Genomic DNA, 144179 nt, shown 5'->3' on the forward strand with positions numbered 1-144179 from the left:
GAAGTTCCCAGGCTAGGGGTCCAATCAGAGCTGTAGCCACCAGTCTACACCACAGCCACAGCAACACAAGATTCCAGCCACATCTTCGACCTATACCACAGTTCATGGCAATGCCAGATCCCCAACCCACTGAGTGAGGCCAGGGATCGAACCCACATCGTCATGGACACTAGTCAGCTGCACCACAATGGGAACGCCCCTTCCCTTAATTCTTAAAATAGGGACAATGCCAAAAACAGGGGTCTCAGATTGACTCTCTCCTAAAACTAGGAAATAACCTGGTCATCTTCAATACTTGCAAATCTTTCTCTGTGAATTTCCAGGTACTTTTCCAAACATAGGTCTTTGCTAATGTGCATGATTTGCAGATTGGAAAGGCTGAGGGTTTTGCTTTTGTCTTTTTTTCCCCACACCTGTGGCATGTGCGTGTTCCAAGGCTAGGGATCAAACCCATACCACAGCAGTGACCTGAGCGGTCACAGTGATAACACTAGAGATAACACTTAACCCTCTGTGCCACCAGGGAACTCCAGGGCTAAGGTTTTAGACTACACCGAGTTTTCCAAGAGACTAATCAAAGAGCTGTAACTTGAGCACACGAACAAGGCAAGGATTAAACAGACACAGACTACTCAAGTAACAAACACCTAATATTTATTAATAAATTAGTACACTTGAAGGCATTATTCTGACATCAGTCTCTCACCACGACCCACAAACCCGGCCCACGCAAAGGGAGTCCACACCACCTTTGCAGTAGAATCTGGCAACTGAGCATTGAGAGTACGTTTATAAATGGGAGCAGAGTTGTTGCAAATATATCAGACAAGAGTTCGTACAGCTGCAGCCATTTTTAATTAAAGTGAATGAAGGAAGGAAACCCACCAAGACCAAGGCGTGGAGGGCAGACTGGACCTATTGACTATATGTATATAAAAAACAAGACATCTTTTAAAGCAAAGCTGGGCAAATTCCCTTTGGAACAGATGCCAGTTATCACCAGCAACTCGAGTGTGACTTTCCAAAGTGCAGCAATAGGTTCCAGAACAGCTCGATCCCTAAAAGGTGAAGTTCAAGTTCTTTGGTGGCCCAGTGGTCAAGCCACTCAAATGGCAAGTCGTGATGGCTTGTGAGGATTTCATGTCTCCAGCCCAGAGCAGATTAGCATAAGAGGAGCACAAGGAATCAATGCATTCTACATGGTGTTCAGGTGAAAAACCATACAATCAGCAACAGTGTGGTCAAGTTTCAGCCATGAAGATGAACTATACAACAAGGCATAGTAAAAAGATAACTCAAACTCTAATTGCATTACAGTAACTCAACGGGGTCTTCCATTACTTGAACCCTTAAGAAAATTCGTAAATGACAAATAATAAAATAGTAGTAATAATAATAATGATAAAAGCAGATGGGGATGCTGAGACAGGAAGACGACTTACAAGAGGCCATGACACTTGTTCAGAAGGTGAGAGCCTCACAACCCAGTGTGAGGTAAGAGCCACACCGCATTTGTTTGTGGTACATGAAGTGACTTTAGCGTGCACAGAACAATTTTGAGAAAGCAAGACGGAGAAAACATGGACTCTAAAAACCAAAGAAAAAGTTCAGTGGTGGTTATCCTGCAACAGTGGAAAAGGCTTAGAAGTGAGCGTCCCAGAAGGGTTTTAAAAAAGAGAGAACTCAAAACACTGGCCATATACTCTGTTAAAGACACACACACATATACACACACATACCCCAAACCAAAAATTAAAAACAAAACAAAACGAAACAAAAAATGCCACCCTGCCACTAAATGGAGTCATCTCCAGAGTGTAGTAGCCTCGTGTTCTACAACAGGTCGGGAAGATGGCTATAAACAGAGTCCAGGAGGGTCTGGCTGGCTTCCTGGCTCTTGACTCCAATAATCTCAAACAGCCGGTCCAGCTTGTCCTCAGCCTGAGGAATCTCCTCGATCACCCGCAGCTCCTCAGGGTTCAGGATGTGGAGCATGTCATCAAAAATAGGCTGCAAGTCGCAGGGGTCCAGGCGGACCTGTCGCAACACTGTGTCCTTCTTTTCTGCAGGGAAGAGGGAAGGGGGGGGGACAGCTGTAAAGGGACTGTGTTGGGGGACAGAGGAGAGCTAAGGTGACAGCGACCCTCTCCCACTGCACCTCCCCCGCCCCTCCCAAGGTGAGTGAGTGAACCTCCAGCACATTTGAAACAGCACAGCTGCTTTCACGGACGTTGCACATAAGATAACAAACAAGATTTGCCTAATAGAGATCAGACAAGGATCTGCTTGAATGGCTTGTTGATGTAACAAGACATTTCCTGAGGAGTTTTGGTTGTGGCGCAACGGTAATGAACCCGACTAGTATCCATGAGGACAAGGGTTCGATCCCTGGCCTCACTCAGTGGGTTAAGGATCCAGCGTTGCTGTGAGCTGCGGTGTCAGTCGCAGACGTGGCTCGGATCTGGCGTTGCTATGGCTGTGACGAAGGCTGGCAGCTGCAGCTCCAACTCAACCCCTAGCCTGGGAACTTCCGTATGTCATGGGTGAGGCTCTAATTAAAAACAAAAACAAAAAAACCCCAAGATGTTTGCCTAGACTCAAATGACTTCTAAGTTCTTCTAATACTCAGGAGAATGCTGAAATACTTAAAGAAGTTTACCAAAAAAAAAAAAAAAATTAAGATTCTAAACTTCAGGACTTTCCCCATCTGTAATGTGTTAATAAGCAAAGATAACCCAGGCCTTCCCCTCCATCATTCCAAGTCAATAATCTGCTAATCTGACCTCCTAATTACACTGCCATATTTTTAAGCTAAGTAAACTGCAAAGAGCAAGAGCACAAAAATAAGAAAATATTGCTTCTCGGGTCATACCTTACAATGGGGTGAGGAGCTAAAACTTTTGTTACCATCATAAAATGCTTTCTCTAAAATATAGCATGTAGCATCATAAATTATAAACTAAGATGTCTATCGGTTTGTAAAAATAAAATCAATAAAGTATAAAATATAAATACATAAAATAGAACATATTTTAAAATATATAAACCCTAACATAAAATATAACCCTTTCAGGAAAATATCACTGGTACTACTCAAATTAGGACATTTCTACAAAAATCTGTCATCAGTATAGCGTACATGCTAATTCCCTACCCTGTAATTAAAAACGGCAAGTGGTAAATTATTTACCAAAGGTACCAATCTATAATGTTTAAAACATTATTTGCCACCAAGCTTCACAGAACGAGTTTTAATTTGAGTCACTAAAACCCATACTTCAGACTCTCAAGATAAGCAATACCTGAAATCCCTGGATTCTGCAAGCCTGGCAAATCATTTGCCAAAAAAAAACCTGCCAGATGACATGTTATCAGACCTTCCCCGAAACACACACTTGATAGCATCGTAGGATAAATGGTGACCGATACTCCTGGACATGGGTTCCTGGCCAGACAGTTGGGGCTATCAAGATTTTCTAGGCGGGTCCCGACTGGCTAATGACGTGGTTTCTCGCAGGCCAGCCTCACCTCAGAGTTCAGGGCAGGTCATTCAAATGACCCAACGCCTCCTGGAATGGGGAACCCGTGGAGGGGAAAAACCCAGGCACTCTTTTGGGGGAGGTTTAAAAATGAATGCAGAGGAGGGATAAATTAAGAATTGGGGATCAACTTTAAAAAATTATAGAAAACAATACTTAAAAATAATTCTAGTTGATGAAATTCAAAGCTTTGGGTAAGTCCAATAAAGAATATTCTTTGGGAGTTCCCATCGTGGCTCAGTGGTTAACAAATCCAACTAGGAATCATGAGGTTGCGGGTTTGATCCCTGGCCTCGCTCAGTGGGTTAAGAATCCAGCGTTGCCATGAGCTGTTGTGCAGGTTGCAGACGCGCCTCGGATCTGGCATTGCTGTGGCTGTGGCCTAGGCCAGCGACTACAGCTCCAAAAAGACCCCTAGCCTGGGAACCTCCATATGCCGAGGGTGTGGCCCTAGAAAAGACAAAAAACAAACAAAGAATATTCTTTGAAAAATAAAAGAATTTGGGGTTCACAAATACACACTACTATATATAACATAGATAAACAACAAGGGGAGTTCCTGTTTAGCTCAGCGGTAATGAACCCGACTAGTATCCCTGAGAATGAAGGTTTGATCCCTGGCCTTGCTCAGTGGGTTAAGGATCTGGCATTGCCATGAGCTGCAGAGTAGGTTGCAGATGCCCTTGGATCTGGTGTTGCAGTGGCTGTGGCGTAGGCCAGCAGCTGCAGCTCCTCTTTGACCCCTAGCCTGGGAAATTCCATATGCTGCAGATGTGGCCCTAAAAAGACAATCCCCCCCACCCCGCCCCGCCAAAAAAAAAACCACCTACTGCACAGAGAACTATATGCAATATCTCATAATAACCTATAACAGACAAGAATCTGAAAAAAAATATATGTCTGTGCGTGTGTGTGTGGGGGGGGTAATTGAATCACTTTGCTCTACATCTGAAACACTGTAAATCAATTATGCTTCAGTAAATAAAAGTAAAAAAAAAAAAAAAAAGAGTGAATTCATGTTGGGAGCCATCTGTACCTTTGGTTATAAAGGAGCCGTTCCTGCTCAGCGCGGAGGAGCCGCTGGAGGTGGAGTCACAGCGCAGGAGGGGCTCGGACTCATCCACGAAGAAGCCCTTGTTCTTATCCAGCGGGGAGGGCTCCACCGTCAGCAGTGTGGAATTCTCAAGCTTCGTGTTGGGGCTGGGGATGGGGCTTGGGCTGAGGGGGCTGGGGCTCATCGGGAGAGCCAGCTTGTCGGTTTCCAGCTGTGGACGAGAACAAGAAATTTTTATTTACTTCAAAAATTATAGACGGAGTTCCCGTCGTGGCACAGTGGTTAACGAATCCAACTAGGAACCATGAGGTGGCGGGTTCGATCCCTGGCCTCACTCAGTGGGTTAAGGATCCGGCATTGCTGTGAGCTGTGGTGTGGGTCGCAGATGCGGCTTGGATCCCGCGTTGCTGTGGCTGTGGCCTAGGCCGGCGGCTACACCTCCGATTCGACCGCTAGCCTGGGAACCTCCATGTGCTGCAAGAGGGGCCCAAGAAATGGCAAAAAAAAAGACTTAAAAAAAAAAAAGACTTTAAAAAAAAGACTTAAAAAAAAAACAAAACCCAAAATTATACAAACTATAATGGAAAAGAATCTGAAAAAGTACGTCATGTGTATACATATATACACATACATATACACACACACCCCCTGAACCACTGTGCTGTTCACCAGAAACCAACATGACCTTATAAAGCAACTATACTTTAATTAAATAAATAAATAAATTTTAATTTAAAATTTATGGAGAAATGTAATTCTCAGACAACTTTTTTTTTTAGCTTTTTAGGGCAGAACCCGTGGCATATGGAAGTTCCCAGGCTAGGCGTCAAATCGGAACGGCAGCTGCCAACCTGTGCCACAGCCACACCAACACCAAATCTGAGCTGCGTCTGCAACCTATACCACAGTTCATGGCAATGCCAAATCCTTAACCCACTGAGCGAGGCCCTAAAAAGCAAAAAAAAAAAAAAAAAAAAAAAGCTTGAAAAAGATAATGAGACAGGAAAACCCCAGAGGCAAAAGGGGCTGGAAGCTGAGAGGGAGGAGTACCCCACTGGAGCCAGTGGGAGGCCTCTTCAGGATGCAGTGGAGACCACAAAGCCTGCATTCTGCCGTGCGGCGGGGGTGGTGGGTGGAGGGTGGCAGTGATGCTCAGGGAAACAGCAAGAAGGCAAATAAACCTGACGGTTACAGAGGGAGACAGTGAGCGGATCGTGACCTCTCTGGCTGGTGCTTGGGGGCTGAGAGAGGCAAGAATCTCCACAGGGAGACCAGTTAGGAAGCCAGGTGAGGTATGATCGTGGCCTGTCCCAGGGTGCGCAGTGGAGATGGGAGGAAGTGACAAGTGGGATCGCCCCATTTTACAGGTGAAATGACAAAGGCTCGGGAAGGTGCACAGATGCTGGGAGAAAGCCAGGGCTCAATTCAAGTCCCTTGGCACTCCACATTAGAAATCTGACAGGCACTGGTGGCATCTCGGAGTCAGCTGGCTTTAGCTTTTTTTTTTTTTTTTCAGGGCCACACCTGTGGCATATGGAAGTTCCCAGGCTAGGGCTCCAATTGGAGCGACAGCTGCCAGCCTACACCACAGCCACAGCATCGCAGGATCCGATCCGCATCTGTGACCTACACCACAGCTCACAGCAATGCCGGACCGTTAGCCCATGGAGCAAGGCCAGGGATCAAACCCACATCCTCACAGATACTAGTCAGGTTTGTTAACCACTGAGCCGTGCCAGGAATTACTGGTTTTATCTTGTTATTGGTTCCTCGGAAGTGGAAGGAAATCTGGGAGCCATGTGACCAGATGATGTAGGGCAGGGTTCAGGGAGTGATGTGTGCTCTTGCCAGAGTTATTAATCCCCCATCATTAGAAACCTCCGGACTCCACTCCCACATGACCAGTGACACATCTTCAAGTTCCTCCATCAAGAAGACACTGACCCTCATTTCAAAGGATGACGCTGAACAGTTAGCTGTAAAAGGCAAAAAATACAGCTGCCTCTTGTTCAACCTCTAAGGCCTGAGAAATCCTTGCAACAGAGGGCAGATTCTGAAGACCTCTGGTGACAGCCCATCGGAAGTCCCAACAGGTTTTCCCTCCGTAAAACCGCCCACATCCTGCTTCTGCTTCCGGTACAAGATAAGACTTGGATACCATGCCTTCCCATCAGCCTCTTTTGATCCGCAAACAAGTTTTACGGGTATATTTTTAAGATGTGAGTCCATTAGGCCCTGGCACGTGCTCCTCCTCCCTGAAAATGCACACTGCCATTCATGCCAACACGCTTTTTTTTATTCACTCAGTTAAACAAAGAGCACTTGTCTACACTCCGGTTCTCAGGGATAGTACACTGGACGACACGGTCAGTCAATATAGGGCACTGTTCTGGCTTTTAAAAAGAAATTCCCACCCACAAATCACATGCCAACAGACTAAGAAGTCCACCCACCTATTTCCTGAACTCAGTTCAAAACTTTAAATATTTAATCCCCCCGCCTTGCTTTGTGCCAAAGGATCTTATCAGTGGAAATGAAGCACATGAGTTCTAACATACATTAGCAACACAGAATGCGGAGGTGATGCTGGCTAATAATTAACTGTGAGTCAAATGAATGGGAAAATCCACTAAGAATGGTTTTAATATCTCCACAGTGGTGCTAACAACCACGGCAAAAGCCAGAGACCATCTGACAAGCATCTTTCTAGAAAATCTATTCTGCTACTAAGTATAGCTGATCCTTCACTATGAGGAGGATGCATAGTAGCTGGTCATATTCCAGACTTCTCTGAAGTTACTTACATTTTTTTTCCTATAAGAAAAAGAAACGCAGGGTGTGTGTGTGTGTGTGTGTGTGTGTGTGTGCGCGCGCAGAATGGACTGGGAGTTTGGGGTTAGTAGATACAAACTGTAACATTTAGAATGGATAAGCAATGGGGTCCTGCTGTACAGCACAGAGAACTATATTTAATCACTAGTGATAGAATATGATGGGAGACAAGAGAAAGAATATATATATATATATACACATATATATGTATATATAGATGTATGACTGGGTCACTTTGCAGTATAGCAGAAATTGACAGAACATGGTAAATCTACTACAATAAAAAAATGGTTAAAAAAGATAAAAATTGCCCCTAGAAACTCCCTTTACCTTAATATTGACAATATCCATCAAAGTTGGTTTGTGGCACTGCAGCTCAAGCATTGTATTACCTGTGCTTCCTCTGACAAGTAATTGAGACCTCAGGATAGGCGGAATACATTATTTGATGAGCTCAGAGAGTTTATAGTTCAGTACTGAGTTTATAGCAAATAAACAGAACTTATAATAAGATTCAGATGTTAAAAAAGAAGACAAATACTCTAACAAGAAAGCTAGATGTCCACAGCAGATGGTTTTATCCTCTTGCAAAAGATCTGAACATAAACTTATCAAAACAATCACAAAATAGATCCTAGGTAACTGGATTTATTTCTTTTTTTCTTTAGGCATTCCAAATTCTCTACAGGGACATATTAACTTTTATAATTAGAAGAACAATGTTCTTTTAAAAAGCAGTCACCACCTCCGTTAACTTTGAAAATGTTGTGGCTGTAGCAGCCCTTATTTATATTGGTAGCCAAGGAACAGATCGTTGGAAGATCATCTCCTTGGCTGAGCTCCTCTCTATCACAGAAACAAAAAGGCCAAAACTCTTCCCCAAGTTACTGCCATGAAGCAAATATTAAGACTTAAAGACCTCTGGAAAAACTTGGCCGATGAAGGCAATCAACCAATCAGTGGACCAGAGCCACAGCAACGCAGGATCCTTAATCCACTGAGCAAGTCCAGAGAGCGAACCCACATCCTCATGGATGCTGGTCAGGTTCGTTAACCACTGAGCCACAAGGGAAACTACTGATTTTATCCTTTTATTGGTTTCTTGGGAGTGGATATTTGAAGTCCCTTCGGAGAAACTTGAAAAGCAGTGTTCTTTTTGCTCTGTTGCCAGGAGGTCATCATGCTAACTTAGAAGACTCACTTGAGAAATAAGGTAGAAACAGTAAGACAGACCAAAAAGGGGGAGGGGGCAGGGATAACGAGGGGGAAGCTCCCCAAATAACCCAAATCCACAAAGGTCTGTTGTGTGAACCTCAAAGGATGCAACTTATTTTGGCCAAATGAGCCCCAAATGTCCCCCTAATTAATTTCTTTTTTAAAAAAAAATTTAATGATTTTTATTTTTTCCATTATAGCTGCTTTACAGTGTTCTGTCAATTTTCTACTGCACAGCAAAGTGACCCAGTCACACATACACATGTACATTCTTTTTCTCACCTTATCCTCCACCGTGCTCCATCAAAAGTGACTAAATATAGTTCCCAGTGCTATACAGCAGGAGCTCATTGCTTATCCACTCCAAAGGCAATAGCTTGCATCTATTAACCCCAGATTCCCTGTCCATTCCCGCCCCTCCTGATTAGTTTCGATGCAAATCCACTTCGTCCTTCCAGATACTCTATTAATCCAAACTGACAAGGGAAGAGAGATAAATGGTTCACCTCACTCCACATCTGAGCCATGCCTTAAGCCCCACTGGGGACCTGCCTACTTGCCTTTCTGATTGCCAGCACCACTGAGCACAAGGAACCATTTGAACAGATTAGGTCAACAGGTATCAACTGAAATCTGTGGGCTGAATGCCTCTTGGGCTGCAGAGGTTAGAGCAGTGGTGTGAGAACAGTGAGTTAACTTGCCCTGGGATGGCCTGGAATGAACTACTCGTGTCCCTGCAACTCTCCACGCCTCAACCAGCAACTCAACTCCACGTGCCCACAGTGGGTATGCGATCAAATCACAACCAGAAACTGAAGCTCGGAAGGCACTCTCCTCTTTTAATAGCAAAACCAAAAACATTTCCCTGGTGCCTGGCCTTTCCTAAGATGACACGTAGTGGCAGGCTAAAGGGTTCCTCCAATCCTGGGAAGGGTGGAGCCATGGATGGTGAAGCCAAAGTCGTGGCCAGGGTGGTATGTAAATGAAACAAGAGTTGGGGCTCCTTTTTTTCTCTCCTAGGGAGGAGAAGTGTTCCTGAAGATACTCTGCCAACAGGGAGGGGTGGAGGGTTCTGGCCCCAGAAGCCTTCTTTTCAGACTGTTTCATGATCTTCACAGTCGATTCCTAAAAATCAAAGTCATGACAATCCTGGAACCCCATGGCGAGGGAAGAAAGGAAATCTACCACTAGTTGGGTGTGTGGTCTTAGAAAAAAACCACACCCCTTTTCAGATCTGTTTCCTCATTTCTAAAAGAAAAAGGCTACTCTAGGTCTTTCTCTGTTCAAATTGTTTCTTGTTTATCTTCACCATGGCCCATTCATTCTCCCCTCTTCCCCACCTGCAGACCCCAACTCCTTTTCTCCTTCCAAGTTATTCCCAACTGGTTCCTCAGCTAAGGTTTACCACTGAGTTATTTTCAATTACTACCCAATTACAATCTCCCTGGGGTTGTACAATCTGTTTTCATAAAACTAATTAACAACTTTGATGCATCAGTGATCCTCTGAAATGAAGCCTTAATTACCCAGACTGGATGCCCCTCACCAATCTGCTAAAATGGTTCAACTTAATCCCTTGGCTCCTGGCATCTCACTGTCGGATTCCACGAGACCCTTTTCTGCCCCCTCTGCAGCCAGATATGCCTGATAGACTCAAGAAAAAAGCTCCTTACACTCAAAAGTCGCCCTTTCAACTGAACTTTCCCTCCGGACCTCGTCCAACACTTAGAAAGAAGGAAGGATTCTTATGCTACTTTTGTGAACATTTCTATCACTTTAATGATGGTTTTCAAAATCCCGTTTGCTAAATTCAATGGACACTAATTGCTATTCCATCTGAGTGAACCAGCTGATTACTCAGACCCAGTAAAACAAAGAGAGACTTTAAGAAATAAGCCACCACCAGTACTGTGCTAAATGATTTGGCGTGAAATATATGGAATCCTTTTGATGTTAAGGTAGCTCTTCTGAGCCCCGTTTTATAGATGGGAAAACTGAGGCTCTAAGAGGTTCAAGTAACCAGCCCAAGATCACAGAAGCCAGGATTTAAGATCAGGTCTGGTCTAGCTTCCGAGTAATCCTCTTTGCTGAGCTATGTCACTTTCCTGTCTGGACTCACTGTATTTAGAGAAACTGACAAACCCTGGAAACTCAATACAAGACATCACATGGCCACAAGGGGTGGCCTTGGCCCCTCAGCCAGGGCGAAGGGTCTGCAAGAACCTGAAACTCAATGGCAGACCTTGCCCTCCAGCTGGATGACTGTCCTGAGCCAAAGGTGAGCGATTATGTAAATACCAGATACTCCAGCTATAGCCAGTAACTTTGGTTTCTATTAGAAAATACGGGCAGAGCTTCTGTGCCTGCCTGCTTGTATTTCTTACAAGCGTTCTATCCTAATAAATGTTTCTTGCTTAAAAAAAAAAAAAGAAAAAAAAATATGTCAGATCCCAACAGATCAGTGACTATTAAAAAAACAAACAAAAAAAAACAAATTCAATTTCCACTAAAGGTTAATGTCAAAGGAATTACAGTCACAAATAAAGACATAACTGCAACTATTTAAGGACGATGATATTATCTCAAGCTTGTTTCTCCCGCTCTCCCAGTTGCCCAAGTAATCAAGATCAAATTAGATTTCATGGCCTCCAATAGGCACATGCAGTTACATAAGACTGGGCTCTGATAAAGAGCACTTGCCTCTTTGCCATAGAAATCTCTCTCTTTTTTCCTAAAAAGGGCTGCACCTGCAGTATATGAAGTTCCCAGGCTAGAGGTCTGGGAAGCAGAGCTGCAGCTGCTGGCCTACACCACAGCCACAGCAACACCAGATCTGAGCCACATCTGCGACCACAGCTCACAGCAACACTGGGTCCTCAACCCACTGAGAGAGACCAGGGATCAAACCTGCATCCTCATGAATATTAGTCAGGTTCATAACCTGATGAGCCACATTGGGAATTCCCATGTAAATATCTCTTGACATCTGGGTGTATGTAATACCTACGTTTAGAGAACAGATAATTGAGAACGATCTGTTATCCCTACATGGTTCCAGGACTTCAGATTTAAATGAGGGTTCAGATAGTCAGGGTTGCTGGCTCTATCTCAAAACGTTTATCTACTCAATTTCCAAGTTCAGATACTAAAGACAACCTGCAAATGATGATTTCTCCCTTAACAAAATAGAACAAATACACAGCCCTCCCCCCCCCAAAAAAAAACAAAGGCCAGCGGGGTAGGGGGGATAGGTAGGTTTCTTTAAAGTTCCTGATAACAGGAGACAAAGACTTGAACAATTCTTCTGAGTATGAATTCTTATCCAATCCAACCTAGGGTAAGGGGTCTCAAGAAAAATATAATCCAAATTTACCCAGCAAAATTCTTTTGCCAGTGGAAAGAAAAAAAACGCAAAGGAAATGGAGGAGATGCTGATTCCTAAACCAAAAACGAAGGGTTAGCTGTTGTAAGAAATTTGGAGGGAAGCCTTAGAAACAGGACTATGAACTGGAAACCTACATACACATATAGAGAGACAGTAAAAATGTCAACACGTGAGTCATTGCTGAGTCTAAGTGGTAGGGGATGGGTGTTTGTTGCACTTTAACTTTTCTTTGTTCCCTAAGTCTTATTTTTAAGTTAGGAAAATAAACACATTAAAAAAAAGAAGGGCTAAGGGCCAAGTAATCTTAAAACAAGAATTCCCCAAACTTTTCCTTGGCTTTTGATTTTGTAGTCTTTTGTTGACCTTCCTTCTTTCTTCTCCAGCCCAACCCAGACCATAGGAAAGAGAGGCAAAGAAGTACTTCTACTGCATAAGGAAGAGCACTAACACTTAATTCTATATCATCCATTAGCAGGTGGACATGGCTGCATTATGGTGTCTAGATCTCCCTGGAGTCACTAGAGGTCAGGGGGTGGAAGCAGGAACAGGAGTATGATGCTAAGATGCCCTGTTCAGCTTCCCTGGAAACCCCTAAACTGGACCGCAGAGGTAGCGGTGATGAGGGAACACAGCTATGTGCTGCCCAGGTGAGCTGGGAGCCAAGAACAGAAACTGCAAAACAAACGCACGTGCCCTCAGGAGGCTCAAAGGAACTTAACTGAAACCTGCCAAAACCACTGGGACATTATTTTCTTCTTCTTTTTTTTTTTTAAAGGGCTGCACCTGGGGCATGTGGAAGTTCCCAGGCTAGGGGTCAAACTGGAGCTATAGCTGCCAGCCTACATCACAGCCATAACAACATGGGATCCAAGCTGCGATCTATGCCACAGCAACACCAGATCCTTAACCCACTGAGCGAGGCCAGGGATCGAATCCTCACCCTCATGGATATTAGTCAAATTCTTAACCCGCTCAGCCCCAGCAGGAACTCCTCACTGGGGAATTATTTTAAAAGCCAGCCTGCACCCACCCTAGATCTGTCCAGGCATAGGCTAATGAAGATTTTGTTTCAACTGCAACCTGACCTAAGACTCCATTTAAACATTAGCCCAGGTTAGCCAGCCATGGTGTGTTTCTCTTAAGTTTCCCAAGCCCCGGAGTTCCCGTCGTGGCTCAGTGGTTAACGAATCCGACTAGGAACCATGAGATTGCAGGTTTGATTCCTGGCCTCGCTCAGTGGGTTAAGGATCTGGCGTTACCATGAGCTGTGGTGTAGGTTGCAGATGCAGCTCGGATCCCGCACTGCTGTGGCTGTGGCATAGGCCGGCGGCTATGGCTCTGATTCGACCCCTAGCCCGGGAATCTCCATATGCTGCGGCAGCGGCCCAAGAAATGGCAAAAAGACAAAAAAAAAAAAAAAAGAAAGGTTTCCCAAGCCCCAATCAGGGCAGTTGCTGTAGTCTGGTGTATTTCTGTCATCTGCTAACTCCGATCATGTCTACGAGCTAATTTCAAAAATCAAATTCCAAAGGCTACAAAGCCCTCTGCGTTTAAGCCAAGGTGTGGCTGGCTGGTGGACAATCTTTGCCTTAAGAGAGCTGGGTGCAGGGAGAGAAGCCACAGGAAGCTTTGCGGTACAAAGCTGCCAGAGCTGGTAAGAACCAGCTGGGTCCGGAGGGAAGCGAGGAGGGCGGGCCGCCCAGCTGCTGGCGCGTGTGTCTGCAGGCTGTTGGGGCTGCTGACATCAACCGTAATGCTGCAGCCCTGAGCTGACTCACTGGACCGGCTTTCTCAAAAAGGGAAGTGAAGATAGTGAGTCAGGGGCTCCCTGGGTTCAGAGCCGGAGCCGGTTCACACTCAGCGGTTCACACTGAGCCCTATTACAAGCCCAGCCCCATCAGTACAGGAGATTGTGCTGCTGGAAATGACTTGGGTTTCCCTAAACCTCACTTCAGAAGATCTATTAGGAAGCCTTTCCTATTTTTTTTAAAAAAAAGCCTTTGGACAATTCTAACCATGAAGAAAAGTTGCTCGAATCTTACAAGCTTGCCTTACAAAAACAGACAGAAATCTCAAACTATACAAAAGGAGGTCTGGTGCTTTTCTTTTTCTTTTTTTGCTTTTTTTGCTTTTTAGGGTTGCACCCATGGCACATGGAGGCTCCCAGGCTAGGTGTCTATTCGGAGCTACAGCTGCTGGCCTACACCACAGCCACACCAACGCCATATCCTTAACCCACTGAGCGAGTCCAGGGATCAGACCTGCAACCTCGTAGTTCCTAGTTGGATTCGTTTCTACTGAGCCACAATGGGAACCCCAGGTCTTGTGCTTTTCAAGTTTGCAAGGCACCTGTGTAGTTAAGAGGCCTACGGAGAGCTGCTGTACAGTAGCTTTGTCCTTTTAATTGGGGTACACTAATCTTACGGTATTTTCCCACCCAACCCCAGACTGAGATATTGCTGCTCCAAGGGGCCTTGGGCAGCGGCCAGTAAAGTTATTTTAATGGCTGTCTTAAAGTTTGCAAGGGTTCTAATGAAATAATCTACCTGATGCTAAATAAAGGTTTTAGAATGTTCAAAAAACCTCCATATGCCATGTGTGCAGCCCTAAAAAGAAAAAAAAAAAAATTTAATGGGGAAATCAGGAGTGACAGCTCTCTCTCCCAAGGAAATGGTGAGGAATAAGGGACTAAAATGTTTCAAAACAATAAAACCCACTGCTGACAGTGATGCAATTCTTCATCAGCAAGTATATGTGTTTTTGGCACTTGGGTTATAACAGATCAAGAGACAGTCTCATGAATGTAGGATGGAGAAGCTAGGCTAAAACTGAAAGCTATTGAGCTTTGTCTGAACATAAGTTTTGGCTTTCAAAAAAAAATATGATATTTGATGGAGAAATTAAGCTACTCTCCACAATATTGATTCTGATTTCCCTCCAATACACTTTTGAGAAAGCCAATAAGGGTGTAGAAAATGTCATTAATTAAAGAGACTCAGCCTTTTCTGAATGTTGAAACACTGTGTCTCAGGTGGGGGGGTGGTGAGCCCGCTTCAATTCCCCCATATGGCAGTTTCACAGAAAACATTCTAACGTTTAGCCCACATAGGCATCCCTCCTATAAAACTGCAAGCATCTTGAGAGACGATTCCTGGTTTTTATGTTTTGGGAGGTGTGTGTGTGTGTGTGTGTTTTCATTTAGCATCTCCAGTACCCAGTACAGGGCTCAAAATAAGTGTTCCATTAATGTTTGCCAAATAAATTGCTTGTGTTAAACCATTTCATCTTCAAAGGCTACTGGGGGGAAAAAAAAAAAAAGCAGGTGTAAGCATGTGGGGGAGGGAGAGAGGAAGATGAGGAGGAGGAGGGAAGGTATATTAATCCCAAGATCCCAAGAATCTGTTTCCCAGGCTTTTCTCCTTATAACCTACACATTTCAAGCTCAACCACCATGTTCCTATGGTGCCTACTTTTTTTTTCACATTTTAACATCTCTGAAATAGGGATGTATCTTACAACTATAATTGGCAATGTTTCTATTGCTTTCTTAGTGGTACCTATAATAATGGTTTACCTGTCATTCAACAAAACAGAGAAACATATCTTAATTCTTTTTTTTTTTTGGCTTTTATCTTTTTGAGGGCCATATCCATGGCATATGGAGGTTCCCAGGCTAGGGGTCGAATCAGAGCTACAGCTGCCGGCCTACACCACAGCTGCAGCAACATGGGATCCGAGCCGTGTCTGCAACCTACACCACAACTCATGGCAACACCAGATCCTTAACCCACTGAGAGAGGCCAGGGATAGAACCCGAAACCTCATGGTTCCCAGTTGGAGTCATTTCCACTGCGCCATGATGGGAACTCCAATATATCTTAATTCGAATACTGACCTATATCCCACAGGGCCATGTAGCTTGCGAGATAAAAGCAGATGCAAAGCACTCAGACAGTGTTTGGGACACCACAGTTACTCAGCAAACAGGGGGTCCCTTTTTCCTTAATGTACATTTACAGAAAGTGGAATGGTCCTGCTCTTGAATCAAAAAAGGAGAATGTGGAGTTCAAGTTCCAACACAGAAAACAGTAGCTAAAATTTACTGAGCCTTCCTAGTAGATGTCAAGTGTAAGACTGGGCATTAACAATCATTAACTCTACTATGAACAAACACTCATCTCCAGGGGCCTGCAAGATTAGCTACGGATACAGGAAGTCAAAAGTCACATCGCTGGTAATGCATTTTAACCAACGATGGTTATCTCCTCTCGGTTCTTGGAGATTCCAAGTTCCAACTCCAACACCTGATGTGAAAAGGGCCATCGAACCTCATTCGGGTACCTTTCATATCGCAGAACAAAGAGCAGTTCTGGCAAGCCTGCTACCGTGCCAAACAAAATGAGGTTCTAGGTAAAACAGACGTTCTTTGCAGAGTCCAAAGTCTGAGAAGCCCTTAGAATGAAAGAGCAGGCAGGGTACCCTGGACAGAAACCAGATGCGAAAGTCTTGGAAAAGAAGACCAAGATATAATCTTGAAAGAAACTAGTCTGGTTTTTAAAAAGAATGACTTTCAGATGGAAATATTTATATGGATATATACATATTTATATATGCCTATATACATGTATTTGTTTATTTATATATACATATTTGTATATCTGTATATATTTATATATCTGTATATATATTTGTGTATCTGTATATCTATATTTATGTTTATCTGTATATTTATTTATGTATATCTGTATATATATTTATCTGTATATATATATTTGTATATCTGTATATATACATATTTATCTGTATACATATATATTTGTATATCTGTATATATATATTTGTGTATCTGTATATATATATTTATGTATATCTGTATATATATTTATGTATATCTGTATATATATTTGTGCATCTGTATATATATATTTATGTATATCTGTATATATATTTGTTTATCTGTATATATATATGTATATCTGTATATATATTTATGTATATCTGTATATATATATTTGTTTATCTGTATATACATATTTGTATATCTGTGTATATACATATTTATCTGTATATATATATTTGTATATATATTTGTTTATCTCTATATATACATATTTGTTACATATATTTGTACATCTTCTCTTATTTTCTGGTGGGTCAAGTACCCCAGCCTTCTGATGCTTATAATCCCCTGATGTACACTTCTATCATAACATTCGCTTATCCCACTGAATTGTAACTATTTGCACATGCATCTGCCTCTCAGAGCTATTGAAAGGCACACATCTTTCTTCTTTACATAGTACCAGGCACACAGCTGGCGCTCCACAAAAGATTGCTAACTGAATGAAACCTTGGAATACAACAATGGGTAGAATGGCCTGAAATGTCATTAGAAGTCGAAAGGCTTATTTATAGACATGGCTTCTTTGTATACAATGACCCCTTTAAGAACAAGCATCCCTAAAAGTACCTGGGCCTGTTGTGTGTCAGCAATGTCCCCTTCTCACCACCCTACAAGTTCCCCAGAGCCTGTAGGCACTCCCCACAAATTAAGTAACTTGACCTGAAATGACCCTCTGGGCAGTGGTCACACAGCAGAAGGCAGGAGCTGGATACGAGTTTAATATCTTAAGGCCTTAGGACAGTAAGACCTATGACTGTTTTAGAAAACAGTCATACCTGTTTTCTAAAAATTCTGTAGCTAGGTATGGTGATGGATGCTAACTGCAGTGATCATTTTGCAGTGTCTACAAACATGATATCATTACGTCGTAGGCCTAAAACTAACATACTGTGGTAAGTCAATTATACCTCAATTAAAAAAAGAAGAACTGCAAATAAACAAACAAAATCCCTGCTTTCTAAGAGACGCTCAACTGGCAAATTAAAGATCAAGACAAATCTGAGTAGACAAAAAGCCAAGAGTTGACAGTACAGCTGGGATGTGCCTCAACTTGCTCTCACTATATTAAATTTCTGAAACTAGCTGGTTTCAGACCATAGATAAAGACAGCTGCACCGTGCAGCTGGTAAAGCAAAAGAATTGGTAACTGTAGTTCCCTCTGCACGGGAGCGGTGGTCCGGTCCTTGCCAAAACAGAATGTCCTGTGCTTGCCCCGCTGTTAAGATTCTCTCAGTTGATGATACAGAGCAAGAGCACCCAGTCTGCACCCGGTCCTCTAGAGTTAGGGACAGGGGGGTAGAAAGAGGGAGAAAATAAACCTCTCTCCCTGGGATGCGGGTCTCCTACGGGGTTTTTAGAAAGGACAAAGAATCTCTAACCAAAAAATCCTCCTACTGCATAGACGATAACAACAACAACACAGGCTTCCAAGGAGCTAGTCATTACAGCAGGTGTAGTTTTAGTGGGAAGAATGAAATACCCAAAGCCTTTGCCTAACCCACATCAGCTCTTCTTGTGAACCTCTGGTCAATGCGGGCAGCTAAAGTAACATTTTTATTATTTCAAATGTGTGTGGTTGTTGTTAATATAATTACCTTAAAATGTGCATAAAATGCTCTTTTCCTCCCTTTCTCAAAATGAAACTACAAAGGAATGCTGGAAAAATTCAAATCACCCTTCTTCCAAACCTAGCCCCATAAGCCTCACTTTCGTACTTCACCGTTTTTTTTTTTTTTTTTGGGTGGTGCCTATAGCATGCAGAAGTTCCCAGGCTGGGGACTGAACACATACCATAGCAATGACAACACAGGGTCCTTAACTGGATGAGCCACCAGGGAACACCTCATACCTCACTTCTTTACCTCCCACAATTTAACAAGACATGATCTGATTTAACTCTGAAAACCATAATGTATTCCCATTTTAAGTAGAAAAATCTGAGTCAGGGAAATCATTTGTCCAAGGTTTTCCTATAGTTTAAGAAAAAAAAAAAGTCCAAGGTGAGAGGGGAACAAAAAAGAAATGAATTGCACTGGGTAAGCCTACCTGAATATACAATGTCTTGAAAAGGAGAAGAAAAAAAAAAAAAACATGAAAGGAAACCTAGAAATTCCGTTGCTCATGCTCAATTGTGCTGCCGTTTTCTGATGGCACTCTGTCTCCATACCTACCGTCACCTCTGTTTCTTCAGTAGAGAAAACATCTCAGCCTAGGAACGCTCACTCAGGCAGTAAGGAATAAATATTTACAGTTAGCTGGAATGTCCAGTTCTTGGGCACTGAAGGCAGATGGCAACCCTTGAGCTCAAGTTAAGCAGTCTTAGAACTGGCCGTCATCTCTCCCAACCAGTGGCTAAGTAACCCTTGATGGGCCAGATTTAAAAGATCTATTTATTAGAGTCCCCACTGTGGCTTAGCAGTTAACGAACTCAACTAGCATCTATGAGGACGCACGTGTTGGATCCCTGGCCTCGCTCAGTGGGTTAAGGATCCGGCGTTGCTGTGAGCTGTGGTTAGGTTGCAGACACGACTTGGATTCCCCGTTGATGTGGCTGTGGTGTAGGCCGGTGGCTAGGGGCTCCGATTGGACCCCTAGGTTCCCAGCTATTATGCCAATAGCTGGGAACCTCTCTACATGCCACGGGTGCAGCCCTAAAAAAGACCAAAAAATTTTTTTAAAAATTTAAAAAAGGATCTGTTTATTATGTAAGCTGGACCCAGTCAAGAACAGTCTTCCACCTGTCTTGCCTCTAGAGCCTGGAAATAATTGCAAAGGCTGAATTGATATTCCACCAAGAGCTTTCTGTGGGTCATAGTCCTCTAATTTCACAGCAGCTCAGAAGACTGGCAATGATGGTGTTGCCATTTTCTTAAGATAAAGCTGAGGCAAAGAGGCCAAGTAATTGCCTGTCCCCAATGGGAAATGTTGCCTGAACACCTCTCTCCGCCCTGACACCCCAATTCAGAGCTTTAATGCTGATAAGATGTAGAGCCAGCAATCCTCCCCCCCGACCCCCCCGAGTGCTTCGTTAGATTAAACATACATAAGTCTCTTCCCTGCAATGGTAAGCTCCCCTGACAGCAGTGACTCCATCTTCCTCATCTTTGCATTCCCCAAAGTGCCTGGTATGATATTGCGGACGTAATTTATTATGTAATATAGATTTAAAAATAAAATCGCATGCTTGCCTTTGCTCCTGAGCAAGGGAAACCTGAATCCAGGCAAGAAAGTACTGAAAGAAAAACAACTGCCAAGCTTAAGTTCCATTTTCCTGCTATCCTTTAGAAACAAAGGGCAAATAATGCAATTTAATTAGTCAGTGGGCATTTTTCAGACAAAGCAAAGCAGGGTTTATTGCTGGAAACCTCCACTTCGTATTCTTAAGGCCAAAGGAAGAGGATCTCAGGCAGAGAAGGGGAATGAGGAACAAGAGAGATCAGTAAGCAGGTAAAAGTGGATCCTGACTGTGTAAAGCCATAATAATTATGCCTTTGGGGAGTTAAGAAATGTGCAACGTTAAAATTTATGACAATAAAAACACAATGCAAGGGAAGGATAAATAGGAGTAAAGTCTTATAAGGCTGTTGTACCTCTGAAAAATGCTAAAAAGTCCATATAAAATAATGTGTAATAATAATTCAAGGAGGCATGTTATAATCTCTAGCGTATCCATGAAAAAAAATGCAAAAAATGTGTAACTAGCAGTTTATTAGAAGAGGAAAAGTGGAATAATAAAAAATGCTTCATTAGCAAGAAAAGGAGGGAGAGAACAGATAGGACAAATACAAAACAAATAATAAGATGGCAGCTTTAAACCCAGATTATGAATAATTATGTTAAAAATGTAACCACACTGAAATTCTCTAATTAAATGACCAAAACAGAATCGAACTTTTAAAACCTTAAATATATGCTACTTACAAAAGATTTTCTTTAAATAAAGTCACAGGAAAAGGATGGGGGGGGGGGAGATAACAAAATTTGGAAGACTGCATTAGGTTTTTGTTTTGTTCTGTTTTTTAAATCGTTTTGGCAAAGTCCCGGTAACTTCCAACTATGGTCCCACTGCTTTCCTGCTTCTCCCTAAAGCTCATGCCCTGGAAGAGAAGAATGGAGATGATTCTGGAAGGCTGGGTTCCGTTTCCATGTGGGAGAGCTTTCTGAAAAACCCAGCTCATGTCTCAGATAGAGAAGGACAGAGTCAAGCAGATGAACAAATAAGCTGTGGTACCTCCGGACAATGGCGTATCCCTCAGTGAAAACATCCTGTATGATGTTATAATAATGGATATATGTCATTCTACACTTGTCCAAACCCAGACAATATACAACACCAAGAATGAACCCAACCCACACGGCTACACCTGAGGCACGTGGAAGTTCCTGGACCAGGGATCAAACCTGCGCCTTAGTAGCAGATAGCAGTGATCAGAGCCTCTGCAGTGACAACACCCGATCCCTAACCCACTGCGCCACAAGAAAACTCGATTTTGTTTTAAACCTAAAAAACTGCTCTAAAAATTTGTCTTTTTTAAAAAATTCAGAGGACAATAGGACAGTACACCGAAAAGTAAATTTGAACATATTTTTTCATTTGTTATTGTATTTAAAAAAAAGAAACAGTCAGACTCTGGATGTGTTTAATTGAAAAATGGCTAATAAACCACCATGGTTAATCATGGACTGGCTGTTCCTGACAAACGCAACTACAGGGACGCCAGATCAATTCTTTGAGATGAACATAATACAGGTGTTCTCAGGCTCATGAAGAGGAAAAGACATGAACCGTTTTCAGACACGCAGAGTCATTTTTACACATTAAGAGTCCATTAACTCCCGGGGCAAAGTCTCAAATTGTTAGCAGTGTCACAATACACCCAGAATACAAATCCACCAGAAGATGGAAAGACTAAGCCTCAATTATGCCCCCTGTGTCTGAGTCTCTTGTTCAACTTGACAGATCCCAGAGATAAACTATGAACCAACTGTGCAATTAATAAGAGCTGGCAGCCAGAAATCCATGCTCGTTGGCTATTAAAATTAGAGTCAGAGCTGGGCCCACAGCGTTGCCAGACAATGACGGACACAATGAAAACATAGAACCAGAAGCTTCATACTTCCTTCTCAGCCTCCACCCTAACAAGCAGGCTACAGTGGCACCCAGGAGAAAGCTCTAGGATGTCTTGATGCCACTGCTTCTTAGAAAATTACAACAAATAGATACTAGAATTGTTTTCGTATATTAAGATAAGGGGAAAAAAAAACTAAAGGGAACAAAGTTTGGCACCTGGGGAGTAGGTGTTTTTATTCTCCTATTTATTGGCCCAGTGATTTTTGCTATAATCACTCTCCCTGACATGCAGTCTCCTCCATGGAGATGGCGCCTTTGGGTCCACCTTTTCCAGCACCTAAGGCAGTGCCTGGAATAAAGGAGATACTCCATCAACATTGATGAAACTCAGTAGAACCCTCAGAGGACCACACAAAGGTCAGCTGGTATGGATAATACCACCATCACTATCTCTCCCAAGAAAGAAGTACCTTAAAGACTAGGTCCAAATTCTAAGGGACGGCTGAGCATACACAGAGAAACACAGACCTGCAGAAACGGAAAATGAAGCAAGTTTTAGGCAAACCTGCCCAACATTACAAAGCTCAGTCAGCCCTGCCAGGAAGGCAGGGAAACCACTCTCTGCTCTTCCTCAATTAAAATGAGAATAGTTCCTTCTCTCAATTTAACACAGTAAAACAAAGCCCTACCTCCAACCCTTTCTAAGGGTTTTAAACCACACAAGTCCTGTTTTCATTATAGAAAATAATTTAAAAAGTCACTTCTAATTCTACCACCTCGATTTAATAACGTAACAGTAACATTCATGCTTTTTCATTTTCTTATGTTTAATTTGTTTTTTTCTAATGAGAAGATCCTTTTGAACCATTAACAGTACCTCTCAATCATCCTTCCACCTTAGTAAATGTTCCATTTAACCAAATCCTGACATTGCATCAATTACATTTGACCTTTCTTGGAGGCATCAGCAAGGAGATCCAGTGCAGATACTAGATCCAAGGAGACATTTATTCTCAAGCATCTAAATCCTTCTTCAAATCTGCTGCTTCAAATCCTGCTATATAGCATAAGGAACTGTATCTAATCACTTGTGAAGGAACATGATGGAAGATAATGTGAAAAAAAAAAGAATGTATAACTGGGGTCATTTTGCTGTACAGCAGAAATTGACAGAACACTGTAAATCAACTATCATTAAAAAAATTAAAAACAAAACAAAACCCTGCTGCTTGTCCTTAGCAGTTCTTTCCTTAAAGCCGATGCTCCAAGCAAGCACAATAATATTTTGCTTCTGGAGTCCCTTCATCTGAACTGCAGCCATTTCACTTAATTGGAGGTCACACCTCTTCTTTTTCTTTCCCCAAATCCAGCTCCTCAAAGCCTTCTTTTCATTGTGAACCATACTTAACTGAGATCATTTCTCAGAAAGTCACAAGGCACGGATGTGTGCCTTTGAATGTTGACCCAGCCTCTCTTAGTCAATCTTTTTTTCTGAAATTCCACACTTCAAAGAAGTTAAAAAACACACCAGAAACTTTAAAGATCCATTGACTGCAGAGTCAATCAGCACCCACCAATACATTTTTATCCAGACATTAGATAAAAGATCCATCAGATGAATATCTACTTCAGTAATGAAGACACACTACTCTGTTCCTGTAAAACAATAAAGGCTTTTGGATTTCTTAAATATAAAAAATGAAGTCTCTTGACATACAAAATTCAGTGCAGAAATGATAGTAGATTAGAGCGGATGGCGGGGGGCGGGGGGAGGGGGGCGTGTCTCTCCAGCTCTTTTAGATAATGAGTTGAGATCACTGGAAAAAAACCTCAGGCAGAATGGCCTTTGAAATTTTAAAGTGGATTTTACGAAGTCTCGGCTGCAGTGTTTTTACTTTGAGAATATACTGCGAAACGTTCATGAAAATCTGTGAGAAATACGATTCAACAGCCAAACGTGTACTTAACCCAGGGCCTTTCAGGGAACCACACTATGATTAAGGAAGGCTAAGTAAAACGAGGGACATCATAACCCATGAATTGTAGGATATCTTTAATGCATCAGGCATTTCATACACCTTCTCCTCCCTTAATTAACCCTAGAAATGTGGCTTACAAGGGAGATGACAGAGGCAGAGATCGCTGAAGTAACCTACCCTGGGTCACCTGGCCAGAATTCAAATCCAGTGCCATGTGACTCCAAAGCCAGGATTCATGGACCAATGACTATAAATGAATCACACTCCTGGGCCCCCTCAGTGTCTCCCTGACCAGCCCAAGGAGAAATATCAGTTCTGTCGCTAACTGCTGCCAGCACCACCTGCCTGGTCAGGAGGTAAGAGGGAGCCTGAACCCCATCACAGAAAACATCCTCTGGACAGGGAAGTGAATAGAAAAAACAAAACAAAAAGTCTTCCTTCTTGTTTTTGTTCAGAGTGTGTTATGCAAAATGAGACTGTAAATTGGGTAACGAGGAAGAGATGCAGCGGCTCAGTCTGACCCTAGGATCCACCCCAAAGGCAATGATTCTCAACTCTGCGCATTAGAATCACTTGGAAAGCTTTTAAAAATATTGATGCCTGAAAATACTGATTCCTAAGTCCTCCTAGAGATGCTAATTTGACTGGTCTACGGCAGGGTCCAAATATCAGAATTTTTAAAAGTTCTCTAGATAATTAATGAAAACCACTGAGAAGCCCTGGCCTGGAAGAGGGTGTGTGTGTGTGTGCGTGTGTATAAACCTAAACACCTACTATTAGTTATTTTCCCTTATCACACATACTTGGTAAAATCGGACGGCGCAGGGACCTAAGGTTAGTGGCAAAGACAGACGAGCCAGGAGTTCCCGTCGTCGTGGTGCAGTGGTTAACAAATCCGACTAGGAACCATGAGGTTGCAGGTTCGATCCCTGGCCTCGCTCAGTGGGTTAAGGATCCTGCGTTGCCGGTGATCTGTGGTTATGTTGCAGAGGCAGCTCGGATCCCGCGTTGCTGTGGCTCTGGCTTAGGCCGGTGGCTACAGCTCCAATTCGACCCCAAAAGCTTGGGAACCTCCATATGCCACGAGAGCAGCCCGACAAAAGGCAAAAAGACCCCCCCCCCCCAAAAAAAAAAAAGACAGACAAGCGGGCTGCATTACCTGGGTGGTATCTTCCATCAGGCCCCGGATCTTCTCCACGACATCGTTGCGCCGGTGCTGGCGCAGGGCGCTGATTAACTGGGCCAGGCTGGCCTCGGGACCCCTGATGGTCCAGTGCTGCAGCGCTGCGTACGCCCGCTCGTGGTCCGCCGTGTACCCGTTGGAGAAAGCGGCCACCTCCCTCTCGCTGGCATTACACAGAAACTGATAGATATCCTTCCACTGGCTTCCCACTTGGGCTGCTACAAGCTTCAGGATGTCGATACCTAAACCAGACACGAAAGAAAATAAAACACGAATACAGGCATGTGAGATCTCTCCATAAGGCCACTCTGTTTTAAGGAAACGAAAGAAGCAGGCTTTCCCATCGCGGGAGCCCTTCCGAGGCCGGCAGTGCCTTCTTAGAAGCACGTGGCACACACAGCCTGTGCTGGGGACCGGTTAGGTACCCTCCTGCCACTGTCACTTCCCGGATGTGAAACCAGAAGAGCAACCTGGAAGTATAGTAAATCACCCCCAAAAGATGTTTTGAAAGCCAAACCCAAACTAAGTCACCAGAGCGATTCTGTGTTGCTGCTAAAAACACCTGGAACCCAAAAAATCTGAGACTTCATTTTTCATGAAATGAAGAAAAAGCTAAGCCACCGGTTCAAACTGCAGTGGAGCAAATCCCACACTGTCTGGGCAGAGGGGGTTCCGAGTCTCCCCATGGTGTCCATGAGACCCGCTGACAAAATACCCAGCTAATCCCACCCAGTGGAAGCATTCTTTAAAAACGTCTAACCTCTTATCCTTTACAAGCCTTTTTTTTTTTTTTTTTTGTCTTTTTAGGGCTGTACTCACAGTATATGGACGTTCCCAGTCTAGGGGTCAAACCAGAGCTGTAGCTGTCTGCCTACACCACAGCCACAGCAACGCAGGATCCAAGCCATGTTCGTGAGCTACACCACAGCTCAGGGCAACACTAGATCCTAAGCCCAGCTGAGCGAGGCCAGGGATTGAACCTGTGCCCTCATGGACGTTAGTCGGATTCGTTACCTCTGAGCCACCCAGAAACTCCTCATGCCTTACAATCCTATGCTCAACCAGCAGTTTTCTGATTATTAGTCAGTCTCCTAAGTTGACTTGTACAGTTACAATGAAGATAACAGCAAAATGACAGTGTAATAATAATAGCCGTGATCTTCCAGGTATTATGTGAAGACTTTGCTCTTGGAACATCTGTATAAAGCAACCCCATTCCAATTGCCTGGGTAAGAAAAAAATACAGAAGAGTTAGGCAATTTGCCCAATATCACAAAGGCAGATGGGTTGGGTTTTAAACCCAGCTCACCAGATAACATTATATATTGTCATTCTGGCCCATCAGTTACTTGTGAACTCAAGTCAGTGTGAAATGCAGACAACACTGATGGGGTGAACAGAGCGTGAAAGGCCAAAATCAAATCTTGGGGTCTGATAACTCAAGATAAGCACTGAGCACTGTCCCTCTGTGATGTGGGGCTTTTCCTGAGTGGCTTTGGTGTTTTTCTCCTTTTTGGCACCTTGCCTCTGCAATTAAGCATTGGCTTTTCCCAGATGCATCCATGGGTGCATGTATAACCTCCGAGTTAGGGCTCTTGATAGTTGTCACACGGGGGGTGGGGGGTGGGGGGGGGGTGATCAGTCTTCTGAGTCAATACTGTATCTTTGGATGAGGCCATGCTCATATGCCCAGACACCAGAGCCATTATCGTTCACGATGTCTTTAAAACTTTTCCTACTCAATAACCAAAAACATGGGCAGAAGACCTAACTAGACATTTCTCCAAAGAAGACATTACGGATGGCCAATTGACTCATGAAAAGATGCTCAATATTGCTAATTATTAGAGAAATGCAAATCAAAACTACAAGGAGGTATCACCTCACTCCAGTCAGAATGGCCACCGTCAAAAAGTCTACAAGTAACAAATGCTGAAGTGGGTGTGGAGAAAAGGGAACCCTCCTACGCTGTTGGTAGGAATGTAAACTGGTGCAGCCACTATGGAGAACAATATAGAGGTTCCTTAACTACCATATGATCCAGCAAACCAACTCCTGGGCATATACCCAGAGAAAACTCTAACTCGAAAAGATACATGCACCCCAATGTTCGTTGCAGCACTATTCACAATAGTTAAGACATGGGGGAGTTCCCGCCGTGGCTCAGTGGTTAACGAATCCGACTAGGAACCATGAGGTTGCGGGTTCGGTCCCTGCCCTTGCTCAGTGGGTTAAAGATCCGGTGTTGCTGTGAGCTGAGCTGTGGTGTAGGTAGCAGACGCAGCTCGGATCCTGCGTTGCTGTGGCTCTAGCCTAGGCTGGAAGCTACAGCTCCGATTCGACCCCTAGCCTGGGAACCTCCATATGCCGAGGGAGCGGCCCAAGAAATGGCAAAAAAAAAAAAAAGAAGACATGGAAACAACCCAAATGTCCAGCGACAGAGGAGGGGATAAAGATGAGGTACATATATACACAATGAAATGTTACTCAGCCTTAAAGAAGAATGAAATAATGCTATCTGTAGCAACACGAATGGACCTAGTGATTATCACACTGTGAAGTAAGTCAGAGAACGATAAATATTATGTGATATCACTTATATGTGGAATCTAAAAAAGTGACCCAGGAGTTCCCATCGTGGCTCAGTGGAAATGAATCTGACTGGTACCCATGAGCGAAGGTTCAATCCCTGGCCTTGCCCAGTGGGTTAAGGATCTGGTGTTGCAGTGAGCTGTGGTGTAGGTCGCAAACACAGCTTGGATCCTGGGTTGCTGTGGCTGTGGTGTAGGCCGGCAGCTGTAGCTCTTATTTGACTGCTAACTTTGAAACCTCCATGTGCTATGAGTGGGGCCCTAAAAAGACAAAGAAAGACCAAAAAAAAAAAAAAGAATCTGAGAAAAAATATGTGTGTCTGTATGTGTATAGAATAATCCCTTTACTTTGGAAACTAACACAACATTGTAAATTAACTTTACTGCAATTTCAAAAAACACTTACTACTCAAAAAAAAAAAAAAATGGAGTCAAGTTCCCAAGTGAAGCCGAGGGAAGAAAGCAGAAGAGGAGACTGAAGAGGCACTTACCCCATGATAGTTAATTGAATTCTTCAATTAACTGGAGAGGAATCAAGAGGGGGAAAAAAACCTTTTTTGCTTCAATTAGTTGTTAGGGAAAATATTTATAAAATGAGCTATCAATGTTTTGCCTCAGAAAATGGCAATAAGAATTCCAGAAGTTTCCTTGTAAATGGAGGTCTTTGTGCTGCCTCGGTGGAAACCCTTTGCCGTGCAATCCCCCCGAAGCAGATCATTTCAAAGACAGGCTGCACATCCTGACCCACCCCCTTGAAAATGGTTTCTGAAAGTCAGTTCCTGGTAGAAGGCTGCTTTTTTGTCAACTGGAAAAGAAGAATGCCACAAATTGAGACATCACTGTCCTTCCCACACTATTTTCCCTGGCAGCGGGAAATACGCTTGGACCCGTTGCTTTTCAATTTTCCTAGTGATATTTAGCCAGAGACAGAGCTTTTCATTTCAAGCAAACAGACGCCTCAAAAAAAAAAAAAAAAAAAAGTCCTATTTAAAACCCCACAGGTAACTTTCAAGAGCAAGCCAGCGCTTTGTGGTGGATACGGTCGGTTCTTCCCAACACCAAAAGGCTTGTTAGTCCCTGAATCTTAATTTAGGTCAATTCGACGAAGGCTCACAGTGTCTTGCATGGAAACATGACTGTGCGTTTTCTTGAACGTGGGACCTTTGCTTAAATCTTCGTAATGCCAGTGACAGTGTGGCTTTGGGCAAACCACTAACTGTCGTGGTCGCTTCCTCATTTGTACAGTGGAGATATTCCGTACGGTCTCTGGGGATGAGCTGATTAACATTTTCTATAGAGTTGATTTATTTTTGGAAGTACCGCATCATTATAAATGCTCCCTACACTGGGCACTACAACTTAAGACGAAACGCATTTCTGATGCAAACACACAGGCTTTATAGAGTAATTACAGAGTTTAAAAGGCTTATGCTTAACAATAGCTCCTTCTTCCAAAAGCCAGTATTTATGCTTTTTTTTTCAGCCACAAAATTAAAAAAAAAAAGAAGAAGAAGAAAAAGGAAAACACAAAGAATGAATACAATGAGATTTTGCTTCCACCAAAATTGACTGGAAGCTAATTTTAAGGCTCACAAATCAGATTTCATCTTATTCTCTTATTATGTAAATGTGGAGTCAACCCAGGTGAACCAGCCTGGGTGAGCAAGGTCCCCCATCACTGCCCCTTCCCACACGGATACAACGAAAGATGGCAGAGCCAGGCATTCCCTCTGGAGACCCCAGCCTCTCAACCTAGCTAGGATCACAAAACAGAGGGAACATCAAAGACCAGTCTGAACTACCCCCTGACATTGCTGTCCCTTATCCTCATCCCCCGACTGCCAGCAAAGGGAAAAGGAAAACCTCCAAGAGCTCCCTCTGTGGCTAAGTGGCACTGAACCTGACTAGTATCCATGAGGACGTAGGTTCGATCCCTGGCCCTACTCAGTGGGTAAGGATCTGGCATGTCCAGCTACAGGGTAGGTTTCAGACACGGCTCAGATCTGGCATTGCTGTGGCTGTGGTGTAGGCTGGCAGCTGCAGCTCCAATTTGATCCCTAGCCCGGGAACATCCATATGCCACGGATGTGGCCCTAAAAAGATTTAAAAAAAAAAAAAAAAGGAAAAACCTTTGGATATTTCCAGAGTGTGTACTGGGCAGCCAATGTGCGTTACCTGTGTGCTGGACTGGAGCCCTGGTGAGATTTTAAGACAGCGGACACAGCACTCAGAAAATGAAGTTGCCCCAAGGTAGTGCAAACTTGGAGGATGGGATCTGAAAGTGTTCTTTGTTTAGAAAAAAAAAAGTTTCAGCCAACACTACACAATACAACTATAAGGAAAAGCATAGCTTAATAGCCACCTCTGGGGAGGGAGGGAGATGTTACTGGACAGGTACACAGAGGGGACTTCAAAGGTATTCAGAAGGTCCCATTTCATAGGCTGCATGGTGGGGAAATGGGTCTTCTTTTTATTCTATGACTGTACTTGACATTTATTATTCCTTTTAAAGCTATATATATATATATATATATTTATATGTATGTACAAATAACACTTACGTAGACATGTATTTCTGTAGATTTTATATACACACATTATCATGACGGATATATATATATTTGTTAACTGTTTAATTTTATTGGTGATGAATCTCAGGTAGAAAGGTTAATGACCAGTTCGGGTTTGCCCAGCTAGTTCGTGGTACCTCTCTGGTGGTTAACAGGGAATGTCATGTGGCACCAGAGAGGAGCATTATTAGTCACTGAAATTATGCCCCTAGGGCACAGCCACCTAGTTGACATATGAATGCACCCAGGCTTGGCCACGTTTGTGAACTTCTTGCTGGCCTGTTATTACTAACCAAGCAGATGCTGGGAAAGTTTTTCTCTGGGGCTAGCAAGTGTAGTTCTTTGCTTTAAAACTATGGTACTCTTCAAAAAAAAAAAAAAAAAAAAAGCCCAAGGAAGTTTCAGCAAGCTTCTTCTGTGCCAGGCAAGGGGCAAGAGTAACTATTTTTGCACAGAGAACTTGCATATAGTCTCTGTTGCAACGCAAGTTCTCAACTCTGTTCACATGAATGCAGCCACAGATAATGTAAATGAACCCACATGCTGTAGTTCACCAATCCCTGAAATGGTAGCAAGTTAAAGAGACCCTAGCTAGGAGTTCCCCTTGTGGCTCAGTGGTAATGAACCCGACTAGTATCCATGAGAATGTGGGTTCAATCCCTGGCCTCATTCAGTGGGTTAAGGATCAGGCGTTGCTGTGAGCTGCAGTGCAAGTCTCAGACTGGGCTCGGATCTGGAGTGGCTGTGGCTGTGGTGTAGGCCAGCAGCAGCAGCTCTGATTCCACCCCTGGCCTGGGAACCTCCATATGCCATGGGTGCAGCACTAAAAAGCCATAAAAACCCAACCAACCAACTGAAAAAAAAAAAAAAAAAAAAACCCAAGCTAGACCATCAAATGGCCAAAGATTTGGAAAAGTACTGTGTGAAGAGAAACACACACACACACACACAATGAAAGTTCCTACCCCAATTATTAACCTCAGTGTGGCATTTCATTGACAGTAAAATAGAGACCAAATCTCTGCTCGGCCTGGTCATCTGTCCCACAGAGTTCTGAGAATTTTCATCTGGAATGGAGACACTCACTTTGTGTTGAGTTCCTCTGATTTGTTTAGCTGGAGGCAATGCCAAGCCTCTTTTTTTTTCTTAGGCTGAAAAGCAACACAACCTTCAGCCCACGAAAGTGCTGACTGATGGGGCAATAAGCCTAACTTCGCTTTTCTTGTGATGGCAAGTCCAGGGGCTCGGGGGCGTGGCTAAAGTTGCTAAAGAAGTCACGGAAGGAGTCACGCTGTATAAATCAGTGTCTGCACTTGCCAGGGGCTGTGTCTGGGAAGGTGGTCCTGGCCCCAGGAAAGGGCTTGTGACTTTTATGGTGAAGGTAGTAAAAAGATCATGAACTTGGCAATCACCAGACAGGGTTTTAAAGGAAAGAACTACCGTGTCCCCATACATAAACTGAAAAATACCATCTCTGATCCCAGAAAACCATAAAGCACCTTAGCTGTCTTTCCTCTGTCCCCTCCTTTTCTGTGTGAACACGAGTCCCTGGGCAATGAACTTGAAAGGCAGGGGCAGTTCTGCACAGACATCGGTTTTAGCCCTAGCAGCACACTGAAGCCAGGCACCAGCATCCTAGCCTCCTGGGTTTTTCAGAACTCCATTAGTATGGGACCTAAGGGGCACATGTGAAAGGACCATGCTGCCACCCCAGCCACACACAGAGCATCAGGGCATCAGGGCAGCACCCGGGGGCTCTTTGGAGTGAGCAGACTCTGCCCAGATCGGTCGTGAGGGAGCCCAAGACAAAGGCAAGAGATGAGAAGCTGGGTTACTATGGAAGACGTGGCATTTTGCTATGTTATAAAACCCTGAATCAGATATAATCTGGACAGACAATCCTCATTTGAAGCTCATTTCTTTTAAAGCTCAATGGCCGCGCCAGTATGCAAAAGAGGGTTCTTCCTCATTTAATAAGAACCTTGATAAGTGAGGGTATTAAAGCTCTCTCCTTTTGGAGAGAAATCTCTGAAATGAATGCCATCCTTCAGAACCCATATTAAAGCCTCTCCTGGAAGAGGTCAGAGAGGACAGAGCTGGAAGAAACAAAGCCCGGCTGGAACCCATGACCCAACCCTCAGCATTTCATGCTGGACGACCGTGTTTCGTACAGAACAGGTACATCCATGAGACGAACATGTCTCTAAGCTTTTGGCTGGTACCACATGCTCATCATGAAAAGACTGACGTATTTCCGCTGCATCTCCCATCCTTGGTCAATGTAATGGCAGTTCCCATTATTCTTCTAGAAAAAGAAGTGGGGGAACAAATAATGAGAAAACTCCCATGGAGGCAATTAGTACACAAACTCCTCCAAGGACGGATGACTCTACAGTTATCCCTGTGCTGGTGTACACACACACACACACATCTCCTGAGACATACATGTGGAAAACAGAACATATGAGCTCAAAACCACTTCCCTTTTACTACCAGCCTGACGCCCCCCCCGCCAACCCAACAAACATGCTGTGACCTCAGGCTTGCCAACTGCAGGCACAAAGGCAAAGAGGGACACAGTGCATAAAACATAAAATGTCTGTACAGAGCAAGGTAGGTCAAGGTCAGAAATCTGAACAAAAGCCTGGCTTTCACATTTCATGAACAATGGTCATGTCCCCAGAGATGCCTTTTCTGGCCACCTTCTGCCCAAGCCCCATGTCTGCTCTGATCCCCATTAACAGCAGCACCTCCGGGAGCCTAGCACAGAATAAAAGACAGTACAATGACTCTCTGTGAATGAATGAGTGAATGAATGAATGAGATCCCTGGCCTCGCTCAGCAGGTTAAAGGATCCAGCATTGCCATGAGCTGTGGTGTAGGTCGCAGATGCGGCTTGGATCTGGCCTTGCTGTGGCTGTGGTGCAGGCCAGCAGCTGCAGCTTCAGTTGGACCCCTGGCCTGGGAATTTCCATATGCCTTGGGTACAGCTCTAAAGAGACAAAAAAAAAAAAAAAAAAATTCCCTTCCCTTCCCTATTGAGATCTAAAAGTTGGAGGAACGGTTCATTTGAAACCCAGAAGTGATTTCCAAAGCAGAATAAATCCCCATCTTGCTGAATATCACAAGCTCAGATGAATCTCAGGAGCGACTGACAACCACTGTGTGAAGGTCTCCTGGTTAATGGGTGGACCGTTCACCAAGGACAAACTCTATCCAAGCAGTAGGTGATTTTCTAGATGGGAGACATACATTTCACTGATGCCATCAGGAACACTAAGAACCTTTTCTTTCCTTCCAAGGAGGAAAATGAAAAACACCCCCACAAGACTGCAAATGCCCTCTTCCTCCTGATCTTAGCCTGTGTCTGAAGCTATGCATTTATTCATTCCACAGAAATGTACTTACTGAACACCAGATGCAAATCTAGGCCCTGGGGAGGGAGCAAGGAAGGAGGCAGAACAAAATCCTCTTCTGGTGAAGCCTGCATTCTGCTGGGGGAGGTGGGACGTAATCAAATAGTCTATGTGTTAGATAGCCAGGGTGGCTAAGATGAAAAAGGTGGGGGGGAGGGCTGCAATTTTAGATACGGGGTCTTCTCCCCCATTATCTCAGAGAAGACTCCACTGAGCTAATGCTGGAATCAAGCCCTAATGGAGGTGAAGGAGCGAGCCCTGCAGAGGGAAGAGCAGGTGCAAAGAGTGTTTGCACCACGTTCAAGGAGGGGCAGGGAGGTTGATGTGGCTGTAGCAAGTAAGGGATGGGGAGGACGGCGGGCATCGGAGACTGGAGACCAATGGTCAGGAGGGGCATGTGGACTGCACTGGGCTTTGCGTGCAATGGACCATCACTGGGGATCTTGACTTTTCAATGTCAGGAATGATGCGAACTGACTTACACTGAACAGGATCGCTCTGGCCATTGTGTCAAGAGTAAACCACAAGGAGCTCAGGTGGAAGTGGAACAGCCAGTTAAGAGTTCCTGGCAATGATCCAGACAGGGGCTTGTGGGAGTGGGGTGTGGAAATGAGGGGAAATGGTCCGTTTCTGCATCTATTTTGAAGGTAGAGTTGATGGGACTGGCTAGCGGATCGAATGTGGGGTGAGAAAGAAGGAAAGGCGTTAAGGATGACTCTAAGGTTTTGCTCTGAGCAGCAGGAAGACCAGAGGTGCCACTTTCCACACTGGGTACCTGATATGAGGGATGTAGGGATTCGAGTTACACATCTTCATCGGGAGGTGCCTGTAAGACACCTGTGTCTATCAGGCAGGCGGGGAGGCTCTCCCCACGCTGAGTTCAGGTGCAAGATCCAGGCTGGATAGATGCACTTCGGAATCAGCAGCAGACAGATGGTACTTAAGGAGGAAGAGTGGGCAGGGAGAAAAGAGGGGCAAGTCCTGAGTCCCCGGGCTCTCCATGATTCAGAGGTCAGGTCGCGCTAGCCAAGGAACTGGAGAAGGAACAGCTTGAAGGGTGAGAGGAGAACCAAGAGAGGGTGTTGTCTTAGGCCAGGGGAGGGAAGTATTTCAGGAAGAAGGGAATCAAGGCTGCCAAAAGCCAATAGGCCAGTAAAGGGAAGCTCACAACTGAAAATGCTTGGAATTTTGGAATCGTGTTGTCAGACTAGGTGGAAAGGAAGCAAGACTGGGGCTAAAACATGGCCACCACAGATTCTAAGACCTCTGAAGGCATTTTTTAAAAACTGAAGTACAGTTGATTTCCAGTGTTTTAGGTGTACAGTAAAGTGATTCAGATATGTATATATTTTTTTACAGATTCTTTTCCATTATAGGCTATTACAAGATATTGAGTAAAGCTCCCTCTGCTATACATAGGATCTTGTTATTTACCTATTTTATATATAGTAGCATGTGTCAGTTAATGCCAAATTCCCAATTTAATCCTCCTCCTCTTTGCCTTTGGTAACCACAAGTTTGTTCTCCATGTCTTGAGTCTAATTTTATTTTGTAAATAAGTTCACTTGTATCACTTCTTTAGATTCCACACAGAAGCGATCTATGGTTTTTCTTTTGGTTGCCCCCATGGAAGTTCCCAGGCTAGGGATTGAATCCATGCCACAACAGCGACCTGGGCTGCTGCAGTGACAACGCTGGATCCTTCTCCCACTGCACCACAAGGGAACTCCTAAGCGATATATGTTTTTAATCAATGCCTTTCCATAGCTTGCTTGCAGGGTTTTTCTTTCCCCGAATGGTGTATAACCTCACAATCAGTGGGTCTTAGATTTGACTAAATATAGTAAGAATTTTTATTTATTTAACGTGTAAACTTGAACCTACCTAGCTTTTACAATCTGACATGGCATCAAAAACCTCGTAAATCAAAGTCTGTACATACACTGCAACGGTAATGACCAATTACTTATGAAGAGAGAGCAAAAGAATTCTAGAAATCCCTCCTCCCCTGCCAAATCTGCTTACATAATACCAGACCAGGTTGATTCAAGGACACTCATTTATAAGGAATTTTTTTTCCCTACTTGTATTTTAGCCTTATGTGGGGAAAATGCTGATGTGTTTTTCAGTATCCCAAATAGCTTAAATTCAAAAGCTGTTAGATAGATTAGAGAATAAAATATACATTAAAAAAATAAATATACCTGGGAGTTCCCTTCATGGCTCAGCAGTCAACGATCCCAACTAGGATCCAAGAGGATACAGGTTCACTCCCTGGCCTCACTCAGTGGGCAGGATCGGGTATTACTGTGAGCTGTGGTACATGCTGCAAGCTCGGCTCAGATCCCGTGTTGCTGTGGCTGTGGCATAGGCCGGCGGCTACAGCTCTGATTCGACCCCTAACCTGGGAACTTCCATATGCTGCAGGAATGCCCTAAAAAGCAAAAAACAAGCAAACAAAAAATAAAAAATAAATACCAGAGTTCCCGTTGTGGCTCAGTGTAAGGAACCCGAATTGTATCTATGAGGATATGGGTTCGATCCCTGGCCTCACTCAGGAGGTTAAAGATCCGGCACTGCTATGAGCTGCGGTGTAGGTCACAGACGTGGATCAGACCTGGTGTTGCTGTGGCTGGGGTGTCGGCCGGCAGCTGCAGCTCCGATTGGACCCCTAGCCTGGGAACCTCTATATGCCACAGGTGCGGCCCTAAAACAATAAAAATTAATTAATTAATTAATACCTGTCCTCTAAATGCCTGGAGGGAGAAGCCATCAGTGGGTGAGCCTGGGGGTGTACAGCAGCCTCCCAAGTGCAAAGGCCACCTCTCCTGAGACTCTGTGCAGGAGTCTCGCTTTCTAGGCTGTCTCGATAAAGAGGCTTTTCTCTTGCGATGGTTCTGTGTGCTTTCCAATCCTCAAACATCTGAGAGGTGCAACCGAAAGGTGCCTTCAGCTGAAAACTGCATTACTGGGAGCAAAGGTGGAAAAGATGGGGGCGTGGGGGTGGAAAACAGCTCCCCTGTTCCAACCTGTTTCCTTTAATGACTGCAGCCCTGGGGGCAGAGCAAGGACCCAGCAGCCTCTTAAACCGAACAGTCTGCTCCCTTCAGCCTGGCTTCCCGGTGTTTACACTTCAAGCCTACTTCCCATAGGAAATCTGGGCTGACAGACAGGATGACTGTCTGGAATTTTGAGTCCAGGAGGCTTCTGGCAAAGGAAGGAGCATTTCTGCTGTCTGGGGCTGAGAAAACCAAGTCCAACAGATGTGAGTTCCGATTAGCAGGACTCCATCACCTCTGACTTACTTGAAACAGCCTTAATTTTTGCAGACAGCCCTCAGAGCCCCTCAGCCAGGGGGTATCTGGCATGAGAATTTTTCCATGTCAAGCCATTCAAGCAAAACATGAAAAAGGAGGAAATCAGAGTGTCTTCTAACAGAGGAAAACCCATTACTGAGGATAGTTTGGTGGTGGTTTCATTTCAGAACAAGCTGGCAGGGAAATTAATTTTTCTTGCTTGAGCATGGCTAAAAAGAAAAAAAAAATCAACCACAGAAACCTAGAAATTTCTAACATTCAAAAAATCTTAAACCTAGCAACATGGATGGAACTAGAGACTCTCATACTGAGTGAAGTTAGTCAGAAAGACAAATGCCATATGATATCACTTATATCTGGAATCTAATATACAGCACAAATGAACCTTTCCACAGAAAAGAAAATCATGGACTTGGAGAATGGACTTATGGTTGCCGAGGGGGAGGGGGAGGGAGTGGGATGGTTTGGGAGCTTGGGGTTAATAGATGCAGACTATTGCTTGTGGAATGGATTAGCAATGAGATCCTGCTGTGTAGCCCTGGGAACGATGTCTAGTCACTTATGACAGAGCATGATAATATGCGAAAAAAGAATGTATATATGTATGTGTAACTGGGTCACCATGCTGTACAGTAGAAAAAAAAAATTGTATTGGGGAAATAATAATTTAAAAAAAATTTTTTTTAGGGAGTTTCTGTCGTGGCTCAGTGGTTAACGAATCTGACTAGGAACCACGAGGTTGCGGGTTCGATCCCTGGCCTCGCTCAGTGGGTTAAGGATCTGGCGTTGCCGTGAGCTGTGGTGTAGGTTTCAGACGTGGCTCGTATCCTGCATTGCTGTGGCTCTGGTGTAGGCCGGTGGCTGCAGCTCCAATTCAACCCCTAGCCTGGGAACCTCCATATGCCACGGGAGTGGCCCAAGAAATGGCAAAAAGACAAAAAAAAAGGAAAAAAAAATTTTTTAAATTTTAAATCTAGGTTATTATAAATCCAGATTCTAAGACTTAGAAAAATAAATCCAGATGCTGAGAATCAAGGGGCAGTATTCAGAGTCAGACTGGTGCCTGAGTTGAAAACCTGGCACTGCTGGAGTTCTCGTCGTGGCTCAGTGGTTAACAAACTTGGCTGGTGTCCATGAGTAAGAGGGTTCGATCCCTGGCCTTGCACAGTGGGTTAAGGATCTGGCATTGCCATGAGCTCTGGTATAGGTCATGGACATGTCTGGGATCCCATGCTGCTGTGGCTTTGGTGTAGGCCGGCAGCGGTAGCTCCAATTTGACCCCTAGCCTGGGAACCTCCATATGCCACCGGTGCAGCCCTACAAAGACAAAAAGACAAAAAAGAAAAGAAAAAAAACAAACAAAAAACTGGCACTGCCCCTTTCTAGCTGTGGGACCTTGGGCAAGTGACTCTCAGTACCTCAGTTTCCCCATCTGTAAAATGGCGATGATAGTGGCCATCCTCATGGGGTTAAGAAAATTAAGTTAGTAGTTATACAAATGCGTAGAACAGAATATGGCCTCAAATAAGCATGATATAAGTCTTTGTTAAAGAAAAGTAGACCATGAAAACTTAAAGGTAGCAAAAAAAAACAAAAAAAAAACCAAAAAAACTTAATGGTAGCAGAAATCTTTCTTACAAGATTAGAAAATTATATTAATAAGTCCGGTTATGTCATCTTTTGCACCCCCAAATCACCTTGCAATCTTGCCTATGTGTGTCATAGCAAACACCCCATAACCCCACTTCAGAAAGAAATAATGTGGAAAAGTACTTATTACTGAATTCCCAATGCACTTCATTTGTTCTTCATTTCTGAACACTGCTTATGGTGGTTTTAATAATTCAGATGAAATGTTAATTCCTGCAAATTGATTGAAGAGGATATGGAGGTTGATCAAACGCCTCCAGGACACAACTTTCAGTCACTCCACCTCTGTCCCTTACTAACCCCTGCAACTTCAGGGAAATATTTTTCAAGAAACACAATCACAACTCCACTCCTGCATTTCAATTGCGTCTTACTGCTTCCCCTTGAAAAAAGATGAAGTCTACAGAATTGTGAATCTGGGAGACGCATTTCCTTCATAAGCACCAATAACGACCAGTTCTCTTATACTGGACCAATCCTAGGGAGGAAGCCCAATTTGGGAAGAAAAGAAACATTTCTTTTCTTTTCTTGACCTGATGTGGGGATTTGTAAGGACCCAGAACGGAGAACAGGGTTGTTACGGAGTAGAATCTAAAGACAACAAGCGACGATGCATTTCTGCTTATTTGCTGGGACAATGATGTCCCATTTCGCTTTGTTTGAACAGTGAGTTGTGGGCAGGGGAGCGGATGGAAGAAATAAAAAATATATTATCAGAAACTCAAAGGCAAAAATATAGCTCAGTACCAGGACAGCGTCTGAACCTTTTAAGTAAATGCACCAAGCAAATTCTGTCCGTTTCTTAAGCAGCCTTATTGTTTTCCCTAATAGCCTTTGGGCACAGACTGGGAACATCAAAGTTATGCAAATAACATCGATAGACCTCGAGATGATCGCACGCAGGGAAGTCAGACAAAGACAATGTCACGTGATATGACTTAAATATGGAATCTGAAAAGATGATACAAATGAACTTATTTATAAAACGAGACAAGACTCCCAAGGTTCGAAAACAAACTTACAGTTACCAAAGGGGAAAGGGAGAAGAAGGGATAAATTAGGGGTTTGGGATTAACAGGTGCAGACCACTACATATAAAATGAACAACAAAAACCCACTGTATAGCACTGGGAACTATATTCAATATCTTATAATGACCTCTAATGGAAAAGAATCTGAAAAAGAATACATATATATATATGTATGTATGACTGAATCATTTTGCTGTACCAGAAACTAACACAACATTGTAGATCAACTATAGGTCAAATTTTTTTTTTTTAATTTAAAAATTTAACAAAAGAAAAAGCATCATGGAGTTCCTGTCGTGGCTCAGCGGTTAAAGAACATGACTAGTATCCATGAAGATATGGGTTTGATCCCGGGCCTCGCTCAGTGGATTAAGGATCCAACATTGCCACGAGCTGTGGTGTCCATCACAGACGCGGCAGGGATCCCACATTGCTGTGGCTGTGGCGTAGGCTGGTGGTTACAACTCCAATTGGGAACTTCCACACGCCTCGGGTGCGGCTCTAAAAAGACCCAAAAAATGAAAGAAAAGAAAAAAGAAAAAGCATTTTAGAATCAAGTTCTACAGAATAAGCCCTTTGTCTTATTGCTGCTGCAGGTACAAAGTCTGCTCGAGAAAGAGCACAGCGGTTGCTTTCACAATCCCTTTTGCAGTCCACTGAAAGGAGGGGCTGTCTTTATATAACATGTGCTCTAGGAAACTACACCAGGGAGGGCGTTCCCATCGTGGCCCAGTGGTTAATGAACCCAACTAGCATCCACGATGACTCAGGTTCGATCCCTGGCCTCGATCAGTGACTTAAGGATCTGCTGTTGCCGTGAGGTCTCAGACGCGGCTCAGATCCCATGTTGTTGTGGCTGTGGTGTAGGCCAGTGGCTGCAGCTCTAATTTGACCCCTAGCCTGGGAACTTCCATATGCCAAGGGTGCAGCCCGCCGCCCCCCAAAAAGCAAAATAAAATACAATAAAAATGACAAAAACATAACACATGGAACATTACCAGTAGACTTACAACTTGATGACAGTTGGAATGGGTAATAAACTTTTAAATAAATTCTGAAGGGACTCTCAACTCCTGTTGCTGAAAAGCACACAGGATAGGAAACCAGAGTACCATCCCAATCTACCAAGCAGAAAACTGCTATGACTTCAGAAAGGAAGGAAACATCCAACATGCCACAGCACCCTCGGGCTCCCATCCTCCTGGTCACATAAGGTCTCATCTTGTGTTGCCAACACTCGAATTCCATGAACGTAGGGTAGCAGTTTTGTGTAATTCAACTTTTAAACCATAAATCCATGGCAGGCGGAGAAGAGCACGTGGAGCCAAGTAAGAGGCTCTTGTTGGCCAGAGAGGATGGGAACCACTGGCCTGCCTTCAGAGGGTTGGGGGTCTATACGGCATTGTCCGCTAAAGGTGGGTGAGGATATGTGAGGTCTTAATGTGACCTCTTGTTCAGAAGACCCAGGACAAGGCGATGTTATTCCCACCCTCACCCTCATACGTAATTCAGTGTAAAATGGACAAGGACCAAAAAAAGATCTTATGATACAAGGTTATCTGCTGCCCAGAGCTCACTGCGATCAGATCAACAAGGTATTGTTTCTGAGCACCTGGAATGGTTTCTTTTAAACAGAACCTCTCTTTGTTATGGGATTTTACCCAGACGTATTTTCGAGAACAGCAATTTGGAAAGAAGAGAGCTTCCTTAAAAAAAAAAAAAAGAAAGAAGAAGAAGAAGAAGAAGAAAGAAAGAAAGGAAAAGAAAAGAAAAAAAGAAAAACACCTTAAATAGAAACACCAAAATGCCAAATCCCAGGGAAAAAGGTTAAGCTACTGGAGGGAAGCGATAGTAACATCTGAATGAGAAGACGGTAATTTAGTTGGAAAAGCGTATTTTGAAGTACGACTTCCATGGAAAGTCAGGTCAGGTCCTGTTTGATCTGGCACTTCCATTCTCTCTACAAACTAGGATATTGTTTCCAGGACGGGGGGCCTAGGAGTTTATAAGGTTACAGTGGCCATCAGGATGTCATTGCATGAAATTGCTTTCCACTGTTGGACCAGATTTATTTCTATAACTCCCTGTGTTCTCAAGAATTCTGAAAACTACACTGCAAGAGAGCTGACCAAAATCTAATCCACAGGTGAAGTCGTGTCTTTAATAAAGTGAAGAATGAAAGGCGAGTTCCAAATATTTACATAATTGAGCAGGAGGGTCACATTGTTTTCTGCTTATTAGGTATATTAGAACAAGTGTCCTGCCTGGCCACTTAAAGGATAATTTAAAGAACTATGGACACCTAGGTGGAATCTAATGCCAGAGGATAAAGTATGCTATCCATCAAGGGCCTTAAGTGGGTCAACTAACAATAGAATATGGACGGTAAATTCAAATACTGTATCTATGCTAAATTAAATAAATGAAATTTATTGAAGTTGAACACTGTACTATTTTTTCTAAGAGAATATCCTCGTTGCTAGGAGATACATACTGAAGTATCTAGGCACAAATGGTCATGAAATGGCTCCGAAGAACTATTTTATGTCTGTGTCTATGTGTACATGCACGCTGTAGACTGTATTATGTAACATTATGTTATATAACATATATAACATAAATTATTCTATAAGACACATTTTTAATAAAACAACATCTGTGTTTTTTTTTTTTTTATAAGAAGAGCAAATGATAATGCAAAAAGGCAAAATGTTAACAATAGGTCAATCTGGGCACAGGTATACAGATAGCCTGTACTATTCTTGCAATTTTTCCATAAGGTTGAGATTACATCCAAATTCAAAAAAATGTTTTTTATTAAAAAGGAAAGAGAGTTAGTGCCTTTATTCTCCAGCGGGGTTGCCAGCAAAGGGTTGTTTTAGTCAAATCTGTGCAGGTTCACCCCCAGTGGGAGGTTCACCCCCGGACAGATTTTCACTTGGTTTGGTCCTTCACACAAATTAGCAAAGGGAAGCAAAAAGAGGGTTTGTTTTTTTTTTTTAACTTTCTCTACATTTCTGATTATAAAAGCAGTATATGCCTACTATAGAAAATTTAGGAAAAAGAAAACTAATAAAGAAGAAAAAAAAAAATCCACATAAATCCCACCAAACTGGAAGAACCATCTTTGCCATTTTTGGCCTATTTCCTTTCAGCCTTCATTTCCAAGTTTTAAGAGAAGTAAGAGTATATTATACACATGTGTAGTATACATTTTTTTCCTATTCTTTTTTTTTGTCTTTTTGTTGTTGTTGTTGTTGTTGCTATTTCTTGGGCCGCTCCCGCGGCATATGGAGGTTCCCAGGCTAGGGGTGGAATCGGAGCTGTAGCCACCGGCCTACGCCAGAGCCACAGCAACGCGGGATCCGAGCCGCGTCTGCAACCTACACCACAGCTCACGGCAACGCCGGATCGTTAACCCACTGAGCAAGGGCAGGGACCGAACCCGCAACCTCATGGTTCCTAGTCGGATTTGTTAACCACTGCGCCACGACGGGAACTCCTCCTATTCTTTTTTAAATTTTTATTTATTTATCAATTTATTTTTTTGTCTTTTTAGGGCCAAACCCACGGCATATGGAGGTTCCCAGGCTAGGGATCAAATTGGAGCTGTAGCCGCCCCCAGCCACAGCAATGCCAGATCCGAGCGGTATCTGCAATCTACACCACAGCTCACAGCCACGCCGGATCCTTAACCCACTGAGTGAGGCCAGACGTCGAACCTGCATCCTCATGGTTACTAGTCGTTCCACTGACCACAATGGGAACTCCTTTATCCCCCTATTTTTTAACCTAGTATAAACATTTTCCTATATCATGGACAAAAAAACAGAAACTTCTATAATGTGCAATGTCAATATAATATTCTATTGTATGGATATGCCATAATTTACTTAGCCATTTCTCTAAAACCAACCCTTTGATTATTTCCAGTCTTAATGTATTGAGCATAATGTTGAATTAAAAGTTCAAGATCTTTGTCCGTAATTTTTTTTTTTTTTTAGTATTTCCGGCTTAGATCTTTTCGATGATAGATTCACAAAAATAGAACTGCTGGGCCAAAGAGTGTAAAGGTTTTTAAGATTCAATACAAAAGGCTAACCTACTCTTTAGGAAGTTAAGCTTATGCCTTTATCTTTAAGGAGAAAGATCCCTAATGGGATTATCCAAACTTTGGGCTGAAATTTCATTTAACATTAAAGAAAGGGAAGCGACAGCAGAGTCTGAAAACTGCAATCTTCAGATCCCATATAGCTGCTAGGACAAGTTCTATAAGCTATATTTGGTCCTCAAAAGAGGCAAAACTGAAATTGTCCAGCCCAGACCCACACATGCCTTGACTACTAGGTAAAAGACACAGGCCCCAGCCTCAGAGGGTCCCTAATATACTGAACTTTGGGTGTCTAAAACCCAAAAGATCTTCCCATCTTCCTGATAGAAATGGGGTGCTTAGAATTCCTGTCGTGGCTCAGCAGTTAACGAACCTGACTAGTATCCAGGAAGATGCAGGTTCAATCCCTGGCCTCCCTCAATCCTTAACCCTCGTTCAACACTCAACACGGGGTTAAGGATCCGGTGTCGCCATGAGCTGTGGTGTAGGTCCCAGACATGGCTTGGATCCCAAGTTGCTGTGGCTGGCTGTGGCTTAGGTCTGCAGCCGCAGCTCTAATTCAACCCTAGCCTAGGAGCCTCCATATGCCACTGGTGTGGGCCTAGAAAGACAGGGAAAAAAAAAGACAAAAAAAAAGAGAGAGAGAGAAAAAAGAAATGGGATGCTAAACATATAAGGGGGGGAAGGACATGTGAGGAAAGTGATAGGAATCTAAAAGCAAGGTTCAAATTCAAAAAGACAAACTTAAGATAATTTTGTGGGTTCAATTCCTGGCCTCCCTCAATTTTCTTAGGAGCCTCATGTGAAGAAGCAAGGGCTCCAGAGTCTGGAAACTTGCAGTCTGCCGCATCTGTCCTGAACAAAAGACGATCCTGGGTCCACAGAGCCAAACCTCTCTTGATCCCTGGTTTGTGAAATGACAAGGTCATGCAGCATCCCTAAATGTCACTCTCCCGTCTCTGATGCCAAGACATTTTTCCTTTAAATGTGCCAGGGCGACAAGGGGGCAGAGAAGCTATTCCCTCTGAGTGTATCACATTGAAGGCTGACCACCTCATTTTTGCCAACACAACCAGATCCCTTGGTATAAACAGATTCCAGAAGCTTTTCCCTCCCCACTCCATCTACCAAAAGGGTCAAGAGAAGGAGAGGCTGGAGAACCTGGAAGCAGGGAGAAAAGACTGAAGGCTCACCATGGCCATTGCAGTAGTAGATCCACTTCTCCCGATTCTGGGTTGGGGTCATGGATTTCTTCAGCCCTGCCTTTTCCACAATGGCGCTGGGATCCTGCCGGGGCCCCTTCTTCAGAGTCCTCGAGCTTTTCCGGATACTGCACACCACGATCACCACAAGCACCAGCAGCAGGAAAAGCACAATCATCCAGGGCAGATGCTCATTGATGTCAAAATGCTTATGTGGGTTCTGCCTGGGATGGCCCCTCTTGAGGCCTTTGATGGGTGTGCTGGACTTCTCACCCCCAGTGGCCTCCATGGATGGCAGCAGCTTCAGGATGTGTCTGTGGTGGGGGCCTTGCTGGTGGTTGGCTACCTGGAGGTTTGGGAGGGTCTTGTTCATGCCTTCCTCCCCCTTCACTGAGCTTGTGTTGTCAGGGACTGTCCCTTCCTGGATGCCGCTCAGCACCTTTGGTCTAACAGAGGCAGAAGAGTTGGATTCTGTTGAGTTCATGCCTAGAAAAAAGAGGAAGGAGGGGGGAAGAGCTTTTCTATATGTGGGGGTCTACGCAGTCCCTCCTCGTCCTGGTCATCTCCAAACCAGGCAAGATAACCAAAGAGATGAGCTTTGGAACTTAAGAATAAATGATATGGCACATTCTCATAAAGAGACCCTAACAGCACATGTATGTGGAAGGCAAAAACTCAGCTTAACAACTAACCTCACTTCCTCATGTCGATACCAAGGACATTCCCAGGGATTCAACATCTGAGCCTCAAGCAGCCTCTCCTGTGCTGCAAACACAGAATCAGCTCTTAACCATTTGGATTATTCAGAGAACTAGCTCTGAAGTCTTTTGTCCTTTTTTCCTCCCTTTCCACCTTTCGGTTATTTCATGACACAGCAGTAACAGAGAGAAGATGACCAAGATAAAGAAAAGAGCTCAAACTCAAATCTAAGTTGGACCAGTGCACGGTCTGGTGAGACAGGTCAGTGAATAAAATAAGGCAGGACTTGGAGTTCCCGTCGTGGCGCAGTGGTTAACAAATCCAACTAGGAACCATGAGGTTGCAGGTTCACTCCCTGGCCTTGCTCAGTGGGTTAAGGATCTGGTGTTGCCAAAAAAGTGAGCTGTGGTGTAGGTCGCAGATGCGGCTTGGATCTCACGTTGCTGTGGCTCTGGAGCAGGCTGACGGCTACAGCTCGGATTAGACTCCTGGCCTGGGAACCTCCATATGCTGCAGGCGGCCCTAGAAATGGCAAAAAAAAAGACAAAATAAATAAATAAATAAGGCAGGACTTGCTTCATATGTGCTGTTAATAGAGAAGCAAGGTTGGGGCTCAACAGAGAAGCTTCCACAGTGTTCTTGATGCGGGTTTGATCTCTGGCCTCAGTGGATTAAGGGTCCAGGGTCGTCATGAGCTGTGGTGTAGGCTGGCAGCTGCAGCTCCAATTCAGTCCCTAGCCTGGGTACTTCCATATGCTGCAGGTGTGACTCTAACAAGCAATAAATAAATAAATAAATAAACAATAAATTTTTTAAAAGTTCAAAATGAATTCTGAGGAAAACTGGGATGTACTTAATGAAGGACATAAAGTTAAAATCATTTGAAAAAAAGAAACCTTTTCCAGAGAGCGACCTTCAAACTGACACAGATGTGCTTATTTCCCAAAGCTTCTGCCTTACTTTCCTTTCCTCTGTCTTACTTCTGATCCAGTATTCACCCCCCCCTTCCATATGTCTTGGTATTTTTTTCCCCCCTTCTCCTCTGACCTTCAGGGTGGGTCTCTCCAGGACTGACTGGGTGTTGGAAAACTTCTAATCTAGAAGGGACCTTAAAACATCTAAATCACTCATGTCCTGTGTCAAATGGCTGACGAGTGTGAAACCAAGGCCTGAAGGAGTTCAGTGACTTCCATGAGGCCACTTGCCAACCTTGGTTCTCTCAGTTCTTATTTTCTAGCTTGATGTCACCAAGTTTTCAAATACTTGCTCCCCCCAATAGAGGACTTCTGAGTCTCAGGGTTTCTAATAGGTCCAAGGAAACTAGAATTCTAATAGCCACAAAATGCAAAATGGGTGACTTCGGAATAGACAGAATGGAAAAAACATCATGGGTCCAAGCCCATTCTTGGTACCTCCATGGGGCTCAAAGCCTTCCTCAAATTCGTATCTCAGGAGCTTAAGTTACCTTTGGGAATGAAAGTGGAGGAAGGGTCTTCATGGGGTTCCGTGTGCTCAGGGTGTGAAGGGCTGGTTGTGCCGGGGGAGGGTGGGGTGGTGCTGGAGACGGACGGGAGTGGGCCGCAGACATTGTCTGCCTCCTTGGTCCCCAGCTTGATGACCACCAGGTTCTGACTCAGACAGTCTGTGTATGCTTTGCATCTCATCGTACTAGAAGGCACATCGGAGAAGGTCCCCCGAGCACACTGCTTACACCGCACGTCTTCCATCTCTGTCCCCTTCTTCCGCACCCCCCAACCCACAGGGCACACTGTGTGGGGGGCGCAGGTACCATTTGACTGGAACATGCCAGGTGGGCAAGTGCATTCTCGGTCAGTCAAGGCAGCACAAGGTAACTTCTCAACCATTGGCCAGGGGCATGGCTGACTACACTGGTGGCATTTCTCTATGCCATTCTCATGTCTGGTAAAGGTCCCCACGGGGCAGCTGCTGCAGACACGCAGGCTCGTGTTGGTACAGTGCTCAGACACATAGGTTCCCGCTGGACACTTGTCACAGGTTAGCACCTGGCCGGTGACACGGTCGACATGGTGGTATTTGCCGATGAGACTCGGGACCTTCTGCTCTGGCTGAGCCATGGTGATGCTGAGGAATCCAAGCTGCAAGAAATAAAAGGGAGGGGAACAAAAATCAAAAGGTGTTAACCCAGGAAGAGGAGGACAAAGGATGGAACCAACACCACCATCAACATTCCTATTAAAGGTCTGACCAATATTGCATCCTTTTAACACCATAGCTGTAGAAAGAGAGAAACAAAGATTCGAATTCCTTAAGGGGCCTGACCTACTGGCTGAGAAGCTTTGGTTTGGTTGCCTGACCTTTGCCTCGACTTTCTTTTATTCCATCTGTAATATGAAGCTGACAGTACCTCTCATATTGATTATAAAATCAACTGAGAAAGCACTTTGGGACTCATATATTAAATATGCTACATAAGGAGTTCCCTGGCGGCTCAATGGGTTAAGGATCTGGCATGGTCACCAACTTCCACATGCTGTGGGTGTAGCCAAAAAAAAAAAAAAAAGAAAATGCTACACAGAAGTCAAAATCCTAATGCAAGAGGAAAATCACTTGCTGACTGGTGTCTTCCTTCCATGACTCTAATGTCGCCTGTCATTGCCTGATACCGGGACAAATAACTGAGAAGCAGAATGGCAAATACTGGAGTGGCTAATTCTGTAGCAACAGGTGACCTGGATGTAGTTAGCCAGTAAACAAAGGGTGATTTTTTCCAAGGTTTTGTCTTTACAAAGCTAAATGGGTTTTGTTTTTATTCTGCAAAACAGAGGCAGGCCTTTTTGCATTCTTAACATGCTTTATGCAGCAGAAGTAATGCTTTCAGATGCACATCCTGTTTGTTGAACCTCTGAAGGCCATGGTCAAGAGAGCATGGACCTACAGCCACTGTAAGAGCCCAAGCACAAAGCAAGGGGTCAACAGACACTTAAATTTAATTCATAGAACAGAAACATCACCAGCTAGACAGGACTTACACTAGCTTCCAGAAAGAAAACATGAAGGTAAGGTCTGAAATATATTTGTGGTTTGAAATCCTGAGGTCCTTCTGAGCAGGGGAAGACATTTAAGAATGAATATTAAAATCAAGCTTTTTGTTTGTTTGTTTTTGTCTTTTTGCCTTTTCTAGGGCCGCACCCTCGGCATGTGGAGGTTCCTAGGCTAGGGGTCTAATTGGAGTTGTAGCCACTGACCTACACCACAACCACAGCAACACAGGATCCGAGCCGCATCTGCGACCTACACCACAGCTCACGGCAACGCCAGATCCTTAACCCACTGAGCAAAGCCAGGGATCAAACCCGCAACCTCATGGTCCCTGGTCAGATTTGTTAAACATTGCGTCACAATGGGAACTCCCAAAATCAAGCTTTTTTGCACTAATAAAGTTGAGAGGTTCCAGCAAGAAAGTTTTCACTGTACTCTATAACATGAAGAAAGATTATGTGTGCAAAAAAATAGTGGCTGCCTCAAACTGCCAGCTACCAGATAGGGCAGATTCCTTCCAAATTTGGCGCTAGACAGGTAACTGAAAGAACAAAGAAAAAAAAATTTAAGTGGACAGAATTCCTGTCTCCTCAACACCCTGGAACTGAACCCAACATGTAATTCCCCTCCACCTCCAAATTTAAATATTTGAACCCAAAACGTCAAGGATTTCCCTTGAAGTCCTTCACCCTATCCCAGAGATGCATGCAGTTAAATGACCATATATATATATTTTTTTTTAATTTTTTTAGGGCTGCACTAGGGGCATGTGGAGGTTCCCAGGCTAGGGGTCTAATTGGAGCTACAGCTGCCGGCCTACGCCAGAGCCACAGCAACGTGGGATCCGAGCCACACCTGCAACCTACACCACAGCTCATAGCAACGCTGGAGCCTTAACCCACTGAGTGAGGCCAGGGATCAAACCCAAAACCTCATGGTTCCTAGTTGGATTCATTTCCTCTGCACCACAACGGGAACTCCCGTTAAATGATGATATTGACAAATTTTCAGCTGATAAGAATATATTCATCTTTTCTTCAATATGAGATCAAAAAAGAAAAAAGAAAAAAAAGGTAAAAGGATAATGGTTAATTTTTTTGGGTAAGAAACTTAAACTTCATCTTGGGTTCCAGAGAAAAAGAATGTCTTGCTTGATAAGGAATAAGTTTTGTCACATCTTCCCTTTCTCTGGCTTGATCTTTCCTTTTCTTGCTCCCTCTATTTGTAAAAATCAGCCCAGCCACCCTCTTCGGGGCACAGCAGATGCATCAGATTGAGAGGAAGAAAGCCCGTCCCCAGCTTGTGGCCCCTACCTGCCACTCGGCTAGTCTAGGAGGACACGTCTTGCCCCAACGGTAAGGACCCAACCCCAGAAGGGACAAAAAAGTGACTCTGCTTTGTGCTTCCCCAGAATGGTTTAGTATCCAGTTCTCAGTGTAAAAGCAGTTTTAGAGAACTGCAGGGCTCTGGAAGCTTGAAAGATGTGTAAATAACCCAAAGGGCAGGTTCTTCCACTTGTGCAGATGAAATGAAAGCAGAGGAGGGAACAGGCGATCTGGCCAGAGAGCGATGGTGGGGTACCAACATCCCTCTGATTCAGTGCGGGGTCAGAGTCTGGCCACCTGACTGTGCAGGAGGGCTGGACAGTCAGCCAGACACACACCCAGGGTGGCTCTGCAGAACACAGGGGTCATGAATTCGCTGTGTGCAAGTCCGGGCATGGGGTGGGGGCTTGGCTTCCTACAGTTTCATGTCTCTCCAGGGTCCACACTCAGACCCTGAGTGTGGGTCTGCTAGGTTCTGCATCAGTCAGGGATGCTGCTAGGTTCTGTATCAATCTCCTGATTCCTGAGAAGCAGAGGTCCCCCCAGCCCTACAGAAAATACACCCTCAAAACCTTACCACGCTTACACCCTTTGCCACACAGCACATGGATTTTTCAGTTCTTTGTTCATTTAGAATAACTGGTCAAGTTTCTAATTAAAGCAAAACTTGGGGCTCTTTAAACTGCATCCTACGAGGTAACCCACTTTAGATGCAGCAGCTCTAAAAATGGACCTTTAAATCACCTCGTGTTATAGGTCACCCCAGCTCTTACAAATTGAGCTGCCTCAGCAGGTTCGCCCTGGCTGAACATTAGAAATGAGGTTTGTGTAAAGACTAGACACTCAATTCACCAGACAGGTAGTGAAGACCTACTGTGTGTATACAAGGCACCACCCCACAGGCTGACTATAGACCCTCGAGAACTCTATTCCAGCCTTTCCAGTGTTTATGGACCAACAGAAACAACCAATTCCATTGGTAATTTCTTAATTAGAATTGAGATATCTTCTGAAAGGGAGAAATACACAGTCGTGTGCCCAGGGTGTTTCATAGGCACTTGCTAAGTCAGGGATGTTAAAGAAATGTTTTGGGGAGTTCCCTTCGTGGCTCAGGGGTTAACGAACCCAGTTAGAATCCGTGAGCATGTGGGTTCGATCCCTGGCCTTGCTCAGTGGGTTAAGGATCCGGCGTTGCCGGAGACGAGACTTGGATCCCGAATTGCTATGGCTGAGGTGTAAGCTGGCAGCTACGGCTCTGATTCGATCCCTAGCCTCGGAACCTCCGTATGCCGCAGGAGTGGTCAAAAAAAAGGAAATGTTTTGGAGACATTCTGAAAGATGGAGAAGTAAGAACCCCACCCTGGGCAAGGGAGTGGAGGGGATGGAGCAGAGGGAGCCCCAGAACAAAAATTTGAAGCAGCAGCCGTGTGGCTCTACCTCAAGATGCAATACAGTGGCCAGAGTTAAATTTGGAGAGGCTCCACATTTTGATGCTAACTTAAAAAGCAGTGAGAAGCCACTACATATTTATATTGGGGGATGGCAGGGCGGAAGTGGCCGATAATCATACTGGTGAATAAAAATGTTATCTGGCTGCAGAGCAAGAGGTGAAAGTGGTGTGTGCGTTGGGGTAGGGGGTTGAGAAAACCCACATAGAAGGCAAAAGCCAAAGGAGGAAGTTGGGGGTGACGAGCTCAGGGGGCAGCCGAGGCAAGAGGAAGAGGCAGCAGGCTGGAGAGGTCAGATCAGCTGGATCTGGTGAACGGCGACCAAAAGAAGAAAAAGGGAGAAGTTGGAAGTTCCCCGGGGCGTTCAGTGGGTTCAGGATCCGACGTTGCCGAAGTTGTGGCACAGGTTCAGCTGTGGCACAGGTTGCAGGTGTGGCGCAGGTTTGATTCCTGGCCCAGGAATTTCCACATGCTGCAGGTTCATCCAAACATAAATAAATGAGTAACAAGAGATAGAAATCAACTGTTTTCAAACTGGACTCAAGACAGCACAACCCAGAACATAGTTCTCAGGGCTGCCCTGGGGCAGGGATGGAAAGAAGGGTGCCAAGCTCCCTGTTTCTGCCTCAAATGCAGCATCTCTGATTTACCAATTTGTTAGGGGGCTTCCCAGTAAGAATTCATTTGAAGGAAGGTTCAGTCCTAAAACAAATTTGAAAATCACAGTGGGAGTTCCCACCCTGGCTCAAGGGCAACGAACCCAGCTGGATCCAAAAGGATTCAGGTTCAATCCCTGGCCTCAATCAGTGGGTTAAGGATCCGGCGTTGCCATGAACTGTAGGCTGCAGTCTTGGCTGGATCCTGCGTTGCTGGGGCTGTGGCATAGGCTGACAGCTGTAGCTCCAATTTGACCTACCATATGCTGCAGGTGCAGCCCTAAAAAGCAAAAAGAAGAAATAAAGAAAGACATGAAGGAGGGAAGGAAGGAAGCCTCAGGTCTCAAACATGGCATCAAAATTAACTGAGAAGCGGTGGAAAAAATCCACATCCCCAGCCCATCCTCTGAGATCATGGAGATCTGTAATGGGGCCAGGAATGTGTTGTGTTGTGTTGTGTTGTGTTGTGTTGTGTTGTGTTGTGTTGTGTTGTGTTGTGTTGTGCTGTTGTTAAGATTTCCAAGTAATTCTGATGATTCAAACCCTCTGAACTAAGACAAGACCCCTCAGGCTCTAATCACCTCAGATTTTGAGAATCACCAAGGTTGGGAGACAGTTCGGTTCTGCTGTCAGAGCCCTTCCCTCCATCTCTTAACCCAAACTGGCACATTTTTATTGTCTTAAAATTGCCCTTTTTCTTTTATTTTTTTATGGCTGCACCCATGGCATATGGAAGTTCCTGGGCCAGGGGTTGAATCGGAGCTGTAGCTGCAACCACTGCAACCTAGTGGATCCTTTAGCCCACTGAGCCAGGCTGGGGATGGAACCCATGCCTCCGAAGTGACTCAAGACACTGCAGTGGGATTCTTAACCCACTGCACCACAGCAAGAACTCCACTGTATTGCTCTTTTTACATTACCATTTTTATAACAAAAATCAACATTCTTGTAGCAATTCCAATAATTATAAAATAGAGCGAAATGTTTAAGACGCTACTCAAATCCCCCCATCCCCAGAGAAAAGCACTGTTCATGTTGGTGTGTGTCTTTCCAGCCCTTTTTCTGAGCATTTGCACATAAAACACACGTACACACTTTTAGTTGGCCATATCAGCTATTTGTTTTCTATGTACATAAAGGAGACAGACCATAACACTATTCTGTGACTTGCTTTTGTTCTTTTTTTTTTTTTTGCCATTTCTTGGGCTGTTCCCGCGGCACATGGAGGTTCCCAGGATAGGAGTCCAATCAGAGCTGTAGCCATCGGCCTACACCAGAGCCACAGCAACTTGGGATCCAAGCCTCGTCTGCGACCTACACCACAGCTCACGGCAACGCTGGATCCTTAACCCACTGAGCAAGGCCAGGGATCAAACCCACAACCTCACGGTTCCTAGTTGGATTCGTTAACCACTGAGCCACGAGGGGAACTCCCGCTTTTGTTCATTTTTAACACAGCATCACTGAAATCTTTCGTGTCGGAAGACACGAGCTGCTCCCTTCTTTATAATGGTCAAGTTCTCTTTGACAGTATGGACATGGCTTTGAACATACAAATGGTGAAGAACTTAAGAGATCCTTCCTCCTGAGGCCACGTAGATGGCTTCCTTGTCCACGTGTCGGTGTACGCATACATTTTTCCATAATCCATATCCACTTCCTTCCTTTCTCATTCTCTTTTCTTTCATTCTCACCCCCAATGACAGCTACAACTAGGCCACTCTCAGTCTTCTGAGAGCCTCTTTCTTCAAGGGCAAAAGAAGTCTCCATACAGCCCATATCTTAGAACCTCTTACTCCTCCTCTTCCTCTTTATTATTATGAATCTACTAGGCACATATTTCCAAGCCTGCAAGAGGCCCAGACATGAATAAAAAGCATTTCTGGGTACAGATTTAGAGAACAGAAGAATTGTGCCCCTGTCCACACTCTGCCTTAAGATCAGTTGGACCTGGTTTCACATGCTTGTAAAATTAGCAGGTTGGACTAGGTTGCATTCAGCTCGCTGGAAGGTGTCTGTGATGGCTTTGCCAAGCTGCGCTTTCATGAAGCCTTTACAACCATTCCTAGATACCCGGATTCCAAGCCGATGAGCAAACTCGTCATCCCATTTCCTGTTTCTGTTCATCACTTTGCAGCCTAATTACATGTTGCCCTGTAATGTTTGTGGATGGTCTCATAAGTGCATATACTTATCTTCCCTTAATAATTATAAGCAGCTCAAAGCCGGGGACAACCACGTAGACTGCCTCAATAAGGAAGATCATAGAGAGGATAAACAGAGCATCCTCTGAGCCAAGGCTCAGCAAACTAAATCCCGAATGCCACTTGTTCTTGTAAATAAGTTTTATGGGAACCTAGACATCCTTTGAGATATTGGCTATGGCTGCTTTCATGCTACAATGGCAGAGCTGGAGAGCTGCGAAAGAGACCCTGTAAATGCAAATTTAATGTATTTACTATCTGTCTTTTAAAGGGAAAAAACAAAGTGTTAACATCTATCCTGAGAAGTCAAACAAACAAACAAAAAATGTCCGAAAATGCAGGGACCCAGAGCTCACTCGAAGGAACACTCATACCCCCTGGAGAGTCTAGCAAAGAGTACTGAGTGTGTGGCTTCCTTTCCTGACACCCACCCAGCTCCCATGCCAAGTCAGATCTTCCCTCTTCTGTTGAACACTCTCCACCGCCCCACCACCCACATGACTGAGGAAGAAATGCAAAATCTGGACCAGAGTTAGGACTTCCTCTGAAACACCATCCCTGGCCTCCCCTCCCCAACTCAAAACAAATCACACCTTCTCCCCTCATTCCCTTTCTTCCCCATACAGCTCCCACAATGCTGTAGTTACACATTCATCTGTTTAGGATATTTTTCCCTCTGGACCATAATCCCCATGAGCAGAAGGATGGAGCGTATTTTACATAATGATGCTCTCCGTGCCCTCGAGGACAGCACCCAATGCATGGCATACCTGACAAGGGGTTGTTGACTTAATGAATGAATGGATTTGCAGACCACAACTCATCGGAAGCAGCAAATTCAAGGGCAGTGGAGGAGGAGGTTGCTGGGAAGGAGCCCAGGTACAAAAACAAGGGTGAGAAAGCCAAAATGCCTCCTCCACGTGCCATGATACCTCCAGAGATAAAGCAGGCTGGCACCCTTCAGTGTAAAGGCAAATAGTTTTTGCCTCCTAAGTCCCTGAAGAAATCTCTCTGTTTTAACAGAACTGTAACTGGTTTAGAAGAATTAGGCTCAGCATGGTGCTTAAGATGACAAGCACATATAATGAAGAATTTAAAACATCTCCCCCTCATTTCATAAAAAGATTACATTGACTTGATGCTTAGCCTTATAATGAGATTATTCTCCAAAAACGACCTATGTTCCATCCTAGTTTAAACTTTAGTTATTCGAAAATTTCCATTTACCTGGGACACTTATTTCACCAACCATAATGGATAGATGAGCAAAGAGCAATGTACCATTCCAAAGTGTACAGCATATGGGAGCCCTATAAATAGTTATTACATCATGAAAAGGTAAAGCCCAAGACAAAGCAAATTGCAAAGGAGGGAAAAGGAGGTCACTTCAAAATGACCAGCTATAAAAGCTTCCAAGGTCTCCACCCTCACCTTGAGGACCCACGTCACACCTATCCTGTTATATCACTGCCATTCTAGGGCACAGAGAAGGGCCGGACTGAAAACAGGACACACCAGATGGGCTAATACATGTCAGAATGTGGCCGCCGATTTCTCTTTAACAATTCTTACCCCATGACCTCATCCTGCAAAAAAAATAGGGGGAAAATTCTGTGCAGTTTACACCTACAACATGTTTATATCATTCCTGTTCCCTATTAAATTCCAATCACTTTTAATGGAAAATGATCAAACTCAAGACAGTGATAAACTTTGGTCTAGGCATGACGGGCCAGCAGGAATTTGTGAATTTGTGACAGAAAAATTTTTAAGGCCGCATAAAACTAGCATGTCGAAAGGAAGCTCAGTTACTGCGGAGATGCTGACAAAGAAAAGGGAACCTAGGTATTCCTGAGAGGGTGACTATAAAACATGCTAACAGGCGATCAAAAGATAAAAAGCCAGGCAGGGTAGACACCCCCAGAATTTCTGACCGTTTTCTTTGGAGCATCACATTCAATGTGTAATTGCAAGACACGGACTGCTGGGAATTCTTTAGATTTGAAAGGAGAAAAAGAATGCATGAAGAGAGAGGCGCCAAGGATAAAGGGAATACAAAGCACAGACAGACCGGTTTCCGGTGATGTTATATAAATTTGGTTGGCTCTGGCATTGCTTAGTATCCACTCTGATTTAAAAAAGGCTTCTGTTGCTAGGGCAAAAGCAAGGACTGCTGTTAAAGCTGGCAAACATAGAGAAGGCTAAGGCTAGAACGTGCTGACAGCAGGACAGGAAAGCGGCGGGCTCAGGGGACATGGGGAAACATGGGGGAAAAAAATGGACAAGACTGAACTAACCCACATGCTGTTTCCTGAGCTGGGTGGGAACTCAGCCTTCAGGCCCTGGACCACCAAACGTCATCTCCCTCCATCCATCACGATGGCTAGTCCTACAGACCCCCCTACTTGGAAGAGCCGTGTTATAAATACGACAGTGGTAAATGTGCAGGAGGAATATGCCTCTGGGCTCACCAAGACTTTACAGAAGCCTTATCTAAACCAAGGTAAAAGCTAAAGACACCGGAAGGGCAGCAACTCCAGCCGGAAAGGACACACAAAGCCTCTATTAGTCTAACGTGTGCCGTGCTGAGCAGACCCAGCTCCACCAGGTCCTGATGGGCGGGAAGATTGGGAGGGGCTTGGGGAAGTGGCTCAACCCAAGTGCATTTCCTCATTCGTATAATGGGGATGATAATAATAATCCAATTAAATAACAAATGGAAGACTTTTTAATAAGAGCATGAAAAAAATAATACTTAGCATAGCAATCCTACAATTGTTTTCTGATTAATTGTTACTACAAGTAAAGCTGGTGGGACATGCATGACAAGTAAGTTCTCCATGAATGCTAGTTATTTTAATTATCATTCCTTCTACTTCTCACTTTACTCTAATTCCTTTTAAAAAAGGATTAGACAGGGAGATCCTGTTGTGGCTCAGCGGTAACAAATCCATGAGGATGCAGGTTCAATCCCTGGCTCTGCTCAGTGGGTTAAGGATCCAGTGTTGCCGTGAGCTGTGGTGTATGTAGTTCACAGATGCGGCTCAGATCCCATGTTGCTGTGGCTGTGGCGTAGGCTGGCAGCTGTAGCTCCAACTGGACCCCTAACCTGGGAACCTCCATATGCCGCGGGTGTGGACCTAAAAAGACGAAAAAAGACACACCAAAAAAAAAAAAGGAGTTTCCGTGGTGGTGCAGTGGTTAACGAATCTGACTAGGAACCATGAGGTTGAGGGGTCGGTCCCTGCCCTTGCTCAGTGGGTTAAGGGTCTGGTGTTGCCGTGAGCTGTGGTGTAGGTTGCAGACGCGGCTCGGATCCTGCGTTGCTGTGGCTCTGGCGTAGGCAGGTGGCTGCAGCTCCGATTGGACCCCTAGCCTGGGAACCTCCATATGCCGCGGGAGCGGCCCAAGAAAAGGCAAAAAGACAAAACAAAAAAAAAAAAAAGAGGGGGAGGATTACACCGTCTTTCGAAACATCCCATTTAAACAACATCGATATCCAGGAGTTCCCAGATGGCTCAGGGGTTTAGGATCCAGTGTTGTCACTGCAGCAGCTTGGGCCACTGCTGTGACTCGGGTTCACTCCCTGGCCCAGGAACTTCCACATACTGTGGATGCAGCCAAAATAAAGTAAAATAAAATAACATGTAAAATAAAAAAAAAAAAAACAGTATTCAGTAGAGAACAAATTAGGGGTTACCGCTAAAAAACAGGGAAAGGAGGGGCAACATAAGGACGGGGGGAAAGGATTATTATGGAATCATATGAAATCATGTGTATGAAACTTCTGAAAAATATAAAGCAGTATAGAATTTAAAGACTTCTCTAAACCAAGGTAAAAACTAAAGACATATAATGTAAGACAATTATATTAATATAAGTATAATATATAACATTAATATAAGACAGTTATAATAATAATAAATAATATAATCTCTGTGGGAATAGAATCAGAGAAAGTGGATATGTGTATATGTATGACTGGGTCACTGTTGTATAGCAGAAATTTTATCATAGCCTGGTCAATTAATTATACTTCAATAAAACTTTAAAAAAATAATAACACCTACTATAATAACACCTGTTTTTTACAACACTAAAGCATTAACATGTAGCCTCCTTTTTATTTAAAAAAAAAGTGCAGATATCCAGTTCCTGACAAGTCTATCAAAGACTCCAGATTTTTTAAAACTCTCACGATGTTGTAAATCAACTGTATTTCAATATAAAATCATTAAAAAAAAAAAACACTGTAATCTTAAAACATACCTTCCTAGGCTTCGAGCCACTACAAAACAAAAAATACAGACTGCATGGCAAGGAGTTAAAAGACAAGCAAAGGCCAACTGGCATTTCCAACCCGATTTAAAAGATAAACTTAGTGTTTAACAAATGAGAAAACACAAGAGGGGAAAGGGTTTTCTATTAATAAGTACACTGTGGACAAATGGAGCAGAAGTTAAGTAAGCATTTTCCAGAGTGAGTCGTCCTCCTCTAGTCTCGCAAGACGTCAATGAATCTAGGGTCTGAAACACAGAAGAACAAACCCCAGCCAGCTGCCTCCTTTATAAAACCAGCAAGCTTCGGAATGGTTTTTACATTTTCCATAATTGGGGGGGTGGGAGGGGAATTAAAAGAAGAATAAACTTTCTGACACATGAAAACTGAAGTTCAATTTCAGTGTCCACAAATCAAGTTTAATTGGAACCCAGCTAGGCCATTCTTCTTTCTTTTGCCTGGGCTGCTTTCAAAGTACAAAGGCAGAGTTGAGGAGTTTCCACAGAGATCACAGGGCTCACAAAGCCCAAAATACTATCCAGCTCTTTACAGATAAAGTTTACCAATCCCTGGTCTAAAAGTTTAGGAAATGCCCCTGATTTCAGCCCTCACTTGGAGAGGATCCACTAATGGCAGCCCCATGATGACTCCAGGAGGCCCCAGAGGAGAGCTGCAGAAGATGGTGATTTAATTGAACCCAGGACTGCCACACTTATTTGACCATGAAATCCTTTACTCACGCCAGGGCCATGAACATCCTGCAGAACAGAGTGATGTAATCCTCACCACCAACAGGATGCTGCAGTCCAGAAATGTCAACAAACCCAACATTAAGAAGACCAAATAGGAGTTCCCATCTTGGCTCAGCAGAAACAAATCTAGCATCCATGAGGACACAGGTTCGATCCCTGGCTTCGCTCAGTGGGTTAAGGATCTGGCATTGCTGTGAGCTGTGGGGTAGGTCACAGACACAGCTCAGATCTGGCATTGCTATAGGGGTGGTGTAGGCCAGTGGCTACAGCCCTGATTTGACCCCGTAGCCTGGGAACCTCCATATGCCATGGGTAGGGCCTTAAGACAACAAGGAGAAGAAGAAGGAGATCAAATAAAAACACTCAAAGTAATAGCAAGAGTTGATTTAGCCCATCTGTAAAGAGATCAATTTCTGACTCTTAAAACAAAAATCAACAATAACAAAAAAAATACCCAGACACAAAAAAGAAAATGGACTTGAGAACATTAAAGAACAGCAACCTAAGAACATTAACCTAAATTTTCGCATTACAAAATACAAAAAAATGTTAAAAGGGGAGTGTGAAAATATACGCCATATACAGCTTATAAAAGCTTATAACAGAAAACGTAAAGAATGAACACAGTGAGGTTAACACAAATTCTACTCCGTAGTTGAGAGAGAGAAATTACAAAGGTGATTGTCACATGGAAAGGTTTTTCCACATCCCTAGCAACTATTGAAATGTAAGTCTGCACAACCAAAGACCTTTATATATTTGTATTAAAGCAACACAGATAAATCAAAATCATAAACTCCAATGTTGGCAGCCTCGTGGGGTAGAAGGTACATTTATAGGTTGCTGGTGACGCTCTGAATGAATTCAGTCTTTCTAAAGCCAATCTGGCACCATGCAGCAAAAGCCATAAAATGGTTCATTCATTTCCTGTGACCCAGCAATTCCACTTTGGGGAATACACATCAAATGCACCTCGCTTTGGGGAACAACCCAAAAAGAGAAAGAGCAATTGGTTTGGACAGAGACAACTTTGTTAGTGCTGTTTGCTTAAGAAGAACAATGACACCAACCCGAGTGTCCAACAACGGTAGGATGACTCAACACACTGTCAATCAGAGGAGTGGGCTTTTAAAAAAGGCCCGTTTCCAGCATGGCTCAGTGGTAACGAACCTGACTAGGATCCTTGAGGATTCAGGTTCAATCCCCGGCCTTGCTCACTGGGTTAAGGATCTGGCATTGCCATGATCTGTGGTGTAGGTCACAGATGTGGCCTGGATCCTGCTTTGCTGTGACTTTGGTGTAGGCCGGCAGCTGTAGCTTTGATTCGACCCCTAGCCTGGGAACTTCCACATGCTGCAGGTGCGGCTGTAAAAAGACAAAAAAAAAAAAGAGAGAGAGAGAGAGAAAATATGTGTACAATTAGCCATATTAGAGGGGTACATAGCTTTTTACATAGCTGACCAGGGTCGACCTAGTAAATCTTGGAGGTATCACAACTGCAGGCAGAGTTCTGAGCGTTCTAAGAGGTACAAATTTGTGGCAGGCACAAAGGCAGAACTGAACTGAACCACAGCACCTCAAACTCACATACAAACTTGGGTTCCCCAACCCACTCCTTCCCCAGCCTCCCATTCAAAGGAATCAGACCATCAAAGACTCAAGAACCAGGGAGTCAAGCTCCATGACTGCTTTCCTTTCCCCCTACTTGCCCCCTTGTATCTCATCATCAGCACACTCTCTCCAAAAGAATCTTGCAAATCTATCTGGTAAGCCACCATTTGGTACTGCCACCATCCCAGAACCATCATCTCTCCCCCGCACTATGGCAAAAGATTCCACCTGGCCTTCTGCATCTATGCTTCCCCTTTATGAGCCATTCTCCACAGAACCGCCACAGTGATCCTCAAAAAAAAAAAAAAAAAACTAATTAAAGCCACATTATCCTGCTTCCCATTGTAATCTGAGTAACACCGTGACATATGCACCTCTTTAAAGGTCTTGTACAGTCTGGCCCCTTCCTACCTCTTCAACCTCAATTCATGCTCCCTCTGCTCCTATGCGCTGAGCACCAACCACAGTGGCCTTCTTTTCAAGCTCTGGACATGGAGGTTCCTTCCTACTCCTGGGCCCTTCCACATGCTGCTCTCTTTAGCTGGCATATCTTCCTTCTGCTCTTTAAGAAGGCTAGTCCTGGAGTTCCTGTGGTGGCTCAGTGGAAATCAATCTGACTAGCATTCGCAAATGCAGGTTCGATCCCTGGCATTGCCATGAGCTGTGATGTAAGTCACAGATGCGGCTTGGATCTGGCATTGCTGTGGCCATGCTATAGACCAGCAGCTACAGCTCTGATTCGACCACTAGCCTGGGAACACCCATATGCTGTGGGTGCGGCCCTAAAAAGACCAAAGAAGAAGAAGAAGAAGTCTAGTCCTTCAACACCAACCCTTATGTCTTTTATGAACTCCAAGACAGAGGGATATTAGTAGCCTTTTATTATCATACACCGAGTCTAGCAATGCCTGACTTTTAACAGAGGCACCATAAATATTTATAAAATGAAGGAAAAATAAAATGATATCTCTGTAAGATCACAGAAAATAGCTACATAAAGAAAGGCAGAGCACAAGCAAGTATGCACCTATTAGTTTTAACTATACATAAATGTATATCATCAAAGAACAAGAATGAATTGGGAGGAACTATAAAGAGAATTCCATATCCACTACATTCTTCGAGTCTGCCAGATGCATTAAGTTTAAAATGTTCTCTGTTAGTAACTCAAACACCCTTGAGGTGTAGCTCCAAGTTTTGCACGGGGATGGAGTAAGACAGTTACACAGGTAGTTGTAGAAGTCCCAACAGGGGACCACAGAGAGAGAGGGACACCTAGGGAACTTTGGGAGACCTCTGTACGTCAATGATTGCTCAAGAAAGCTCTCATAATGTCTGGAACAGAGCCGGCTTGCTTAACGATAAAACCATTAAGAAAAGGCATGAGCTATGCCTCAAGTCAGTAAGTGAAAAAGGAAGCCAGCTTTCAAGTTCAGCAAGATAATGATCCTTAGGACCAAGGACAGGAACTTAGGGAAAAGACGACATTCCAAAGTCAGAGACCCTGGGATTTCCCATCGTGGCTCAGTGGTTAACGAATCCAACTAGGAACCGTGAGGTTGCGGGTTCGATCCCTGGTCTTGCTCAGTGGGTTAAGGATCTGGCATTGCCGTGAGCTGTGGTGTAGGTTGGACACTCGGCTCGGATCCTGTGTTGCTGTGGCTGTGGTGTAGGCTGGTGGCTACAGCTCCAATTGGACCCCCCTAGCCTGGGAACCTCCATATGCCATGAGAGTGGCCCAAGAAATGGCAAAAAGACAAAAAAAAATAAAAAATAAAACAAAGTCAGAGACCCTCACTACACAGAAACCTGAGATGACTCAACATCTGTTACCATCCTTTTGTTGATTTGAATTAGCAACATGACAGTCCTAGTTTATCCTCATAGGGTCAAATAGTCCCTTACGCAGCACAAAGGCGGAGCTAGTGATGTGCACCTGACGTCTACTTGAAGAATAAGGAAGAAGGTGGTCTTTCCCTCTCACCCCCTTTCCTTGGACTCTAACAAAGTAGCCCACCTCATCCTCGGGGCAGAGCCTCCTTGCCTGCCCCCGGCTCTCCCTCACAAGCATCCTATCTTAATAAATCTATTTCTAGCCTACCACTTTGTCTTTCGCTGAATTCCTTCTGCACTGGAACACAAACAACCTGAACCTCAGTAAATCCAGACACCAGGTGAGGGAGTCTAACTTGAAAAAACTGTGGGTTCAAGTCCCGATCTGGGTTCAGGCTGGGTCCGAGTCAGAGGTGTTTAGGTTTCATTTGAGAGGCAGCCCAAGCCCCCACTGCCTCCAACTTGTCTAGAATGAATGAATAGTTAGCTTAGAGCAAACTCCTTCTGGAATTTATTCAGCAATCATGTATTGCCTAACTACTAGGTGTCAGGACATTGATCCAGAAACAGCAAGATGAATAGCATGTGGTCATCTGAAAGAAGCTGAAATGGAAGTTCCCGTTGTGGCGCAGCAGAAACGAACCTGACTAGGAACCATGAGGTCGTGGGTTTGATCCCTGGCCTCGATCAGTGGGTTAAGGATCCCTCGCTGCTGTGACCTGTGGTGTAGGTTGCAGATGCGACTCAGATCTGGTGTCACTGTGGCTCTGGTGAAGGCCGGCGGCTACAGCTCTGATTAGACCCCTAGCCTGAGAACCTCCATATGCCACAAGTGTGGCCCTAGAAAAGACAAAAAAAAAAAAAAGAAGAAAGCTGAAATGGAATTACATTGGCCCTGAGCATTCCCTCGGAGGACGGAAACACACCCAAACACTGTGTGATTTGGTAGTTCTTCTGGACGAGGTACCCAAGATTTCAACCAAAGAAGAGCGAGGAGCCCTGAGCTTCTGGAAAAAGAATGAGGAGTGATGAATGACCAGTTAAGATTATTCAGGGAACCTGTCACCGTTTGCCTTTGAATCTTTTCTCCCATCCCTGCCCTTCTGCCTCTCTCTTTCTTTTTTTTTTAATTTTTAAAATTAGAGTTGATTTACAATGTTTTGTCAATTTCTCCTGTACAGCAAAGCGACCCACCTATACATACACATACGTTCTTTTTCGCCTCTTATCTTCCATTACGTGCTTCTGCCTTTCCTAATCCTGGCTACGCTGACTTGGCCAGACCTAGGATGATACCAGATAATGGTCTTATCTCAAAAGGGTTCACTGGGAAAGCAGAAGGCTACGTCTTTTCCAGAACCACTGATAACATTTCTTCTCACCCTCTGCCGTTCTTTAGACTACTCAGCATCTACACCTTATGAAGCGATATGTTGAAAAGGACCATAAGTGTGATTAAACCACACAAACACATCACAGACGAGGCCGTGCAAATCTCGGAGACCTGACATGACAAATTCACAAAGAAAATACTAATAATAGATGATGCAAACCCATGCACTAATCCTAGACAAATAGTCAGGCTGGCAGCAAGGTAAATCCCAAAAGGCTCCTCAGGTTCTCAGGACGAGTTGAAACTACATTGCTAAGCAGAACCCATGTCATGCTGTTACTCACTAAGCAAATATTTTTCAAAATGACCCAAGTCATAGGAAAGCAAGGCATCCATTCCCCATTTATAACTTTTCAATTCATGAGAGTATCTTTCCATCTTAACCGTGGCACCACAGCCCGTCAGAATCAGGCCATAGGAAAATGCTGGCCAGTGACTCCATGCCCTGCCCTTTCAATCCACACACACACACACACACACACACACACACACACACACACACGTTGCTCTTACTTTATAATCAGCCCTTTCGGCTAAACATCCAAGTGCCATCATAAGCAGAACCGCTCACCTGATGGAAAGAGAATGTTTGACTCTCAGGTAAAATTGTTCCCTTAAGGAGTTCCCATCGTGGCACAGTGGTTAACGAATCCGACTAGGAACCATGAGGTTGCGGGTTCGGTCCCTGCCCTTGCTCAGTGGGTTAACGATCCGGCGTTGCCGTGAGCTGTGGTGTAGGTTGCAGACGCGGCTCGGATCCCGCGTTGCTGTGGCTCTGGCGTAGGCCGGTGGCTGCAGCTCCGATTCGACCCCTAGCCTGGGAACCTCCATATGCCACAGGAGCGGCCCAAGAAATGGCAAAAAGACAAAAAACAAAAACAACAACAACAAAAAGAACCTTTTAAGGAAGAAATTTGGCAAAATCTGTGAAAACTGACAAAGTTTCGCTTATAAGAAATTAATCCCACAGAAAAAAAAAAAATGTTCCCTTAAAGGGAAACAAAATTCCACTATGTTAAGGTTACCCATCCCCTAAACATCTTGGCAGAAAGAGCTGTGTACAATGCCAGACAGAACTAGATTTGAATCCTCTCTCTGGTCGTTGCCAATTATTTGACCATAACCACGCCTAGCCCTCCTTTCCTTATCTGTCAAATGAAGCTCATGCTCCCACTTCATGAACTTGAAAGTTTGCTGCGATCGTTTGTAGAAGGTATTGAACACAATGTCGCTGGCACCTGCTCAATAAATAGGAGCTTACCAATATCAGTATCAGTGATTAACACTGAGTCATTAATATTCATCCCTTCTGGGGTGTCAGGGCGAACGCCCTCCTGAAGCCAAAGCTGCTCTCATTTGATTCCAGGACTCAGGGACTGACTCCTCTCCTCTCTCCCAAATCCATCAAACTCATGCTCCTTCTCCCAAAACAAGATTTGCAGATGGTTCCAATCTATGGAGCCACCAAGCAGTCCTGGGCGGGCAAAAGGGCTGACGCAAAAGTCCATCAAGGTCAGATGAGCCTTGCGGTGACTTCCCTTATGACGCCCCCTCTCCACTTTTTTTTTTTTTTTAATTTTGCGTTGGTTTTCAGAACAAAGCCCTAGACCAATTTCTCAGAGAGTCTGAAGAGAAGACGGGCTAGATTCCGGCTCACATACCCACGCCCTGCGCAATCCCACACCCACCTGAGGACCCTTTCTGAGCGTATCTTTCCCACCAAGGCAGGCATCTGTCATTTCCACAAGGCCAGGGTGCTGACATGTGGAAAAATTCCAGACGGCCAGAATCCGGGAAAACAGACGATTCCCGATTCCCGGCGACCTCCAGCGTCCCTCAAGAAGAGTGAAGTCGCCACTTTGAATCAACAGCTTAAACATCTAGGAGCCCCACGTCCCTACAGCCCCAGTGAGTGATCGGCAGACACTCACTGACATCTGCCAGGTTCCTCCCTACGTGTAACTTCTGCCCGGCTCCCTTTCTCCTGGCCTCAGGCTGGAAATGGGACAGAGCGGGTGGGCGTAGAGAAGCCAGGTGGCAGCATACAAGCCAGTTTTGGATGCCTGTTTACTTTTTGGTATTTGACAAATACAAGCACTGGGGCGAGGCCAGTACTTATGCACCATCTCACCCCATTCCTAAAGAATCAAAGCTTAGCGGCTGCTATGCCAGCAAACAACAAAGCCCAGTGTCCTGTGACGCTAAAGGAGGGTTCAGTTTGGGGACCGAGGATTCATTTTGGGGACCGGGTTGATTCCTATTACAGCTTCAGTTTTCATTCTGTCAAACAGACACATCTGTGCCTGATGGTCCAGACGGCATCTGCTCCAAGTGGTCAGCAGGCAAATGCCCAAAGGCAAGGCTCTTGTCACTGGAGGGAAGCACCTGAGTTTTCCAGGAAGCTGCTGGTGACCTGGCATCACCGGAATTTGCCAGGCCTGCTTGGGGGAAGAGGGCCAGCAGAGAGTTAGTGCTTACTGGAAATTAGACACTGCAGCTGACCAAAAGAAAAGTCACACTGGCCCCTGAATAGTCTGATGATGCATCTGACCATTTCCCATCTCTCTTTCTTTTTCTCTCTCCCTCTCTCCCTTTCTCTCTCTCTCTCTCACACACACACATACACCCACACACACACACCCACACACACAAAGTAGTAAAGTTTACTTAAGCCAATTATAGTTTACAGGCTTCATAAAGGGCCAGCTGAGTACACAACTAATTTGCAACTGGTCTGCAGAGTCTGCAAAGAGACTTTCGCTCTCATCCTCACAGGTGGAGCCAAGGGTCAGGTTGGAATGTGATGTCTCCACATTGGGGATCTATAAGCAGACAGTACATGGAGCATGCGCTGGGACCAGCCCCAGAGCCCATGCCCACCGAAATGGAGAAAGAGACCTTCCGCAAACTGTGCTGGAAAATACAGCATGAACTGCGCTGACCACATCCAGCTGGAAAAACTTTGTCCTAATTTAACCACTCTAAAATATGTTAAGTTAGCCAATTGGTGGATCTATGCCTGTTTAGTCTTGGGTGCCTTCTCAACTTAAGGTAGGAAATATTCCATGACAAGGCCCTTTTTTTTTCTTGCTGATTTGGTGTGCTTGTGTATTTTCGTTACACTGTAGGTTTGTGCCTTTGCTTTGAACTGGACCATTCTGAAAGGAGGCAGATTCCAGCCATATGCCTTTAGATCAGATAAGAAAGTTTAACTCCCTTCTATTCCTTTCGAGTGTAGGGATGGGAGATTCATGGGGCAAGTGAGAAAGCCTGCCTTCTGATTAAAAGTCACTTTCCCTGCTGAAGCTAATGGATGTTACTCTGAAACCAGGAAGATTTTTCTTCTTCTGACCTTCAGACCAAAAGCCCAAATTACTTTCAGTCATTTAAAGATTTTTAACCCCGCTCACATTTTGTGTATTATGTTTAGTACATTCATCCACTGATGTCTTTCTGAGCACGTGAAACTCCACCAACACTGCTGATAGCCATGGTCGTTTTATACGCCATACAAATGGTACTTGAAGGACAAGTTCCACATCCTAATTCATCTCTGGGTTCCCACCACCTAGGACCGGGCCCCTCTCAGAGTAAGCGCTCAAAGTTGGTTTGTCAAGATGAAAAAAAAATAATTCACTTCCCCAGTCTAGGCTGTTTTATTCCCTCCAGTGTTCCCTTCCAGCTTTCACATTCTAGGATTGCAGAGTTAAGGTATAGAGAAAGGAGAAAATCCTGTGGCTATAACATCAGCTCTAATTCAAAGTTCTCCTTGAACTAGTCACCAAGTCCATTTGGGATTTCGGCCCCAACCAGCCACTCCACGTCTACCTAGTTGAATCGCCAAAGTCAAATGCCTAGATACTAAGAAAATTAACTTTGATAAGCAAAGGTCAGGAGATGACACGAAGCCAGGCATCTAGTCTCAATGACAGTGACAAACACCCATACTTGGGACTTTCTAGGCAAGCACACAGCTGAAGGCCCTTACAGCAAATGCCCATCTCTCTGGAATTTATAATACGTGCAGATTAGTGGATTCTAAAACTTCAGGCATTTCCTTATCCATTATGGCTCCCTTTTCTCCTGACTGCCCCACTATCAATTTTCTATCTGTCCAATTAAAGCAAGCTCCCTGAGGGCAAGAGACATCTCTGCGTGTGTCGTGTCACACTAGGCAAGCCCTTCTAGGGCTTTCCTGAACATTGGCACAAACCCCAAGGTCTCATGTATCTGCTCTCCAGACTTTTGCCCTGGAACACACAATATTTTGCCTATCAGTGTGTGGTTTACTTTCTAATATCATGAAGACACCTCCGTGCATCAGAAACAGAACTGCAAGCAGCAAGAACGCTTTTTTCCAAAGGCATTCACATAATTCTCATCAATGTTCTGCAACAAACAAAACCATCGGCCTCAACTCCCCTGGTGAGCCTTCTCTGTTGTTATATTTCATCATCACCATCTGGAGTTGTGAAACCCACAGAGGGGCCCAGGAGCGAGGGAGCCAGGCGGTCCTGGGTCCCAACCCCAGAGCTGTCACCACTTGGGAGCTGGGTGACCCGAGACAATCAATGAAGGTTTTGCAGCCTCCATTTTTCTCACCTGGAAAATATCATCCCACCTGCTTCACAGAGACGTTAGAAGTAAAGAAGAGCCTCTGTATAAAGCACCTGACACATACAACAGTAATAATCATATTAGATGTAATAGACATCATCGATCATCTCAAAGTTTTTTAAAGCGAATAGTAAGTTCATTTTCAGTTAGCTTGTCACCACAAGGAAAAGAGGGTCAGAGCTCCTGCTGTGGCACAGTGGGATAAGGATCCGATATTGTCTCTGCCATGTCTTTGGTCACTGCTAAGCGTGGGTTCGATCCCTGGCTCAGTACAGTGGGTTAAAGACCCGGCGTTGCCACAGCTGCAGCTCGGATTCCATCTCTGGCCCAGGAACTTCCATATACCGTGGGTGCAGCAAAAGAAAAAAAAAAAAAAGAAGAAGAAGAAGAAGAAGAAGAAAGAAAGGAAAGAGGAAAAGAAAAAGAGTGTGAAAAACAATGATAGTAACAAATATTGTCCCATGGAAAAGGAGGTATGTGAAAGAGGGGTAACCAAAGCCATCATAAACAGGACATTTTATTGGGTTTCTAATTTTTCGGGCTAACTGCAATATATGGGTAGGTCACTGCCTCCCCACTGGCTCCAGTACTGTTCTGAGCATGCTGCCACCTCTACCTGGGCCATAGTACCTGGTGTCTGTCATTCACATGGCCAAGAAACCCCATCGAATAAAGACTCCTTATAACAGTATCATGAGATCATCATTTTATACATAAACAATGCCTTTGCTGAGGACAGAAGATGGCAGAGCAGAACTGGGAAAAATAAAAGATATTGCCTGCTCACCCTGGTGACCCCTGATCCACCTTCTCAGTTTCCTGTCATCAGGAAGGGGTCAACTCCAGGCCATTCCAGGAATTGAAGTGGAACCTTTCTATTATAATTAGCAGGAGAATAGATTCTTATTTTAGTTAACACCTCACGATTGCTTCTAAAGGCCATTGTACATTTTCTTTTTAAAGTCGGCCAAACTTAAATTCTCAAGTCTTCAGTTGCAAGTCAATTGCAAGTACAATGTTTAGGTCAATTGACAAAAGGAGCTGGGCTGTATCTCCTACACTTTGCTTACATGAAGACCTTATTTTAAGCAACCATCTCATGCAGAAATGTAAACTCAATCAAGCATTGCAATGATTTAAGTTTTAATCTAGGAGTGGGCTTTGTGGGGAGCACGGTAATCAGATGTGTTGGAGGGATTGGCTAGGCTTGTGGTGGGAAGGGTAGCAGATCTAAGGCTGACAAGGATGGACCTAACTCCACTGAGACTAGAATCAGTGCTCTCCTGGACCTAAACGGCTTCCTTTCCACACCAAGGCTGTCAATTCAGATTCACCTCTTGAAGGGACCCTCCCTCCCTATGGCTCATCATTCACCTCCCTTGTTTCAAGGACACAAATCTTGCCTTTGCCATGACTATAAAAATGGGCAGAAAACAGTCTTGGAAGGAGACGGAGACTTGCCTCATTACAAATGCTAACAGCACCAAACTTTTCTTTAGTTTCTCTCTTCCCCCTTAAAACATACTCTCACACAGGGAACCAGAGTGTAGGATGAATTCCCAGGCCATGGCAACTGCGATGCCTTGGGATCTAGGAGATCTTGGCTGGCCAGGCATTAAGCTGTTTGGGGGGAAGGAGACAGCGAGCCTGCTTTTCCCTGACACAGCCCTGCCGTGAAAACAGGCTTTTGTATTTTGTTTTTGTTTGGTTTTTAGCTAAGAGACTCCATCCGAGACAAAAAAGGTAGACACAGGAAGCTTATGGTGGCTCATGGGTTTGATCTCAAGTAAATTTTCTTCCACCTAACTCATTCCATCCCCCTCTAACATCTGGAGAGAAAGGGAAGGGATCTGGGGAAGTTGGGGATAAGTTTTGGGTCAAGGGTGCTTTTCACGCTTGGACCAGATAAGTGATGGAGAGGAAAAGCTATAGGGCATGCCCTAGAGCCCAACGCAGCCTGGGTGCTGAAGAAGCTGCCGCGCCCTGCAGGTTCACCTGCCAGGGCACAGGTACGGGAGAGAGAGGAAAGACGGGGGGGAAATTCAGCTTCCTTTATGTAGAGCCCTCCCCCCATTCCAGCGCCAGCGCGCTGGCTGGCTGGCTGGGAGCCGGCGCTTTGGAGGCGCATGAGAGTGGGTCTCAGGGTTGTTTTTTTCGGGGTGTGCAGAAACCGAGACCCACCCAGCCGAGGAAGAGAGATGGGGGAGGAGGCTTGGCGCCCTCTGGGCAGGCGAGGCGCGTCGGCACCCGGCGGTCTGGGCGGCCGGCACGCACGGGTCCCGCGCTCTCCACTGCGGTAGCATCCCGACATGACATTGCAGCTGCAACAAAGCGGCGGCCACCGCCAACCTCGCCGCCCACCCTGAGGCCCCAGCCCCACACCACGAGGACGGGGCAGAGGCCCGCGGCTGTAGGAGTGTGTGGAGGCGATGATGGCACTGGAAGAGCCAAGGAGGGAGAGAAGCCCTAATATGCGCAGGAAGCCCGGTGGCCACCTCCAGCGCCTCTCCCAGGCGGCCAGACTGCAGGGAAAACAATTCTCCTTCATTCCGGAGTCCCGGCCGAAACCCTGTGCCTCCCCTACATGACCCGATCGGAGCTCTCCGCTGCGTAGCCCTCCCTTGCTTGCCAACCTCTCCACTCGGCTGGCCTGACCCCGGCCCCCAGCAGTCGCGGCCAGGGGACCCGCCCCGCTCCGGGAGCCCGGCGCCTTCGGCTCCGGCTCGACCGCCGCCCCCGGCTTCCCCGCGCCACAAATGCTCACCAGGAAAAGAGAGCCCGCGATCATCGTGGTTCTGGCGATGCGGCTGCAGGAGGCCAGGGCGGTGCTGCTGCTCGTGGAGGTCCCCATGGCTGAGCCCGGGGCTCGCAGGGCGCTCGGGGTGCGTGGCCCCCCGGCAGCTGGAATCGGCTGCTGCTTCTGCCCAGCGCCGCATCCACCGCCGCCTCCCGAGCCGGGGGCCCATCTACCTCCAACACCCCATGTGCACTGCGGCAGCGGGACTGCCGGGCACAGAAGGAAGGCGGCGAGGGAGGCTCCGGGGGCGCTCAGCACCTGCCCAGCTGCGCGGCAGCCCGGGCGGGGAGAAGCAGCCGCGGCTGCACCCCGCGCCTCCCCGTGCTCTCCTCCGACAACGGCTGCGGAGAACCAGGGAGGAGAGCTGGGCGCGAGAGAGCGAAGGAACAACTTCCCATAGCGAAGCCTCCAGCCGCTGCCAACCACCCTCCTCCGCTGCCCAGACCGGCCGGCGAGGGACTGAGTCGGGTGGCCGCCGGGCGCGGGGACACACGTGGTGGCGCCGAAGGGGCGGGGTATCGGCCCTTTGTGATGTCATCCCGAAGGAGGCCGGGCTCTTTGTGCGATCGGAAACGGGAAGGCGTTCCAGGAGGAGCGAGGAGGGAGAGGATGCCCCTTGGCGTTCGCTAAAGAAATTGCAGCTGCTTATTGACCCAGGGAAAACGTTGCAAAGGTATGCGCACCGCTGACCCAAATTTACTTTTTTCTAAGATGATTCTCAGTAAATTATTTCTGCGACACACGCCTCTCTATCGTTTCTGGTGCAGTGAGTAAAGACAGCCAACAAAATAAAGCATTTAGATTAACTGCGTACGGTAAAGAGTCCGGCGTGTTGGTTCTCAGACTTGGTTGCGCTTTAAAATCACCTGGAGAACGTAAAGCGTATATCTTAATGCTTGGTCCCATCCCAGAATTCTGATTTACTCAGAACAGGGTAAGGCCTGGGCATTGGGATTTTTTTTTTCCAGTTTTCCTGGTGATTGGGAGAGATTATGGGGCAGAGTGTAAAGAGACTCTGGGTGAGAGAATGCAGTTAAGGAAATCCAAGACTAAAAATTCCAAACGGGAGTCCGCAGAGTTGGGTCCATGAATGGTCTTCCAGAGGCCTTGGAAATCCTGGAAATAGGTGGGCAGGTGCATTTTCTTAAATAAAGGATGTAGAATTTTGTATCAGATTATCAGGGAACACTTCTCCCCCAAAAAAGTGTTCAAAATTTTTCAGTTGAGCTGCAGGTGCCTCTGGGGAATATAGAAAAGGGCAGTTACATGCTGCTTTCAAAGTAAGAACAACCATAGCTTCCCTTCAATGGGTGGCATCTCCTCCTGCATTTCTCCCGTTTTGTTTTATTTTGTCTTGTTTTTGTTTTTTAGGGCTGCACTCACGGCATGTGGAAGTTCCCAGGCTAGGAGTCAAATCAGAGCTACAGCTTCTTGCCTATACCACAGCAACCCACGGGATCTGAGCCGGGTCTACGACTTACACCACAGCTCACCCCAACGTGGAGTCTTTGACCCACTGAGCAAGGCCAGGAATAGAACCCGTGTCTTCATGGATACCAGTCGGGTTCCTTTCTGCTCTGCCACAGTGGCAACAACTCCTGCATTTCTGAATGTGAGTGAGGACCTAGCATCCCTTTCTCTGTCTCACCCATGGGGAGGTGGGCGGGGTCTTCTGATGGTGGCCACTGTTTCTGGTCCAGTAATGTCCATCCTCTGGGTACTACAAGCACAGTACCTCTATTGAATAGGTACCCTATTGAAATGACCTCTTTGGCCATCTGTCTCACTCACTCGTTTGTAAGCCCTGTGGCGCTCCGTTTCTTCTAGCTTTCCTTGACCCCTTCTACTTCACAATAATACACTTTCTCAATTATCTGCTACAAGATTCAATACGCAATAGTTCCCATTGTGGCTGCAGTGGAAAAGAATCTGCCTAGTATCCATGAGGATGCAAGTCCGATCCCTGGCCTCGCTCAGTGGGTTAAGGATCCTGCATTACCGTGAGCTGTGGTGTAGGTCGCAGATGTGGCTCAGATCTGGGTTGCTGTGGTTGTGGTGTAGGCTGGAGGCTACAGCTCCAATTCAACCCCTAGCCTGGGAACTTCCATGTGCCACGGGTGAGGTCCTAAATAGAAGGAAAAAAAAAAAAAGACTTAATACCCAGTACCCCTAGAAGTGCCAGTTACTTGTTTCCTTATTGTGTTGACCTTTGTAATACGCACACATGGAAGATGAAAAAAATTAATATGAGAGTTAGTTCCAGTTTATTCTTTCAAACATCTATCAGTAAATAAAAACATTGTCCATAAATGTTGGAGTTGAGGAAGTCATAATGTTTAACCTCTGGTGAAATTCAAAGAAGTTCTAGAAATCATTACCACTAAATATGGACTTTGGGGGAGAGGATTATATTTGGACTTGAATATGTCTAGCTATTCCCAGAAGTTCAGGGAGGAGGAGGATCCCCCTGACAGCCTAGAAGTTAAGGATTCAGTGTTGTCACTGCAATAGCTAGGGTTTGATTCCTGGACCAGGAATTTCCACATTTGGCTTTCAAAAAAAAAAATTAGGAAGGAAATGCATTGTGTCTTCATATATAACAATTTCAATTATTTTGTGAAAAATTCAAATGACCGGTCAATACCATCATAAGTCTTTTTAAAATAAGCTGCATGGGTATTAAAAAGAAAGGGAGAGAGAGAGACAATCAAAGCAATTGTTTGTTAGCCCATTTAACTCCTTGCATCCAAACTTACATTTCTCAAAGTAGGATCTGATTTGCTCCATGCATGAGATAAATTTAGAGTTTAGAGTTTGGGTTCTTGTGCATGTAGAAGTCTTTTTCTCAAGTATCTGTCTTCCTAAAACCTAAACAAAATCTGAATTGTGCTTCCACTACTTTCAGATGTCCCCATTTCCTGCTGTGAACTTGACCGCATAAATTAGAACTTGAACGTCCATTCCAAGATGAAAAATTCCCTCAATCTTGTTTACTGCTAACATTTAAATAAATGTTCCTCAGAGTTCCAGGGTTGAGGGTCCAGCATTATCACTGCTGTGGAACCAGTTACAGCTTTGGTGATCCCTGGCCTGAGAACTTAGGCATGCCACAGGCACAGCCAAAAAAAAAAAAAAAAAAAAGTCCCTCTATAGGAGCAATAGATTGTGTATAGTTTGAATCTAAATGGAGTATGAACCTTTATTACTTTGAATTAGAATATATAAATGCTTTCATTTAACTTTGTAAAAATTCTCCAATTGTTAACTCATTGATACTTTTTTTCAGAATGGTCACTTAGGTTTATTTTCTGGGAAAGGATAGACATTCAGTATTGTGTAAGGGTTAGCTTCGCCACCTCTTCGCCACAAAATTACCCTCTAACTCCCATCTTCTCACACACATCCCAGCTTTGAGCTTCTTCTGTTTCTGCCCATGCTCCTCAATTCTCCTAGTTTCCTAGCTTCAAAATCACTGTTTATTCCTTCCTGTCACTTAGTCCATTTCCAGTTAATCTGCCTGTTTCCTATCGTTTCCATTTTTTTCAGTCTTTCCACTTTTCTGATTATATATCTGGACACTGGAGAAATCACCAAGATTATATCTCACCTTGACTTCTGCTTTATTTTTTAAAATGTATCCTGCACATGGTTGCCAGTTCTAGAAAAATTTCAATTTTTAAAAAGGTTAAGTGGAGTTCCCATGTGGCACGGTGGCTTAAGGATCTGCTGTTGTTTCTATAGCTGCTGGAGTCCCTGCCATGGCTCAGGGTCAACCCAGAACTTTCAGATGCTGTGAGTGCTGTGCCCCCAACGCAACCAAATGTAGGTACTCACTTTTTATAATGAAAATAACAGTGGTCCACCTTCTTAGTAGTGACTGCTTTATGACCAATGTTGTGAGCTGATCCATGAAGGAAGGAATGTCCGGAATTTAATGGGAATAGATTTGAGCATGCAAAAGGTGCAGGAATCAGCTGAAGTCACCCTCAAAGGGGAAAAGAGCATGAAATTTGTCTAAGCAGCAGCAAAATTGTTTCATTTCAAACATACTGATTATCTCCTGTGTGTCTGGCACTATTGGGTACAACAGAAACAGCAGTAAAGGAGTTCCTGTTGCGGTACAGCAGAAACGATTCTGACTGGGAACCATGAGGTGGCAGGTTCGATCCCTGGCCTTGCTCAGTGGGTTAAGGATCCAGCATTGTGGTGTAGGTCATAGATGCGGCTCAGATCCTGCATTGCTGTGCCTGTGGTGTAGGCCAGCAGCTGTAGCTCTGATTTGACCCCTAGCCTGGGAACGTCCATTTGCTGGTATGGCCCTAAAAAGCAAAAAGAAAAAGAAAAAAGAAACAGTAGTAAAAACTGGTCCTGGCTTTGAGGAATTTGAAGTCTTAGGGAGTAAAATGTTTAAAAAATTGACTCAAATAGTACAGTAGGTATGGGTGGTAGAAATGGCTGTTCTGCCCTTTTATAGATGCACACCTATTTTCAACGGACCATGTGGCTGCCCAGAATAAAAGACTACCTTTCCCAGCCTCCAGTGTGCCTAGATATAGCATGTGACTAAACTCTGGCCAAGCAGAACTAGTGTGTCTTCTGGGAAGCGTTCCCATTGGCTAGATTTAGTTATCCATCATCCCTCCCCTCCAGGCTATCACCAAGCCCTGCAAATTCTATCCCAGTCAGTTCTAATGAATTGCTATCATTTTTTCCCCTTGCGCCTCCTGCATATTCCTTCAGCTCCGGTCTACACCTCTTGCCCAGATGATTACACAAACCTCATGATTGGCATCCCTGCCTTCAGATTTTTTGCCTGGCCCTCTCAATCCTTCAAGAAATCTCTTCTTTACACCCAAAAGATAATGAGTGTTTTAGAACCTAAATCTGATCATGTCCTTCCCAGACCAAAAAACCCAACAATGTTTCTTCGTTAGTCTCAATTTGAAGCTCAGAGTCCTAATAAAACTCATTCTACTGTTTCTGATTCGAACCCCCGCCCCCACTTCTACAAGGTTGAGTGAAAATGTACAAATATGCCACTTAGAGCCTTTACTTCCAATATCCACCTGAGTTCATCCCCGCTGCCTGCCAATCCCTACAAACTCCAGGTTCTCCATACAAATCCCATTAGATTATTATGTTTCTTAACTTCCTTGTTCCTGTCATACTTCTAAGCCTTTGTTAGGTGTTGTTTTCTTTTTTGCTTTTTTCATTTTTTGTCTTTTTTTAGGGCTACACCCTTAGCATGTGGAGCTTCCCAGGCTAGGGGTCAAATCGGAGCTGTAGCTGCCGGCCTATGCCAGGGCCACAGCAACATGGGATCCAAACCGCGTGTGCGAGGTACGCCACAGCTCATGGCAATGCCGGATCCTTAACCCACTGATCGAGGCCAGGGATCAAACCCACATCCTCGTAGATACTAGCTGGTTCCTTAATCACTGAGCCACGTTGGGACATCCTGTTAGGTATTGTTTGCTTTTCAGTTACCCTCCTCTGCTTATTGAATTCCTATGAATCTACCCTTTAAAGCCAATCTCAAGTGGTACCTCATGTAAGAAGCCTTTTATTTCCCCTTTTTGCCAGCCGCACCTGCAGCATATGGACGTTCTCGGGCTAGGGGTTGAATTGAAGCTGCAGCTGCTGGTCACAGCCACAGCGATGCCAGATCTGAGCCACATCTGCAACCTGCACCATAGCTTGCTGCAACACCAAATCCTAAACCCACCGAGTGAGGCCAGGGATCGAACCTGCAACCTCACGGACACTATGTTACATTCTTAACCCACTGCATCACCACAGGGACTCCTAAGAAGCCTTTTCTAATGTCTTCTCTTCACCTTTTCTATCCTCACTTGGAAAGACAATTGTTCCTTCCTCTAGTTTTTTTCTACATGGCTCTGTCACAGCAAGTTTGACATTATACTGCAGTTAGTTTACTTCTCTGTGTCACCAGCCAGATCTTGAGCTCTTTGGGGCCAAAGTCTATGTCTTAATCATCTTTGTTTCTCCATAATCAAGATGCAAGATAGTTACCTGGCTCAATAAATATCTGTTGAGTGAAATTAGCGTGGAACGTTTGACAAACTGTGGAACAGTTAACACACCTGATGGCCCTTTTCCTTTCCCAAATCTTAGATCAAACATCCTGGCTTGCGTTACACAAGCAATAACAGGTTTAATCTTGTGTTTTCCTAAAGTGCCATGTCCTGAACTTGGGCTAAGTGTTTTATTCACAGCTTTGTTTCCTTAGACTAGTTCACGTCATAACTGGCTGTTCTTTTGCCTTAGAAGGAATATCAGCCATTCGGCAACAGACCACAAGACGAAGTGCATAATCGTGGTTTGATCAGGTCTCCATGGTGACATTCTACAAAGGCATTCTTGAATAAGAGCAAATAGGAATTGCAATGCAAAGCAACATGGCTCTGGAAGCTTCCTTCTCTCTTGGATAAAAGAGAGATGATGTGAAAAAATAAAATAGCCAATCCTTTGAAGGTAAGACACCTTTGTCGCACTCCCAAGAATGGTAAAGTGATTAAATTACTTCCTTTCTCTGAAGGAAGAATCTGCAGTGCTGTGAAAAGCATTGCTCACCTTGAATTACCCATCGTCTATGTGCTTTAGGACTTCCCACCTGTAATGTTTGCCATGGGCTTTTTTTTCACTCAGGGTCCTAAATTGTTACTTTTTTTCTCCCAGCTGTGCCCATGGAATGTGGAAGTTCCCCAGCCAGGGTTCAAACCCCCATCACTGCAGTGACCTGAGCCATAGCATTGACAAATGCCAGATCCTTAACCACTAGGCCAACAGGGAACTCCAAATCATTTCTCACTTCATGAGAAAACAGACTTCATTTACTGATTTAATCAAACAAACAGTCCATTTGGGAAGTCAACAAATACGGATTAAATCTCCATTATGCTACTTATCATATAGCAAGATTATACTATGTTTAAGTCTGAGCAGAGTCTGAGTTTCTTCATTTTTAAGACAGAACTATCTCATCATGGTAACATGAGGAATAAATAAGATAAATTTTGCAAAATTTCCAGGATAGGGCTTGTCCCTTACTATGTCCTCAGCATTCCTTCCCTAACCCCTTTTTAGAGAGAATTATCTTTTATAAACTACTCTAATTAGATGAGAAAATTAGGTTAGGAAGTTAGCAATTTACTTCAGAGACCCATTAGAATTGAGGCTTAAGGAGTTCCCACTGTGGTACAGTGGGATCAGTGGCATCTCTAGAGCACTGGGACACAGGTTCAATCTCAAGCCGGGAACAATGTGTTAAGGACCCAGTGTTGCCACAAGTGTGGCACAGATCACATCTGTGGCTTGGATCTGATCCCTGGCCCAGAAACTCCGTATTTGGTGGGGTGGCGAGGAAGGAAGGAAGGAAGATGGATAGAAAAACTGCTTCCTCTGCATGATGCAATGTAGTGTCAAAAGGAGTGGAACAGTCAGAAAATCTGATTTCTTTTCTTTTTCTTTTCTTTTTTTTTGCTTTCTCAAGGCCTTGCCAGCAGCATATGGAGGTTCCCAGGCTAGGGGTCGAATCGGAGCTACAGCTGCCGGCCTACACCACAGCCACAGCAACACCAGATCCAAGCCACATCTGAGACCTACACCACAGCTCACGGCAATGCCGGATCCTTAACCCACTGAGCGAGGCCAGGGATCAAACCCACAACCTCATAGTTCCTAGTCGGATCCGTTTCCGCTGCGCCAGACAGGAACTCCAGGAGAGCTGATTTGCATTAGACAGCCTGTGCAATTTGAAAGGTTGTTGCACCTCTCTGTACCCGTTTGCGTTTGCTTAAGTTTCTTGATTTGCTGTGTGATAAATATGGACCACATTCTTTCTACTACTGATATTCTAGGATTCTAAGTGACTCATGCAGCGTACTTTTTCCTGGCCATGATGAGTTCAAGCCGCTTAGAGTAGAAAGGCAGAGAAAGTTAAAGAAGGAAGTATTTTGGGGAGACAGAGGTCCAAGCAGATGCTGGGAGGCGTGAAGGATAATGAAACACAATTAACTTCTCTTTCAGAGTTGCTGGTCCAGTTTGGGGTTTCTCAAATTGCTGGTTTCTCCGAGGTTCCCTCTTGCTTTCTCTACCTGTTCTCCTTATAGCTACTCAGTTACCAGGTGGTTACAGAGGGTAGGTTTTGGCCCAGCATAGGCTAAGAGGCAAGGTTGCAGACAGAACATCAAGCAAGTTATCTGCCTTCCAGAAGCTTCCCATAAAGTCAGATAGAGATGAAAGGCGTGAAAGCACATAAGATCAGACTATAATTTAGTACCAAGATGTGTGGCTTGAGCCATACATATATAGAGGAAAGTAAGATCGTTGAGGGTTTGGTACTTTGCATGGATGGCCATTCTCTTCCTAATGCTCAGCAGCATGTGCTACATGTTTCCTAAGTACCAGGCACCAAGTAAGTGCTTTACACGCCATTATCTCATTTCATCCACACAGCAAACTTTGGGGGCACGTATTATTGGAATCATCATCCCCACTTTACAGATGGCGAGAAATTCCAAATAGCCTAGGGAATAGGAAGGTATAAGGCTTCAATGAAAAGTTGATTAGGAGTTCCCGCCGTGGCTCAGTGGTTAACGAATCCGACTAGGAACCATGAGGTTGTGGGTTTGATCCCTGGCCTTGCTCAGTGGGTTAAAGATCCGGTGTTGCCTTGAGCTGTTGTGTGGGTTGCAGACAGCGGCTCAGATCCTGCGTTGCTGTGGCTCTGGTGTAGGCCGGCGGCTACAGCTCTTAGACCCCTAGCCTGGGAACCTCCATATGCCGCAGGCGCGGCCCTAGGAAAGACAAAAAAAAAAAGTTGTATCATGTCACATTCCTGATGTAATCTTTCACCATGCTATGTTATCAATAGCTAAAAAATAGCAATAAAAAACTACCATAAAAAAAAAGTTTTGTGATTGCCTCTGGTTACATACCTGGCCACTGGTGGAGGCAGGATTTGAACCCAATCCTTATGGCTTCGTGGTTTATCTGCTTAGCCAATCCACAAGGAATTGCCTCACAGCAATCAGTTGCTGGTGGAAAAAGATCCTTTGGATAAATAGATATTCCAGTACCTCTTTTGAGCCATTCTTTCGGTTTTTGTAAATGATAAGAGCAGCAGTAAAAGCCTCTGATAAATGGACAGGGAAACAACTTCAATAGCAAGAGAAAACTGGGGCCAGAGTCATTTAAGCAATAGGAATGGAGGCAATATAATCACTTAACTCCCCAATTCACCATCTCACTCACACCCTGCCTCACTCCTTCAAGGGCCTTTAAGGGTTTTCTGGATGATTCATCTTTGGTACCCTGACGGCACCAACTGATCTAAGGAAAAAGGGATTTTTTTTTTTTCCTTGAGAGAGAATTTTTCCTTCTGATTCAATCTTTTTCACTTTTATTCTCTGCAGCACTTACTCTATATAATGTTTGACAAAAGATGTCCCAAAAGTCTTGGTACGATTGTAAACTTTAATACATCCAGAAGTACAGAGGTTACACACATTAAAAGTCATTTGCAAGTTTAGTTTTAAAAACTTTTGGCATTCCCGTCGTGGCTCAGCCGAAACAAATCTAACATCCATGAGAAAGCAGGTTCGATTCCTGGCCTTGCTCAGTGGGTTAAGGATCCAGTGTGGCCGTGAGCTGTGGTGTAGGTCGCAGACGTGGCTTGGATCCTGAGTTGCTGTGGCTGTGGTGTAGGCTGATGCCACTCGGATCCTGAGTGGCCATGGCTGTAGTTGCTGCTACAGCTCCGATTCCACCTCTAGCTTGAAAACTTCCATATGCTATGGGTGCGGCCCTAAAGAAACAAACAAAAACAAAAACAAAAAATGAAAAAATTTTTAAAAATAAAAACTTTTCTGCACTTTTCCTACATTTCTTTATGTCTGGGAATAATACATATTTAATTTTAATTTTTGTCCCTCTGATTGAAGTTAGCAAACATTGACCAAAAACAGACAAGCCAAAAATTAAAATTAATCCTTCAAAATTCACCACAATGCTTAAAAGTAAAGAAATGGAAATAATAACCCTCTCAAATGATTTTTTGTGTGTGTCCTATAGATGCTATTGAAGTAATTAAAGCTGAAGATCACACATTAAGATTTGCAGACATTGTGTACACACTATGCCTTAGGCTCAGTTGAAGTAACTCACTCATATCAGAAGTCACTTCTGGAGTTCCCGTCGTGGCACAGTGGTTAACGAATCCGACTAGGAACCATGAGGTTGCGGGTTCGGTCCCTGCCCTTGCTCAGTTGGTTAACAATCCGGCGTTGCCATGAGCTGTGGTGTAGGTTGCAGACGAGGCTCGGATCCTGCGTTGCTGTGGCTCTGGTGTAGGCCGGTGGCTACAGCTCCGATTCGACCCCTAGCCTGGGAGCCTCCATATGCCACGGGAGCGGCCCAAGAAATAGCAACAACAACAACAAAAAGACAAAAAAAAAAGTCACTTCTCAAGCAGCATGAGTTTTGCTTAGAAAAATGATCATTTTTGGAGTTTCCGTGGTGGCTCAGTGGTTAACAAATCCGACTAGGAACCATGAGGTGGCGGGTTCGATCCCCGGCCTCACTCAGTGGGTTAAGGATCCGGCGTTGCCGTGAGCTGTGGTTGTAGGTTGCAGACACAGCTCGGATCCCGCGTTGCTATGGCTCTGGCATAGGCTGGCGGCTACAGCTCCGATTCGACCCCTAGCCTGGGAACCTCCATATGCCGCCAGAGCGGCCCAAGAAATAGCAAAAAGACAAAAAAAAGAAAAAAAGAAACTGATCATTTTACTGAAATACTTGAAATATTTAAAAGCCTGGATTAATCAACAATGTGGTTGTCACTTTGTGCGCTTTTCAGCCCTCTCTCTTTACAGCGCTAAAACTCACATTAAACAAAAAATTCATAATGATGAACACGATGGATATTTGCCCCTTAACATAGTCTTTTCTAGAGCGAATCTATGAATTCCTCCCATTTCTACTCTCCACGTCAGTGAGGTTCTGTCTTTGATATAGAAACATTTACTCTTTTTACAAGTAAGGATTGTAAATGACTTTATCCATTGCTAAATTGGTATGGAATGCAATTTTTCTCTTAGAAATAATTGGACCAGTGAGTTTCATTTTAAGGCATTAAGTTCCCCAATAAGTGTAGCTACTTAGAAGCAATTGTTAAAAATTACTCCACTCTCATTTCTACTGCTTCTTTTTCAAATCCTCCTGTTAGGCGGGCTAAACACAAAAGGATTTGCAAGGCAGAGAAAAAAACTTCAGGCTGGGGAAGCCACTAGTGGGGTGGGGGGTGTTATCTCTGAGAGAAAGGTATAACAGGAAATTTCCCAGGTCATAAACTCTTAGTTGTTTTTTGGGTTTTTTGTTTGTTTGTTTGTTTGTTTTGTTTTTGTGTGTATCTGTGTTTTTTGTCTTTTTTAGGGCAGCAACCTAGCACATGGAGGTTCCCAGGCTAGGGGGTCTAATAGGAGCTTACAGCTGCCAGCCTACACCACAGCCACAGCAAGGCAGGATCCGAACCACGTCTGCGACCTACACCACAGCTCACAGCAACACCGGATCCTTCACCCACTGAGTGAGACCAGGGATGGCACCCTAGTCCTCGTGGATACTAGTCAGGTTCGTTACCGCTGAGCCACAACGGGAACTCCGTAAACTCTGCATTTGAGTGGTTTCTATACGCCAGATATTTTCACAAATATCATCCTATATATTAATCTTGTGAGGCAAGAATCCTTAATCCTGTCTTACTGATGAAGTGACAGATGTTCAGTGAGACAAGTGACTGGTCCAACCTCACACGGCAAAGTGATAAAGCTAGAATCCTACTTGCCTGCTTGGCAATGACACCTGTTGGTGGCAGAAACTAAGACCAGTTTGAGAAATACAGCTTTATTCAGCTAAGATCTGAAAAGAACCTGAGAAGATCCAGCCTCCCTTTACCCTCCACCCTCACTGAAGACGGCTCTCGAATTCCACTGTGTCCTTTGCCGCCAGCCGTTATAGATCCACACTCCTGTGAGTTTTTAAGATTTGTTTGGTTTGTTTCATTTTTACCTTGTGATTCCCCTTCACCCATTTCTTCCACTCTCACCCTCCACTTCTGGCAACCACCAACCCATTCTGCTTATCTTGCCTTTTTGTGAAGTTTTTTTTGTTTGTTTTATTTTTTTATTTTTAATTTTTTTGTATTTCACTTTTGAGAGAATCATACAGTCTTTGTCTTTTTCTGTCTGACTTATTCCACTGAGCATAATGCCCTCTAGGTCCATCTATGTTATTGCAAATAGCAAGACTTTCTTCTTTTTCACCACTGAACAGATATACACACACATCCTACAACTGCCTTGTCCATTCATCCATCATTGGACACTTTGGTTGTTTCCATGTCTTGGCTGTTGCCAATAGCGCTGCAATGCACATAGAAGTGCAGATTCCTTTTTGAATTCGTGTTTTTGTTTGCTTTGGATAAAGGCCCAGAGGTAGGATGGCTGGTAGGTCTTATCCTTATCTCTTATTTATGTTTTTATCACCTCACAGCACCTGGAACAATACTCTCCAAATAGAGGCTTGAGAAACATTTGCCCATTTTAATTCAAGATTAGCAGTAAATGCAACTTTTTTTTTTCTAGACACATTGACTTGAGTTAATAAAAAGCAAGAATGTGTTTGGAAAACTTACCTTCTGGGGATTTATATTTGGAGAGAGGGAGGGAGGGAGGGAGAGAGGGAAAAAGGAGAGAGAATCTGTAGACTTTACCTTCCCTTTTCTCCCCCTTCCTTCCTACATTTCTTTTCTTCTTTTTCTCCTTCTCCCTCTCCTTATTGCTTTTGGTTTGGTATGACACCTGTTATAAACACTGAAACTTTTCCTTAGAAACATGTCAACATTTGTATTAAAATCCTTTCGGAATATGTGCACTTTCCAAATATATATATATATTTGCCTTTTCTAGGGCCGCTTCCTGTGGCATATGGAGGTTTCCAGGCTAGGGGTCTGATCAGAACTGTAGCCAACGGCCTACACCAGAGCCACAACAATGCGGGATCCGAGCCTTGTCTTCAACCTACACCACAGCTCGCGGCAATGCTGGATCCTTAACCCACTGAGCAAGGCCAGGGACCGAACCCGCAACCTCATGGTTCCTAGTCGGATTCGTTAACCACTGAGCCATGACGGGAACTCCTCCAAATATCTTTAGAATGCCATAATACTCTTTAGAAAATCAGAAGGAAGAGGAGTTCCCTAGGGTTAAGGATTCGGCATTGTCACTGCTTGTGGCTCGGATCCACAGCTGTGAGGTGGGTTTGAGCTCTGGTTCAGGAGCTTCTGCATGCTGAGGGCACTGCCAAAAAAAAAAAAAAGAAGAAGAAGGAAAGGATAAAGGAAGGAGGGTAACATTGGAAAGAAGAGATAAAGAGCACTAACTACAGACCAGGAGCCTTGCTAGGCATATTTCATTAGTTAACTCACGTACTTGTGTGCTGGATAATTTCATTTACATTTACATGCAAGAAAAATTCAGGTGTAAAGAAATGTAATAATATACCTAAAGTTGCACAGGTATGAAGTTTTAGAATCAAGACTTGAACCCAGACTTACCTACCTGGCTTACTCTTTGGTTTTGTTTGGTTGGTTGCTTTTTAGGGCCGCACCAGCAGCACATGGAAATTCCCAGGCTAGGGGTGGAATAGGCGTTGCAGCTGCAGGCCTACACCACATCCACTGCAAGAAGGGGTCTGAGCTGCGTGTGCAATCTACACCACAGCTCACAGCAACACCAGATCCTTAACCCACTGATGGAGGCCAGGGATAGAACCAGCTTCCACATGGATACTGGTCAGGTTTATTACTGCTGAGTCACCACGAGAACTCCCAAGGCTGGGATCTTGGGACATGCAGACATGCCCAAGGTGGGAACTCTCGGTGCCTCGTGGAAGATGGCAAGGGCAGTGATCAGATACGGGTAAGGGGTTACAGAAGGGTTTCTCAGGAGAGAAGACACCGGAGGAGGTCTTTCCTGAAGGCAGCAGGGCTCTGCAGTTGAGCAAGGAAGAGAGGCCTCTGTCTCCCCCTCCAGAGGAGCAGCCAAGCCAAGACCCTAGATACCCCCCGGAGACCAGTCCAACTTCACTGACCGCTCTCTTCCATGCCCACTCCGCTCCAGCCACACTCACTTCCCAGCAGCTTCTCAAACTCACCAGGCAATTCCTGCCCCGGATTTTGCACTTCCTACTCTCCCGCCCACCCGACTAGCTCTCCCCTCCACCCTCACAGCTCACTGGCCACCTCCTCTGAGAAGCCCTCCCTCTTTCTAAACTAGCAATCCCTGCTATTTTTCCATATTCTTCCCTGTTTATTTTATTTTTTATTTTTCTTCTCCCTGTTTATCTTTACCGGCCTTTTTCTCTATCTGGCATTCTATTTTATCTTTATCTGTTTAGTGTAATGTATTCCGTATCCCTCGTAAGAATTTAAGCCACAACCTTACACGATCTTTTCCTCTGTCTTCTCAGCAGTCTTGGAAAGATTCCCTTTTTCTGCTTTGGCCACACTCATAACTTTCCCTCTGCCTTAGAATTCCGTTACCCAAAGAGCTTCGCATTAAAACTGTCCAGGAGTTCCCCTTGTGGCTCTGCGGGTTAAGAACCTGACTAGTGTTTCCATGGGGACTCGGGTTCAATCCCTGGTCTCACTCAGTGGTTAAGCATCCAGCATTGCCGTGAGCTGTGGTGAAGGTTGCAGATGGAGGCTCCGATCTGGTGTGGCTGTGGTGTAGGGTGGCAGGTGCAGCTTGGTTTGGACCCCTAGCCTGGGAACTTCCGTATACTGCAGGTGCAGCCCTGAAAAGAAATAAAGAAATAAAATTCTTCATCGTCAGGGCAGATGTTCCTCACAATTCATTTTTGTTTTTAATTTTAAAAAATATTTTTGAGGCATAGTTGATTTATAATGTTGTGTTAATTGTGTTAATTTCTGCTGTACAGCAAAGTGGTACGGTTATACATATATATCTCTACATTATTCATATTCTTTTCCATGATGGTTTATCACAGGATATTGAATAAATTCCCTATGCTATACAGTAGGACTTTGTTATCTATCCATCCTATATGTAATAGTTCACATCCGCTAATCCCAAACTTTCCAAACTTTCCAACCTTTCACTCCACAGTTTTTTTTTGTTTTGTTTTGTTTTTTTTTTTTTTTTTGAACCTGCAGCATGTAGAAGCTCCCAGGCCAGAAAGTGAACCCATGCCACAGCAGTAACCAGAGCCACAGCAGTAACAGTGCCAGATCTTTAACCTGCTTAGCCACCAGGCAACTCCCACAATTCATTTTTTAGTTTTTGTTGGGTTTTTTTTTTGTTTGTTTCCTTTTCTTCTTTTTGACTTTTTTTTTTTTTTTTTTGGTGTGTGTTTTTAGGGCCACACCCTCAGCATATGGAGGTTCCCAGGCTAAGGGTCAAATTGGAGCTGTAGCCACTGGCCTACACCACAGCTTATGGCAACACTGGATCCTTAACCCACTGAGCAAGGCCAGGGATTGAACCCACATCTTCATGGATGTTAGTCGGGTCGTTACCGCTGAGCCACAGCAGGAACTCTTCCACACAAATTATTTTTTAATCCAGATAAGATTGTCTTATCCTCATTTAAGATTTGCTAGCTTTTTTTTTTCTTGACTTTATTAATTATCTCAAAATAAATCATTCTAGGAGTTCCCATCATGGCTCAGTGGTTAATGAATCCGACTAGGAACCATGAGGTTGCGGGTTCAATCCCTGACCTTGCTCAGTGGGTTAAGGATCCGGTGTTGCTGTGAGCTGTGGTGTAGGTTGCAGACACGGCTCGGATCCCTCGTTGCTATGGCTCTGGCGTAGGCCGGTGGCTACAGCTCCGATTAGACCCCTAGCCCGGGAACCTCCATATGCCACGGGAGCGGCCCCAGAAAAGGCAAAACGACAACAAATAAATAAATAAATGAATAAATCATTCTACCTCTCCTTTGCCTGTCTATGCCCTGGTCTGTGTCGTAATGCTAAGCACCTGCTTCAGACATGGGGAAGAAGATGTAAGATGTGGCCGGCTCGTACAAATGTGGTTTTCTTCCCTTCCCCATACTGGTTCAGCTGCTTGGATGCCGGTACGTCGTTGGTGGAGGGCTGGATACGCAAGGTTGAGGCTTACAATAGAAGGGAGAGGAGTTTCCATCCTGGCACAGCAGAAATGTTCGATCCCTGGCCTCAGTCAGTTAGTTGAGGATCTAGCGTTGCCCTGAGCTGTGATGTAGGTCACAGACATGGCTCAGATCTGGCATTGCAGTGGCTGTGGTGTAGGCCGGCAGCTAGAGCTTCAACTGGACCCCTAGCTTGGGAACCTCCATATGCTATGGGTGTGGCCCTAAAAAAATGACCAAAAAAAAAAACACGCCCAAAAAACAGAAGGGAGAGGCAGGGTATTGAGGGTGCATGAGATGGAGGGCCTCACAGAGATGGGTCCTAAAATCTATGCTGGGGAGGCTGGGAGACACCCCTAGCCTGGGAACCTCCATATGTCTTGAGGGTGGCCCTAAAAAGCCAAAAAAAAAAAAAAGAGAGAGAGAGAGAGAAAGAGAGAGACTGCAGATGAGATTAAGGATCTTGAGATGGGGAGATGATCCTGGGCTATCTGCTGGGTCATAAATGCGATCACAGGGTTTTTATAAGAGGGAGGTAAGAGAGTCAAAGGGTGGAGAAGGAGGGGTGATGACCGGGGCAGAGATCAGAGTGATGTATTTTGAAGGTGGACAGAGGCCAGGCGCCCAGGAGTGCAGGCAGCTTCTAGATGCTAAAAAACGCTAGGAAACCGATCCTCCCCTAGAGCCTCCAGGAGGAACCAATGCCTGACACCTTGACTAGCTCAGTGACACTGACAGCCAAATTCTGACTGCACAATTGTCAGAGAATAAATCGGTGTTGGTTTAAACCTCCCACCTCCTCAAAGAGTTCTGCCCTAAGACCATGTGAGACCTGTCAACCCCCAGGGTGTCCTCTGAGTTTAATCAGGAAGCCGCTTCCATGGCATCATCCTCAGCATCCTCACCATCAGCATCTTCAGGCTCACCGTGGCCACCGCCACGTCTGCAACAGTTGGTATTTACAGAGCTCTTATCATGAACCAGGCTCCTCGATAAGGGTTTAATATGCATTATTTAATTTTGTATCTATAATAACCCTCCATGGAAATGGTATAATTACCCTTATTTTAGAGATGAAGAAAATGAGATCGAAAGTTAATATTTTAGGGAGCTCCTCTTGTGGCTCAGTGGAAACGAACCCGACCAGCATCCATGAGGTTGCAGGTTTGATCCCTGGCCTTACTCAGTGGGTTAAGGATCCGGTGGCATTGCCATGAGCTGTGGCATAGGTCGCTGATGCAGCCTGGATCTGGTATTGCTGTGGCTGTGGCGTAGGCCAGCATCTACATCTCCGATTCTACCTCTAGCCTGGGAACTTCCATATGTCACAGGTATGGCCCTAAAAGAAAAAAAAAAAAAGTTAACTTTTTGTACAGAGGTTTTATAAATTTTCTACCATGTAAAGAGATGCACGTATTTCCTGGTTCATGGTTGGCCGAGTTGTGCTAACCAGGATTTGAGACTGGAAGTAGGGGAGCCAATGGGGAAATGGATCTGATCCCTTAGTATATCCTTTTCTCATATCTACCTCTTTTGGGAGGATTTGGGGTGGAGGAGCAGGCACCCCATCTGTTAGAACCAAACTAAGAGCCCTAGTCCCTGATCTGTGACTGGCAATAGGTCCCTGGAAGATGCTCCAGTAGTGATCACCATTTGCGCATCTACTCTGTCCCGGGCACACAATAAATGGAATTTCTAATCTTTACAACCCTTCTGCGTGGTAGGTGTTATGACTGACATTTTGTAGATGAGAAAACCAAACCTCTCAACTCCTAAAAGAGTTGGGTTAAAGGGCTCTCCAAGGCTACCTCGCTAGTTGGAAAGTGGCTACGTCCTGATTCAAACCAAAGCGTGACTTCACAGCCCCTCATTGATCCATGGACTAGGGTTTCAGCGACATCAGGCCACTTTCTAATGCTTACCTCCACAAATGGGGCACATCTGGAGGTCCATTCAGGTTGACACCCAGCTTTGGCTTCAGTATCTGGTCTTGGCTTGGTTTCACTGGGACCCCAGTGGATGCGGTGACCGTAGTTCAGATTTCTGCTGAGCCGGGTGCTTAATAAATGGCGTTCTGGTCTTTGGACCTAAATCACCGTTACCCCAACCTTGAAATTGGCCAAGCAAATGTCAGTGTCTCATTCTGAGATGTTCACGGGTCCCAGGGATGAGCACACAGACAGCTTTTATTGAATACTCAGCCACCACACCAGGCAATGCTGATCAACCCAATCTTGGACCTGGTGCCCAGGCCCCTGCCATCCAAATCCAGCTTGAGTTTCCACATCTCATCTTACTCTACATTTTTTTCCCCACAACTGGCCAAATTCATCAGAAATTCAACAGGACATAATTACAGAAGGTCTATTATGCATCGGTCACTGTGTTAGCCTCCTCTGGGGATTCCAGAGAACCGCCTCTCCTATCATGGATGGGAAGCAGAGAAAAAAAAAACAAGCACACAGAAAAATAAATAAAATAATTTCAGGTTTTAGTAAGTTCTTCAAAGTAGCAACATTTTGAGTGATGGTCAGGCAGGAACTCTCTAAGGAAGTATGCATAAAACTGAGTGCTGGAGTTCTTGTGGCTCAGCAGAAGTGAACCCAACTAGTATCCACGAGGATGCAGGTTCAACTCCTGGCCTCACTCAGTGGGTTAAGGAGCTGGCCTGGCTGTGAGCTGTGATGTAGGTCTCCCACAGGGCTTGGATACTGCGTTGCTGTGGCTGTGGTGTAGTCTGGCAGCCACAGCTCCAATTCGACCCCTAGCCTGGGAACTTCCGTGTGCTGCACCTGTGACCCCAAAAGCCAAAAAACAAACAAACAAAAAACCACAACTGAGTCCCAAAGGAAGAGAAAGATCTAGCTCATGTAGAGTGTGTAGAAGAATATTCTAGACAGAGAGGAAAGGCTGGGCTTTAAAGAAGGTGGCCCATTCGAAGCACTGAAGAAAGGGCAGGGTGCCAACGATCAATGGCTGATAGGGTGGTTGGGGCCAGATGGTGTGCATGTTGCAGACTGTGAAAGTCCTCTGGATGTTATTCGGTGGACTCATTAAGTCCGTTGAAAGGAGAGTAGGGCTTAGCTGAGAGTGAGAGGTCGGCAGTGAGGTTAAAGGACTGGCTTGCCCTCCAAACGGTGGTTGTACGTTAATCCAGCAGAAAAATGGAGGACAAAATGCAAGCCACACCTCAGAGCAGGTTCCTTCCCTTTTTTGCTTTGTACTTGGTCGGGGGGGAGAGTCCCAGCCTGGTTCCCATGCTTGCCACTCACTGCAAATTTTTTACAATTCAGTCTCAAAGATAGCTTTTTTGTCTCAAAACATCATCATGCTCTTTGACTCGCTTTTTCCCAATCTGGGACCCTATCCTAACGAATAACCATCAGCGCAAATAAGGATGTATGTAGGAGACTCATAACATCATTGCAATGATTAAAATATGAAACCGACCTAAATATCCACCAGAAGGGAAATATTTAAATTACACTCTATATTAAAGTAACGGAATGGAAGGTAGTTATTAGAATAATGTTTTGAGGAGTTCCCGTCGTGGCGCAGTGGTTAACGAATCCGACTAGGAACCATGAGGTTTCGGGTTCGGTCCCTGCCCTTGCTCAGTGGGTTAACGATCCGGTGTTGCCGTGAGCTGTGGTGTAGGTCGCAGACGCGGCTCGGATCCCGAGTTGCTGTGGCTCTGGCGTAGGCCGGTGGCTACATCTCCGATTAGACCCCTAGCCTGGGAACCTCCATATGCCGCGGGAGCGGCCCAAAGAAATAGCAAAAAGACAAAAAAAAATGTTTTGAGAATAATAGCGTTCCATACATTTACTTACATAAAAATCTTTGTAATGTAATGATTAAGGTTAAGTCTTAAGAATATGTATAGGCATATAACATATATATGCCTATACATACACACATTCTCAATTTTATTCGAGGCATTAAACCTGAGCAGGATGCTGTGGGTCCCCTTTTGGGTATAAGAACCTTTCCAGGCCCCCTCATTTCTTGCTGGTAGGAAAAGGCTTCACTCTCCTAGGCCTTCCATGGGTTCCAAACAGCAGATTCAAGCAATTGCTAATTATAGAAGTGAAGGAATGCAGAAACAGAGGAAAAGCAGTTAAGAAACAATAACGTAGTGATAAAACAGAGTCCTGGTTCCTCCTCAAGGGATATCATAACAATCTGATCCATATCTTTGAGTTGTTTTGCAGGAAGGAAGGCTCCCTCCCAGGTGGAGGATGATAACCACTGGCTGAGACCCCAGACTGGTTGGAATCAGAAGGCTGATGATTGAGATTCCAGGCACACCACCATTACATCATCACCAGCCAATCAGAAGGAAGTCATGCCCCAGCAGTCTTCGCCCTAAATGGCCTTTAAAAATTCTTCCCTTAAAGCCACTGGGTGGGAGTGGGTGTTCCCCTTGTGGCTCCGCAGGTTAACCTGACTAATTATCCATGAGGATGAAAGCTCTGTCCGTCGCCCTGCTCAGTGGGTGAAAAGGATCTGGCGTTGCCACAAGCTATGGTGTAGGTCACAGGCGCAGCTCAGATCTGGTATTGCTCTGGCTGTGGCGTAGGCTGGCAGCTGCAGCTCCGATTCAACCCCCTAGCCTGGGAAACTTCATATGCTGCAGGTGTGGCCCTAAAAAAATTGAAAAATTAAAAAAAATTTTTTTAAAGTTCCCATCGTGGCTCAGCGGAAACAAATCTGACTAGTATCCATGAGGACACAGGTTCAATCCCTGGCTTCACTCAGTTGATTGAGGATCTGGCATTGTCCTGATCTGTGATGTAGTTTGCAGACATGGCTTGCTGTGGCTGTGACATAGGCGGGCAGCTGCAGCTCCACTTCAGCCCCTAGCCTGGGAACCTCCATGCGCTGTAGGTGTGGCCCTTAAAAGACTAAATTAATTAATTAATTTTTAAAAAATAAAAGTCACTGGGGAAGTTTGGGTGTTTTGAGCATGAGTCAATGACTCTCCTTCTTGGCTCTGCAGCAAACTTTCCTCTGCCCCAAACTCCACTTTTTCTATTTGTTTGGCCTGATTATGCCTTGGGCACATGGACTTGGATTCCACCACAGTATGTGTAAAATGAATGTAAAAATAAGAATATTTACAGTGGATATCTTCAAGGGTGCTACTTACTCAGCGCAGGGAACTAATTGGCATTTTAAAAATATTGCCCTGTCCCTAATACGCACTATAATAATATTTGCTGATTTAAAAAGAACTTTCCGGGAATACAAGATAATTAACTTCAGGTCTATGAATGACTGCTTACTCTGCCTTGCAGGAGAGGGCAATGGGTAATGGACAGTGTGGGATTTTTTTTTTTTTTTTTAATGTCCACAGCCTCAGCACCTGGAAATTCCTGAGTCAAGGATTGAGTCCAAGCCACAGCTGCAACCTATGCCACATCTGTGGCAACTCTGGATCCTTTAACTCATTGCACCAGGCTGGGAATTGAACCCGAGCCTCCACAGTGACCCACGCCAATGTAGTCTGATTCTTAACCCACTGCACCACAGTGAGAACTCTGAGAATTCTTTTTTTTTTTTTTTTTTTTGTTCTGGCCATCTGACCCATATGTTCTACTGCTTTTTTTTTTGTCTTTTTTTTTTGTCTTTTTGTCTTTTTGCCATTTCTAGGGCCGCTCCCTCGGCATATGGAAGTTCCCAGGCTAGGGGTTGAATCGGAGCTGTAGCCTCCGGCCTACGCCAGAGCCACAGCAACGCGGGATCCGAGCCGCGTCTGCAACCTACAACCACAGCTCACGGCAACGCCGGATCATTAACCCACTGAGCAAGGGCAGGGACCGAACCCGCAACCTCATGGTTCCTAGTCAGATTCGTTAACTGCTGCGCCACGACGGGAACTCCGTCTACTGCTTTTTTAAAAAATTAATCAATGAATTTTATTATATTCATAGTTATACAATGATCATCACAACCCAATTTTATAGCATTTCCATCCCAACCCACAGCCCTTCCCCCCACTTCCCAACCTGAAACCATAAGTTTTTCAAAGTCTGTGAGTCAGTATCTATTCTGCAAAGAAGTTTCATTGTGTCCTTTTTTTAGATTCCACATGTAAGTGATAGCATGTGATGTTGATGTCTCACTGATTAACTTCACTTAGCATGGTAATTTCTAGGTTCATCCTTGTTGCTGCAAATGCCATTATTTCTTTCCTTTTAATGGCTGAGTAATATTCCATTGTGTATATGTACCACATCTTCTTGATCCACTCCTCTGTTGATGGACATTTAGATTGTTTCCATGTCTTGGCTATTGTATATAATACTGCAATGAGCACTGGAGTACAGGTATCTTTTTGAGTCATGGTTTTATCTGGATAGATGCCCAGGAGTGGGATTGCTGGATCAAATGGTAGTTCTATTTTTAGTTTTCTGAGGAATCTCCATACTGTTTTCCACAGTGGTTGCACCAATTTACAATCCCACCAACAGTGTCATAAGTTTCCCTTTTCTCCACACCCTCTCCAGCTTTATTGTTTGTAGCCTTTTTGACGATGGTCATTCTGGCCGGTGTAAGGTGGTACTTCACAGGAGAATTCTTAAATTAGAACCTTTCTTACCCTTATAAAGGGAATTTCTCATCCTTTGCCTGTGTCTTCTAAGCCTCTTTTAGAACATAAAATACGCTTATTTGTGCTCATCTCAACATCTCTAATCTGGATTGTGACCGAATTTATTAACTTCTTAATCTTCATTAGTGAAATAAAGGTGGTAGTGACAGGGGAGGTAACATATGTCAAGGAGCCTGGAAACTCATTTCTTGGCTTACAGAATAAATTGCTGTTTACACGGTAATTGGAGTAGCCCTGAGAGATGTGTTCCCACCCAAGCCTTTCCTTCTAGCACAATCCGAAATGCCGCATTAGAGGGTAATTTTTTCAGCTTACGGCATCGTTATAATGTAAATACCCAGGAAAAAGACTAAGCTGTTCTCAGTTATAATTAGTTTATTGTGTCCTTTTCAATAATTCCAGGATCTGAGCCTGGCACTGCTCCACCAGAGAGTGGATGTCACAGGGGGCATGAGATGCTAAGGGAGGAAGAATCACGCAGGACCAGTGAGAATGCAGAATGAGGGGGTCTGAATCCCTGGACTTGAGCCCCTCCTTAGCCACTAGGCTGCTCAGGGGGTTCACCTCTGCCCCTCATAGCATCATATCCAAAGAAATTAAATAACTGCCACCCTGCCACCCTGCTCACACATGATGAATCCAGGGACAGCTGATCCCCAGGCCAGGTGGCAGCCTTTGAGAAGGTCTGGCACAAGAATTCTGTCCACAAAGAATAACTATGAAACTAAAGGGAAGTTCCCATTTTGGTTCAGCAGGTTAAGGACTCAGCGTTGTCTCTGTGAGGTTGCGGGTTTCATCTCTGGCCCCACGAAGTGGGTTAAGGATCCAGTGTTGCCACAAGCTGCAGCGTGGGTCACAGATGCAGCTGGGATCCTGCGTTGCTGTGGCTGTGGGGTAGGCTTCCTCAGCTACAGTTCTGATTCAACCCCTAGCCTGGGAGCTTCCATTTGCCACAGGTTCAACCCCAAAATTTTTTTTAAAAAAAAGAAAAACCTAAAGTAATCAATCAGTCCCTCTGTCCTAGGGAGTTTGAAAGCTGGACAAAGTTAGCAACAAGCCCAAGAGACCCAGCAAGCAGAAACCACAATCAGGAGAGGCCAAGAGTCAGCATGAGCCATAAAGAAGACAAACAAGTTTTGTTTTGTTTCCCCAAGTTATTAACCTAAGGCAGCAGCAGTAGCAGGAGTGGCAGAGGCAGAGGAGTGAGGCTATCACAAGACATAACCCTGGGGCAGGACAAAATTCCATTATGCTGAGGCCGTGGCCAGATGGCCTGGATTTTGTGCTGTGTCAACCCCTGCAGAACCTAAAGAATGTTCCAGCATCCATAAAGCCTGGCTACATGGCTGCTAGGATTGTATCTTACCTCTTCCACTTGCAGGCAGGGACCACAGCCTCCTACCGCACACTCCCCCCCAAACACACATACACACACACACACACACACACACACACACCACACACCGCACACGCACACTCAAGCGTATCCCCCACTGAGGGGGGAGCCAGGATTGGCCTCTGCTGCTTTTAGCTCCAGGGCCTTGTTATCTTGAGATTAGTTTCCCTGAATCTATTTTGTTTTGTTTTTTAATGAATAAGTTGGATTTCATCAGATATTCTCTAACATCCCCTGCCAGATCTTGCCTTTAGAATTTCCTGAATCCAGTAAAGATGTGAAGAGCTTAGGACAGAACCTTTTTTTTAAAAATTTACTTGAAGTGGCTCCCCCCACACTAAGAGAGTTGGGTGGAAGAATTTACCCCTCCCGTGCTATGGAAATCCAGTGAATTTTTGTGGCTTGCCATGACAAGAGTCAAGACAACAGGAGAGGCCTGGAATGGGTGAAGTGTATGGGGAAAAGGGGCTGAGCAAGTTCCCTTCATGGCTCAGTGGTTAACGAACCCATCTAGTATCCATGAGGACATGGGTTCAATCCCTGATCTCACTCAGTGGGTTAAGAATCCGGCGGTGACATGAGCTGTGGTTTAGGTTGCAGACATGGCTTGGATCCCGAGTTGCTGTGGCTGTGGTGTAGGCCGGCAGCTACAGCTCTGATTTGACCCTTAGCCTGGGAACATCCATAAGCTGTGGGTGCAGCTCTGAAAGAAAGGAAAGAAAAGAAAGAAAGATAGAAAGAAAGAAAGGAAGGAAGGAAAGAGAGGGAGAGAGAGAGAGAGAGAGAGAGAGAGAGAAAGAAAGAAAGAAAGAAAGAAAGAAAGGAAAAGAAAGAAAGAAAGAAAGAAAGAAAGAAAGAAAGAAAGAAAGAAAGAAAGAAAGAAAATAAAAAGGAGGAAAGGAAGAAAGGAAGGAAGGAAGGAAAGAAAAGGGGCTGAGGAGTGGGGATATGGGAAAATAGAAATTAGCTCAGAAAACAGGCTGAGAAGCAGAGTGGGCTGAAGGAGTCAAACCTGAATTAGGAAAGCCTGAGGTTTGCCGCTTTCAAACTAGTCCTAATCTCATTATTTGAGGGTATGTAATGGGTCTGGTGCCTTTTCTCCAAATGCTGTTGACACATGTCTGCTCAAATAAATTAATTCTCCCATCTCCACTGTCTCATTTGGTGCGAATGACAAGCACCATGCTGACTGGATAGAGACAAGGGGAGAGGACAGCAGCAGGAAAAGGAAGGCAGGGCCATCGCACGATTGATCAAACCATCCCTTTGCCACAGGATAATATTCAAACTCTCAGCTATGTGCATGCCTGGCCCAGCCTCCATCCTTGCCCCCACTGCACAGCCTATGAACTAACCATATTGCTGCTTAGCAATTTACTTACATTTCATTTTATTTCTTGTCTTTGTGCCTGCCGTCTCTGCTGGAAAGTCTTGACTCTCTTACCTACAGAGTGAATGCCTATTTTCCCTGCAAAACATGAATCATACCCCCCCCAACTAGAATATAAACCCTGATAAGACAGATCCCTTGCTGTATTGCTCATAAATAGATACCCAATGGCTAGAGCAGTGTCTGGTACTTGGCTGACACTTGGTCAATATTAGATGGTTAGACTGGTGAATGGATGGATGGATTGATGGGAGGATAGATGGGTGGTAGATGGAGGGATAGATGGGAAGATGGATGGATGGATGGATGGACCACTCATAAAGCTTTCACTTAATACCCACAAATCCCTTTAAAAGTCTTTCCTTTCCTTTCCATTCTGTACTTAGTATGTATCTTTATTTGATGTTATTCCCAAGAAACTAAAATCTCCTTAAGGGAAGATACCATGCAATATAGCTAGAGAGTAACAGGAATCAAGAATGTCAGAGACCAACTATTTGCAACCACAAATTTCCTTTTAACGAGGCTGGATTCTGTTAAAGAGAGATCCCTTACTGTGTTGTTACATTCTCAAATACCCATTAAGCCTGAGTCCTGTGACCTGGATACCTTCTTGGAAAGCAAAGAAGTTCAAGAGGCATGAGGAAGAGAAGAGGGAGGTGGCATGACTGGGCATCTGCTGCTGGGACAATGGAAAGTCGCTGTTAGTGATTAGACTGGATGACTTTGTGGATTTGAAGATATTGCCTCACTGCCTTGAAAACCCTCCCTCTGCCCCCTTAAGTCTTCAGTGAGTCCTATATCACATGCTTGGAGTGAAAGTTTCATCAGGAATAAGGGACAGCACCTAGAATTTTGCAAGGTGATTCATCACTCTGTGAACTCAGGAAAAGCAGGAGCTTGGATAAGAACACACTGTAAGCTCCCTGGGAATGCAGTTATGTCAGGGTGGGCTTTGAACTCCCACAGGTCATAGAATGAGGTTCAAGACAATCATGTCTAGATGTTTGGGACCAAGGAAGATCCAGCTGATGGCTAACTCATAGAAGCCTCTAAACAAGTCCATTGGAGAAAAAAAAAAGCAGGAGAGGGAGGAAATGAGGATAGAGGAAAGGGAAAAATATGAATATATACAACTTATTTTAAGAACAGAATATCTTTTTACAGCCAGATCTTTATTTAAAAGCTAATCTAGGCATTCCCATCATGGCTCAGTGGAAACAAATCTGACTAGTATTCATGAGGACACAGGTTCAATTCTGGCCTCGCTCAGTGTGTTAAGGATCCAGCATTGCCATGAGCTGTGGTATAGTTCGAAGCTATGGCTCAGATCCTGCATTGCTGGGGCTATGGTGTAGGTTGGCAGCTGCAGCTCCAAATCAACCCTTGGCCTGGGAACCTCCATATGCTGAGGGTGCAGTCCTAAAAAGACAAAAAAAGCTGATCTAAAGCTAATTAATTATTAATTAATTAAAAAATCCAACCTGTCAATTTGGCATTTTCCACCAACTCAAGGAGCAGAAGACTTCACGGGTTCACATTTTTTTGCTTAGGTGCTTCTTTTGTGGGAGCCTTAGCAGCAGCCATTGCTATATTTTAAGATGATTTCTTAGTCCTCTTTGGCTTCCTTAGCAGCCCTGTTAGCTTGTTCCAGTTGAGCCTTTCTGATTCTTCTTAGCTATTATCAACAAGAGCTACACCCATGATGGCTTCTGGAATTTGACTATACCATGGGTTCTTCTCTTTTGAATTTCTTAAGGCTGTCCCTTTTTTGTGCTTTCTTCTATAGATAACCGTCCTGTGTATCTGCCAAGGACTCCTCTTGGAAAGGAACACCAACTTGCAATTTGCATTATGAAATTGGAAAGCCTTCCAATAGGTCCTAGTGTAGGGCCTTCCATAGCCTGGGTAGATCGTATGCTCTTCGAAACTACAGAGCTCAACCTTCATGTCTGTGGCTGCCAGAGAAGAGAAAGATGGCTAAGAGAAGAAACGGGCCTTGATTACTTAGGGCAATACGGAAATGAAGATAGTAGCCTTATAGTAAGAAGAGCTACATAAAATAATATAAAATTAGATGAATGTGGACAAGGTATGCATAGTTCTGCAAATTAACTAGTAATCATTGAATTGTATACTTCAGATGAGTAAATTTTATGGGTATGCAAAATAAACCTCAACAAAGCTACTTTAAAAAAAAGGAAGAGAAAAATCTACCCAGGTATTCTTGTATTCCCTCCATTGCTGAGAACTGCTCTTCTTCACCATTCATACAGTACTTTGTTCATCATGGCTGCTCAGCAAATATGAACTGTGCATGTTGAAATGTAACTGGATTGATGTCAATGTATGGAATAAATGGCCTCTACTGTAAAGCAAGATTAGGAGTTCCCTGGAGGTTTAGCAGTTAAGGACCTGGAATTGTCACTGCTATGGCTTGTGTCACTGTGTTGCTGAAATATCAGCAGCCTCTGTACACCAATGCCAAGTAGAAACATGGAGACAGAGTTGGAGGAAACAGAAAAAGTAGCTTTATTTCATTATTGTTTAGTTAGTTAGTTATGCTTTTTAGGGCTGCACTTGAAGCATATGGAAATTCCCAGGCTAGGGGTTGAATTGGAGCTGCAGCAGTCAGCCATGGCCACAGCCACAGCAACACAGTATCAGAGCCACATCTGCAACCTGCACCACAGCTCATGGCGATGCAGGATCCTTAGCCCAATGAGTGAGGCCAGGGATTGAACCCAAGGCCTCATGAATACTAATCAGATTCTTAACCAGCTGAGCCACAAAAGGGACTCCCTCTCTTGGGTTTGAGATGATACTTGAAGAATGATTATTGGGAGTTCCCTGGTGGAACATCAGGTTAAGGATCTGGCACTATTAATGCTGTGGCTCAGGTTGCTGCTCTGGTGCGGAGTTGGAAAGAAATGGTAAATTTTATGGGTGTGCTAAATAAACCTTAGCAAAGCTATTTTTAAAAAAGGAAGAGAAGAATCTATCCAGGTATCCTTGTAGTTGGAAAGAAATGTCTGGTGCGGGTTTGCTCCCTAGCCTGTGTAAACTTGTTCACGCAGTCCTCCAGGGCATGCACGCACAAACAGAAACGCGACCATTATAGAATTTGGTCATTGCGACCGAGGGTTCTGCTTACCTATACAACCCGATGGCGACCATATCCTAGTGCACGTGTTAATGCCCTGTCAGGTAGGATCGCGACCATGTTACTCAACGTTTGGACTGGGTTGTTTAATTAGGGTACAGATCCCTCCCACTTTTTGCTGTTTTACTTACTTTGGGAATTGGCTCTGCATGTGGATACCAGATTTAAGGAGGTAGCCAAATAGCCATCCCTAGGCTTCTTCTCTCAACTGGAAATCTTCCTCCCGTGTCTCGGAACAGTGTAGCGTTGCTTTGCGCTTCCTGTGGTAGCACCATCAATTTCCCAGCTGCGACCAAGTTCACTCACACACCGCATGACTCATGATTATGAGACATGATGGGTGGCAGGAGCACATATCGTGTACCAACGTATAACTTGAGATTTCATCCATATGATTTTTAATTTCATAGTTTGCTAATAATCAATGAGCTTTGACTGTGTCTTGTTTGGAACTATTTTGTTTTTCAAGGTGCAACAACCTATGTGGTCTTTTTATTCGGCCTAGCATCATGGCCTTTTATTTCTTTATATACCCTGCCATTGCTTAGTCTCACATGATGTTCTTCGAGCTTCTGTGTTTTTACAAGAGTAACCATTATCAATTTGTCTGTGGAATATTCAAAGTCCGTATCTCGAATGTGTCTTATCTCCTTAATTGGTGCTTCTCTGTAGACGGTATCAGAATAATAGAAGGCTGATATTGACAAGTGTAGGTTGTACTGCTCGTCACTTATACGTATGTTATTCATTAGTAGTCATATGATATTATGGGCTCTAAGCACGCAGACGATGCTCCGCTGCTCAGTAGAACCAAAGCATATTGTACTAGTTTGTCTTCGTGCTATCTATATTTGTCACTCTTTTTTTTTTTACTTGCTTCCTGTCCTCTGCAGTCTTTCTCTCTTTCTTCTTGTTTTTTGTTTGTGTCAAATTTTTTTCACCACTTTTGTGCGCATGTTTGGAATGTTCCAGGCTAGGGTCAAAGAGAGCAGCTTCGCAGCTGCCGTGCTACACCACCAAGCAATGCAATGAGATCCAGCTGCATCTGTGACACTCAATACAGCTGCGGTAATGCCAGATCCTTAATCTACTGAGCAGGGCCAGGGATTGAATTGACATCCTCATGGATACTAGTCGGGTTCTTAACTGGCTGAGCCACAATGGAAACTCCAGTGCACTTCCTTTTAATTTAATTTTATTCATTTATTCCTCATCCTCCTCATCTCCCATGCCCAATGCCATTTGCCACCTCCTCGCCCACTATGCACATCCAGGCTCCTGTACTTAATGTATATCATTCCACCGTCCATGCCTTTATTCACAAATTTGTGTAACAATGAACAACAGAAAACATTATTTTTATATTTTCCATCAATTGCATTGTGCTAAGCATCTCATTTTGCTCTTTATTTTTCAGGCTCAATAGTGTATTTGTGAACCATCCTCACTGACACATGTAGATCTCGATCTTTCAATCTTATCAATACATATACCACACTAAGTTCATCCTTTCACTCAACCTTTTAGGTTGGTTCCCAAATCTCTGCACAGACAAACATTAACAGCAATGCTATCATGAATCTTCCCTGTGTCTTTACGAAAGATTTTCCAAGGTATCCAAGCATGGAATTTCCTAGGTCATAGGCTAAATGTGTATTTAATTTTACTAAATACCCCTAAAGTGTTCTCCTGAAGTGATACTCTTACCAAAAGAACATGAAGCTTTCTGTTTCCCCATTTCAATCAGCATTTGATAACCTATAATTTTTGCCTATTGTTGAGAGTAAAATGGAATCTTATTTTAGTTGCATTTTTAGGACTGCTAACAAGGCTCTGTCTCTCCTCAGGAACTCATTAGATATGAGTTTTCTCCTTCTGTGAACTGTTTAGTCACATTCGTGGCCCATTTTCCTATGAGGTTGCCCATCATTTTCCTGGAGTTTTACAGAAGTTCCTATATATTCTGGATGTATAGCCATTAACAATGTACAGTATTCTATTATCAGCATACTTTATAAACATCTTATTTCAGTTTTGCCCACCTAGAAATCATTGGTTAGTTTCTTATCCACCATACATCCCTGAACAAAATCTTTTCATTTTAATATAGCAGAAACCAACAAATTTCCCTTTTAGGATTTTGGAGTATTGTTTAAAAAATCACTACCGGGAGTTCCCATCTTGGCACAGCAGAAACAAATCAGACTAGGAACCATGAGGCTGTAGGTTCAATCCCTGGCCTCACTCAGTGGGTCAGGGATCCGGTGTTGCCATGAGTTGTGGTATAGTTTGCAGACACCGCTCAGACCCCGAGTTGCTGTGGCTCTGGTGTGAGCCGGCAGCTATAGCTCTAATTAGACCCCTAGCCTGGGAACCTCCATATGCCGTGAGTGTGGCCCTAAAAAAAAAAAAAAAAAACAAATAAATAAATAAATAATCATAAATAATCACTACTGCTTCCACTTCTGGAATGGTGGCATGAGGAGCTCTGTGGACTCACTACAGGAAATAACTACAAATTGGTTAGAATTATATGAAAAAAGGTTTATAAAACAATCTTTTGTATGTCTGAAGATAATTAAGTCATAATTCAAAGAGATTTATGAACTCCAATGTTCAGAGCACCATTATTTACAATAACCAAAATATGGAAGCAACTTAACTGTCCATCAGGAGATGAATGGGTAAAGAAGATGTGGTACACACACACACACACACAACACACACACACACACACACACTGGAATATTAGTCATAAAGAAGAATGAAATTCTGCCATTTAAAACAGCATGAATGGACTTGGAGGCTCTTAGGCTAAATAAAAAGAGTCAGAGAAAGACAAATACTGTATGTCATCACATATAGAATCTAAAAAGTGAAACACAAACGAACAAAAAAAAAACAAGAAGCAGATTCACAAATGCAGAGAATAAACGAGAGGTTACCAGCAAGGATATGGAAAGCAGGAAGGAAGGGCAAGATAGGGATTATGAGATTAAGATGTACAAACTACCATATACAAAAGAGATAAGCAACAAAGAAACATTGGACAACACAGGAGATATAGCCAATATTTTAAAATAATTCTGCATGAAGTATAATCTACAAAGACTTTGAATTACTGTGTTGTGCACCTGAAACTAATGTGATACTATGGATCAACCCTATGTCAATAAATAAATAAATGTGGAAATTGTCCTAAAAGCAGAGAACCATTGAAGACATGTTTACTCAAGAAAATCTACTAGATATCAATTATAACAACATGAATCTGGAAGTTCCCATTGTGGCTTAGTGGTAACAAATCCGAGTAGTATCTGTGAGGACACAGGTTCAGTCCCTGGCCTTGCTTAGTGGTTTAAGGATCCAGTTTTGCCGAGAGCTATAATGTAGTTTGCAGATGTGGTTAGGATCTGGTGTCCCTGTGGCTATGGTGTAGGCGGGCGGCTACAGCCCTGATTGATTGGACCCTAACCTGGGAACTTCCATATGCCACAGGTACATCCCTAAAAAGACAAAAAAAAAAAAAAAAGGACCTGCAGCATTTGAGCCACCACTGCCCCGCCCTCCTCCACTTCTCTTCGGTGACCAAAGATCCCATCCATGTCTCATCCGTGTCCCCTCTCAGCTTCCAGTCATGGACTAGAGGACCTCACCAAGAGTGGCAGACCACCAGCACATCTCCCTCTTCCCTAGAAGAAATGCCACTAGCACCCTCTCTAGCTCACCCTAATCTTAGTCATTACTACTCTCAGTCATTTCAGTTTTCATTACGTTATTTGATACCAGCTCCCTGTGAGATGGGCAGACTGTTTATTCTCCCTCCTCTAAAGGTGAGGAAACCGAGGTTCAAAGATATTAAAGTACCTCATTGATACCCAGTAATGAGCTGATAAATGTTTAACAAGTTCTCTAGGGAGGGACGTGGATGAGAAAGCCCTGACTGGTAGCCTGGGCCAATGTCTATGGTGTAAATACTCCCTCCATAGAAAATTTCAAGCTACTAACATGACGCCTCTGAACTTGAAATGCAGACAAAGTTGGCACAACGGATCCTAGCTTCAGTGTGAGCCAACGGCAACACACTAGCCTATGAGAAAGAGGATGCATGGAAACGAGGCAGCAAGTGACATTCTTGAGCACCTGTAAGCACTAGGTAATCTGCAAGGTGATTCACCAACGTTATCTTCCCTCCATCATGATTATAAAGGTTTGCAGTAGCTAATGTATTATCCCCTTTTGAAAGCTGTGGAAAATAAGACTTAGGCAACATGCCCAAAGGTTGCTTGCTGATACATGGTATAAACCAACAGCAAACCCTCCCTCCTTCTCCTTTACATTTCAGCGCTCCTTCCCAAATTTGGGTTCTCATCACTGGTCTCAGTAAAAGTCTTGTTTTTACCTGGACTGATTTCTAAGCCAGTTCCCTCAAGGCTCTGCCCAAGACCGAGGTCACACCAGCTCGGCTCATCAAGGATGCTTACAGCTGCATTTCCAGCTCCTTTGAACTCTGCGTGTTCTTCTAAGATATTTTAGAGTTTCCATAGGTCGAGGTTATGGAGGCTGGTGGGGGAAGCGCTTAAGGGAAGCAAACAGAAGTGTTCATCTGGTCACTCTGGCTTTAGGACATCCCCCTGCAGGTCCGGGTCCACAGGCAGCGCCAGTGTGAGGCAGGACACACACAGAATAAGACAGGATCGGCAGCGTGCCTGGGATAGGAAAAGTCCATCAGGATGACAGACATTTATATTTCATTTCTTTTTTTTTTTTTTTTTGCCTTTTAGGGATACACCTGCAGAATATGGAAGTTCCCAGGCTATGGGTCAAATCGGAACTGCAGCTGCTGGCCTACCCCATGGCCACAGCCATGTCGGGATCCGAGCCACAGCTGCAACCTATCCTACAGCTCATGCAACTCCAGATCCCTGACCCACAGAGCGAGGCCAGGAATTGAACCCACATCCTCATGGATACTGGTCAGATTCATTTCTGCTGCTCCACAATGGGAACACCTATATTTCATTTGTAACTCATTGCCAGTAACCTCAGCTATAACCAGAAATGAGTTTATAAGAAAGATGTTGTCAGGAGAAACAGAACAAAATGGATGGGTGAGGGAGGCAAGGGATTATTTTTGAAAGCAAAATTTCATCCTCAAAATCTATTTATTAGTCTAACTGGTAGGCAGTAGTTCCTTCTATCATATACGAGAATGGCCAGACATACAGCAGGTGTTATCAAACTTGACCCTCTCTCTCCCTGCAGCGTCAGGAGCCATGACAAGCACACAACACGTGATTGAATGGTTTACATACATGTCTCCAATACTTACAACGCCTCTAGACATTTGGTAACACGTCCCTGTTTTAATCTTGGAAGTAGGACTCAGACCTTTAAGTAAGTTGAAAGACCCTCAGCTCGGATTTGAATTTGCCTCTGCCTACCCTCCAAGCCCACGGTGTCTCCATCAGGCCATCCTGAACCACAGGACCCCGACCAAAGCTCTGCTTGCTCAGCTGCCCCTCTGGGGCCCCCTTTTCTGCCTTCTATTCCTATCATTTCCCATTTCCTTGTGTGGCTGGTCTATTTGATGCCAATCTCCGTCTGAAAGCTGGGTAAGTGGCACCTGGCATGTGGGCAGGCAGATAATTAAAAGACACTTTCGACCTGTTGTGTGCTCTCCTCAGTGAGGCAAACAGCACCTAATGAAGCTCGCTGACGTCAAAGTTACAGTCCTATGGGAGGGTGTGGTGCTCACACACCCATTTCATAGATCAGGCAAACAGAAGACTTGGAAAAGAACCAGACCTACTCAAAACAAATAGGTGGGAAGAAAAGCCTCACACCTTGTCCTGTTGCCTCATCATCAGTACCTGCACCCACAGATTACCTTTGAGATAATGTTATTATTCTAAAACTTGATATCAAGAGGTACATTTCAGGAGTTCCCGTCATGGCAGAAACGAATCCGACTAGGAACCATAAGGATGCCGGTTTGATCCCTGGCCTCGCTCAGTGGGTTAAGGATCCAGCATTGCCATGAGCTGTGGTGTAGGTCGCAGGTGCACCTCGGATCTGGAGTTGCTGTGGCTGCGGCATAGGCCGGCAGCAATAGATCCGATTAGACCCCTAGCCTGGGAACCTCCATATACTGAGGGTACAGTCCTCAAAAGACAAAGGACCAAAAAAAAAAAAAGAGGTACATTTCAGAACTTTTCTAGAGGGACAAATTATCTGATCCAGAGGAATACTTTTTACCCAGACTGTCCACAATCTAGCTAACGTAATTCGGTGATCCATTTCATGGCAGATGATGCAGCAGTGAAGGGGACTTTGGATATGTATTTTTTTGCATCAGACTGTGGCATTGTACAACTTCTCCAGGTAGATGAGGGAAAACTTCCTGGTGAGAGAAACACTCACAAAATACCCAGGGATCCGGGGGAATGTGTGGTTCAGTTTCGAAGATGCAGGGTGAAAACGGCCCGTAACATAAAGAATGGCGTATAGTCAGAGTACAGGCTATCCTCTGCCTTATGTGTCAAGGGGCCCAAAGATATATGTTATCACCGATCTATGGCCACTCTGAGCCATTTCGATTTCAGCTTCCTTGGGAATAGGAGGTGACACACAATTCATGTATTCATTGATTCGACAGATGTTTCTTGAGTCCTTGCTCTGTGTGACGTACTCTGTTACAATCTGAGGATTCAACAGAGAACAGGACAGACCTGGAGCTGAGAGTCCAAGTGAGAAACAGATACTATTCAAGTAATTACAGGGACACTAACTTTGTTAAGGAGAGCCACACAGGATCTAATTGGAGAGAGGAGGCTCTAATCATTTTAGAGGTGGAAAACCAAGACTCTAACGTTGTCACAAATCTAGAAAATCTAATTGGTCTGGACTTGATCCAGATTTTCAGACTCCTGCATCCAATGCTGTAGCCAAATGGGGGAAAATCTGACTCAATGTATATCAACTTAATCAACAGGCTAGTCTAGGAATGTAACTATAAAATAAATGGAAGAGCTGAGCTATTTGTCTGTCATGTTGGGTCAGGATTCCAGGATTCCTTGCTCAGTGGCAGAATATCACTGGGATCAGTAGGCAGAGAAAATAGAACATGCCACATAGCCTGGCTGCGGGTCAAAACCATGTTTGTCCTTCTCACTTGCTATCTGTTTAGATAGCTATCTGCTCTCAAGAGGCACCCACCTGCCACCCTCCAGGTGCTCAGAAAAAGATGGGTAAACAAAGAGATAATAGGGAGTGGACACCACCCAGCCTAGCTTCTCCTGCTTTCTACTCTGTGTTGGTACCTGAAACCCCAAGCAGGCCCTCTGATCTTCAACATAGTCTAATTGATTCAGGTAGTTTATGGCAACCTATCAGGTAAAGTTGACAAGGAAAGTGGCTCAGATCATAAGCCACTTAATGCCTGGAATGCTCATCTTCAATGCCCTCTGTCCTTTTATCCTGGTCTTTTAGGACACAAACTAAAGACTTCCCTGTAGGGTGTTCTGACAATTTCCTCAAGTCCACATTGATCTAATCTATCTCACAGCGGGTTCAGGCGAGTTCTCTATTCTGAGTCTCCATTTATGAGTTAGGCAGGGCAGCAAGAGTGATCATAATGGGACAGTATTTACTAAGGAGTGGATCATTGAGATTGTCATACAAAATTAGTCCTCACCTAAGCACCCCACCTCACTGTTAGGAAACCACTCATAGTACAAACAAAAGCCAATGACAGAGGAGGATCTGGCAGGACACGACCAGTTGGCCATGGAAGAAATGAAGGTCAACAATAAGGGCAAAGTCAGAGTTCCCATCGTGGCTCAGTGGTTAACGAATCCGACTAGGAACCATGAGGTTGTGGGTTTGATCCCTGGCCTTGCTCAGTGGGTTAGAGATCTGGCGTTGCCGTGAGCTGTGGTGGAGGTCACAGACGTGGCTGGGATCCCGAGTTGCTGTGGCTGTGGCGTAGGCCAGCAGCTGTAGCTCTGATTAGACCCCTAGCCTGGGAACGTCCATATGCCATGGATGCAGCCCTAGAAAAAGGCAAAAAGATGATAAATAAATAAATAAATAAATTCCACATATAAAAGTGATATCATATAGTATTTGTCCTTCTCTTTCATTTTTTTTTTTCTTTTTCAGCTGTACCTGCAGGACATGGAAGTTCCACGGTCAGGGATCAAATCCAAACTAGCTGCAACCTACAACACAGCGGCAGCAACACCAGATCCTTAACCCACCGTCCGGGGCTAGAGATCCAAACGGTGCCTCCACAGAGATAAGTTGATCATTAATCCACTGCACCACAGTAAGCACTCCTGCCTTTCTCTTTCTGACTTATCTTACCCAGTATAATCAGTTTAATTCCATCATGTTGCTGCAAATGACACTATTTCATTCTTTTTATGGCTGAGTAATATTCCATTTCATATATGTACCACATCTTCTTTTTTCATTCATCTGTCGATGGACATTTATGTTGTTTCCATGTCTTGGCTATAGTAAATATGGCTATAATAATGCATTCTTCTTTTTATTTCAATCACTCAGAGACTTAATCTACATTGATGGTATAGAGTGGGTATTCATAAGTAGTCCAAGCCTACTAGATCCGTCACTTTGTATATGAATTTCTTCTTCGATGTATGTCTTTTCTGAATTTAAATATTTTATTCTTTTTGCTTGTTGTTTGTTTTGTTCTTGTGTTTTGCCTTTTCTAAGGCTGCTCCCATGGCACATGGAGGTTCCCAGACTAGGGGTCTAATCAGAGCTGTAGCCACCATTCTATACTACAGCCACAGCAATGTGGGATCCAAGCCAAGACTACAACCTACACCACAGCTCATGGCAATGCTGGATCCTTAACCCACTGAGCAAGGCCAGGGATTGAACCCACAACCTCATGGTTCCTAGTCGGATTCGTTAACCACTGAGCCACGACGGGAACTCCCTATGGTAGTTCTATATTTAGTTTTCTGAGGAACCTCCATACTGTTTTCCATAGTGGTTGTACCAATTTACATTCCCACCACCAACAGTGCAGGAGGGTTCCCTTTTCTTCAAACCCTCTCCAGCATTTGTTATTTGCAGACTTATTAATGATGGCCATTCTGACTGGTGTGAGATACCTCTTGTAATTTTGATTTGGAAAAATGATAACTGCGTATTCACAATGTGTAATGGCAACTACTGTGTGATGGTTCATTTTATGGTCAATCTGACTGGATCATGGAATGTCTAGATATTTGTTTAAACAATATTTCTGGGTGTGTCTGGGAAGGTGTGTCAGGTCAAAGTCGCCTCTGAGTCAACTGACTCAGAAAATTGGTTAACCTCTTCTGTGTAGGTGGACATCACCCAAACTATTGAGGGCTTGACTAGAACAAAAAGGCAGAGGACAGAAGAATTTGGCATTTCAGCCTGATTGCTTGAGTTGGGACACCCGTATTCTTGTGCCCATGGCCCCCCTTGGTTCTCAGGTTTTTGAACACAGACTGAATTACATCCTTGGCTTTCCTGGGTCTTCAGCCTGCACACTGCAGATCATGGGACTTCTCAGCCTTTATAATTCCATGAGCCAATTTCTTAAATTCTGTCTCTTGATATATTTATCAATATACATATATCAAGCTTATGTATTTAGAGAGAGGGATCCTATTGGTTCTGTTTCTCTAGGGAACCCTGACTCATATATACTCATAGCCACATGGTTTGTATAGATGTTAAATGCAGCAACGGTTCAGAGTGTGGAAATATTGTGATATTTCGGGGTGCCCAGGAGAGTTATAAAAGTCTAAAAATTAACAGAGGAGTTCCCATTGTAGCTCAGCAGTAACAGAATCTGACTAGCATCCAAGAGGGTTTGGGTTTGATCCTTGGCCTCGCTCCATCGATTAAAGATCCCGTGTTGCTGAGAGCTGCAGTATAGGTGGCAGATGTGGCTCAGATACCTAGTTGCTGTGGTTATGACGTAGGCCAGTGGCTGCAGGTCCAATTCAACCCCTAGACTGGAAACTTCCATAAGCTGCAGGTGCAGCCCTAAAAAGCAAAAATAAATAAATTAATTAAATTTTAAAAATTAAAATTAAAATTACAGAAAACTACACTTTTAGGAATTTGACTCAGCGAGGATTTCGTGTCCCCTTTGTGACAAATTATACATAACAGCTAGTCAGTGGTGAATCCTGGATTTTAAACGCAAGGCTCTCTGATTCTCGAACCAGTCCATGCCCTTTCTACTCCATTGCGCTGCCTTATCTTGTATTTTACTCTTTAGAAGTCCCATAGTCACTTAACAGTAAACCTTTTCCCTCTCCTCAAACTGAGAAAATAATTATTCTTCAGAGCAGACCCCTTCATCTCCATTGGCCACTGTAGAAGGTGCTCTCCTGGGAATGCAGCTGTCAGCCTGGACACACCAGCTCATGCCTCCATGATATTTTCAGCCCTTGTCCTCATAAATATCATAATGCTAGGAGAGCGGCCACTTATGCATATTCTTCCTCACAGCTAGAGATCAAAGTCAGGATGGTTCCTCTGGATTCCAGCTTCCCAAAGTCAAGATAGTTCGTCTGGAGTCCAGCTACCCCCACTGCTGTCCACCAGAATTTAAGAAAAAGAAGTTGGGGAGTTCCTGTTGTGCCTCAGTGGGTCAAGAACCCGATTACTCTCCCTGAGGATTCAGGTTCGATCCGTGGCCTCGCTCAGTGGGTTAAGGATCCAACGTTGCCACAAGCTGTGGTGCAGGTTGCAGATGCGGCTTGATCTGTGGTGTAAGCCGGCAGCTGCAGCTCTGATGCTCTAGCCTGGGAACTTTTATATGCTGCAGGTGCAGCCATTTAAAAAAAAAAAATGTTGCTAGAATAACAGGAAAAGAGCAAAGATGTCCGTGAGTGGGACTAGAGCATGCCATTATTGCCATATTTTTAGTTTGTTAACTCAGTGCCAGAAAGCTTATTTCCTCTCGAGCTATATTGGTTATCTGGACAGTCCCTTGACACTAGGAAAATAGTCAGAGTTTGGTTAAGCTCCTAGAGAAACAAGAATCTTTTGCCCTGGATGTGGTTTGGCTGAGTTGGAAATTTTGGCATAAATAAAATGAAAATAGAACTGTGAGTAAAAATAGCTAACTTGATCAAGTATATTAAACTCTCCTAAGTCCCTCAACCAAGGTTTAAAAATAGGAACACATATTTGTTTTTTTCCTCACTTGATCTCAGTAAATTCTTACAACCCTAAACCATTTTGCCCTGGTCCTCTTTTCTCCTTATGTTTCAAAGAGGAGGCCTTAACCCTGTGTTCTCACGCACTTGACTCAGTTTTCAGAATTTTGTCTGTCACCCCTCTCCTCTGTGGAATGTTAGGAATGTGAACCGAGAGATGTAATTTTTGAAAAGCCAATCTCTGTCTCCCAGCAGATTTGGGCCCACCAAACCGACCACAGAACATCAAATATGTTCTGATTTTTATTTTATTTTATTTGTTCTTTCTAGGGCTGCACCGTAGAAAGTTCCCAGGCTAGAGGTCTAATCAGAGCTGTAGCTGCTGGCTTACACCAGTCACAGCAACGCAGGATCCAAGCTGCTCATGGCAACAGCAGATCCTTAACCCACTGAGTGAGGCCAGGGATCAAACCTTGTCCTCATGGATACTAGTCAGGTTCATTACCATTGAGCCACAATGGGAACTCCCTATATTTTCCAAGTTTTTTAAAAATTACAAAATACTGGAAGAAAATTATCTTTTAAAGCAGTCTAATTTTAAGTACTTTCACCATACCATAGATGAATATCTCTCTTTCTTTTCTTTTCTTTTCTTTTTTTTTTCCAGCGACCTGAATCTCTCCAGGATAAAATTGCAAGAAAATGCACTGGCTCCAAGAACCTTGTGAAAAGTCGCCTAGAAATTCATTGGTATGGAAAGGACAGATATTGAACGCCTTGAAAGCAGCGGCTTCATGGAATCCCAGAGGATTTAAATGCATAAACATGAGCCTTCTGATGTTTGGGAACCATTGCAGCCCATATAAATAAATCATTTGCAAAACAGTAACTTGAAAAAAATACAAAAGGAGATAGGAAAATGAAAGAAGTTGCATTTGTCAAAATGTTTCTCAAATAATAGGAGAGGGGAGAGGGAATAAATAACAGATTGGCTGGTTTTAAGAGACCTTAGTAACAATTTAAGTACATTTTTTGAAATTTCTGAATATTTACCACAGAAAGTCTGTGTTTACACAATGCATGTTGGTTGTTTGCCTGCCGTCAAAATTCTCCCTCTCTCCCTCCCTCTCTCTCTCTCTCTCTCTCTCTTCTCTCTCTCTCTCTCTCTCTCTCTCTCTCACACACACTCACACACACACACACACACACACACACACAATTTTTCAAGCCAGGTTTAAAAAAAAAAAATCTCTTCCCAAGAAGACTTACTCAATGGAAAGCAATATTAATTATTGGGTTACTTTATTCAAGCAATGGAAACCAGACAAAACACTCAATTTTTGGTGCAGACGTATTTCTGGAATCATGTCCTCAGCTTTAGATGCAATGGCACAGATGAAGTTCTGTACATAAAAACTGAAATGCGGAGTTCCCAGCCTGGCTCAGTGGAAATGCACCTGACTGTGTCCATGAAGCTGAGGGCGCCATCCCTGGCCTCGTGCAGTGGGTTAAGGATCTGGCATTGCTGTGAGCTATGGTGTAGTTCGCAGATGCAGCTTGGATCCCGCTTTGCTGTGACTGGGGTGTAGGCTGTCAGGTCTGACTGGACCTCTAGCCTGGGAACTTCCATAGGCTGCGGGTACAGCCTTAAAAAAAAAAAAAAAAAAATCCGAAATGCAGCCTAGGTGACAGTATTGAACGAGCTGACTCCCTTTGATGGCAACTTCAGAAACTGAGTAACACAGATATCTTATCTATGACTTTAAAGTGAGATTACTGCATGTTTTCCAGTTTCGGAGAGAAGTAGGGGCGTGTAAAAACCTGAATGCAGGAGAGGAGTAGCCACGGAAACTAAAAGGACCACGTTCATTTTTGATTCTAAAGGGCTGCAGGTCAAATAAAGTTTTCCTTCCTTCCTTCTTGCCTTCCTTCCATCCTTCCTTCCCTCCTCCCTTTCTCCTTCCTTGTACCTCACAAATTCTCTGTTGGTAAAGTTCAGGCAAGCTTTTCATTTTCTTCATGTGAAGGACCGGGAAGTTCTCCATCTTTGAAACTTAGAGCAAGTAACCAGTTTGAGGGAAGAATAGAATTTGACTTATTCCAAAGCCATCTGGAAAATCAGCAAAGTTCTTACACGACTATACAGCCTGCTTTTGAGAAAAATGAGACATGGTAACCCAATGGCCTTTGATCATACAGTTGATCGGAGTTCCTGTCATGGCGTGGTGGAAAGGAATCCAACTGGGAACCGTGAGGTTGCGGGTTTGATCCCTGGCCTCGCTCAGCAGGTTAAGGATCCGGCATTGCCGTGAGCTGTGGTGTAGGTCTCAGATGTGGCTCGGATCTGGTGTTGCTGTGGCTGTGGTGTAGGCCAGCAGCTATAGCACCAATTAGACCCCTAGCCTGGGAACCTCCATATGCCACAGGTGCGGCCTTAAAAAAGACAAAAGATCAAATAAATAAGTAAATAATAAAAATTTTTTAAATTAAAAAATTAAAATTAAAAGTTGGTCAGTTTTCAAATATTATCTAATAGCTCAAGAAACCATTAAGAATAAGAAGTCTTGCTTGAATATCAGGAATACAAAGGCCACATTCAGTGTGCTCGTCTGGGATAGGTCCATGTGTCACATCAAGAGGGTATATTTTTCGTATCCTTTTTCACTAATCTTGAGCTAAAAGGTCAGAACTGGTTGTAAAGGGTAGGATACTACAGAATCCATACAGAAGAGTAAGCTGAAAGGGGAGGTCCTATTGTGGCTCAGCAGTAACGAACCAGACTCATATCCAGGAGGATGTGGGTTTGATCCCTGGCCTTGCTCAGTGGGTTAAAGATCTGGTGTGGCTGTGGCTGCGGTGTAGGCCGGCAGCTGCAGCTCTTCTGATTGGATCCCAAGCCTGGGAATGTCCATATGCTGAGTGTGCAGCCCCCTCCCCCCCAAAAAGCTGAAAGGTCAAAAGGGTCAGACATCGTCCATGATATTTCAGAATCAAATTGCTTTTCTTTCCCTGTGATTCCGTGAGCTCTAAAAGTCAGTCGTTTTTGTTGTTTTTTTTTTTTGACCCAGTTTTAATCCAATTACCTCTTTAATTGTTCACATTTACTCCTGGCGAGGGTAGCCAGGAGCTTTAATTTCTTTCTAAAATTACCTCATTTTTTAAGAGTGTCTTTGAAAGATCTGCATGAACATCAAAATATCTCTATTTCTGTTTTGCAAACCTGGTAGCAATGAGTCTTGAGAAATGGCTCTAATCTTATAATGATCAGTGTGGTCAGCAGAAGCAAAACCCAAATGCTTGACCAAGTGTTCATAATGATAGGAAAGGCCACAGGACAGCAAGTCAGCACGTACCCTGAAATGACGGTCATACTGTGTATTTGGAAAGTATGCTTACTACCTTTAGTGCCTACTTCTATGAACTAGATTTTTAATTAGAAATGTGTACTGATTTTCATTGTAGATCAAGTAAAAGCCTAGTGAAAGCATGCTATAAAGATGTAGTAAAAGTTAAAGGGGGGAGTTCCCGTCATGGTACAGTGGTTAATGAATCTGACTGGGAACCATGAGATTGCGGGTTCGATCCCTGCCCTTGCTCAGTGGGTTAACGATCCGGCGTTGCCGTGAGCTGTGGTGTAGGCTGCAGACATGGCTCAGATCCTGAGTTGCTGTCGCTGTGGTGTAGGCCGGCGGCTACAGCTCCAATTAGACCCCTAGCCTGGGAACCTCCATATGCCGTGGCAGTGGCCCAAGAAACAGCAAAAAGACAAAACAGCAACAAAAACAACAACAACAACAAAAGTTAAAGGGGGAGGGAGAAGGGGGAGGGACTGGGAGTTTGGGGTTAGTAGATGCAAAATATTACGTTTAGAATGGATAAGCAATGAGGTCCTGCTGTACACATATGGAACTGTATCCAAACTTTTGTGATAGAACATGACAGACAATAACACAAGAAAAAGAATGTGTGTGTGTGTATACAACTGGGTCACCTTGCTATACAGCAGAAATTGACCCAACATTATAAATCAGCTATACTTTAATTTAAAAAAAATTTTTGGAGGGAGTTCCTATTGTGGCACAGAGGAAAGGAATCCAACTAGTATCCATGAGGATGGGGGTTCGATCCCCGGTCTTGCTCAGTGGGTTAAGGATCCAGCATTTCTGTGAGCTGTGGTGTAGGTCGTAGACATGGCTCAGATCCTGCATTGCGTGGCTTTCTTGTAGGCGGGCAACTATAGCTCCGATTTGGACCCCTAGCCTGGGAACTTCCGTATGCCTCAGGTTCAGCCCTAAAAAGCAAAAAAAACAAAAAACACAAAAAAAAAACCAAATAAATAAAATTTTAAAGTAAAAAAAATTTTTCAAGTATAGTAAAATTTAATAATCTCTCCCCTCATCACCCCATTCTCACTCGCCAACCAACCCTCCTCATGCACATTTTCACATCAACACTTTGAATGCCAATCAAGTCAAGCGCTCAGGAGTAGCTGCCAGCATCTTTTAGTGCAGGCTGGAACTCGGGGCAGAAGGGAAGCAGTCACAGGGGCGCCCTCCCTTCTGTGAATGGGCAAGCTTAGGCTAAATGAACCAGACATCCATGGTGCTGTGCTCCCGAAGAAGGATCCCACCTCTCTGTAACTCTTCTTTTCTATAGGGGGCAAGAATTGGAATGCGCTTGCAAGTAGGGAAAAAGAGATTTGTGCTTGAGTACCCAAAGGGTGAGCATGGGTGCCAGCTGTTCCCAGGCTTCAAGGACCATTATTTGCCAGCACTTGGGAGCCTTATGAGAAATGGAGTTGCAATCTCACCACCCCAACCTTAAGGAGGAGCAGTCCCTGAGCTCTCCTGATCATTGCCACCATGGATGGAAAGTGAGACTCAGGGGCCAATAGCCAAGCGTCCTGTTTGGCTCTCTAGAAAAACTGATGTTAAAGGCTTTCTTTTGGAGTTCCCGTCAGTGGCTCAGTGGTTAACATATCTGACTAGGAACCATGAGGTTGCGGGTTCCATCCCTGGCCTTGCTCAGTGGGTTAAGGATCCGGCACTGCGTGAGCTGTGGTGTAGATCACAGACGCGGCTCAGATCCTGCGTTGCTGTCGCTGTGGTATAGGCCGGCGGCTACAGCTCCGATTAGACCCCTAGCCGTGGGAACCTCCATATTCGGTGGGAGCGGCACAAGAAATGGCAAAAAGACAAAAAAAAAGTTTTTTTCTTTTCTTTTTTGCTTCTTAGGTACGCACCTGTAGCAAATGGAAGTTACCAGGCTAGAGGTCAAATGAGAGCTACGGCTGCCAGCATCTAAGCTGCATCTTCCACCTACACCACAGCTCACGGCAATGCCAGATTCTTTAACCCACTGAGTGAGGCCAGGGATCAAAGCCGTGTCCTCATGGATACTAGTCAGGTTCATTACTGCTGAGCCACAGTGGGAACTCCCTTAAAAGCTTCCTTTGTGTTTATGCATGTATATCTATATATTTGTCTGTATCTCTATATAGATGTAGACACATATATTTTATGTATCCATGTGTGTGTATACGCATCCTCTATATATATGTATGTGACACACAACACATTTATAAAGGGATTTTTTTTTTTTTTTGCCTGCACCCAAGGCACGTGGAAGTTCCTGGACCAGGGATCAAACTTGTGCCACAAGGAATGACAATGTTGAATCCTGAATAACTAGGCCATCATGGAACTCCTATAAAGGTTTTTTTTTTTTTTGTCTTTTTGTTGTTGTTGTTGTTGCTATTTCTTGGGCCGCTCCCGCAGCATATGGAGGTTCCCAGGCTAGGGGTCGAATCGGAGCTGTAGCCGCCGGCCTACGCCAGAGCCACAGCAACGCGGGATCCGAGCCCCGTCTGCAACCTACACCACAGCTCACGGCAACGCCGGATCCTTAACCCACTGAGCAAGGGCAGGGACCGAACCCACAACCTCATGGTTCCTAGTCGGATTCGTTAACCACTGCGCCACGACGGGAACTCCTATAAAGGGTTTTTTAATGTTTTCAAAACAAATAAGGTAGATAAACAATAAGATACATACGTGTGTATATATATATATATATATACACACACACAGCATATATATGACTGAGTCACTGCTGTACAGCAGAAATTGGCCCAGCATTCTAAATCAATATTTTTAATAAAAAATTAAAAACACATAGACACTGGAGTTTCCGTCATGGCTCAGTAGTTAAATCCAACTAGGAACCGTGAGGTTGCAGGTTCGATCCTTGGCCTCACTCAGTGGGTTAAGTATCCGGCATTGCTGTGGCTTGTTGTGTAGGCCAGTGGCTACAACTCCGATTAGACCCCTAGCCTGGGAACCTCCATGTGCCGCGGGTGCAGCCCTAGAAAAAACAGAAAGACCAAAAAAAAAAAAAAAAACGAAACACATAGATACACAGGAGTTTCTGTTGTGGCGCAGCAGAAATAAATCCGACTAGGAACCATGAGGTTTCCGGTTCGATCTTTGGCCTCTCTCAGTGGGTGAAGGACCCCATGTTGCCGTGAGCAGTGGTGTAGATCACAGATGCAGCTCGGATCCCTCTTGGCTGTGGCTGTGATGTAGGCCAGCAGCTGTAGCTCTGATTCGACCCCTAGCCTGGGAACTTCCATATACTGTGGGTGCGGCCCTAAAAAGCAAACAAACAAACAAATAAAACCCCCAAAACCAGGGTTCCCTAACGAATCCGACTAGGAAGCATGAGGTTGCCGGTTCGATCCCTGGCCTCACTCAGTGGATTAGAGATCTGGCGTTGCCATGAGCTGTGGTGTAGGTCGCAGACATGGCTCAGATCCTACGTTGCTGTGGCTCTGGTGTAGGCCAGCGACTACAGCTCCAATTCGACCCCTAGCCTGGGAACCTCCATATGCTGCAGGTGTGGCCCTAGATAAGACCAAAAAAAAAAAAAGACAAAAAAAAGAATGCAAAGAACAAACAAGGAAATGGAATCTTACTAGATACATTTTTATGAAACTTGTTTTTTTCATTTAACTCCCTGATTAAAGCTGAGGAAATTGAGGGCCAGAAAGCTTAAGTAAGCAGTCTAGGACTAAAAGCCCGTTGGTGACTGAGCAGAGTTGACATTTTTTTTTGTCTTTTTAGGGCCGTGCCCATGGCATATGGAGGTTCCCAGGCTAGGGGTCAAATCAGAGCTGTAGTCACGGGCCTATGCCACAGCCACAGCAACATGGGATCCGAGCCACATATGCGACCTACACCACAGCTCACGGCAACGCCAGATCCTTAACCCACTGAGCGAGGCCAGGGGTCAAACCCGCAACCTCATGGTTCCTAGTTCTGCTGAGCCACGATGGGAACTCCCAGAGTTCACATCTTTATGCCCTCATCCTCTGCTGTCTGGCCTTGATGCTACCTTCGCAGCAACACAGACGTTGCCCAAGAAGGCACTGGTAGATGCAGGACCCTTTGCTGGTGCAAAGCTTCACAACTTGTGCTCCTCTGCAGAAATGCAATTCACTCCAGACCCCAAAGAACTGAAGCATCTGACCAACCCAGTCTTTTTGTTCCTGTCTAACAAAAGGACCACAAGTCCCAGCGAGTGTCTCTTGGGCCCGAAGGTGGCAGATGCCTCAGATGCAAAGGAAAGAAGTGACATAGAGAGATGGACTTCAAAAAATTCTGTCCTCTCTAATCCTTGTTGCAAAGTCTATTTGTATCTAATATATATTTATCTTGGTGGAAGCTGGCAGCTTTGTTTCATGAGCCTCAATGATGAGGACAATTTTTTCTATTCTTGGCACAATGCTATGTCTTAGTTTAGGGGAGTGTTTTCTAAGTGCCTGTATCTTGTTATTCTGTATTTGTTTAGATGAAAAATTCAAGGGGCAATTGTCAGATATTACACTGTATTTTTCAGAATTTTTTTGCAGGATTGATTATTTATTATTTATTTATTTATTTATTTATTGTCTTTCTGTCTTTTCTAGGGCTGCCCCCTCGGCATATGGAGGTACCCAGTCTAGGGGTCTAATCAGAGCTGTAGCCGCTGGCCTAGGCCACAACCACAGCAACGTGGGATCTGAGCCCTGTCTGTGACCTACAGCTCACAGCAACGCCGGATACTGTGCAAGGCCAGGGATCGAACCTGCAACCTCATGGTTCCTAGATGGATTCGTTAACCACTGAGCTACAGTGGGAACTCCCTGCAGAACTGTTAAAGAATAGAAAATGTGTAAACCTGTAACAAACTTCAGGGACATAACATTAAGTGGATAAACAATATTAATGTGTATACAAGGTCTTCTAGGTGAACTGTCAAATATTCTATTGTAATAGCTGAAACTGATTCGGGGAGTTCCCGCTGTGGCTCAGCAGGTTATAGGAGTGGTGGCATTGGTCGCAGATGTGGCTAAGATCCCGAGTTGCCATGGCTGCGGCATAGGCTGGTGGCTGCAGCTCCAATTCAACCCCTAGCCTGGGAACTTCCATATCCCACAGGTGTGGCCCTATAAAGCAAATAATAAATAAATAAATAAATAAATAATAAGATTTAAAAGAAAGAAAGAAATAGTATTCATTGCTCTACCCTGTTTTATATGCACTTAAGCATCACCATCAAACTTGGATCCACTCACCAGCCAGAGTACAGTAAAGGCAGTCTATTCACACCAGATTCTGGTGAAGGGAAGTGCATCATTTATTGCAAAGCAACCCATCAATGGGGCCAAGCTAGGAGGTTAGGCATGCTCACAAGACCCAAACTCCCTGAAGGCTTTTAGGGAGGTTTTTGTTTGTTTGTTGGTTTGTTTTTGTTTTTTTGTCTTTTTGCCATGTCTAGGGCCGCTCCTGTGGCATATGGAGGTTCCCAGGCTAGGGGTCTAATCAGAGCTGTAGCCACCCGACTACGCCAGAGACACAGCAACTGGGGATCCGAGCCACGTCTGCAACCTCATGGTTCCTAGTCAGATTCGCTAACCACTGAGCCACCACAGGAACTCGTTAGGGAGGTTTTTAGTTAAGGAAGGGATTTTAAGGCAGCAGGAGGGAGAGGGCCTCAGAGTGTCTAATCAGCTCGTGGCCAGCCTTCTGACGGGTTGGTGGTAAGGTAAACGGGTGATGCTTCTGGACTCTGCCTTCTGGTTCCAACCAGTCTGGTTTCTAAGTGCTGGTGGTCAACATTCAGTTAACTTCCTCCCCCTGGTGGTGGCTTTAGTATCTGCAAGAAAGGGAAAAAAAAAGCCTCAAGGCTATGGCTCAGGATAATCTCTACAGCTCTTGAGAAGGAACTAAAGGTCTTTGACTTTGTTTTACGGCTAAACTATTATTTTCTCTTGCTGGACTGCTTTCCTTTGTTTCTGCATTTTCTCACTTCTCTGATTACATTTTCTCTTTGAAACTCAGGAAAAGTCTAGGAGGCTAAAAAAGCTTTTCTACAAACAAGAGGTGGGGTATAGGGGTCTATTCCTGGAAAAGCCCTACAGGGTCCTGCTTAGTGTCATCACTTTGGTATCAGCAGGAAGCCCTGGAACTAACCCTCCTTGGATACTGAGGCCAACAGCGTAATGCTGATAATACTAAATGCTTTGAAGGGAAAAAAAAAAAAAAAAAAAAAGGACAGGGAACTAGAGAGTGATAAAAGGTGCCATTTCAATTAGAGTAATTAAAGAAGCTTTCCCTGAATATGTGACATTGGAACAGAGTTTGAATCAAGTGAAGGAGTAAGATATATGGATATATTAGGGGCAGAAGGAAAGGCAAGATTTGAACACAAAACAGATAAATACCTCTGTGACCTACTTAGAGACATGTGCTTGTGCATAAGTGGGCACTAGTTATTTTCATTTCCTAGACACTTAACCACTGGGTGGTGGCTAGAGGAAAGGCAGGGGTAATATTGTGATTTATAATAAGAAATAGATATTCGGTGTTCATTATATTTCTGGTACAGAACTCTTAAAACTCTTGGAATTTCCAGAATGAAGAGAGACGTAAAAGTGTCCAGTGATGTTAATGAGGTGACTTTGGGAAGGAATCTAAGGATGAGGGATGGTTGCCAAGGGAACTAATCATGGGATTGGAGGCTTGGAACTTTTAGCCCCACCTTCCTGGACCTCTGGAAGGAGAGGGGCTGAACATTTAATTGACGGCTAATGATTTAATCAATCATGCCTGTGTAATGAAACCTCCACAAAAACTCAAAGAGACAGGGTTTGGAGAGCTTCCAGTTTGGCCAACATGTGGAGATTCGGGGAGACAGGGCACCTTGGGAGGGCATGGAAGCTCTGTGCCTTTTCTCCTTATCTTGCCCCATGCGCCTCCTCCACCTGGTTGTTCCTGAATTATATCATTTTTAAAAATACTTTATTTATTTACTTATTTATTTTAGGGCTGCACCCTCGGCATATGGTAGTTCCCAGGCTAGGGGTCAAATCAGAGCTGTAGCTGCTGGCCACAGCAACATAGGGTCTGACTACAACCTATACCACAGCTCACGACAACGCTGGATCCTTAACCCACTGAGCAAGGCCAGGGATTGAACCCATTTCCTCATGGATACTAGTCGGATTCTTTTCTGCTGTGCCACGACGGGGACTCCCATATATCATTTTTTTAATGTGGTAAGAGTATATTTAGCTTTTTAAAAAAAAAACTATTACAGAATAGTTGGATATCATTTTATATTAAATTAGGAATCTAGTAAAGAAAATGTTCTGAGTTCTGTGATTCACTCTAGCAAGTTAATCAAACCCAACAAGGGGGTTGTAGGAACCTCTGAAAATGACAACCAGTTGGTCAGAAATCCAAGGGACAACTGGACTTGCAGTTGGCATCTGAAGTGGGAGGGGAGACAGTCTTATAGGACGGAATCCTCGACCTGTGGGATCTGACACTGTACCCGAGTCATCCTTCCCTATGTATCTGTGGGGGATCGGTTCCAGGACCCCCATGCGTACCAAAATCTGAGGATGCTCAAGCCCCCTATAGAAAATGGCATAGTATAACCAGGCCCTTCATACCGATACAGAGCCCAGAGTCGGAAAGGACCAAATGTAGTGTTAGAATTGTAGTATTGACTTGTCCGACACCCAATTGGAGTCAGAGAATTACTCGAATGTGTGGGACCCCCTTCCCCTGACATACGTGCACATATATGTTGGAAATTCATTCCAGGATTTTGGGCAGTGTCACTCTCAGGAAGGAGAAATTGCCTCTAGCTCCTCCACGGAGACTTGTTGGAGGATGGACTAGAGGCTGTTATTGGGTCGGCTCCCAACAGAGCTGGTCTTTAAGCCACCCATCCAAGCACTCCCATCCCTGCTCTTTCCCCTCCCCCTCTCTACTCTCCAACCAGCGTCCTCTTGACTCAGGGAACATGTGGCTGCCCCTCTGGCAGAAGCGTAGATAGGACCTATGTGTCTTCATTGAAATGGGAGCAGGAAAGAGAGACAAATATCTTATGATGTCACTTATATCTGGATCACTAATATAGCAACAAATGAAAGTTTCCACAGAAAAGAAACTTATGGACTTGGAAAGCAGACTTGTGGTTGCCAAGGGGAGAGGGATAGACTAGGAGCTTGGGGTTATTAGGTGCAAACTGTTGCATTTGGTTTGGATAAGCAATGATATGTACAGCACAGGGAACTGTATCCAGTTGCTTGTGATGGAGCATGATGGAGGATAATGCGAGAAAAAGAATATATATATGTTTGACTGGGTCACTTTGCTGTCCAGTAGGAAACTGATGAAACATTGTACCAACTATAATGGAAAAAATAAAAATCATTTAAAAAAAAAAGAAAGAAAGAAAGAAATGGGAGCAGGGCAGGAATTCCCATTGTGGCGCAGTGGAAATGAATCTTGACTAGTATCCATAAGGATGCAGGTTCAATCCCTGGCCTCGCTCAGTGGGTTAAGGATCCAGCATTGCCATGAACTGTGATGAAGGTCACAGATGCAGCTCAGATCTGGTATTCCTGTGGCTGTGGTGTAGGCTGGCAGCCGTAGCTCCAATTCAACCCCTAGCCTGGGAACCTCCATAGACAGCAGGTGTAGCCCTAAAAAGCAAAAAGCAAAAAAAAAAATATGAGCAGGGCAGAGCCTGCCAACCCTTATGGCATCACACCACTGGGTGGGAAATTGGCCCTACCAAGCCACTGGGAAGCCTTTGAGAATTTTCACCCCTTAGTTACTACCATGTGGCACATCTAACCCTCAGTAGAAGTTCAGTGTGTTTGATAACCACTGGCTCATGAATTAATGATCTCTTATTTATGTCTCTGGTCAATACAGAGCATTTACTCCAGAGTTCTCTACAAGACTGTGGACATTGTGTACCTTGTTGATAATTAGATTATGCCCTAGGGAATCTGTGGATGAAAGAAAGCCTGTCTCAAATGTCATGTTTCAGAGCCCCAAGCACACAAATCCATAATTGGCTGCCTCTTTAAGAACAAAGAGAATAATGCCTTGTCTGCCCCGAGAAGGATTTGCCAGAGGGACAGAAATAAGAAATTGTTGCTGTAGGGAAATGAGATTTTTAAATGACCTGGGAAAACCCCGGGGTATGATGCATGGGAACCCTGTGCATATATTCACATATGAACCCTGTGAATATAAAAGCCAAGCTGGGAGCAAGGCTCTAATCAACACTTATGCAAATGCTTTCAGGAAAAGACACTGATGTGGGGTGCCCCGGGGCTGCCCCAGAAGTTTGAAGATTATCACCGGTGACACGCAGGCTTTCCTGGGACACTGTTTTCAGCAACTGACCTTATTTCTGAGCTGAGTGGATGCCAAAAATTGAATTTCTGCTCAGTTGGAACCAAAGTCATTCCTCACCGTCTCTCAAGTGGGTTGGCACTACTTGCTTTGCGGTCTTTGTCCTACTTACACAGAATTAATTTGGGGTCATTTTTGATGTCTTTTTCCTTTGGGCTGGGAGGTGGGGAGGGAGGCAGCATGCGGCATTCTGGTCCCACGTTAAACTCTTTGTGTCTGTTTTGCTTTGCGTTTCCTGCCGAGCCCTGTTCCCCTAACATGGTGAGCGAGTCTACCGTCAGGGTCTGCTTCAATCTCCCATCACAGGCTGGGTACCCCATTAAATGCTGGGGTGGCTGGCCTGGAGGAGAAGTTAAGGTTTACACAGAGAGCGATGGAGGAAAGAATCGAGGCTCCGGAGTCAAACTCTGGCTTCCAAACCCTGACTCCCCTACAGACCAACAGGGAGAACTTGGACAAGTTATTTACACACCATGATCCCTCCACCGCAAAATGGGGTCATAAACCCTAACTTGAGAAAACTGTATTTATGCACAAATTCAAATCATACCTATCTCTAAAATAGCCGAAAGCATAATAACAGGGAGTTCCCGGGTACCTAGTGGTTAAGGATTTGGCATTGTCACTGCTATGCTGCGGGTTCAATATCCCTGACCCAGGAACATCCTTAGCTGCAGGCGTGGCCAAAAAAAAAAAAAAAAATCCCCAAAAAACAAACCAAACCAAACCCCAAAACATAGTAACTGCTTCCAATGCAACACATAATAATAAAATAAATTATTCTATGCTTGTCAGCTGTCATTAACCCCTAATCTCTAGAAGGAGGCAGTTGAAAAAGAAAAATAAGCTTCATACCCTCGAAAGGAGTAGAAAGAAAAGCAGAGGGGGAGTGACCAGAGTCATGGAGCTGATACGAGGAGCCACAGAAGGAAAGTAGGCACATACTTCGAAATGTCTATTCAAGGGAATTAGCGAGGTGAGCAACAAGAAAGCACATCCCAATTCCCGCCTCGGGATTTTTCCCTCGTCATCCATCATCCAAGCCTCAGTGCTTATAAGATTAGAAAATGCAGGGTGTTTTGCTGTCTCTGTGGTGAGAGGGCCCAGTTTAAATCCCACGGCATTCCAGCCCAGATCACAAGAGATCAACGTATAAATTAAAAGCTGTTTGAATCTCTGAGATGTGACTTTTGAGTTTTCTGCTTGAAGAAACACTATCATTATCACTCCACTGGATAACCGAATAAAGACAAGCTTTTTTTTCCCCCCCTACCCTTATGAAGTATAACATCAAAAAGACAGGGAAGGAGTTCCCGTCGTGGCGCAGTGGTTAACGAATCCGACTAGGAACCATGAGGTTGTAGGTTCGATCCCTGGCCTCTCTCAGTGGGTTAAGGATCCAGTGTTGCCGTGAGCTGTTGTGTAGGTCGCAGATGTGGCTCGGATCCTGCATTGCAGTGGCCCTGGTGTAAGCTGGCGACTACAGCTCCAATTAGACCCCTAGCCTGGGAACCTCCATATGCTGCGGGTGTGGCCCCAGAAAAAACAAACAAACAAAAAAGATAGGGGAAATCATGCCCAAAATTTGACTGAGGTATAGTCTGATTTATTAATCAAATTGCTCCCAGTAGTTATAATAACATATATATGTGTATGTAATAATGTGTATGTGTGACAATGTGTGTGCATGTATATATAAAACGTATGTGTGACAATGTGTGTGCATGTATATATAATAGTGATGTGTAATCTGTAATGTATATGTCCATGGATATATATGTAATGGTATCATAGGATAGCATGGATGTAGGTGTAATATTATAAATAATAGTGTAATCCATGTATGTGTGTGTAGTATTATACTACAGCAATTATCATTGACGGCCAGTCTATTTCACCTCTACAGTATAACTTTTTGCCCTCGTGAGGGCTTTGAAGTTCAGTGACCCCCTAAGCATAAAAACCGAACATATGAAACTCCACCTATGGGCATTCAGAGCTCCGGGAAACAGGTGACATGTGAGTGAAACTGAGATATTTAAGGCATTGACTGGCCTCCAAAAGTGACCATTTCTGGTTTTCTGACTTGAAGAGGTAGGTATTTTCAACCTTTTAATTCTAGGCTGCCTTAGACTTGTCTCCTACGGTAGGGCACACAGCCTAAGAATAAGGACCACTTCATCCAAGACAAACAGCCTTTGACAGGCTACTTACTCATCTCTTACCTGATGCAAATCAGGCCTATCTTTGCGTGGCATCAACACACTGAAATGTGCCCAACCAGTCTCTTCACCCAAACGTCTCACACGTCCATGAAAAACGAATTCCCTCTCAATGTAATAGTAACAGTCTCTCTTTTAAAACCAGTTTCTGGGAGTTTCCGTCATGGCTCAGTGGTAACAAATCCAACTAGTATCCATAAGGACTCAGGTTCAATCCCTGGCCTCGCTCAGTGGGTTAAGGATCTGGTGTTGCCATGAGCTGTGGCGTAGGGTTGCAGACGTGGCTCAGATCCCGCGTTGCTGTGGCTGTGGTGTAGGTCGGCAGCTACAGCTCTGATTTGACCCCTAGCCTGGGAACCTCCATATGCTGCAGGTGCGGCCCTAGAAAGCAAAGCAGAAACAAAAGCAAAAACAAAAAAAGGCAGTTTCTGGTCAGTGAAATGTTTGAGTCAAATGACAATGTCATTGAATTCTTTCTATATCTTGCTTACACACCTTGATGATTTTATTTAATGATCATCTTTAACTATCTTGTGCAGACAGATTTTTTTTCCCGTAGAGCATTTATGATGCAAAGATTTCAAATAGAAATGTTTCCTTCCAGGCAGCTTTGGCAGACCATTCATTTTTCTCTCCCCTTCCAGGGTGAGATTGTGTTAACCGTGATTGTAGAATGTCGCCGATGTTGTGTTGTCACTGAAACTCAGCCATGGGTGCCGGGTGCCAAATCGAAAGGCAAGACAGAGTTTTGGGTGAAGGAGAAAAAGTTAGCTTTTATTGCTTGGCCAGGCAAAGGAGGCCCCAGCAGGCTAAGGCTTAAACACTGTGCCCCCCTTGAGAGAGATTAAGAGATGGTTTTATAGTTTAGGGGTGGAAAATAGGGCCGCAGGTAAGGAACAGCTAAGAGCAAGCTTGTATTGTTATTTATTTATTTATTTATCTTTTTAGGGCCCGCACCCACGGCATATGGAGGTTCCCAGGCTAGGCGTCTAATTGGAGCTGTAGCCGCTGGCCTACGCCACAGCCACAGCAATACCAGATCTGAGCCGCGTCTGTGACCCACACCACAGCTCATGGCAACGCCAAATCCTTAACCCACTGGTCGAGGCCAGGGATCGAACTCGAAACCTCATGGTTCCTAGTCGGGTTTGTTTCCGATGTGCTTCAAGGGGAACTCCAGGTTGTTTTTTTGTTTTTTGTTTTTTTTTTAAAGCTGGTGTTTAGTGGCCCCAGGATAGGTTATGGAGGTAGCTCCTTCTTTTCAGAATGAAGAATACGTCATCAAGTCAGTTAACACCTTCCATTTGATGGAGATTTGAGTTCCTTGCAGAAAGGCTCAAAGATATTGTTATGCATATTCCTTGAGGAGGAACCAGGACCCTGCTCCAAGGCTGCACCCTTGTCTCTGGGTGGCTCCTCCCTGGTCTCCACATCCCCTCCCTTCCCTGATTAGCAACTGTGTGAACCTGCCCTTTGGAACTCAGGGAAGGACCACACAGCTGAATGAGGCTTATTTCCTAGAAAGAATTGGGGACACAGAAAGGCTTTTGTGTCCAGGAGCCCCACAGAGCCCTGCTCCTTTGCAGTGTCCTCTTTTTAGGGCAGTAGACTAACTGAACGTGGGGGAAAGTGAGTTGTATAAAGGGGAAACAGTCTCTTTTTATGCAATTATTGAGTAATTGGAAAATATAGAAATCACCAAAGTCTCCTCTGTAAAATGAGGGACTGAATGGAGTTTCTTTGTTTTTCCTCCAGCTTTAGCAGTTCATGAGGCTTTCACCCGACTCAGCTTTGAACTCCTGAAGAACTGGCACTAAACCTGGAGTTCCCGTCATGGCGCCGAGGAAACAAATCCCACTAGGAACCATGAGGTTGAGGGTTCGATCCCTGGCCTTGCTCTGCAGGAGAAAATGTCCCAATAAAATGTAGAAAGGAGAGACCCCAGCCATGATGACTAAGCAAAGTCTAGCCAACTGCCCCAGCCAGTCCTCCCCCATGCATCTGCTTCCGCATCTACTACCTTGCCTGACGTCACTCCAGTCCAACTAGTCAAGCTTGGACCCGGAAGACGTAGCCCATAAAAGCCTTGTGAAACCCTTCTTCCCGGCTCAGACTCCGGAGAGCCATCTCGTCTGAGCCCGCCGGCATAATAAACCTGAGTTCTCCAACTCTCCGAGTGCTCGCTTGGTTTCTCGCTGGGTAAAAGAGCTGACCCACTGCAGCTGCAAAGCTGCCGGAGCTGGTATGCTACAGCCACGGGGCTGTCGCCAGAGCTGATACGCTGCATATGCTGCAGCGCAGGGCTACTGGGTATCTGCCGTAACATTTCTGGAGGCCCCAGCGAGATTCCAACCGTTCTGGCCCCTTGAGCCACCGGAACAGAGGTAAGGCCGCCCGGGAGCCGGGGAGCCTCAAACCGAATGAGGTGGCGCACCACCCGACGGTATTCCAGGTCCTCCTTCGTAAGCTGCATTCCTGACTCCCGGGTGACCGAATCCTGACCAGACTCAGTGGAGAGACGGACCAACTCACCAGAAAGGCATCTGGACAAGGTAAGGCCCCGGGGCCAACCCCAGTCAGGTCCCGCCCCAGTGGGCAGAAGAGGGGACTGATCACCTCCTGAGGGAGACTCTCCCAGTCGGAAGCTGTGCCTGACCGGAGCAGCAGTCCTAGTGCTCCAGATTGGAAGCAGAGGAACCTCTTGCTTGGGTGGAGCAACTGTCAGGTGTAGCCGATTGAAAGTTGTGCTTGATCGAGCTACTAGTTAGGGATTCCCAGGGAGTGGGAGGCATTGTGATAACCTCTGAGTGTGTGTGTGAGAGTGAATGAGCGGCCTGATTCGCTTGCGCTTCAGGTTCGAGTTTGTGGCTCCACGGTCTTAGTGGCTACGGAGTCCGAGTGGGTCCTAACCTGCAGTTCCGCGGTGACCTCATAGGGCTTATGGCTGCAGCCGGACTCTGAGGGTTCTCGTCCCTCCCTGTGAGTCCAATCCAAGTTCGGGGCTTATACGAACCAGCCAATTGCTAAGAGGCACCTAAACTCCTGAGAGGGGGGTGGTCAGGTGAACATCTGAATGGCCACCTTCTAAGAAGGGGGCACCCTCCCTTGTTTCATCTGCGACACCTGGCACAGGGTGGCCACATGGGGTGGGACCTAACCCAGAAGCCCACAAGCCAGAGACCCCTGTGCATCTGCCATCTTGGGCCATAAATTCCTCCGAGGAGATAATCTAACTGGATTTTGCCCCTGGGCCTCCAGGAACTCCCGTCCCAGACTCTAGACCAGCCATGGGACTGCCCATTTTGTCAGTTCATGGAGACCCAGGATCTGAGTCAAGGAGACAAGCCTGTCATCCCTGGCTCAGTTCAGGGCTATAGGGAGGATTGGGTACAAGGTCCCCTGTCCTTTGCCCAAAACATTAGAACTTGTCTGAGAGTGCCTTCCTGAGACTGGGGGCCCAGATGGATCAGAGGTACTTACAACAAAGCAGGTGCTCTTCCCAGTCATAGAGCAAGCTGAGTGGGATCTGTCTTGCTTTCAAGAGTGGTGGAGGCAAAGCTATTGGGGATACCACCCACGAGGCCAGAGAAGGTCTCATAATATCAGGCCATAGAAAAGATCCACATAAAGACACCATGGGTTCACCCAAGTCTAAACCTGTGGTTGTAGACTGTGTGATCAAAGATTTCAAAAAGGGATTTTCTGAAGATTATGGTATAAAACTAACCTGATCTTTCATCATTTCCTTTGCCATTACCTCAAATAGAGCTGTGGAGGCAAAGGAAACAGACCTCTAGATGATAAGACCGGAATTTATTTCTTTGCCAAAAGCAGTATCCTCTGAGACCCAAGACATGACAGGGACTTATCTCAATTATAAGAAGCATAAGAGAACAGATTATTAATTGAATGTAACAGCCCTTGTAACACTCCTATATTGGGAGTGCAAAAACTTAACAGGGATTTGTTCCTAGTACAAGACCTTCATCTAATAAATGAGACACTGGTCTCATTACATCCAGTGGTGCCCAATCTCTACACTCTTCTTTCACAAATTCCAGAAACAGCAGCATGGGTTACTGTATCAGATTTAAAAGATGCCTTTATTCTGCATTTCCTTGACTAAGGCTTTGCATATATAAATTCTCAAAATATGGAAGGTAACTAACTGACCAGAATTAATTTTAGGTTCCAGTAAACTGGGAAATATTCAGTATTAAATTAATATCTTAAATTAGAATTGAAGTTTGCTGATCTAATACACACATGTCGTTACAGCTGTCAACATTAGGTATAATATTTTATCGTACCTAGGTTTAACAGAAGTCAAATGAGACACTGAGACATCAGTTACTAAAGAGAAACTAAAGGTATTTAGAATAATTAATCAATATGATTGGTGCCACCCTGAATGGTCTCCATAAGAAAAACATGTGTTTTTAGAAATTATAAAGGACAGTCCATGTTTGCTTTAGAAAAGTAGAATGTGTGTGGTTTCAATATGGAAGGAATGAGGGATGGAACTGCATTTTATTAAGGCAAAAGAAAGTCTGTCTTCAGCTGATTGCTCTGGTTGGAAAATAAGGGAAAGACTAATATGGATACAGAAAGTGATACAAGGTGTGTGGGAAGTGGACACTGAGATGAGAATTTTGTGCATGGTGGAGACTGTCTATATTTGAGTAAGTTAACTTTAAAAGTAATGTGGTGCCATAAATCATACTGCTCACAAGGACATAAGGTAGCTTTCAATTACATGTTGACCAAGGCATACAAGTGTTTCATAACCAGCCAGAGAAATCAGAAAAATCATACAAGTTACCTGTGCTATTATAAAATCTAAATGTTGTATTCTTGATTGTTCACAGAATGTGTCTAATTCCCTGCTAGATCTTCAACAGTAGATTCATGAGCGGTCTTATCCAGCTCCAGCTTTTGGAGCTGCCCTGTGGAACCAGATGACCTCCTCCTCCTGGTGAAAATATTTCTTCACCATATCTTTTTATTCAGATCCTGTATAATTAACTGTATTTCTTGCTTCATCACACCCTGATTAAAAGCCATCAACCTTAAAATGTTGATAGAAGGGGTACCCAAAGCAATGTATCAAAGCCCACTTGACCATCCCATGAGTGGAGACGTAACTGCTTTCCCTAATGACGCCCCTTTTCAGCAGGAAGAAGTCAGAGTGGTCATTGCCCCTTTTCCCCACAGTTAGAGTCTCCAACTAGCAGGGGGGATTGAGGCAGAACATTAACTCAGGTAGTCAGTGTAGGAACATGGGCTTTGATACATTCTTTGATGTGGCTATTGGTTAACATTTGTAAATTAAGGGTCGCATAGCAACCCCAACTGCTATAAAGGTTACAGGTGTTACCCCATGGATCCATCACACCAGAATAAAGAAGGCTGCTCCCGCCATTGACACAGACACCTGGGAAGCTGTCTGGCACCCTGAAAACCCCCCTCAGGATCAAGTTCCAGAGACATTCAGCACTGGAGGATGGCAGGCCCTGCTCTGTTCACACCCAGAAGCTGGCCAGTTTACGCATGGCAGAAACTTGAGGAATCTACAGCCCTGCCCCAGCCACATGCTGGAATTTGGTTGGGTTGTACAAGTGGAGGCCAGAGGATCTCCATGCAAACTTGAACTGAACTCATGCTCTGGTGGGGAATATTAGTAATTGAAATTGCCATAGCCCTCATATTTGGAGTAGGGCTATATGCAGTATTCCCTTTAGAATGGGGACAGGGAGCCCAGGTACTCATCTGTGTGATGTATCTCCTGAGTGTCAGTATACTAGAATCCCTGTTCATAATGGGTCAGTGAAAAGGATTAAGGGAATCATAGTCACTCCAGGGGCAACAGACTGGGATGATGATCTGTGGGTTGGGGCAGGATTAACAGATGCTTACCAGTGCCTCCCTGCTAATTGGACAGGGACCTGCACTCTAGCCTTTGTCACTCCTCAAATAGATATTGTCCCTGGGAATCAGTCTCTTATGGTGCCCATAGAGGCACATGGCAGAACAAGACAGCAATGCAAATTATCTCCTTATTTAGTTGGTTTGGGAATTTCAGCAGGGATAGGAGCAGGAGTGGGAGGAATAGCATCCTCCACTGCTTATTATCATCAATTATCTAAAGAATGCACAGATGACGTGGAACAAGTAGCCCCTTCCCTAGTAGTCTTACAGGATTAGGTAAACTCTCTGGCAGAAGTGGCCCTTCAGAACAGGAGAGCACTGGACTTATTCACTGCTGAAAAAGGGGAACTTTGCCTGATGAAGAATGCTGTCTTTATGCCAGCAGATCTGGAATAGTCAGAAACATGGCCCAACAAATAAAAGAATGCATAGCCAAGAGAAGGGAAGACTTAGATAACTCCTGGTTAAATTGGAGCAACTACTGGAGTTGGGTGGCATGGCTCATGCCTTTGGTTGGGCCCCTCCTCATGCTCTTCATGGCCCTCACATTTGGCCCCTGTATCCTGAACTGTCTTGTCAAGTTTGTCTCCTCAGGCCTAGAATCTATAAAGCTACAAACGGTGGTGATGTCCCGGCCACACTTATATCAGCCTCTGGGCCAAGAAGACCAGGAAGGTTGATGCTTGCTCCAAGAATGTGAAAAAGCATCAAGAGGGGGGAATGTAGGAGAAAATGTCCCAATAAAATGTAGAAAGGAGAGACCCCAGCCATGATGACTAAGCAAAGTCTAGCCAACTGCCCCAACCAGTCCTCCCCCATGCATCTGCTTCTGCATCTACTACCTTGCCTGACGTCACTCCAGTCCAACTAGTCAAGCTTGGACCCGGAAGACGTAGCCCATAAAAGCCTTGTGAAACCCTTCTTCCCGCTCAGACTCCGGAGAGCCATCTCGTCTGAGCCCGCCGGCAGTAATAAACCTGAGTTCTCCAACTCTCCGAGTGCTCGCTTGGTTTCTCGCTGGGTAAAAGAGCTGACCCACTGCAGCCACAAAGCTGCTGGAGCTGGTACGCTACAGCGACGGGGCTGTCACCAGAGCTGATACCCTGCATACGCTGCAGCGCAGGGCTACTGGGTATCTGCCATAACAGCTCAGTGGGTTAAGGATCCGGCATTTCCGTGAGCTGTGGTGTAGGTCGAAGACGAGGCTTGGATCCTGCGTTGCTTTGGTTCTGCCGTAGGCCGGTGGCTACAGCTCCAATTAGACCCCAGCCTGGGGACCTCCATATGCCACAGGAGCGGCCCTAGAAAAGACAGAACTGTCACTAGGCCTTAATCAGCTTAGAATATCAGGATACCCGAAGCCCTCACAAGGCCTGGCACCTGGTCAGCCCGCGTTACTTCTTTGTTAATGAATGAATTAATCACCTTGCCTTTTTATGTGCTTTGTACAGATGACTGGGGAAGAAAAAAAAAGAGCACAACCTAAAAGTTGCATATTATGTTTTATTCCGCGGGCTTGCTAAGTACTTAAACCCAGGAGACAGCCTCTCTGCTCTGAAGGACTGCTCCAAAGAAGTAGAGAAGGAACCAGGGTAAACAGGAGTTTTTTACAATGAAACACAGGTAGTCGGAACATCAAAATACTACTGTCAATGAAAGAAAACCATACATCTCAAGTTAATGAATTTAGCGCATTTCTGTACGGGGAAGATGCGAGAGGCTGGGCTCATTGACATCATTCCTATGACATGAACCTTAACTTTGTACAGCCAGTCTCCTCTGTTTTTTTCCATCCTGAATCCCCTCAGGCTCATAGTCAGGGGTGGTTGCCATGGCTGAAGGCTTGAAAGCCACAACATCTTTTGTTTACTGGTATGGCAGGTGATATTTTTCTTTTTTTACTTTTTTTTGTTTGTGTTTTTTTGTTTGTTTTGCTTTTTAGGGACTCACCCACAGCATATGGAGGCTTCCAGGCTAGGGGTCCAATCAGAGGTACAGAAGCCAGCCACAGCCACAGCCACATCAGATCCAAGCTGTGTTTGCGACATGCACCACAGCTCACGGCAATGCCAGATCCTTAACCCACTGAGTGAGGCCAGGGATTGAACCCACAACCTCATGGGTCCTAGTCAGATTCATTTCTGCTGCACCACAATGGGAACTCCCATTCTTTTTTTTTTTTTTAATATTCTTTTCCATTATGGTTTTATCACAGGATAGTATGATAAAATAAAACCCATAGTTACTTCCCTGTGCTATACAGTCAGACTTTGTTGTTTATCCATTCTATATATAATACTTTAGACAGGTGACTTTTTTTATCCACAATTCCAATGCTTTCTTAGCGCCCAGTCGCCACCCAAGTGACTCAGGCTGTGGTGTCCTGGGAGGTGGTACAGAGGGTCTGTGCAGCTTTCACTCTGCTCTGCCCTCCTTAGTCCAGTTGCTGCCTTCTTCTCCAAGACTCTGAGCTTCCTTCGTCTCTGCTGATCTCCCCATCGGTCAGGTGGCTTCCCAGACTGTGGGTTCCTGCCCTCTTTTGCAGCTCCCTCTCCGGCGTGCTAGTCCCATCCTGATTCCTCCACTCTCTCTCCCGTTTTTTATTTTCCTTTTGTTCTACCCAGTTATGAGCAGGGTTTCTTGCCCTTTGGGGAGGCTTAAGGTCTTCTGACAGCGTTCCTGAGATATTCTGTACGACTCCTTCTACATGTAGATGGGGTTTTTACTGATGCGTTTGTGAGAGAAGGTGAGCGCCTCGCTTACTCCTCCATCATCTGGATTCCCTCCTCCCATGATTACAATACTTTCTCAATACAGCACGCATCCAACCTCGCCATCCGGGGCTCACGATTCTGTTCCCCAGGGTCCCAGACGCTTCAATTTTCCAATTTTATATTTCATTCTGTGGCTGTAGGATACACACACCTACACTAACGACTTCATGCTGGTGATTTTGCCTCGGGTGGATTGGTTCCTTCGTTCATTCAGCTACAATTTGCAGAACGCCTAGGAGGCACCGGTATTCCAGGGCTGAACCAGACACACTTCCCTCTATCAAGGAACTGAATGAAGGAGACAGACAAGTTAATAAAAAATAAGGACATGCACGAGGAGCTGTGAGAGTCAAGGAGCAGATGACCTGGTCTGAAGACTTCCTGGAAGGTTTCCCAATGGAAATAATAAATTCAACCCTTAAAATGAAATAGGACATAGCCAGGTAAAAATGGGGCGGAAGGACATGGCAGTGAGAACTAAGGCTGCTGAGTCGGTGTTCATTTAGAGGGCAAAGAAAGGACTCTAGAAAGAGCTTAACTGGGGGAGTGATAAATTGTATTTTAGGAAGATCTTTCTAGTTGCTGTTAGAAAATTGGGAAAGGGAGTTCCCACTGTGGCTCAGTGGGTTAAGAACCCGACATAGTGTTTTCAATCCCCGGTCTCACTCAGTGGGTTGCTGCCAGCTATGTCATAGGTCACAGATGTGGCTCGGATCTGGTGTTCCCATAACTGTGGTGCAGGCAGGCAGCAGTACCTCTGATTTGACCCCTAGCCTGAGAACTTCCTTCTGCCATGGCTGTGGCTATGAAAAGGAAAAAAAAAAAAAAAGAACGAAAATACTTAGCTTTCTGATTGATGTTACTTACTCAGTCCTCATTGCTAAGGACCAGTTCACTGCAGGTCATAAAGGATCTGATGAAGTACTTTCTCTTGTGGTCCCAACTAGGAGCTCAGCAGAAGACAAAGCCAAGTCCAAGATACTTAAGGATGTCTCACATCAATTATCAATTACTCTATCAGAAGGATTTGCAAATATTCCTTGGTCACATGGGTGCAGAGCAGAGGGCTTTTTTTTTTTTTTTTTTTTTTTGCTTTTTAAGGCTGCACCCATGGCATATGGAGTTTCCCAGGCTAGGGGTCTAATCAGAGCTAAAGCCACTGGCCTACACCACAGGAGCCACAGCAATGAAGGATCTGAGCCATGTCTGTGACCTACCCCACAGCTCATGGCAATGCTGGATCCTTAACCCACTGAGCGAGGCCAGGGATCGAACCCTCAACCTCATGGTTCCTAGTTGGATTCACTTCTGCTAGGTCATAAGAGGACATATTATTGCGAAGTGTGGGGGTTCGACAGCATGTTCCTAAGATCAACATAAGTGTGTTTTCTTAGATTGCATGGAGCACAGCAGACATAAGGTACAATATCATAAAACTCCATCTATGACAGAGAGCCCTTTTGTGTGTCTCTAAGCTATTACTGGGGACAGAGCAGAGGCAGCACAATTCTCTGCTTCCCCATCTTCCCAAATCATAGACACAACTTAATCAAGGAGGAGGAGCAGATGCAAAAGCATGAGGGATGGTTTGGTGGTTTCAGCAAGAGGGATGTCTATAAAGAGCTACAATCACAAAGAACACTTTTTACCCCTGCTATCAAACTGAAATCAAGAGCTTTGGGCATAATACTTGAGTCATAGGTATATAATATCTTGGCCATAACAAGGGCTGATCTTAGAAGTATTTCTGTAAACAGGGTTAGGCAGAAACCCATAACTAAGCATTTAATCATTTCTTTTATAATTGTATAAAACCCTGGGAAGATCACAGCTATTTTTTATTTTGTTTGGTCTTGTTTCACATAATCCAAAGTATCCCAGAGCTACTTAGGATCCCATCTGTTGAAAACTTCCAAGCTTGTTGTCTACCTTAGAACAAATATTTTTGATTCACTAAGGAGCTTAAATCAGATAAGAGATTCTGGAGGATGTAGAACCATCCAAACATTGTTATCTTAAGAGATTTAGTTATGTCTTTAATCATGTGTCTGCTGCAAACTTCATGTTTTAAAAAGCTAACTTTCTGCAGATACTCCAGTTCTGAGAATATAATGAGGCCCTAAGATTAGACCTCTTGGCAAAAATAGACATGTGGATTAGTGGCAGATAATAGAGTACCCAAAATGGAATCATATATCCTGTTTAAAAGCCTCTCAAAGTTTTTAACTCTTTGAGCTTTAGTAGGCATCTGGATATACACTAACCCAAGATGACTTTGTAAATAAAAATCCATCATGTTTGGAGTTCCCTTGTGGCTCAGCCGGTTAAGAACCTAGAGACGTCACTGTTGTGGCTCTGGTTCAGTTATGGCTCAGGTTTGATCCTCAGTCTGGCAATTTTTGCATGCCATGGGTGCAGCAAAAAAAAAAAGAAAGAAAAACTCCAGAGTTCCTATTGTGGCTCAGCGGGTTAGGAACCTGACTTGTATCCATGCGGATGTGGATTCTATCCCTGGCCTCATTCAGTGGAGTTGCTGAGAGCTGTGGTATAGGTCACAGATGCAGCTCAGATCTGGTGTGGCTGTGGCGTACTGGTGGCTGCAGTTCAGATTCACCTCCTAGCCTGGGAACTTCCATATGCCTCAGGCGTGGCTCTAAAAAAGCAAAAGGAAAGAAAAATCCATCACTTTTAAATTCCTTTGTAATGGGATATTCTAACTAAAATGAAGCCTTTTTTTTATTTTTTTATGTTTTATTTTTTTACCTTTTATGGCTGCACCCACGGCATATGGAGGTTCCCAGGCTATGGGTCCAATTGGAGCTACAGCTGCCGGCGTACACCACAGCCACAGCAATGCCATATCCAAACTGCATCTGGAACCTACACCACAGCTCAGGGCAATGCTGGATCCTCAACCCACTGAGCGAGATGAGGGATCAAACCCGTGACCTCATGGTTCCTAGTAGGATTTGTTTCCACTGCACCACTTCAGGAACCCCTAGAACTCCTTCTTTAATTGAGTGTTTTTAATTGAGGTCTAATTGACGTATTATATTAGCTTCAAGTATAATGATTGGTTATTTGTATATATGGCAAAATGATCACCATAATAAGTCTAGTTAACACCCATCACCATAAAAACGTCAGTCTTGCAAGAGAACTTTTAAGATCTTCTCTCTTAGCAACTTTCAAATATGAAATACAGTATCATTAAATGGAGTCACCATGCTGTACTTTGCATCCTCAGGACATTCGTTTTGTAACTGAAATTGTGTATCTTTTGACATTCCTCACCCCATTTGTTCACCCCACACACCTGCCTCTGGAAACCACCAATCTATTCTCTGTATCTGTGATTACTCGGTGTTTACTATATTTAAAGCACTTTGGTGGGATTTGTTGAGCTTTTAGTAAGGACCTAAAAGAAAGCCTGGTTTAAGTTCCCCCTGCCTCCCTCTGAGAGAGAAGAAGAAAGCAGTCTCACCTTTTAAAAGCTTCCCATACTGGCCACCAGGTGGCAGCATCCACCCAAGACGATCCTCGGGCCCTGAGAAGAAAAGCACCTGTATAGGTTTAAGTACCCGATAGCTGAACATACAGTAAATATTTTTAAAAGTAGACTTTATTTTTTAGAGCACTTTTAGGTTCACAGTGATATTAAGCAGAAAGTACAGAGATTCCCCTCATACCCTGTGTTTTCACACCTGCATCCACCCCACCCCACCCCCCCCCCCCCGCCCCCCCCCGCCAGTAGCATCCCCCACCACAGCCTTACATTTGTTGCAAATGATGAACCTCATTGCCATACTGTTATCACCCGAAATCCTCATTTTACATTAGGGTTCACTCTTGCTCTTGTGCATATTATGGGTTTGTTCAAATGTGCAATGATGTGGACCCACCGTTCAAGTATCAAGACAGGGTAGTTTTGCTGCCCTAAAAAAATCTCTGTGATCTGCATGTTCATCTCCCCTCCCTTCTAACTCCTGCCAACCAGTGATATACTTACTGTTGCCATAATTTTGCCTTTTCCAGGATGTTGTTTAGTGGGAAGCATGCAGTATGTAGCCTTTTCACATGGGCTTCTTTTGGTTAGTAATATGCATTTAAGTTTCCTTCAGGTCTTTTCATGGCTTGACAGCTCATAGAATATCCTTTTTTTTTTTTTTTTTTTGCTTTTTAGGGCCACACCCACAGCATATGAAAGTTCCCAGGCTAGAGGTTGAATCGGAGCTGCAGCTGCTGCCTATGCCATAGCCACAGCAATGCGGGATCCGAGCCATATCTGCCTCCTACACCACAGCTCCTGGCGAAGCTGGATCTCCAACCCACTGAGCAAGGCCATGGATCAAACCTGCGTCGTCATGGATCTTAGCTGGATTCGTTTCTGTTGTGCCACTATGGGAACTCCATCATATAATATATTTTAAAATCAAGAGTTCCTACCTCAGAAAGGGCATGTATAAACCTATGCACATATAAATCTAAGAATACAAGCCAGGCAGGTAAGTGATAAAAGCCAGGCAGGTAAGTGATACAAGCCAGGCAGGTAAGTGAAAGCAAAATCTCTTCAATGGTTAACATTAACTTTTGGCCTCACTAAATCTTCCAGCTGAGGAATTTCCTGACAAGGAAATGGGTTTGGTCCCCAAAGTGAAAAATGGTAAGTCATTATGTCTTAAGACCACAAAACCTATTTAAGCTGTAATTTTGCTGTCAGTACTTTGGAACCTGACTATCCCATTTAAAACCAGGCTAGGGGTTGAATCAGACCTGGGAATCGGAGCTGGGTTGAATCGCCACAGGGAATGTTTTGTTTCGGCTTAGTTTGCCAAAAGACTGTCTTCTAGTTTTCCTGCTCCCCCAGGTAGCGGGATTTCATCAGCTCCAAGGCAGAGTGCTAAATTGTAGCGGAAGTCAAAGTTAAAAAGCTGGGTTGGCTCTTGTTTCCTTCCCATCTCATCAGGGCGGGGCCATCAGCTTCATTTTCAAGTGTCAACAAGAGGACATTAGCCCTTCCAGTGTTCTATGCATGAGAAAAATGTATGTCACTCCGAGTGACCGCCGCCTTGAAACCACATAACCTTTTTTTAGATTTTTCCAAGGACTTTTTGTTTGGTTAGGTTTGGTTTATAACAGGAAACAGGAAAGGGGTCAAAACACCAAACAAAGAGAATGTTGCAAAGTTTCAAACAATTCCCCAATAGTCTCCCAGTGAGAGTTGTCCCTGGTATTCCGTGAAATGGAAATGAAATTAAGCTTTGATGATTCTCACTACTCAGAGCTACCGTTTCGCTTTGTTCTTGAAAGTTCTGCCCAGGTCTTGTTCTCCAAGGGATTTCTCCATTATCTTTGCCTCCCATTCCTTCCCACTTCCTTTGTGTATATAAAACTTACAGGAAAAACTGCAGGTACATGTAGCAGTTTGGGAATACGAAAATAATCAAATGAGATTTTATTACATTCATAAGAAAACAGATTTTTCTTTTTCTTTTATGGCTGCACCTGCAGCATATGGAAGTTTCCAGGCCAGGGAATGAATCCAATATGCAGCTGCAAACTTCAGCACAGGAGCAGCAACACTGGATCTGCCAGACTGAGGATTGAACCCATGCCTCCTCAGCAACCGGAGCCAGGAATCAAACCTGTGCCTCCACAGTAACCTGAGCCACTCCAGCAACCTGAGCCTCTGCGGTTGGATTCTGAACCCACTGCACCATGGTGGGAACTCCTCTTTTCTCTATTTTTATTGAAGTATAGTTAATTTATAATATTGTGTAAGTTTCAGGTGTATAGCATAGAGATTTGGTATTTTTCCAGAATAAATCCCTTTATAGTTTATTACAAGGTATTGGGTATATTGGAAGAAAACAAATAGACCCAATACCTTGGTACAAGTTTTGGTCCAAGTTTTCCTTCTGCAGAAAAGAAAGCTTGTTCTGTGTTTTGTTTTGTTGTTGTTGTTTGTTTGTTTACTAGAGCAGGGGAGGAGGAGCAGATTGAGAAGTGAAGACTTGGACCAAACCTGAGGATGCTGTGGAGTAGACGGTTTAGAGCCAGACACTCACAGGAAGGGGTTGATGTAATGCCTAATATAGACTTTACATCCGTCAAGTCCTTTGGCACGTTATTCAGGATCTGCCTAATCTAGAAATCTCTTTCAATTTTAAGTAATGCCATCCAGTTGGGAAAGAAAGAAAGAAAGAAAGAAAGAGAGAGAGAGAGAGAGAGAGAGAGAGAGAGAGAGAGAGAGAGAGAAAGAAAGAAAGAAAGAAAGAAAGAAAGAAGAAAGAAAGAAAGAAAGAAAGAAAGAAAGAAAGAAAGAAAGAGAAGAAAGAAGAAAGAAAGAAAGAAAGAAAGAAAGAAAGAAAGAAAGAAAGAAAGAAAGAAAGAAAGAAAGAAAGAAAGAGAAAGGAAGGAAGGAAGGAAGGAAGGAAAAGGGAGGGAGGGAGAGAGGGAGGGAAGGAAGGAAGGAAGGAAGGGGGGAAGGATGGAAGGAAGAAGGAAGGAAAAAAAGAAAAAGTGTCTGGTTTAATATATTGAGGCAAAGGCTGTCAGTGCCTCAGCCTCATACCCAACTGCTAGCATTAGAGTCCCTTTGCCCAAGGACTTTCTCTGGACCCTGAAGTCTATTCTGCCACACTTGGCTCCAAAGACTTAGATATCTGGGTAGGAGCCCATAAAAAATAACTGATGGGAACAGCAGAGCAATATCTCATTTCCTTCATCCTCAGGCGTTAGCACTGGGATCTACTGGATCCCAGCACCCCAGCTGGATTAAGTCTCAGTTGTTCAGAGTGGTCACTGGTTTGATGACATGGACCATCTTAGTGGCCCTTTTCTTCCTCACCTCTCCCCCGCCACTCACCAGTATTTCTTGGGATCCCACATAAACCACTTCCTCTTAAAACCTAGTCCCATGGGATCTGTTTTTAGGGAATCTAAATTAAGAGTATGTAAATAAAGGGATTTTTTAATTGTGGTAAAATGTGCCTAAAAAATACTTACCACTTCAACAATTTTCAAATGTAGAGTTCCACAGCATTACATTATTGGGCAACCATCCAGCTCCAGAATTTTTTCATCGTCCCAAACTGAAACTCTGTACCCATTCACAGCTCCCATCACCTCCCCCTGCCACTATCCCCAGACTTCCCGACCCCTGGTAAGCACTATTCTACTCTCCTCTCTGTAAATTTGACTATTAGTGGAATCATACAACATGTGTTCTTTTGTATCAGCTTATTTCACTTAACGGAGGGTTTTAAAGGATCATCCATGCTGTAGCCCGTGTCAGAATTTCATCCAATTTTAAAGCTGAATGATATTTCATTGCATGTGTAAACCATCCATGTATGTCCACGGATGGACATTTATTGCCACCTTTTGGCTATTTTGAAAAACGCTCTTATGAACCTTGGTGTACAACTATCTATTCCAGTCTCTTCTATCAGTTCTTTGAGGTTTATACCCAGAAGTGGACTTACTGGATCATATAGTAATGCTATGTTTAATTATTCAAGGAACCACCATACTGTTTTCCACAGTGATTGGACCATTTTGCATTCCCACAAGCTATGCCCAGGGATCCAATTTTTCCACCTCCTTGTCAACACTTGTTATTTTCTGTTGTTATTGTTATTGTTTATAATAGCCATCCTAATGGAGATGGGGTGGTATCACATGGTGGGTTTGATTTGCATTTCTCTAGTGGTTAGTGATTTTGAGCATTTTTTCATGTGCTTATTGGCCATTTGTATATCATCTTTGAGGAAATATCAAGTCCTTTGCCCATCTTTAGTCAGTTAATCTATAATTTTGTAATTGATTGGTTAAGAGTGAGTTCTTTATATACTCTGGATATTAAGCCTTTATCAGATGTGACTTGTAAATATTCTCTCCCATTCTCTGTGTTGCCTTTTCACTCTCTTTAAAGTCCCCTTTGATCCACAGACATTTTTAATTATTGTAAAGTCTAATTTATCAATTTTTCTTTCATTCCCTGTTCTTTGGGTATCATATCCAAGAAACCATCATCGAATCTGACGCCAGGAAGCTTTCCCCCTATAGTATTGTTTTTCTTCTTCTTCTTCTTCTTCTTCTTCTTCTTCTTCTTCTTCTTCTTCTTCTTCTCCTTCTTTTTATTTATTTATTTATTTTTTTGTCTTTTTAGGGCCAAGGCATATGGAAGTTCCCAGACTACGGGTTGAAACAGAGATGCAGCCTCTGGCCTGCACCACAGCCACAGCAACACCAGAACCAAGCTGCGTCTGCAACCTACACCACAGCTCATGACAACGCTGGATCCTTAACCCACCAAGTGAGGCCAGGGATCGAACCTGCATCCTCATGGATACTACTACTAGTTTCAGGTCATGTATTTAGGTCTTTGATCCATTTTCAGTTAATTTGATTTATGGTGTAAGGTAAGGGTCCAACTTCATTCTTGTAGTAAATAATGCAGTCAATAAATTTTTAAAATAAAGTCTCACTTATTATGAATATGGATTGGTTAGTGGAAGGCAAGGAAGAAGATTTTGTTATCTTTAATAGTCATCCTAAATTCTTATTTACAATGTGGATTTCTGGTCAATTATCCATGCCATTATAAAAGAGCCGATTTAATTGTGGGTAAAGAATGATAAGTCTGAAATCAGTGGTATCTGAAAAATGAGGTCTGACTGGTGCACAAATGAATGGTTTTAACTTAAGTATCTCTTGAGGGGCAAATCTACTGTAAAATTTAAGAGATAAGGATATCCTTCATAGCAATGTGAAGAAACCACAAATTAGATGACATCCATTCCTTACTGAAACAGACTCAACAATCCCTTGGGATCAATTAAAACA

At 44.4% G+C, this 144179-nt stretch overlaps 1 protein-coding gene across 1 annotated transcript; it reads right to left on the bottom strand.

Moving 5' to 3' along the window:
- Positions 1-637: 637 nt before the first annotated feature.
- Positions 638-72179, bottom strand: TNFRSF21 (TNF receptor superfamily member 21). The gene is made up of 6 exons (XM_047795197.1): positions 71651-72179; positions 47214-47865; positions 45041-45535; positions 25138-25403; positions 4576-4804; positions 638-2063 (listed from the first exon to the last, which is right to left on the bottom strand). Exons 1-6 carry the CDS (start codon positions 71735-71737, stop codon positions 1834-1836), a joined length of 1959 nt encoding a protein of 652 aa, XP_047651153.1. The 5' UTR covers positions 71738-72179; the 3' UTR covers positions 638-1833.
- Between the last annotated feature and the right edge of the window lie 72000 nt (positions 72180-144179).

This window comes from Phacochoerus africanus, chromosome 9 (genome assembly GCF_016906955.1).
Source record: "Phacochoerus africanus isolate WHEZ1 chromosome 9, ROS_Pafr_v1, whole genome shotgun sequence".
NCBI lineage: Eukaryota > Metazoa > Chordata > Mammalia > Artiodactyla > Suidae > Phacochoerus > Phacochoerus africanus.

Coding starts and splice junctions, on each gene's coding strand:
- TNFRSF21 (XM_047795197.1), bottom strand. CDS start 71,737: ATGGGGACCTCCACGAGCAGCAGCACCGCCCTGGCCTCCTGCAGCCGC. Junction 4,805..25,137: donor TGATGGAAGATACCACCCAG/GTAATGCAGCCC, acceptor TCTCGTCCACAG/CTGGAAACCGACAAGCTGGC. Junction 2,064..4,575: donor CGGCTCCTTTATAACCAAAG/GTACAGATGGCT, acceptor TCTTCCCTGCAG/AAAAGAAGGACACAGTGTTG.